Genomic DNA, 102,029 nt, shown 5'->3' with positions numbered 1-102,029 from the left:
CGGGGTCTCGCTAGGGTGGTGCCGAAGCACTTGCCGATCACTTTGTCCTCCTGGGATGGGGATGTGCAGGTGAGTTTGGGGCAGGCTGCCCTACCAGCCTCAGTTGTCCCACTACGAGCTGCCACTGTGGCCAGCAATGCCTCTGCCTGCAGTTTGTGGGTCAGGAGAGCTGGCCTGAAGATTTCACTCAAAAGTAGCCCAACACTCCACCTTAGGGAGTGCCCGACCCTGAGTATCCATTGTCTGTGGACACACGAGCTGATGGTGGTAAATTGCAGAGAGACAGAGGAAGAAAATATGCACCTTCTGCTTTCCTGGCACCTCCAAACGTATCCGGAGCACCACCTTGCCTCATAGGCCCGAGCTCCTTTACCCATCTAGGAGATGTCACTCCTTGTCAGAATTCACACTTAAGACCAGAGCTCAGCACTGAGAGGGTTCTGGGAAGGAGGCGTGGGCCCTCAGCGGCAGCATTCCTCCTGTGTGTACGTGTGTGTGTGTGTGTGTGTGTACGTGTGTGTGTGTGCATGCATGTGTATGCGTGTGCATGCGTGTGTGTGCGTGTGCCCACTCTGTAGAATCTTATCCAGGAGCCCATTCAGCACCCATAAGAACTGGACACGAATCTTTTCTGGTCCTGGGTGATTAAGAGAATCCCACCCACAAAACACATACAGCCTCCAAGGCTCACTCCGTGAAAATCTCATAATGGTGGCTTAAGGAAATACATAGTCCTTCGGCATTTTATAAATTCTCATTCTTCTTATTTTGCAACTCAGATTGATTCTTTTAAGAAATGCTTTTATCAGGCAGGTGAGTTTGATGCAATTGTGTGCATAGTGTGCATGGTAAAAAATAATACCAGTCCACGCTCCCAATGAAAGCAGTGATTTGTCCTGCTTGACAGGTGGCTTTGACACGCTGGCCTTTGCTCACTTTCCAGCTTTAAGAAAAGACAATGGTGTGTGAAATGGCATGAAATTGGAAAAAGCAGAGCTCTCTGGAGAATTATGTAAGGCTCCCTTAGAAAATCTCTTTGCCCGAGTTATGGTGTCTGCAGAGTGTGATCAATGCTTTACACAATAGTGTGTTATGACAGTGTTAGCATCACAGAACATGCAAACCGTTCACTCTAGTGGAATAGTCAGTCACACTGAGGATTTGTCACTCTGTGGAGCAAATATCTCATTATTTGACTAAATTTAAACTTGTCTCTGAGTGACTTGATGTTCTGCAGACCAAGCTTTAATGAATCGTTGTTAAATCTACTCAGCTGCCTCATGAGGAGGGAAAAAAGTGATCTTCAATTAATCAACATGAAAACCAGGGAGGATGCTCTAAGTGGCTCCGTGTCCTATTCTTTGCTGTAACTGAGAGGCAAATAAGAAAGACTGCTACCGTCATTTAGGGCAGCTCTGCCTGCCTGCCCTGGTGGATGGGAAAATGTTCACCCTGACCCCCGGCCAGTGAGTTACTTGGCATCGGTGAGAGATTCTCTGTGCTGACCTAAGGAGAGGCAAGGCTTTCTCAGAGTTATAAGCCACCAGCACCTGGTAGGACGATGCTGGTGCTGAGAGAACTAGGAGAACACACCTTGGATGGATGGTTGATGGACGGATGCATGGATACTTAGATCTACATATACATGAACATATGCATGTATGTACGTTAGATGAATGCATGGGTGAATAGATAAGTAAAGGTGGTTGGTTTGTGTCAGGTAAATATCAGTACATTGCATCATGGAGATCCATACGGCAGGTGGACACACATTCATTGAGCATGTTTTTTGTGACAGGCACCATTCCAGGTGTTAGAAGCATGGGTTCCTGCCTGCGTGATGCGTACCTTCTGGGGTGCAGGGACCACTGCCATTGGTAAAGGGCCAGGAAAGCTTCTGGAAGATGGCATGTGACCTGAGCCTGAATGAGAAGTAGCCAGCCTTGATCGGGTGGGCGGCACGTTCTCACAGAGGGAACGACCACGGAAAAACAGCCTGGTGACTGGGCTGGACTTCACTCAGGCCCCAGGACGGCGGCATCGAGCTTGGGGTGGCGTCTCCAGGTTCTTGCTACATCCTCTTCTCACCTGCCTGGGGGCCAGAGCCACACACCAGCAGGCCCCCTGCTCTCTGGCTTCTGGTCGGGCTCTGCCAATGGGGAGCCCTGGTGGAACTTGGAGGGTGGAGAGGCGGTCAGGGTCCTCGCCCCTGAGAAATGTCCTCTGGCCAGTTGTCTCCCTTGACTGAAGGTCACGGCTGTCTTAAAGCTGCCTCCTGTGTGAGACCATTTTCTTTCAGTCCCCAGTAACCACTGGTCCCCTGGTCCCTGTGGCCCAGGGTGGCAACAGCTCCACTGTGACTAAGTCCAGGTCACCGCAGTACCCCTTGGCTTCCCCAGTGCCCTGCCCACAGATTTATGAGTCCTTTTCCATGCCCCCCCCAATTTTCCTAATGCAGATTCTGGATCCTGACTGATAAGGTAGTCAGTACCGGAGGGGCCCAGAAAATGGGTCCTCCAGGCGGAATCAGGTTGGACTGGTTGTGCATTTGAGGAGCGCAGGACGAACCTCCTTGCCGGGGGAAGGGGGACATGGGTACACAGGGGTAAATGGCATCTCGATGACTCAGACAGTCACTGGTGTGGGTGTGGAAGGAAGTGCAGGGGAGGGTGAGGCACCGGGAGAGAAGCCAGAGTTGTGGTGGCAACGGCTGTAATTGACGGGAGTAGGGTCTCCTGGCTGCCTCTTACACACATAAGAAAAAGCAAAATTGAAACAACTGGACATGTGATTAAGAACCAGAGGGGCAGCTCTGAAGGAGCCCTGGATCTCCTGTGGTCACAGGGTCAGGATTGCTGGGACCAGGACCGAGCTCTGATCGCGAGTGCTGAGGAGTGAGAGCTCCTGAGGAGGCCGGTCCCTGATGTGGCCCGCTGCCCGGGGCCATGTTACCCCCAGGGTGCATTTGGCAACGTCAGGGGAGGGGTACTCGGGTGGTCGCAGCTGAGGGGGCTGCTACTGGCATCTCTGGGTAGAGGCCAGAGGTACTGCTCATCATCCCGCAACACGCAGGACAGCCCCAAACTTCAACAGTGCTGGGGAAAACCTCTGCACTGAGATAGGGCTCTGGCAGGGGGAAGAGTGGGACCCTGAGATGAGGAGCGAAGACACTTGAGGGGCATATTTCCAACATCCCAGTGCCCCAGCCTCCCTCACCTCCTGAGAGAGGCAGCCTCCCTCCCTGTCTGCGGACAGCTGGTTCCCGAGTCCGAGTCCCCACCATTCAAAGCCCTGGCTGTCCTGGCCACTCCTGTTCAGGGGCTCTTTATAAAGAAAGGCTGCTGGTAACAGCACATCTGCAGTTCAGGAATGTCATGAATTGCTGGCTTCATTCTGCATCTTTTCCCTCTTGTGTTAAATGTGAGGGTTTTGGCACTCTCAAGGTTGGCTTTTGTACAGAAAACATAATTCAGAAATTTATGTGGGTTTTAGAAAGTAATCTTCATGCTCTCGAAGTTGGAATGTGAATAACTTGCTCTTCCTTATATTTCAGTTCAGCTTATATTTATAAGATTGGTAAATTGTAGCAATTGCTTTTAATGGGTCTTTGATTAACGTAAGTAAATGTTTAGCACCTTCAAATATTATAAGCTGCATATATAAATTTCTCATGATTGATTTTCTTGGTGCTTCAGTTATTTGATTAACAAGCCAAAGTTTCCCAATTCTCTAATTATCTAACTAATTAACCTTATACACAAGGTAATTCTCAAATGCCCTTAAATGTTCCAATACTGAAAAAAATTTTCTAGGTAACATCCCAAGTGTATTTTAATGGAAAATAAAAACAGGTAGGCCTTTTACATGGACCGAATTATGAATATACATAAAACTCCAAATGTTCAAAAATTCTTTAACTTGAAAATATTAGGAATATGGGTTTGATTTTTTAAAAATTTCTGTATGTAATTCCAAATACTTCTGGGGTTAAAAGGTCCTAAGAAGTTAACCCTACAAGGCTGCTAAGAAAACAATCACATATTCCCAAACTACTGTAGGGGAATAGAGTCTCCTGCAGGTGCATTACGTGATGACATCTACGTTGGCCAGGGCACTATGTGAATTGTTTTTGACCATGCATTTTGGACAAATTGAGCCCCATGTATGTATCTAAATGGGTGGTTTCATAACAAAAATCCCAGTTTTAAAGGTTCTGTGTTGTTTCCACACCCGCGTGGGAGTGACTGAGTCCTCAGTCCCTGCTCAGACTGCTGCTGGCTCCCGTCAAGGCTTTGGTGGCCCTCGCCTTGTCTCTGTGTGCAAGATACCGTAATTATGGAAGTTTCCAAATGCACACAAAAGCAGAGACAACAATGATCCTCCATCCTCACCTTCAAGTTCCATTTACCTGAGATGTTTAAATATTTCATTATCTAGTTCCACTGGCCTTAACTTTATGGAGTCCTAAATTTTTCACAATCTTTCTTCTATCTCTCTTATAGATAGTAAAGGGACATATGAATGAATTCTGGATTTCTCTCTTGAATTTTTCTGACTCTTTGGTTACATCTTCTAAAATGAGGGGAGATGGTCATAGAAAATACCTGAAAAATCCTAAAGGAGGCAAGAAGGGAGAGAAAATGGTACAGAAAGTGATGGGCAAGTGAAAAACAAATAATTGGATGGTAGATACAAGCTGAAATATACTAGAAATGGTGGAATTAGATTTTAAAAAGGTCAAAAAATTTAACAGAAAAAAAAATGCACTCTATGGGCATGACATGACCCTAAAGCTAGATTCTACTCGCTGCTTCACCTGTGGCCAGCTCTGTGGCTTCAGCAAGTCCTTCCTCCTTCTGAACAAGGGCTCCTTCTCTGTGGGCAGGGAGGTGAGACATGGATCACCGTCCCTCTCAGCCACGCCTGGTCTAGACTCCAGCTGAGAACCACCTGGATGGATGTGAACGCCACGGAGCTGGCAGCGCTGGCTGACAGGTGCGCCGGGGACAGTGTGCTGAGCCCTCTGAACCGCGTGTTCAGGAGGGGCAAGGTACACGGCTGTGTGAGAAGCACGTCTGAGTGTGTGCTCTTCCTGCCTATGCCTGTCACATAACACTGTACCGGAGAAGTAAAGGTGAGGCAGGAGAAGATTAGGGTGGAGAGACCGTGCTCACATCAGTGGTCATTTTCAGGTGAGAAAGACGAAGACTGTTGAGCTGGCTGGCACACGGAGCTGTGCCAGGCCTCTCTGCCTGTCCACCCACTGTGGCCACCACAGCTGAGTCCTCCTCAGACCCACTTCACACCCGTGGAGGTCAAATGGGGACACTTCTTCCTGTGTCTCCTTTCCGAGCGACTCTTGGGTTTCATGTATTCTCAGTAGCATCTGCCTCTATGCTACGACTTTCACAGCTCAAATTTCACTGCAGGGAACTTTCAAACAAAATGGGAAAGGTGGACTTTGTTAGCCTTTCAGGAACAGTTTCTGGATGATGAGATGGGTGGGCCTGAGCTCCAGAGCTGCCCCCGAACAGAGATAGAATCGACACAGAGCTTGCTTTCAGTGGCACCGTGAGCCAGCGGAGGAGACGCCTTTGTAAAGACCGCCCCGCTAGGCTGCTCTCCTGCGCCAGCTGCTCCCGTAACCACGTCCACCCTCAGACTGCATGTCCTCAGAGGACAGGGACTGGTCTGCCTCCATCAGGTCTGTAACCCAGCACCCTGAACAGCGTCCTCTCAATGAATGCTGGTTGAATAACTGAATAAATAAAATTAAAATGGAATAAATAATACAGGGCCCTAGAAAGCAAAGTATATCTCTAATGGAAACCTGAACACTACTGAGGATGAAACCCAACACCCCTCTCAGCAGGAACTTCATGGCGTGTATAAATCTCTTCTGTGGCATTATTTGCCTCAGGAGAAAAGCAGAGAGAACGCTCTCTCGGGAGGGAGAGGCCTGGGGTCTAGTGCCAGCAACTCTGGGAGCGGAGGATGACTGGTGCTTACTCTGTCCCTTTGGCCCCATGGCCCTGCTGTAACAGGTGCCGGACTTGCTCCCAGCTCAGCATCCTTCCGGGTGCCTCGGCCCACCTGTGAGCAGCCATCAGCTTGGCCAGGCTTGGCCTGAACATTGGGTTTTGAAGGTGGGGTGGGGGTGAAAATACCAGAAAGGTAATTGGAGCCAGACCTGGGAAAGCCCTAATTACCTGCCTAATCACTGCTTAGTAAAAAGAGGGATGGAGGAAAGTAATGTGGTCAGAGTGTGTCTTAGTCTACTCTGGCGACTGTAACAAATGCCACACGGTGGGTGGCTTAAACAGGAGAACGTATTTTCTCACTGTTCTGGAGTCTGGAGTATAAGATGAAGGTGTTGCAGATTCAGTTCCTGGTAAGGGCTCTCCTCCTGGCTTGCAGACGGCCACCTTCTTGCTGTGTCCTTACATGGCAAAAAGAGAAAGAGAGCTTTTTTGTGTCTCTTCCTATAAGGGCACTTATCCTACCATGAGGATCACCTCATTTAACCTCAATTACTTATCACCTCATTTAACCTCAATTACTTCCTCCAAATACAGCCACATTGGGGGTTAGGGCTTCAACATATGGCTCGGGGGTCACATAATCCAGCCCTCAGCAGGGTGTGGTGTTCTCTGTGTTTGAAAAGCTTCAGCCACTGAAGGCATCTCAATGTCTTTGCTTTGTGACTGAGGCCGTGCTGGCCTGTGTCTTATCTCACTGTAGAACCGGGAGGACCAATCCTACCAGGTTTTTGCAGGATCTGTGGGAGCTTAGACTATTAGTGTCCAAATCAGGCTCCTGTGACCCAAGCAATGTGGAGAGAACTCCTTCCATGACTATGCTGTGGAACCACATCTGTGGAGCATCGGCCACATGTTCATTGTTCTGCAGATGTTGAGACTATCTCCAGCACCAGAAGACTTGGCTGGTTTTATATGAATAGTTTGGGTGTCCATTTTACACAAAATTTCACCTCATAAACTGGTGGGTATGTATCATTTTAGAAAAGAAATAATAGCTTCTCATGTGAAATAAGCTAAATTATTTCAAGAATTTCAGAAAAAGTCAATAAGGTATTTTAATTCAAGCCAAGATGTTTTTAGGAATGTGCTCCAGACATGGACAAAAGCTGAACCCCGCAGAAGAGAATGTTTTAGGGCTCTGAGTCCTCAGTTTAGAAAAGTTCTTCCAGCAGAGCAGGGGTTCTCAGCTCTGGAGGACCATCTGCCGGGAGCTTTAAGAATGCTGATGCCTGGGCCCAACCTAGACCAAAGGAGTCAGGATCTCTGAATGTGGGCATGGGAATCTGTATTTTTAAAGAGCACACACATGCCAAGAGCTTTGTGGCTGGAGCTGGGGTGGGGGTTGCTGGTGAGGAGTGGAACCTCCTTGCAATGTGGGCCCAACCTCCACAGCAAGCTCAGTGGGAAGCCCCCTTCTCTTTGACCCTTAATCAGGATTGTCCAGGCTGCTGGCCGGCACACAAAAGGGTGGGTGGCTGCTGTAAAGGGAGGCTATAAAGTTGAGGAACTGTAACTGGGCCGATCCCATCTCAACAGCATCTCTAAGTAGACCAGCTCTCATTAACGCCTCTTCAATCCTAGTCATTTATCCAGCTGTCCCTAAATTAGCCTGTGCATATACACATGCATTTCAGGGACACAGTGACTGACAGCTTGTCCCAAAATGGAAATGCAGATGACAGAAGCTTAATCAAAATAGAATAGGCAGTATTTTTAAGATCCCACACGTTGAGGCACAGCTTGTGCAGGAAGAAAAGCCGAGTGGTCTTGAATCAAAGAATGTGCTGCACTGCAGAAGTGTGACTCAGCAGTATCGAGGTGAGAGGCTTCGTCACCTCTGGGCTTCCTCCTGGGGTGTCCCACTGCTGGCACAACAGAGTCTAAATGTAGTTTATCCCCTACTGGACTGTAGACTTCTCGAGGACTGGACCTATATCTTATTCATCTCAGTAACCTCCGTGGCACCAAGCACGACACCAGACACATAATTGGGAACTCAATTTTTTTTAAAGGAATGAGTGAATATAGTCAGCAGTGCCTGGGGGCAGAGGATGAAACCAGCCTCCACAAGGCACATGTCGCTAGACAGTGAAAGACGACTCTTGCCGTACATGATGACCAGGGAGAGAGGTAAGTGCCAGCTGGCATTTCCAATAGGGCGGTCATCCATCCTGTGCCAAGTTCAGTCGCTGGCGCATAGGAACTAGGGAGCAGAGGGGAGTTGTGCTTGCAAGTTCAACAGGAATGGGTGAGCTACAATGGCTAAGTCTGAGCCTGAGGCCTGTATGCAATGCCCTTGTGAAGGGTGACAGCAAGCAGGTTAAGGCACCGTTTGTCCACTTACCCACCCATTTAGCAATGTTATTTTGAATGTCTGGGCACTGAGCTGGGCCCACAATCTGGGTTGGGGAACCAGAGCTTGGCCTGTTAGACGCCACGGTCTAGCATGGAGACAGACTCCAAGGTAAACAATTCCAGCTCCACGTTAGGGACTGGGATGGTGCATGAGGGGCACTGGGACTCAGAGGAGAAACACAGACTATGCCCGGGAGGGTGAGCAACCCACATGGGCGGGTATCACTAACCCAGAGGAACTAGGGCAAGGGTGGGTGTGGTTTTTCTGCTCTGCGGCATTCCAACCACTTAATATTTGGGCTAAATGGTGCTGACTTTGGAAGGACAGTGGGGGAGGCCGGCAGTTGAAAGCATGTGTGTATTTAGAGCATCTGTGCAGAGCTGAATTGTCGAACAAGAGTGTCGGGCTTCCAGTTCATGGCCAAGTAGAGTGAAACATCCGCCTTCCACAGTACTACTCAGAATGCCACCAGATCGCTTGTCTTGCGTAACAAGAACAAGAAGGCTTGTCTTGGTTACTGACAGTCAACTACAGTGACAGCTGCTTGAGGCTGGAGATCAGGTGTTTCATGACCAAAGCAGTCATCTTTACTATCTGACGCATTTCTGGTTTACAAAAAGTTCCCAATAAACTGCTGACGATCAACGGATGAGCTTAATACCCAAGCACATGCATGTCCTACACTGTGAGAGGTGCAGCTGTCTTTGTGTTTTTATGGTAGATGTTTTCTTATTTTTAGCTTTTGATTGCATTTCATTAGAATCCAATACAAAAGAAGGTGGTTTAGATTTGTGGATGTGCTGTAACTTATCCATATGGAAGATGGTGTGTCTTGGAACAGATGTTTACATTTATTCCTGAAATCTGTTATTTCTGCCAGTTTTCTGCTGCCAGAACAGCGCCTTATAATCTTTTTGGTGCAGAGATGAATATCAGATTTTTCATCAGCATTACACAGAACATGAAAGTACTGGAAGAAAAAAGGTTATTTGACCCAAAGGGCTTGGCTGTGTACCATGGTGCCATTTTCCCAGAGGCTCTGAGCTGACTTTTGTCAACTAAGATGGACAGTTATTTCAGTGAGCCCTGGCCAAATCCACCCTCCCCTTCGGGCCCCTGTGGACAAAGATGGTGGACTTCCGGAGTTTCTGCTTTGAATGAATCCCATTCACGTTGGGTGTTTCCACTGCAAACCGCCCCACTGTGACAAGAGGTCAAATCCAAGCATTGTCCCAGGAAGACAATGGACAGTGTGACCTGTCAATGATGGGGACAAGACCCGGGGTTATTCCTCATGGAGCTAATGAGTAGATTTTTCTTATTTCAGAAATCCAAGTGAGTAAAGAAGCTTATTTGAGATTTTTGCTTGTGTATACCCTCATGAATTCTCTGTGAGGTCCTGTCTGGGTATAAGGCCCTGTCATTCTGGAGACAGTAACTTATAATAATTTAAAATGTTTGTTTTGCCCAGATGCACCATGAATTCATGAATGAATGAGCCAAAAGGCAGAGTTGCCTTCTGTGAGTGGTGTGATGTACAGACTGCTCCCTGGGGGGATTTGGAAGCCCCAGGGATCTTTTCAAATTGACTCATGAGATGAAACCCACTATAAATTGCCACTTAATCGTTTGTTTTTTTTTTTTAAGTGTTATTGACTCTGTATTTTACATTATAACGACTTTCAAAGTTTCCAGATAAAACAGGTAAGCTCTTTAAGGGAAGTGTTTTTCTTTTCTTCAGCATTATATCTACATAACCTAGCATTATACTTAAGTCTTTAAGTCTTCTTTGTAAAAGTTTTTCAAGAGGTAATGTTTTGTGGGAAACATGCCGGCCTTGTACCAAGACTCTGGAGAGAGTGAGGCAGTCCTCGAGCTGAGCGCAGCCCGTGAAATGAGCAATGATTTGTGCGTGGGGAGCCGCTAGGACACAGCTGTCTCCTCTTTCTAACAGACAACGGCCGGTTACCTCTTCCAGATGGAAAAAATAATCAATCAAAAGAAGGCCCCTATGTGACAAAAATCTCTCCTGACTACATCCATTGGGGAGTAAAAGAAATTGACCATGGTCTTCTGGTTGGTTTGAAACCTAGAAATAAAAGCAGAGCTAATTATTCAGCATGTCAACAAGACTGTTCGTGCCTGTAAAGAATGTGTACCAGTTGAGGGTATTGGTCCATGGACCAGTCACATGTCCTGGTCTGGAGTGTGGTCAGGTGGACCAGCCTACTCTGTGGTCAGGTTCGCCTGTCAGGTGTGCCTGCCAGGTGTACGGTCAAGGGGACCTTTCTTGTGTTCCAGTGAGGGGTGTGGGCCTGAATTTTTGTTTTGAAACAACAGAAACCAACTCCCTCTGAAGAACCAATACCCTCAGAATTGAGGAAAAGCTGGAAAGCTGGCTAAGGAAAGGACAGGGACCCCGGCAGGCCAGCAGCTGAGGACACAGGTGCCCACAGCAAGTGTCTGTGGCTAAGTGCCTGACACTCGCCGTCACAGCACAGCCACTGCTGGGCACTTCTGCCACCTCCCTCCACTCTGCTGCAGTGCACAATCACACAGGCCTCCCATCTTTGCTTTGCTCCTACTGTCGTCTGGCCAAGAGCCCAAACCCACATCCATGCTTCCAGGGAGTGGGAAAAACTTTATCGTAATCCCCTTTGACTTTTGTGGTGTTTTTTTTTTTTTTTTCCTCTTCCTCCCCAGCTTAGGGACATTCCCCTCCACAGGAACTCTGAATAGCCAAAAAGCAACAGGAAGCTGCCTGGTCAGCTGCAGTTTTTGTAAAGTTCACTGAACAATTTGATGCAGAACCACCAGACTAGTGAGACATTATTAAATTATACATTGCATTTTATTTCTTTCAAAGCTTGCTCCTTCCCTTTTATCTTCAATTCTATCATTGTTAATATTGCTTAAGTAAGGAGGTGAAATAAAGATCACGATTTCTATAATACTGCCTGAAAAGTCAATGATAAGTACTTAACGAATGCTCAAAGAATGAATGAATTATAATGTTAGGTAGTACATTAGTCTATTTCTGTTGCTTATAACATAATTACCTGGAACTGGGTGATTTATAAGAAAACGAAATTTATTGCTTATAGTTTTGGAGGCTGGGAAGTCTGAGGTCCAGGGAACACATCTGGTGAGGGTCTTCTTTGGTGGTGATGCAGGTTATCACATTTTGAGAATGGCTGAGCAGAGGGAGAGGGAGAGAGAGGGGAGAGGGAGAGAGAGGGGGGAGGGGAGAGGGGAGAGGGAGGGGGGAGGGGGGAGAGGGGAGAGGGAGAAGGAGAGGGAAAGGGAGGGAGAGGGGAGAGGGGAGAGGGGAGAGGGGGATGGGAGAGGGAGAGGGGAGAGGGAGAGGGGAGAGGGGAGAGGGAGAGGGAGAGGGGAGAGGGGAGAGGGGAGAGGGAGAGGGGAGAGGGAGAGTGGAGAGGGGAGAGGGGAGAGGGGAGAGGGAGAGGGGAGAGGGGAGAGGGAGAGGGAGAGGGGAGAGGGGAGAGGGGAGAGAGAGAGGGGAGAGGGGAGAGGGAGAGGGAGAGGGAGAGGGGAGAGGGGAGAGGGGAGAGGGGAGAGGGGAGAGGGAGAGGGGAGAGGGGAGAGGGAGAGGGGAGAGGGAGAGGGGAGAGGGGAGAGGGAGAGGGAGAGGGGAGAGGGGAGAGGGGAGAGGGAGAGGGGAGAGGGAGAGGGGAGAGGGGAGAGGGAGAGGGAGAGGGGAGAGGGGAGAGGGGAGAGGGAGAGGGAGAGGGAGAGGGGAGAGGGGAGAGGGAGAGGGGAGAGGGGAGAGGGGAGAGGGAGAGGGAGAGGGGAGAGGGGAGAGGGGAGAGGGGAGAGGGAGAGGGAGAGGGAGGAGAGGGAGAGGGAGGAGAGGGAGAGACTGTCACATACTTTCCTTTTAAAGCCCTCGGAACCACGCCCACCACCACCATTAAACTGTCAACTTAATCACCTCCTCAAGGCCCCACCTTTCAATCTGCACAATAGGATTTCCCACCCTCTCAATACTGTCACAGTGGGGGCCAAGTTTCCAACATCTAGAACTTTGAGGAACACAATTTAAGGCTCAACGAATTTGGAGGGGACATTCAATCCTTGGCAGGCAGTGAACAATCAATTCATTATTTCAGATACTAAAAATATCACCTTTAAATGTAGATCATGAGCTCAGCACCACCACCTGGTGACGCTCGACTCTAGTACTGGTCTAGTTTTTTAAGTGTCATGGCAGACACTGTTAGCTCCTAGCCCCTTTTTCTTGCTAATGAACCTGTGTTGTATTTGAGCGACAATTTTCCCAGCCCCAGGATTGACAATTTTCTGGTCCCAGTCAACCTCGGGCTATCCCGTCCACCTGCCCTAGTGAGTGGTCTGGAAGTCAGCACAAGACCCGGTTCTGGCCAAAGGGGTGCACGGGAAGTCAGCTGGAGCATTTCTGGGAAGTATCTTCCTCCCTGACAATAAAAGAGAGCTTGTGAACATGTCCTCTGCGGTCCCCTTCCTTCCTGCTGTGGACACCGTTGCATGAGAACTTGACATTAGCACCTGGAAGCTGTTTTTAACCTTGTGTGGGGGCTACGTTTCTGACATCCTGGGGTGGCAAAGTGGAAACACAGAAAGCGCTCGAGTGATTCCATAAGTTCTGGCAATTCTTGGGGGCAGGGGTCTGTGCTAGTTTGGATTTTGTTTTGTTTTGTTTTTGGCTTAAAACAACAAGAATTTATTTCCTCATAGTTCTGGAGTTCAGAAGTCCAGAATGGGTCAGCAGGACAGCACTTTTAGAGGTACCGGGGGAGGATTTGTTTCCCTGCCATTTCCAGCTCCCAGGCACCCACATTCCTTGGCTCGTGGCTGTGCAGTTTTCGCTGTTAGCATCAGCTGCTTTGCTGCAAGCTTATGGGGCCATCGGTTCTTAAGGCCTCCCATGTTAGGGCTTGAATCTGGGGCTTCTCTTTACTTGGAATGATTCTAGGACCATAGGAGACCGCGTTAGCCACAGCTAACTGCAATGTTTGCACCTAGAGGGAGCAGTAGGAAAACATGGCAGAGTCAATGTTAATCCATCCCTGTTTCAGGAAAACCAGATCGATGCGCCCACTGAGCTGGTGTACGGGAGTCCTAGACTGCATTCTTTAGAAGCAGGGATTTTCGTACAAGTGATTTATTGAGGACGTGCTCTCAGGGAGAGGAGCTGGAAAGCAGGACAGGGCCAGGAAAGAAAGGCTGAGTGGGGGTGTGGGCTCAGCTTCCACAGAAGCCCTGGAGCTGAGCCCCCAAGGCCAGGGGCCAGTGTGGAGCTGTCAGTCAGTCACTGCCTGGGCTGCAGGGGTGGGCGAGGGAGTTGCCTGGGGGGCAAGAGGCTCCCTTTCCACTGGTGAGAGCAAGTCTTCCCTGAGCCGGCAACACTCACAGGGGCTGTGGGATGTGTGTGCTGACCTGGCAAAGGGGTCAGGTGGTCCCCACTAGCACCCTCCACAGTCTGCCCCACCTGGCGAGGAGCTCACAGTGAGTCCACCCATCTGGGCAGCGGTGCTCCAGTTCTCCAGTTTCTAAGAACCCTTAAAAGAAAAGGCGGGTAGTGACAAACCACAGCTCCTGCTGTGCGGCTCAGGCTGGGACTACTGCCCCGGCTCTCCCCAGCCCCTTCTTCTCCCTGTCCTGGGTGCTCCAGGACATGATACGCCTGCTGAACATTTCCTTTCCCTCTCCCTTATGCGGCAGCAGCCTATACCTCCCTGACGACACTGGGCTCCTTGTGGAGTTGGTTGTATTGAGAAACTAAATTATCAGGAAGTGAACTCTGCCCAGACCTGTAGTGGGTTAGAAATGCCAACCATTCAATCTGTCCCTATAAAGCCCAAAGAAGTCCCTTTTAGAAAAAAAAAAAAAATTCTTAAGTTTGAGTGTTGAAAAATAGCCCCTTGGTGAGTATGGTTTTCTACTAAAGACACTTTGATCAGACGAACCTTGCAAACCATGAGAATGGGGCTTTATGGAAAAAGGTGGACAAGGCCACAGACCTGTGAGGTCAGTGCTGGATTTGGGACCAGTCTCCTGGGCTGACCAGCTGTGACCTTGAGCCTCGTGTTCTCCATCTGCAAAATGGGAAAGTCACACTAACTGTGCACGGTGGTGTGAGGATCTAGCTCAGCCAATGATAAAGGTCTGTGCAGCGCTAAGGTTCTGAAGATCCTTCACCTTCTTATAATGTGAGCTCCTTTTTTGTGGCTACAGCAGAACTAGGGAGGTTTTCTGTTTTATAGAAAAATTGAATGCAATAGAATCATTCATTAAAGTAAAATGTAGGCAACTGAAGCCTTCCAGAAATGAAAACTTGACTTTGATTTATTTTTAAACTGATGATTTTAAAAAAGAAAAGCAGCAACACTGTAGCATATAAAATATTTGATTTATCTGAGGCAAAAATCTTAAAAAGATGACTCCAGAGAATCCCAGTCGTGCAGATGCCTCATTAATAAACACTCAAAATACAAATGGTCCCAGAAGCCTCAGGCAGCCCCCTATCTCTCCTACCCACCTGTCTCCCCTGTCACTTGTGGCCCCTTGATACAGCACTGACACCTGGGGCCACTGGAAGAGACACCCAGATCTGGAACTGAGAGATTCCTGGGATTCCGAGTAAGAGGGACAGAAGGAGCAGGAAGAGCAGGACCCAAGCAAGGGAACTGCTTTGTAGATGTCTAGACTCCTCAGTGATCTTCTCTCCTGCTCTCTCCCCCACATAGTTTCTCCAGCTTTCCTTCAAGTTTTCTCCACTCTGTGACCTTGCCTGAAATCATACAGTCACTTGTTATGACAGGTGCCACTTAAAACTCTTCAAGGACCTACCGGCAAGGTGTCAGATGAATCAGAAATTTCTTCCCACCTTCAACTCTGAACTGATGTGGCCTGCAATGAAGGAATTTGAGATGTCACTGTCAGGGGAACAGTGAGATGAGTTGGGAGCATGGAGCACCTTGGGTAGGAGCACAGGCTGGGTGGAGACCCTCCATGGGCACTGAGGACCCCAGGAAGGCACAGGGTGCCTGGAGAATTTGGAGGAGGGAGGCAGAGGCTCAGAACACAGTGAAGGCCTATGTGACATCGTCTCCCAGTCCCCTCATGCTTGGGAAAGAGGGGGGCACATTTCCTGCTCTTGCAGTTCTCCTCCCATCTCCACTCTCTGATTCCATAATGCAGAATTGAGACCCTGCTGTGGCCTCTGTGGTTCAGCCCCATGATGGGGCTCTTGTAGGTTGGCCTGTCATATGAGAACATACATTCTGAATTCTAGACAGCCCACTTGCAAATGAGCTGGAATGCAACCTATTCAGAGTTCTTGGTCAGACTGTTCTCAAACATCCAAACTTTAAAAAGTTTCACTTTTTTTTTGTCACTTGTATGCAGAGTACAGAACAACACGGTCAGCTGCCAAAGTGAGCAGATATGAGGTTCTGATCTCTTGGTGTTAGAAGAAGTGAGTTATAATTGAGTTTATACTGAGAATAACAGTGTAAAGTTTTCTGCTTCCAGTAATAGTGAACTAAGCAATTGGGACCAAACTCCTTCTGAGGACAACTAGAAACATTTGAACAAAGTACTTAAATAATCTTGAATACCAATGGGCTAACGGGATAATGAAAAACCACTGAGCCAACATCAGGAAGATAGAAATTCAGACAGATGAGCCCAGCAACCGGGGCAATTTTTCCTCTGGAAATCTTCTTTTTTTCTCTTCTCTTCTCTTCTCTTCTTTTTCCTTCTCTCCTTCCTTCCTTCCTTCCTTCCTTCCTTCTCTCTCTCTCTCTTTTCTATGATTCAATCTCATTTTATTTTATTTATTATTTTTTAATTTTAACATTTACTTGTACATACTTGTGGGGTACAGAGTGTTATTTCAATACATACACTGCACAGTGATGCACAGAGTGTAGATAGCATGGTTTTGTACCTGTTAGTCCACCACTTTCTTGGAGTTTTCCAGTTAGGGAAGAGACAGCTGAAAGGTTGAGCAGTACTTTTTTGCCATCCCATGGAATAGAAGGCAAAATTTACAGTCCAAGACCCCCCAAGTTTGGGGGCCTTAGCAACTCTTCTTCTTTGGGTTAGAACCTTGAAGAGTTAGTTGCACTTAAGAAAAAAGGTAAACTGTAAATAAGAAAGCCCTTACAAGAACTGCAGCCCAGTTTTGAGATATCTGGATGGTCCACAAATTCTCAATCCCTAAAGTTAGATTAGGATGATTCCAGATTGCTAATACATTTAGGTGCCTGGTGGTTACAGAAAATCTTCACAGAAAAATTTTATTATTAAATTATTTCTACAAAACGTTTTTTCCAAATTCAATGTCTCATACACAATCTAAAATAAGCAAACACACAAAGAGAAAAGACAGCATAAACAAGAACCAGCAGAAACAAGGGACAATAAAACTGGACCTTCTGGGGCTCCAAATATTGGAATTAACAAGTAAAACTTTAAAAATATGTGAGAATTAAAAACTGTTTTTTAAAAAAATTTTCAAAAATTAAAAAAATCAAATACAAATTTGAGGACTGAAATATATAATTTTTAAAATTAAAAATTCATTGAGTTGTTTTAATAAAACATTAGATCAGCTAGTAAGAAAATTAGTGAACTTGAAAATGGATTAAAAGAAACTATCCAGAATAAAGCACGGATGGAGAGACATAAGAATTGAACATGCAAAAGAGTGGGTAAAAGACATAGAGGGTAGTGTGAGAAATTTTCATAAATATTTCCTTGAGACTGAGAAGGAGAGGAGAAAAACAGCTGGCAGGAGAAATATTTGAAGAGATATCAGCTAAGAAAATACTTAAAACTGAAGAAAGGTATTTGAGACTAAAAACTTCTCTCTAAAAGTATTGCTTTGCCACATCTCACAATATCTAAAATGTAAGGATAAAAATGGTTTAAAATAAAATACTGGAAAAAAATATCATGCCAACACTTACGAAAAGAAAACTACTGCACATATACTAATATCAGATAAAACGGACTTCAGGCATAAAATCCCTAGAGACATAAATTTATCAGAGGCAAAAAGGGACACTTTGATTCACCAGGGAGATGTAACAATTCTAAATTTGTTATATTTTTGTTCTATTTTATACACACATATACATGTGTATAAAATAGAATGAAAAACAGAATGAACATAATTAGAATAATACACAATTGCAAATTTAGTGGGAGATTTTAACACACTTATTTCATTAACTCATGGATAGTACAGACAAAAAATCAGTAAGGATATAGAATAATCCTTGACATAATGGAATACATGTAACACTAGACCAAACAACTGCTACACACCCATTCTTTTCAAGCACATTTGAAGTACTTATCAAAATATACCATAAAGTCTCAACAAATTTCAAAGACTAAAATTATGTAGAGTAAGTTCTCTGACCATAAGCTAATTGAGCTAGAATGCAATAACAAAAGAAAAATAGAAAATTCCTGTATGTTTGGGATTTAATACTTCTAAAAGCTCATAAGTCAGAAGAGAAATACCAATGAAAATTTTAAAAAATATTTTGAACTAAAAGATAATAAAGATATTGCATATTAAAACTTTCGGGAAGTAGTTAAGGAATGTTTAAAGATAAATTCACACCTTAAATTGATACATCAGGAAAGAAGGGAGATTGAACATGACTAAGCATTTGTCTCAAGAAGTTAGAGCAAAAATAAACACAAATAATGGAGAAGGAAGGGGAAAAAAGAATAGAAATTATTGAAATGGAAACCAAATGTACAATAGAAAACAATCAACAAAAACAAAAGTCATTAATTGAAAAGGCTAATAATATTGACAGAACTCTGGTGAGACTGATTAAGAGAAAGAGCCATGGCACAAACTACCAATGTTGGCAATACAAGGGACATCCCTACAGACCCTACAGAAACTAAAAAGAAAAAAAAAAGAGGATTTTATCAACAACTTTATGCCTGTCAATTTGAAAATTTAGGGGAAATAGAAATATTCCTAAAAAGATAACTTATCAAAACTAAGACAATAAGAAATAAAATATGAATAGTTTTACAACCATAAAAGAAATGGTTAAATCTTCTCAATAGATGAGGAAAAAAACATGAAAAAATCTTAACACACACTTGTGCTTTTAAAAAAAGGACTCTAAGGAAACTAGACTATAAGGGAACATACTTAATCTGATTAAGTGTATGCTCCCAAACCTACAGAAAACATCATAAAAAGCGAAATGTTAAAAGCTATATCCTTGAGACTGGAAACAAGACAATGGTGGCTGCTCTCATCGCTTCTACATAATATTGTACTGGAGTTCCTACTTAATGCTGGCTCTTCCTGAGAAGTCAGGCCAACCCAGAGCGATTGCTTCTAAGGAATTTCCTTCGAGCGATTGACTCTAAAGAAGCTGATTCTGCCCCTTATGCAAGTGCAGCTCCCAGGCCTGCTCCTGGCTGGGTGGGGTCATGTGACTGCTAGGGCCGATGAGTTGTGAGGGCACACGCATGTCAGACCTCTTGTTCCCTGTGGCATGATCTCTCCCACCCTTCAAGGTGGTGGCTGTCCCATCAGCCTGGATCCCCAAGTTGGAGAAGAGCCCCCAAGCTGTTGCAAGGGACATGGAGTGTGAATGAGAAATAAGCGTTTGTCACACTAGCAATTAAACACTCCAGCAACAAACTCTCCCTTATCCAATCTTATGTCCCAGCCCCCTGTTAGGCACTTTCAGAATCCAGTCCTATATGCACAGAATCATCATGGCAGATGATGGAGGAAATAATCTCTTCCTCCAGCGCTCGGGAAGTTTGCTGAAGTGGGTATACTACGTAAGGCCCAAAACCTACCAGATGGTTACATCCACATGAAGTCCTGGAGGTCTCACCATTGACCAAAAGCACATGAGATGCATTGGTGAGAAGCGCACTAGCCTCACTGAGTCAGTGGCGGTCTCCTCTGCAGGCCAGGGCTCACTGTAGGAGAGGCCATTGAAACCAGGCTCCCTGGGAGCAATGGAGATAAAAGGACATGAAAATAATAGAGGCCAAGTGCTGTGGTCTGAATGTTTGTGCCACCACCCCCAATTCATATGTTGAAACTTTCACTCCCCAACGTGATGGAATTAGGAGGTGGGGTCTTTAGGAGATGATTAGGTCATGAGGGTGGAGTCCTCATGAATGGGATTAGTGCCCTTATAAAAGAGGCCTAAGAGAGACTCCTTGCCCCTTCCACCATGTGAGGACACAGCCAGAAGTCACTGTCTATGAACCAGGAAGTGGGTCCTCACCAGAGACCAAATCTTCCTTGGACTTCCCAGCCTCTGGAAGTGTGAGACATATTTCTCTGTTGTTTATAAGCCAGCTGGTCTATGGTATTCTTTTATGGAAGCTGGAATGAATGAAGACACCAGGTGTGAGTGTGCTGAACTGTCAGAAGACTTACAGATGTAATTATCATAGTGAGTACAAAGGTCAGAGTGCAGAGTTTATGAGGGTGGTTAATGGAACACAGCATCCTTAGAGGCAAAATATATGTGTGGCCATTGGGCACTACTCAACTTGGACCAGCAGAAGAAAGACAGGGTGGACGATCTGGAAACTGACAGGTGCCCTATTAAAAAGTCATGACCTTTGCCCAGTTTCTGGACCTGTTGACTGAAGAGAAAGCTGGGTCCTTGGAACAAAGAAACGTGCAACATCACGGCAAGTGAATTTCATAATGATTATCCTATTCCTTCCCCCAAAAGACCTACAGCCATTTGTTTGGGTGACTGTACAATGAGGGAGAGGAATATCCAGATGTTTTAAGGACTCCTACACACCAAGTTAGGGTTGACGTTGATATCTAAGGACCCGTGGTGATATCAGCACCACGAGCCTCCCCTGAAGTAGGGATCAGGTGGTAGTTGGAGTCCTGGCAAGGACTGGCTTACAGTGGGCCCATTGAGTCCGTGACCTTGACCCCGGTGCTCATGTCCCCAGTTCCCAAATTACAATTTGGGAACAGTTGTTGCGAGCTCACTGTGGGTGCTTGGCCTGTGGAGTAAAAACGGCGTAGTGGGGAATGGTGAACAGAAGACTTTGAGAGAGCCCTGCCTTGGCCAAGACAGCCAGTGAGAAACAGCATCTCACCTTTGGGGGCAGGGTGGGGGTGGGGTTGGAGGTCAGCTCTACGCTCAAGGGTGTGAAGGATGTGGGGGTGGAGGGAGGGTTGTCTCATCACTTCTCTATTTGATTTATGAGACTGGCCTGTGCAGAAATCAGGAGGGTCCTGGAGAACCATGGCAGACTTCAGCAAGCTAAACCAAGAAGCAGCCACAATAGCAGCTGCCCTGCCAGGTGAGGGACCCTGGCCAGAGCGGATCACATGCCTCGGGTATGGTGCACCCTGCTAAATTGGTGAGGGTGCCCTTTTCCACCCCTATTAGGAAAGAGGATCAGAGTTAGCATGCGCATGGAATGCACAACAGTGTAATTTGCTTTGCCTCGGGGCTGTGTTAGCTCATGCATGCTATGCCCTAAGGCAGCCCAAAGAGATCTGGACAAGCTGGACATCCCCAAGAACATAAGACTGGTCCACCACATGGATAACATTATGCTAATTGAGTGATAAGCACAAAGCTTACATGTTAACATCTTAAAAGTGTTGGTAAGACACCTGAGCTCCAGCAGGTGGGAGATAAATCCTAAGATGATTCAGAGAATGACCACAGTGATAAAATTCATGGAGGGCCCCTCAGCCAGGAGCATAGTGGAACCTTCCGTTCAGAGTTAAGGATCGATGGGGAGAGATGGACGACCCTCGCAGGCCTCTGTGCGTTCTGGAGGCAGCGTGCTCCACACCCAGGAGGACTCGTCCTCTGTGCTTTTGGCATGAAAGACGGCGGCCCTGACTGAGCCAGGGCAGGAAGGGCTCTGCAGCAGGTGCAGGCAGCAGTGCACGTCTCCCAGTGACCCAGGCCACACGGCCAGGCTGCCCTGTGTTATCAGAGGTGTAAGAGGTGTGTTCACGGTGAGTCCCTACGTCTGAGTCATGGTGCAGGCCCTGGGCTCGGCACCAAGACACGCCATTTACAGCAGAGAATTCTGCACCTTTGCAAAACCACTGCTGATGTGCTACTGGGCCCTGGTTGCACCTCCAGACCTGCTCAGGATGAGCTGGACTCTGTCACACCCACAAATCACAAGGTGGGGGGCTCAGAAAGAGTCATCTCAGATACAGGAGTGCATCTGGGCCCACAGATCAGGAGTAGGGGGCCACGTGTCTTGGTGCCCTGCCTCTCCACCCCATGGCCCATGGAGGAGCCATGCAGGTCCACGTGGCCATGCACTCTGTGTGGAAGGGGAAAGGCCCCTGCCTCGGCCAGCAGCACAGAGGCTGCGTGTGGGAGTATTCTGAGGAGCAGGGAAGCAGGATGCTGGGGCTGGGCATGGGGCAGACAAGGGAGTGGGCAGGAGGTTCCAAGACCCTTGTGTGACAGGTCAACACCCCAGATGGCACGCACCACAGAAGAGGCTCTGGGCAGCCCCGTCAGGAGGGCGAGGCGTGGCAGCTCCAGTCAACGCAGCCGACTCCTGCGGGCCATTTCTGCTTCCGACCTCTCCCTGGGAACCTAAGGCTTTGTCTTCTTCCTGTCATTTCCTTCTCTGTGGCCTCCTTTCCAGGGCTGTTGATCCCAAGGGAATTTCCTAATGAACACCCTGCCTGCTAAAAGGAGCCATCTCAGGCTCTGTTTCCCGGGAGCCGGTCTGCAACACCTACCATGCTCCCAGAGTGGAGAAGCCAGAGGAACTGTGAGTGGCACTGATGGCCACACGGTGCCCCACCTGGGGGAAGACGCTCCCCTCTGCCTCCCTCACCACCCAGAAGGCCCTGTCCAGCCCTGCACCAGGCTCTGTGGCTCTCTGGTGACACACGTGGTCTCTGCCTTGGCGGTGATGCCTGGTGGCCGTTGACATGTCTTGACAGGCCTCTTCTTGATCTGGAGACCACGTGGGGACAAGTTGCTTGCTCCCCCCACCCCCATCTAATATAAGATGGTGGAACAGGGATGGGCTAGCAGCCGCCCACCCATTCGGAAAGGGGCAGGATGCAGACTCACGGCAGCCGCAGGCTGGGCATCCTGAGACCCCTGTGGGGTGGGAACACTAGATCTGGCCCTGGCTCTCCCCCGGGGCTGCTAGTCCATTGCTCCCTGTGGCTGGTGAGCACCTTCCTCACCACATCTGTCCTGGGTGCAGCTTTCTCAGCTTCTACTGCTCCTGGAAGAAGGGCCAAGGCTTCTTCTAGGTTCTCAAACAATCACAAATACAGTCGGTCCTTGCTGTGAATTGATTGAATCATGTCCCCCCAAGTCCATATATTAAAGCTTAGTCCTCACTGTAACTGCTGAGGGTGGGAAGCCCTATTATGATAATTGAAAGGTGGGGCCTTGAAGAGGTGATTAGATTGTAGGACTGTGCAGTAGTGAATGGATTAATAATGGTGGTCAGGGCTGTGGTTCTGAGGGCTTTCAAAGGAAAGCGTGTGAGAGTCTCTTTCTCTCTGCTCTGCCATTTTCTGCTATGTGATGCGGGGGCGTGCCTGGAGTCCTCTCACAGACCCAGAAGGGGAAGGAGCTGACAGGATTACCCCCGTGTTGGGACCGAGGGATCTTGGGGAAAAGTGAGCCTGCTGCCTGCCAATCCAGCTCCGTGAAAGAGACACTCAGATGCGGCAGGCGTTCTGTCAGGGCAGTTCCACTTTATTGCCGTTACACTGCAATTTATATAAGCAAGCAAGTAGGGGCTTTCCATGAACTAACCAATCAATTAAAGGATCATGCGGGCATGCGTTTTGTACTAACATGTTGAGCACAGCGATCACGCGGGGTTCACAAGTGCGGGAATACTGGAGGACCAATAAAAACCTTTTGGAACTATCTTGGGTTACGCCTCCCCTACTTCCCGCAGGTGCCATCTTCATCCTCCACCCATAGGCACCATGTGGCTCACAGATAATGTTTGCTCCTAAAAATGGGCCCAACAATGTGAGACCCCTGTGTCATCGTTGCCACCAACAAGACCCTCACCAGATGCGTTCCCTAGACTTTGGACTTCCCAGCCTCCAAAACTATAAACAATAAATTTTGTTTTCTTATAAATTACCCAGTTTCAAGTATTCTGTTATAAGCAACAGAAATGGACCAATATGGTCATCATCGTTTGAGGACTCTGTATTTGTGAATTCACCACTCGGGAAAACTCACGCTGGGGTCGAGCAGGGCAACGCTCCGCTCTCTTGCTTCAGCTCTCACACTGTTCACGGGTCCTTTGTTTGGTGCACATTTCCCCACTTTTCTGGGTGATTTTGCTGTTGAAGATGGCCCCACACATAGTGCTGGAGTGCTGGGTAGTGTTCCCAGGGAGGCTGCGATGGGCCTCGCAGAGAAAATACCTGTGTCAGAGACATGTCCAGAATAATGAACCAAGCAAACATGGTAAACAGGCCTCTTTAAGGAGCAACACATAAAACAAGGTCATGTACCAATTGATGAGATGTTGTGAGCAGAGGTGTGCAGGTACCGACCCCTGCATTTCCCCAAGGAGCAGGGCTCATTCTTCACTAATTCCATGTTCACAGCAACTATATAGAACATAACTACCGCTAATAACGATGACTGACTACTTTCTTGCAGATGTAGTTTCTCTGGCGGCACCACCCATTTCAAAATGCTGCTGGCACTGGCTGAAGTTATGCAGAGGTTGTACGTAGCAGGTCTCCTGAGCCTGTGGCACTTGTGCAGGGGAGCCATGCCTGGATGTCCTTCTCCGGAGCCAAATGTCCACCTGGTGTCACCTGACCCATTTGGATGCTTTGGAAATGGACACGAGGCCAGGCCTTGGTTTCCTTCTGGAAAGTGGCTAGTTCTGCCACAGCCGTCTCTCTGTTTCCCACTTTGCTGTGTGCATTTGAGAAGTGGCATCTTCCGTCGAATCCTGCAAGTTCCTGTACTTGTTAACTCTTATTCCCTTTCATCCTTGCTTACAAACCAGATTCTACTTTCTGAGCTCATCTTTGTCTTAATCTTTCCAATGGAATCCAATAACGACCAACACACACCACCATGAAAACCCCGTTTCCAGCCACGTCCCCAGAGCTGTGACTTTATTAGGTGTGAGATGTGCTTCCCATGGACTCGCAGGTGGCAGTTGTGCAGACAAGCGCCATGTCTTCCTGCCTCTGATAATAGCTTCCCCGTGGCTGGCTTCATGTAGGGGACTGTGCCAGGCCCTGGGCCTCACAGAGCAGCCAACTTTTCTAATGTTGCCAGTCACCGTGGCAGAGGGAAAAGGGCTCTGCCATGGTGACCCACATCCAGCTCAGAAGTGATACGTCACCCCCCTTCACACAATGTTGGCTGATAAGGTAGAGGGCTGGAAGTGGAATCGCTGCTGGAGCTTAGAAGGGCGAGATTTAGAAATACTTGGAGAAAACATGAATGACTGCTACAGAGGACAACAGAGATGGGGGAGCTTCCAGGGGCCTCGGGGGAACAGGCCTAATAGACCACCCCAGGCTGGGGGGGGCAGGCTTCACAGAGTGGGCGTGCAGGTGGGCAGGCATGCAGGTGGGCAGCAGTGAGAACACAACCACTTTGGTGTCCCACTCGGCTGCACACACGGTGGGACCCAGGAACCGTGGCCTCTTGGCTCATGGCTGGAGCGGAGCCTGGTCTTTCCCTGGCCATGTACCTGAAGCCCTTCATGTTCCCTCCACTGCCCTCCAAGGGTCCCCGTTCAGAGAACAGGTCCTGGATTTTTGTTCCAACTTAACTTGGGAACCCTAGAAGTGCTAAAGCGTCACTGCTGGGGCTGACTCTGTGGCGCACTTGGGAGCGTGCGGCACTGGGAGCGCAGCGACACTTCTGCCGCGGGTTCGGATCCTATATAGGAATGGCCGGTGCACTCACTGGCTGAGTACTGGTCACGAAAAAGACAATAAATAAATAAATAAGTAAATAAAAAATAAAATTTCAAAAAAATAAATAAATAAAAATAAAGTGTCACTGCTCCCAGGCTGTATTGGCGAGGGATTTGGGAAGCTGTGGCTGAGAGCTAGCTCTTCACTGGAGGGTGTCGTTAATGGATTGATGTCACTGAATTGGAAGCCCCCCAGTGGTTCTGGTCCTCATCACAGCCCACCCCGGCTCCTCTGAGTCATTAGCCCTTGGGTGGTTTTCTTGCATTTCATGTAATTTGGAGGCAACAGATTTATCATTTCCGAGCTTGGTGTTCTAGAGACACTCATCTTTCACGTCAGCCACAGTTCCTATAAGAAAAGTTAGCGGTGACTTCCACTTCTCGGTTCCTTCTCTTCCCTTTCAACAGTGGACGCTGGGTTTATGGCATCCTGCTGCTGCGTGGAAGACCAGCCCCTCCAGCTTGTTCTTTTCTCTGGTTTCCACCCTCCTGTTAGTCCAGGTGCCACATGTGCAATCTCCTTGAGTGGGGACAGCCCAGGTGGGGCTCTCTCCCTCCCCCTGGGCTGGGCCACCAGGCAGTCCCAGTGCCCGAGGAGATCCCCCAGCCTGATCCCCACGGGACGTGCTGTGTGATGTTGCTCAGCCTCTCTGGGCCTCAGCTGCTTCTTCTGGGAAGTGTAGATGTGTGTCTGATCTTTGCTTTGATAGAACAAGAGGCTGAGTGAGTGGGAAGTTAGGATGGAGAGGCTGTCTGGGGTGCAATGGCGTGATCCAAGGATTTGCTTAAAATACATGCTGGGATAAGATGAAAATGAAAACCTAAATGGTGGGGCATGGCTGACACTGGAAATGAATGTTGGTGACTGCTGAGGCTGGGCCACGGCATGCAAAGCTTATCATGTTACTTTGTCTTTTTTGTTTACCCATGAGGATTCCCCTAATAAAAAAAATGTAAAAAAAAAATTCTAAAACAAAAATCACAAACCTAGTTTGTTGTGGCCTCTTTTGGGTCAAAGTTGGGTGAGTCTGGGCCTCTTGGATGGCTGGAAAACAGAGCCAGTAGAGAGCTGTAGATGTGGGTCCTGACCCCGAGCTGTAGACATGGGTACTGGATCCTGGGTCCTCACCCTGAACTGCAGACTTGGGTCCTGGGTCCTGACCCTGAGCCATAGACATGGGTCCTGGGTCCTGGCCCTGAGCTGTAGACTTGGGTCCTGGGGCCTGGGTCCTGACCCTGAGCCATAGACATGGGTCCTGGGTCCTGGCCCTGAGCTGTAGACTTGGGTCCTGGGCCCTGGGTCCTGACCCTGAGATGTAAACATGGGTCCTGGGTCCTGGGTCCTGACCCTGAGATGTAAACATGGGTCCTGGGTCCCAACCCTTGCTTGGCCATAGCACAGCTACGGGAGCTGGAGCATATCAATCTCGCTCTGAACCTCAGTTTCTCCATTTTTTGTTAAAAGGAGGGGATGAGGAGGCCTCACGACAGGTGTGGGGAGGAGTGGGTGGCGAGTGAGTACATAAGAGCTTTTCCACGTGGTGCTTGATAAGTGTCACTGGTTTTCTTCTTTCCTCGTCCTCCCTCCCTGGCCGGTCCCCCTCCCCACTTCTGCTGGCGGGCCTGTTCCGTCCTGTTACCCAGGCCGGCAATCTGGACATATCTGATTTCTTGTATCTCTTTAAGTGAGACAAGCAAAGCCAGTGGACCCTCTGACACGCAGGCTTGAGTGCAGCGCCAGGAGGGATTTGGTGGGTGTAGTGGTGGGGGCAGCCGTGCCCAGGCCCGAGGAGGATGGGCGAGGCACACGGGGTTTTGGAGGGAAGGAGAGGACCTCCGAGCTGCCCCATATCAGAGCTGCAGAGAGGTTGGGACCAGGTTCCTTCCACTGGGAAGACCTTCTGTAAACTAGGGTCGGGAGGCCCTCTAGTGGCAACAAAGAATCTGGGTCGTATTAAACAAAACAGAACAAAACCAGGGGCTCAGCCTTTCAGACCCCCAGGCAGGAGCGGGTCCCCTGAGGCCACTAACCCCACAGGTTGCAGGGGGAGCCCCTGGCTGAATGCTGCGGCAACAGCCAGTGTCCACTCCGAGGTCTGTGGTCGTGGCAGTGGTCACGAACACCTTGCTCTGGAAGGCACAAGAGGCACAGTTCACTGCCCTGGTGGCCACAAGGAGCATCCTGCAGACAAAGTTCATGTCCGGGGTCCCTGCAGCAGCGTCAGCCTGAGTGTGGAGAAGAGGCAGACGCAGCCGCAGCCGCAGCCGCCTTCATGAAAAACCACAGAGCAGTGGCCGAGAGCCCTGGGACTGGGCTCCACTGTGTCGTTTTTGGCCTTAGTTTCCTTATTTGTCAAGTGACCTCTGAAGCTGCTGTCACCTCTGAATAATCATGGTCATTCAACCGAAATTGAACCCGTTACACTTCTACCTAGTCATGGCCTTCCTTCTGGCCCTCCCGTTTCTGACTCTTCTCATTTTCTCGAGTTCAACAATTTCCCATCCATTCAACTTGGGCCCCTCGTTGCCACTGTCATTTCTAGAACTTGTCACCGCCTCCGGAATCTCTGGCCCACAGTCCTGCTGACCACCACTTCCTGCCCTCCAGACCACAGCCCGGCACTGCCCCCGAGCCTGCAGTGGCACACACATCATTGTCACACCCTGTCACCTACCTCTGCACCAGCCCATTCATGGCCCATCACTCCCTTGCCTCCCCATCATCTTGTTCGTCCCTTGTCCCTTCAGACTTGCTTCTCTGGAAAACCCCAATCCTGGCTAAATCGGCGCCCCTCTAATGTCCCGTGCTAGGGAACTTCCTGCCGCCCTTGGCCTCACCAGGGTCTGGAATGATCTTCCCTGGATCTCAGCATTGTCCGCCTCCTCACACCACTAAATTCTCTGCCGACTACTCCGTCTTCGGACGATCGTCAGTACAAAACAGCAGCCTCCCCTGTCCTGCCCCTCACGCTGCTCTTGGCTTCTGCGCAGAACTCGTCCTTACCAGCAATGACACTGCTCATCTGCTTACTTGCCATCCAGTGCCCCCAGAGGGTAAGCTGTGAGGGCAGAGCGGGCTCGCCCTGTTGACAGCGCGTCTCTGCACTCGTGCTCAGTGCTGAGTGTGTCAAATGGACGGACGAGCGACGCTATTCCACAACCAGACCCTTCGAATGGGCGCAGAAACACCTTCCTTGTCCTAGGTCTCTGGGCCTGTTCCCAGGGGAGATGTTACTCCCATCAGTACTGGTGAAAAGAGCCAAAGATTTGCTGAATGCTATTTCCGGTGAGGAAAGAACCTAGGGACCTCAGAATTCTTCTTCAGACCTATCATTAGCTTGTCTAGACAAAGGTGTTTTCCATCCTCCAGCCAGCTCTTTGGCTCACGACATCTGTGGGTTCCTGTCATTTCCCCAGGAGCTTGAAGTGCAGTCAAGGCCTAAGCTGAGGTTTTTGTTCTTATCAGAGGTGACTGCAAAGAACTTTTAGTAACCCACTGGGAACAAAGTGTGACTACAGTCAGAAACAGTGTGTCCTCCTGCCCCAGAAAGCCAGTGGTGACTCCTTCCCATCTGTGGAAGTATGGGGGACACACCAGGGAGCTCCAACAGCAGGTGACATGGAGGAGACATGGAAGAAGGAAACCATCATGGAGGGAAGTTGACAGGAAAAGGCAGGAGAAACCAAAGCTGACCCCAACTGTGGCCCACCTGCAATGCCCCCACTGGCGTTCGGGCAGCTTCTGGGATGGTGACAGCTTAATGACAGTCCTGCTGGACACACTGGGTCAGCAGAGTCAGACCGTTGTTTCCTGGGAGGCTCCTCAGAGGCTCCTGACCTGTGGTGACATGTAATTCTGAAGCCCCATTTTCATTTCAGACATACTCATCGTGAGTGCAGATTTCAGGAATGAACAAATTGGCAGATAAACAGAATAGCGCTGTTTGTCACTCGCTCTGGAATTTTAGCACTAAATGGAGCCCCGGAGCCAATCTTCTTGAAAACGCTTCCTGTAAATACCACGGGCTTATGGGTAGGAGGAGATGGGGGGTGATTACTTAACAGGCACGGAGTGTTCTTCCGGGGGATGAAAAGTTTTGAAATCGAGTTAGGTGGATGCACAACGCTGTGAATACACCAAATGCCACCGAATTGTACACCTTACAATGGCTAATTGTATGTTACGTGAATTTTACATCAATTAAAAAACATAAAGCCCTTGAGAGCAGGAGAGGCTGTGCCTCCCAGAGCCATCCAGCTCCTCCTGCTGGCCTCAGGCATTTTGGGATGTGGACACCACATCAGAAGACCCTGGACCTCTTCACGCTGTGGGGTGCAAACTCCGTAAAAGCACATTCCATCTCTGCGTCTCTACCCAAAGTGCCTCTAGAAGTAGACAGGACATGAAGTGTAACAAACAGCAGAATGTCCGACTCATGCCTCATGTCAGAGCTTCCAAAAGGGACAGGGCCATCTTGCTTATTAACAAAGTCAAGGAAGAAAGTAACAGAATATTCCAGATCAGGAAGCTTCCAAAGTCAGCCTTCACTAGCAGCCCAAATCACACACGACACCATCACCATCCCATTTTGGCCAACAACTGAGCTCTTTTGTGAATCCCCTTGGGCCCAGGCTGCGGGCATGACCTCTGTTAAGTGTGTCCTGGAAGATGTTGGGGACCAATTCCAAAGATTGAGAAATTCTCGACTGGCAAGTGCTCCGTTCCTTTCTGGTTCCTTTCTTCCTTTTCCTCCCCCAGAATCTCCAGCATTGAGGTGCCACACCCCTCCATGCTGTCTGAGGATGGTGCCCTGCCACCTTCCCCGTCCTCTGTGGGTCTTCTCAGCCACGCAGGACGTGGCCTGCTCTGCCCACTGTGGCATGCCTGCTGTCCAGGGACAATGCTTCAGCCTGGCCTGCAGGTGGCTCAGCAGTAATGAGGCTCTCTGTGGAGGGTCAGGACCTAGTGTCCTAGCTGGGGACCAGAAATGGCTGCCTGTCTTCAGCAGCTGGACTTAAATCCCCCACTCCCAGGAGGTGTGGTGGAGACATGTCCCCATGATGGCTGCTTGGGTGGCCCATGCCCCCTCCATCCCCCCGACCTCTGGAGCTCACAAGGCCCCCTTGAGACTGGGTCAGCAACAAGAGCTGGCTTCGGGAGGAGTGATGGGCTCAGTACTGTCTTTCAGACATCCTTGGATGACAACTCACAAGGTGCTGGGCCAGCTTGGCGTGAGTCTTAAATGTGATGACTTCACCCCATCATGGAATCACTTACAGGGGGCTGTGGACTTGCTAATACTATGTCTGGTCTTCGGGTTTCATGTTTTGTTTTAGGTGTGATGTTGTCTGGTTCCTGGTGTGGAACGTACTCCCCACTAAAGGTTTTCACTGAGGCTTTCCCAGAAATCCCATTCCCACCGGGACCTGGTAAAGCAGCTTGGCATTGGTTAGCATCCTTCCGCAATGACCGCACAGGCCAGCATGGGCACCCTTGTCCAGAGCTTCCTTACAGCGGGCATGAGGGTGTACAGACTCCAGTGACAAGGAGACAAGCGGACTGGGGAGAAACAATTTTGAGGAGAGTGGCTCGAGTCAGACAGCGTGCGTCTGTTCTGTAGTGACCGGCATGCGGGAACACATGGGACACAGAAGCCCACACCGAGTGACGGGCTCCCCCGGGGGACACCAATGAGCCCACCCATCCTCCCGACTCTGGCCCTGCAGGTCTCAACCTGGTCCTCAGTTCCCATTTGAAACCTGGATGGAGCATCATTTCTCTGGCAGCAGGACCGGGTCCTGTGCTCAGAAGGGCCCATGCTCGGGGTTTCGTCCTCTGCAGTCCCCAAGGGGAAATTCTGAACCTTGCAGCTATGGTTCGTAAGGGAAGCCGGGATGACGGAGCCGGCCCTGGGGCACTGGAACCTTGACTCCTGCGGAATCCCAACCCCCAGGGCCTCCCCAGGGGGCACCGCTGCTGCTGCCTCAACCCTGGCACCCCACCCTAGGGCAGAGCACAGGCACCTGTGAGTGGCCACACTTAGTTGTCCCTGGGCCCGAGGGAGTGTGCATTGAACAGCAGGTAAAATACCACAACAGGCAGAGAACCGAGGAAAGGAAAAAAGTTGGTTTTAGTGCCTTTATATTCAACCACTTTTTTCTGCTTTTTGAACAGGGGTCCCACCTTATCACCTGGTGCTGGGCCCGGCTGCACTAATAGAAGCCTGCCAACTTGGAGGCCATGTCCAGAGGTCAGCCTGCCCAGGGACACAGCACATTCCTGCCAGCCTCGGACCCCGCACAGGTGCCCCAGGCCACAGGGCCACCTCTCTCCGCACTCTCCTCACCTGCTTGCACCATGGTCTTGGTGGCTGCGTGGTGGCTGCCCAGCCCTCGGTAAGACAAGCAGAGACTGGAGTGGCATTTATAAACCTCTACAGCAATTTGGCAGAGTTGGTTTTATGTCTGTTGACTCTAACAACAACAAATTAGGGCTTGTATTTTTTTCAGTCCATTTTTTCAAGAGGTTTCTTTCTATTGGGTTTAACGAGCTGACGATTGGAGGATTGTCCCTTCCAGGGACATAAGCTCTCCAGGCACCTTTGCATCCCCAGGAGGCCTGGTGACTCTGAGGGTGGTCTTTACTAAGGCAAGGTCCCAGGATTGACTTTTCCTTCCTTTGTGACTGGAGAGCTTGTGACCCTGTCACAGGCTTGCATTTCCAGCATCTGGGCATTTTTTGCCAACCTCGATAGAAAATGTGTATGTATCTTAGTGACATACACATTCGTGACAGGCAGAGTGGCATTGTCATCTGTGTGCAATTGTGTGTGCATCATAGCTGGCTCTTTGCTGATGGAAATGACCTCAGCTGAAGTTCAAATGAAATGAAGATACATTTTGATGTTGAAATCATACTTATTCCCTTAAGTCATGATGAAATCTTCCATTCATGAGTCGAGAATGTGTTCAAACTGCTTTAAAAAATAGCCGTATGTACTCATTTTCAAAAAGGATGGACTATCCATGTCAGAGGGCATTAATTGGATTTTGCTCAGAAGGTTCAGGAATACGGATCTGCTCTTCCTCTGTGGGCTGTGTAAGCTTTTCTTCTAACACTTCAGTTTGTCGAGTTGGGTAAAAACAGCAATGGCCACTTGAAGCTCCTGTTGTTGAACAACAGATGGTGGGCCTGGGTTGGGGAGGGTCTACTTAGGACCACCATCCCTGGGCTTCTGACCAGACAAGGCCTCAGGGAGGACAGTTCTGCAGAGGCAGGAGCAGTAGACTCAAAGATTTCACTTTTATTAAAAAATCCTCTGTGCACACCAAATGACACATTTGTATCTATCTCATCCCTCCCTTTGTTTACACAATTTAATATCAAAACTGGACACCTAGAAGAGGCGCTGTGTGGTGAGTAGTGGGACTGGTGCCCATCTTTGGGGACAGCAGGGGTGCGGCAGTGATACTGGGGTCACTGGGGGCTGGGCAGTGCTTGAAGACAGGTAGGGGAGGGAAGGAAAAAAAGAGGACCCCGCAGAATGAGGCCACAGGCACAAGAGGAAACACAGAAAGAACAGGAGATGGAAAGAAATGATGGGAGCTGAGTGAACTGCGTTTGTAGGAAACTTACAGCAGTATACAATCCATTTAGCATTTATGAAAATTTCGTTTTTAGTGGCAGAAATTTATGTGTAAATAACTTATTTTTTTTTTTTAAAGGAAGCTGATCTGGTGAACAGCTGCCACTCAGAAGTCCCTTAGACAGGTCTCCTCCTGTCTGGACTCCTCTGCAGAGCCCAGGGCAGGAGCCCCTTGAGAGTCGCCCTGCGGCTGTGACCTGAGAAAAATACACATCACGCAAACTTGGATGGTCTCTCTTCCTAAGACGGTTTGAAAGCCTGAGCCCCACTGTGCAGTTCCCAAGTGCAGCCCCATCCCATCCATGTGTAACATTCCACATACAGGGACAAATCTTGGGATGTTCTTTAAATTGCATGATTTACAAAACACCCAGAAGGCTGTTTGCTGGAGCCTGGGCTTGGCCTTCTGTGCAGAGGAGGGGCCTGCTCCCCAGCTGAGAGGCAGCTTTTCCGCTGGAAACAGCCGCAACTTCTAGCCGCAAGACCACTGAATGTGTCCAATCCTGAGAAAACCCAAAACATGAAACTATTTGGAAGTTTTCTTATTAGTGTAATGGGAACGTGAGCAGAAATAATCGATATTGAGTATTCTGTTTTTTAAAAAAACATTTTATTTCAAAGGGCAGATAAGTATTTTGCTAGACAAAACTGAGAAAACAAGTGGCAAAAGAACAATTGGAGTTTGTCTTAATAAATAACAGAATGCCATTTATGTTTCTTAAATGTCATATAACACATTACTCATTCTAAATAAATAACCTGCTCTGTTGCTACGTGCCTAAAAGCAGTCCCAGGTGTTTGTGCGTGTCGTGGGTGAATCAAGTTGCTAGGCTGGAGACCCGCTCCTCCCAGCACCTACTGCAAAGCCCCCTTCCAGGCCCCTGCTGCAGCCCTGACAGCAGCAGGAGCTCCCAGGGTCTTGGATACCAGCGATCAGGGTGCTCTGGGGCTGGCATTCTGGGGGCTGCCCTTCCGTTGGCAGGTTTATTGCTTCATTGCTGTTCACTTCTCGACAATGACAGTTTTCAGGTCAGTACAGAAATAGAAAGTGCTGGAAAAAGCTCTGGGTGATGTGATGGGTCTAAGTTTTGTCTTGGTTTCTGACCCAGTTGCTGGGCTTTCTGATGTCATGTAGAGTCTGGCTCTTTGCTGGCTGGCACTTTTCTCGTGCGCTCCAGTGTCCTGTTTTCCCACACAGCACATTTAGGTTCTCTGGACACGACAGCATGCTGTTACCAGAGCTCCTGCCAGCACGGTGCACACGCTGTAACATTCTGTTGCTGAAGTACCTGAGAGAGACAGAGACCGCCTAGGTTCCATGTGTTGTCCTGTGTCGTGCCACACTCATTTGAGGGCTGGACGGACACGCCCGCGGGGCCCGCGGCTGGAGGGTCAGTTAAGGCAGTCGGGCGGCAGTTTCCATGGGTTTTACTCACTGCTGTACTGAGCCCCATGCCTCGTTCTAAATAGTACCAGGAATTCTCAAGTTGGCTTTTGTGTCTTTCCAGGTGCATGTGCAAAAGGCAAGGGTAAATCATTCTTTTCAACACAGGATCCTTTATTTGAACTTTTCCTTGAAAGACAGTTTGCGGAGGATGGGCCCAGACTCCCTCCATGGGACTTGCATGGTCAGTGTTCCTTGAACCTGAAAGAAAGGACAAAACACCGGCCGGTTCATTGGCAAGCAATGGTTCAAGATGCTGAGTCCCACGTACCACCATGTTCCTGCGCGCCAGCCTCCCCCTCCACTGGGGCCATTTCCCGCAGGGGAACCGGATGGCGGAGAAGCCCCCACAGTCCACAGCCTCACGGTGGCCAGGGAGAGAGCCGAGAAAGGAAGGGGGCAGCGGGAGGCCAGCTCCAGGAGTCACCAGCTTTGTAGGAAAGGATGACAAAGGAGGCACTCAGATGGTGAGCTTACCACGATCACATCCGCCAGAGGCATTTATTAGGGAAGAGAGAAGGGGAGTGGCTGAGACGTGCCAAGAAGGGGAAGGCGGGGATTCTGTTCCTCCTCAGTGAAGGGAGGGCCAGGTGTAGGAGGCCGAGAAGCTGAAGGACGCAGGGGAGCTGCGCTGCGAGCGTGGGGAGAGATGGCCCCAACCGTGGACTTACAGAACTTGGTTGCTGGTTGCCGTCCCCGGGCAGCTCAGCTCCTTGTGTATGAGGCGGATCAGGAACTGCACCCAAAAGAAAAGACAGCCCATGACTGCCGGTGGAGAACAAGCATATGGCAGGTGTGCCCTGTGGTCATTGTGAAGCCCTGTACCTGCCGAGGGCCACCAGGCTGGGGACTCCCTCCCCGCAGCATCCACCAGGGTGTCCACCCCATGAAATGCTTTTCTTGCAAGAGCAGAGGGGCCACACCAGCACACCTGGCCTGAGGGCTCGGTCCCCAGGTGGAGGGCTGGCTGCCTCTAAGTCCTACAAATAACTTGGATGTGCTCTTGAAGACAAGGCTTGTACAATAGATTTCAGCCAGACTGACTTCTGGGGTCACGTCATATTAAAGTTAGTCCAATCATAGATGTCCAAATCAGAGAAAAACTCTGAGAACAACTCTGTGTTTATCCCAGCTCTCTTCCTGACCCAGTGGTTTAATTTCATGTCCTTTACATGATATAAAAGGACTCAAAGTCAGTTTACAAATCCAGACTAATGGTCAAGTGTCACCCCAAATTTAACTAGTTTTCTTTGCATTTGCAAATGCAGCCTTTCCCTAAGCATGACACCAGCCCACAGAAGGGCTCCCCAAGGGCCATGTGGTGCCCTGGGGTTTTGAAATGGGTTTCTGAGGGAAGTCCTGGCTTCTGGTGGCCCTCAGACCCAGGATGGACCACTTGGCCAAGAGAGACGGGAGATTCAAGGCAGTTGGGCTGCTGGAGGAGAGTCCTGAGGAACTGCTTAAACACACACACACACACACAGTCACTCAATGCTACACTACTAAGCCATAAGTGAGAGCTCTAGAAGGCAGAAACTCTTTTATTTTCCTAGATCCTTCTGGTTCAGGGAGGAGCTGAGACGTCCCTGTACAATATGAGTTTAAGCTGAAGAGAGTAGGCATTACTCCTGCAGATAAAATGTGATCCAGCAGCTTTGCCTGGCCTACGAGCAGTGTTTGTCGCAGTCAGGTGGTGAAGGACGAGGGAACGTGGCAGGTGCCGAAAGCAGCGCTGGCAGCGGTGAGTGCAGTCCCGCTACAGCCACGGCTGCTAGTTCGCTGCTGCCACTTCCACTGGTGCCTTCCTGTCCGCTCCATGCTGCAGCTGCTGCTCTCCCGCACGCCCCTGCCTCGGGTTCTCCTGGACTGATCATGTCTCCTTTATTTTCCCAGACTGCTTTCAACATTAAACATTCTATTTCTATTGACCTGACAATAATAGGACTATAGGATGCTTTAACTCTGATTCCCTCACTTGTGCCTTACATTTTGATTGTCTTCTAGTTTAGTTCTTTTTTTATATTGCCCAAATTAGTCATTATTATTGTTGTTGTTTTAAACCAAGAGTCAGAAAGCCTTTTCTGTAAAGGTCCAGATTATTTCAGATTTGCAGCCATATGGTTTCTACTACATATTCTTCTTTGTTGACTTTTTAAAAACAATTCATTAAAAATGTAAACCATTCTTAGCCCAAGGACCATACAAAACAGACAAAGGGCCAGATCTGGCACACAGGCCATAGTTCATTGACAATCGTTCTATATAGTCAACACTCATTTAGATTTACTCTTAGGAATATCACTTTTTTTGCTCACATTTCTCCTTGCATCTCAGACTTTCCTTCTGTATCTAATTTACTGCTTCTTAAAACACATCCTTTAGCAACTTTCACTGGGAGCATCTGTGGTCAAAAATGTGGTCACTTCACTCTCAGTCTTGCATGCAAGTTTAGCTAGGTATAGAATTCTAAGTTGTTTGATCCCTTAATATAAGAATGTGTGCCTTTCATGTATCTGAAAAAGTCTCAGCTATTTTCTCTTCAACTATCATTCCAATCCTAGTCTCTCTATTCTCTTCTCTGGAATTCCTATTAGACAACATTTGAACATCTCATTTGGTTCTCCATTTTATATCTAATTTCTCTTTAATATTTTTCTTTCTTTTTTTTTTTTACAGTATGGACAGCCTTTATTGGTTATAGTGGGAAGTGGAAGAGAGGAAGGGATATGACAGCTCCCTCCCCTGGGGTGGCATCCACAGGCTTGGTCACCACCCCTCAAAAACTCTTTAATATTTTTCATCCCTTTCTTTGTATGTGCTGAATACTAAATAATTTCCTCCTAACTATATTCTACTTCAGTAATCTTCTCTTCAGCTGGATCCAATTGCTTTTTCAACCCACACATTGAGATTTTTTTCTGGGATAAGACCACATTTTTTTATTTGTAGAACTTCTGTTTGGTTGTTCTTCAAACCTGCTCTTTTTGATAGTGTCTTATTCTTTTTTTATGAGTTCATTTCCTTATTTTACATCTTTAGTGATGTTAAATATATTTATTTTTACAGTTTTTGATAAATCTTTCATCTGCAGGTTTGCAGGGTCCAATTCTGATGTTTGTGGCATCTGTTACTGTCATTCACAGTGAATTGCTTCCTTGTGTTTCATAATTTTAATGAGCTTATTTTCAGTAGGGTGTTAGCTGTAGAAATCCTGTGCAGCTGGGTTGAGATTTGTCCTTTTTCAGTTTTTATATTTGCTCTGCCTAAGAATCAGGTACATCAGCTTCTAAGGACCAATTTCATTCAATTTTTTTTGTACTTACACAGTTGGCCCTCTGTGTAGGTGAGGGGTTGGTTCCAGGACCCCTAAATATACCAAAGTCAAGTTCCACAGCTGACCATGTAGAATCTGTATTTATGGAAAGTCAGCCCTCCATATATACACGGGTTCTGCATCACACAAATACTGTATTTTTGATCCATGGTGGGTTGAATTCTCAGATGTTGCACTTGCATATGAGTGGACCTGCACAGTTCAAACTTGTGTTGTTCAAGGGTCAGCTGTATAAGCTCAAAAATTAAAGCATACTATGGGCATGTCTATGGCTAAAAGTTCTCATAGGAGATTTTTTATGCCTACCTGGTGACCAGGCTAAGATGGGCACAGATTCTTCTTGTCTTTCTGTGCCACTGTGCAGATGTCACCTAGGACACTCTTTCACTGCAAGCACAGCCCTTGTGGGTCCTGGCTTTATGAGGCAGTCGCCAGTTCCACCGCCCCATCTTGTGCCAGCCTAACACCTCATCTCTTGTTTCACGTGGGCATAACCACCCCAGCCCCTTGATTCCTGAGACTGGTAACTCACCCCAGGACTGCTCTGTCATCAGCTTGAGTATTTGTTTTATGTTGCCTTTACATTTTTGGCTCCTGGGTATTTCCCTTACTTTGTTGTGAGTTCAGCTATGCATCTAAAACAATGTTCAATGTATATTAACTGGTATTCTGAAGTAGAAGAGTTTTAGAGCCTTTAAAAAGTCATAATGATGGGAATTTTACTGCTACTTAGTGGAAATATATGTGGAGACTTAACTAGAACCCCCAGGCATTAAAAAAACAACAACCACAAATGGTCTGGGTAACAGCCACTTCAACCTAGTAAGTTCGTAAGTTCGGAGTTGGTATTTGATTCTGTATGCAGTGGTTCCATGCTCTTGGCCATTAGACCACCCCACCTGAAACTAGACAGCAGTGGATGACCTGCTTCTGTGTCTGACACTTGTTTTTTTTTAACCAGAGGGAGAAAGGGCCTCAGATCATGATTATTTAGGGAAGACAGAAGGACCAAAACCTCCCCGAGAACTGCATGAGTCCAAAGGAAAAGGTTTCACCAGTGTTTGGTCAACAACCACAGAGATGCTCATTAAACCGAAAATGGACTAAAAATAAGATGACTTACCAATAAGGCACAGGCATCTGCAAACATCAGCATGTAAAAGACATTGCTCCATCCAGAGGGGGAGATGAGCCCAGCCAGCAGGGGGCCCAGCGCGGCTCCTGAAACAAGGCAAGTGGATGCACGTGGTGTTGCATAAGGAGCACTCTGGTGTAGAACTAAAACACTCAAGTCCAGTAAATATGCAGACCGATGCTCAGCACTACTCACAGGCACAGACAGCAAATAGAACAATAAAACCTCACTCTTGCCTACCAGATTGGTAAGGGGTGAAAAGCTGAATAATACTCAGTACTGGGGAGGGTATAATTAGCACAATCTTTACTAGAACCAATTCTAGAGATATGTATTGACATTTGAAATGTTCATTCTTTTGATCCAACACTCCCATTATTTTTTAAAAAAATTATTGTAAAGAAATCTGAATCTAGTGCACAACCTTAGATATTCTTATGCTATTAAAAACAATTACTCGGTAAAATCACTCGGTAAAATCTGAATAAGATTTGTAGATACAATATTTGATCAATGTTAACTTCCTGATTCCTGATCGCTACATTTGTATCAGGAGACTCCTTGTTTTAGGAAGTACATATTGAATAGTTATAAGGAATAGCATGTCCGCATTTTACTCTTAAGTGGCTCAGAACAAATGTGCATGTGTGTACGTATATAAGTGAGCACAAATGTGAATGTGTGTGTGCATAAATACACGGGAGAGGTGCGTGACCAAGCACACATGCTAACATGTTTGTGAATTCTTTGTACTATTGTTGCAACTTTTCCGCATGTCTAAAATTATGCCAAAATAATTTTTAAAAACTATAAAAACAAAAGAAAGCAAGTATTCCCCCAAATGTCCACAGATATCTACATAAGAATATTCATTGCAGCAGTTTGGTGTGTGTTCCTAGTAAAGACTGGAATAAGTTCTGACACGTGTAGGATGGCTTGTTTTGGTAGAAGTATGGTGAGAAGCATTAAGAATTTCCACCAAGTTATTAACTGAGATTGAATCTCAGAGGTGGCTTAATAGTCTTTAGACTATTACTGATTGTACACTTTAGACATACTGATTTTGTTTCAAGTGTTTACAGAGCTCACTTACTGTTTTTCAGTCTGAGAAGCAATTTTTGTTCATGTCTCAGAAGGATGTGCAGGTACACCTGGGGCACTGCTCATGTGTGTTTAGCTCGACACCTCCCGAACCCATGAAATGGACCACAGTTGAATTTTAAAAGTTATAAATCCACAAAGGGCAGATGAGAGAAGGTGCACATTCTGGTAGATGGGCTTAAAAGGGCACGACAGCTGTCATGGGCACGGTGTCCGCTTCTCTAAGGCACAGGGACACCTCACTCAGAGCCGGGCCTAGCCAAGTGCAGGGGAAGGGGGCAGCAGGAGGAAAAGGGGGCACTGGCCAAGGCTTTTGTGAGGTACTGTCAGATGCCTTTCCTTCACTCCTCCCCTGAGCCCAGTCCCCCTCTTCACCCTCACGGATCCAGCAAGCCCTCCCCCACCCTCACAGGAGAGCAGACGCTTAACCTTTGGAGACTTGAACCTCTGAGGACACCAAGCCCAGTTCAGGGCTAGGTGAGGCACCAACTGAGAACAAGGGATCCGGGGAAAGACATCAGCTTCCACCCAGCAGCCTGCCCCAATCCCTACAAGGAAGAGAGTACTGGTGGCTGGACCCAGCCCTCATGGGCTCTGGGGGTGTCACCACCTCCACATTCTCGTTGGATCACATTACTATGATATCCACCAGTACAGAAAGGACTTCAAATAAGTGTTTAGTGGCTTGTTTTTGAATGTGAAGATAGGAAGGGATGGCCGAGATTCACACTGTGTGAGGGACGCCCCATCGTGAAAGCAAGCAAACTGGGTGGAGAGGGACCTGGAAGAAATAAATCAGAGAGAAGAAATTCCCAGGAAACAAGTTAAACCATATGAAACTCCTATTTTCATAGCTGAAAACCAGTTCATGATCAGCAACTTCACATGATTCAGTCTAATGCACATGGTATCCAAGAAATGGATGCACGAAAAGAGCAGAAAAACACCAATGGACATCAAAATACGATAGGCAAAATAAAAAGTTCACTACAAGGTTGGAAAACAATGTCAAGAGCATCTTTGAGAAAGTAGAAGGGAAGAACAGAGACAGGCAGGAAGGAAAAAAAATAGAAGAAAATAGAAGGATTGATCCAGAATGCTCAACATCTGACTAAAGTTTTCCAGAAAGAAAAAACAAAAGCTTATCAAAGAAAGAACAGAGCACAATCCCCCCAAAATGAAGGGCATGTGTTTCCAGACCAAGGGGACCCTCTAGGTGCACAGGGCATAATGGAGAGATAAAGAAGAGACTCTAAAGATTTCCAAGAGAAAAAACAAAAGGTCAGAAATGAAGGCCTGGGGTGAGAATGATCATGGACTTCTCAGTGACGGCACTGGAAGCCAGAAGATGCTGGAATTCTGAAGAAAAAAGAGTTCCTGCATCCAAAGTGCCCACTGAGTGCAAGAGAGCAGAACCCGGATGCTCCGGCCTCGCAAGCTTGCGGAGTCACCTCTGTGAACCCAGAAAGCCACTAGGAGCATTTCCCACCACTGAGGAGCGGTAAGCAGGGATGTAGGAAGAGACAAAAGGGACTGGTCGGCCACGGAGGGGCACTCCTGGACAAGAGCCATGCAGCAGGCGGCCATGGAGGCCCCTCAGTGGCTGTCGACCTGGAGGGTAGGACAGAGGGGCATCAGAGGGTGATGTGTAGGGCCGACCCCATGGCTCACTCGGGAGAGTGCGGCGCTGGGAGTGCAGTGGTGCTCCCGCCACGGGTTTGGATCCTACATAGGGATGGCCGGTGTGCTCACTGGCTAAGCGCGGTGTGGACGACACCAAGCCAAGGGTTCCGATCCCCTTACCGGTCACAAAAAAACAGAGGGTGATGTGTAGAGGAAGGGACAACTGGGATGGAAAGTAAGGCAAAGGAAAAAGTGAGGGATTTGTTAACTCGGGGGAAACAATGGGTATGTTGAGGATGTGAAACTAAAGTTTACTTCTTGGCCTGCAGGGAACAACATTAGCACAGCCAGTATAATGCGGACTATGAGGGGCAGGGAGCACAGGGGTGAAACACAGCCAAGCCCCATCTTCCTTAGTAGGAGGGCAGCAGATAATGTCACCACTGAGGAATCAGGAAACATGCGCACACACAGGTATAACAGCAGCAGCAGGTGAAAGGGACCACTTCTAGAAAGGGGGCTGAGGGCAGGAACAGGGAGTGCCATCTGCATTAGAACAAGCTCGAAGGTTCGTGGCTTCTAAGTTACATGATGCTTTACTTTGATTAAGAAAACCCACTTGAAAGCAGGCAGGGCTGTATTTAACTGCTCTGCCTAAACATGGAGAGATGGCAGGCCTGCATCCCCTGGGGTGCGATTCCACTGCAAATGCACCAGACATTGAACTCTGCTATCTGAATCACGTAGCACTTGTGATCTGTGACAAGCACCGAGTGATGTACAGTTAGTCAGGCTTTGCCTCTGCCTAAGCCAAGGACAACCAGTGAATATTAACACTTAATAACAGCTTGGGGTGAGCCCTCTTGTGAGTGGACAGTTCTGGAACAGTGTGCATTTACACTTGTATTTTTCCTCACATCAGTCTCGTTGGGCCGTGCTCACGAAAGAAGCAGTGACTGAGATACAGTGATGGATGGATGCTGTTTCCATGGTGACCATTCCCCGAGTCCCCTGCACTCTCAAGCAGGCAGAGCGGTGGAGCCTGTAGAGTCTGGTCCCCATCACATCTCTGAGCTAAGCACTGTGGAAATCAAGGGCATGCAGGGGCTCCGGGGATGGGCCGTCACATTTGGTGCAGATTCATGAGAAGGTCCTGCCTGCCTCCCGTGCAGGCGGAAGGCACTGGGAACTGTGCTCCTTTCCCCATGGTGTGGAGGTCAGTGGCAGCCTCATCCGCTGCCACTGACGCAGGTGGACTCCTCTGCTCACATGGGCAAAGTTGCCGCCCTCAGCTCTGTTCTTCTGCTTACTTCTTGTTTGAGAAGAAAATCAAGAAAAATGTGCTTTTTCACCTAATTCATAATTTCCTTCTCTTCTTTACTCTGATCCTGTGATTTAAAATAGCAGTCAGGGCTGCCAGCAGAGCTCCAAATTAGCTTTAAGAAAAGGGCTTCACAGTGGGAGTCTGACTGACTCACAGACGAAGTCCTCTGTGGAACGAAGGCAGAGAGAAGGCTGTTCAAAGTCATACAGCTAGTGAGAACCGAGCTCATCCCAAGCATCTCCTGACTTCCTACTGAGTGTTTCTTCCAGGCTGTTCCGAGTTCTCGGGAGTCCATGTGAGCTGGGGAGGATGATGGGCCCGCCCCACGCTGGAGAGCTGTGCTGGCCACAGAGACCATTGCTGGGTGCAGCACCTGGGTCCCTCTCCCTCCCTTTTCCTAGACATGTCCCCAGTCCCCAGTAGGTGTCCTGAAAGGGAACATCAGAGGGGAGGCCACTAACACCATCCAGTGAATCCCAAGTCACCTCTGGATACAGTGAAATAAAGGAACCAACGTTGAGGCCAAAAACAGGGCTGGTCTGACTTAAGTGAACAGCAAAAGTCAAAGCCTGGCTTTCTGAACAACAGTGGTCTCGCCTGCTGCCTCCTAGAACAAGCCAAATTCGTAACGTGAAGCCACCTTCTGGCCTCAGAGAGGCAGCAAGAGCATGGAGCTGGGGTTCCGGTGACAAAGGGATGGGCTGTCCTGTCCTGACGAACCATGTGGGCCAAGGGCAGCAGGGGGCCTCTCTGACCTGACTCCTTACCTGTGAAGTCAACTGCCTGAAGAAGTCCTCCTGGGTACCTGTCTGCAATTCTAGCTGCCTAAGATCGGCGCATCAATTCAGCTCATTGGGGTACAGCAGAAAACAGAACAAACTCCTGTCCTCATGGAGCTTCCATTCGCGTGATTAGCCATGGGGCCACACCAGAAAACCTCTGAGTGTCAACCTCCCATTCAGAGGACAGGACAATGGAGGGTATCTTGGCACCTTGCAGGGCTTGTGTGACCATTAACACCTGGCACAGGCAGGGGCCAACACAGGTGGCTCTTTGGGTCTCTATCTGGCAGGAAGTGGGCACTGTGTCCATGCATGATGGTTTAAGGAGGGGCAAAGCCATTGCTGTGACTTCTCTGACTCGCTGATAAGAAGAGGATTGGTGTTTTACCAATTGCCACCTGTCTGCTCCCCTTCATTACTCCAGAATATGCTACTGAATTCTCTTTAAGATCCTCAATGAGGCTGGTAGCATTCAAAATCTTGTATGCTTTTGGACTGATTAGCTTTCCTGTAATTTAAATTCATGTAAGATTCTGTCCTCCTTGAAACGACAGTGATAAATGGTGAGTGGGCCAGATTCACCCGTGGGCTGCAGCACACCAGCTGCTGGTGCTGATGAAAAGCTGGGTGCACATCCCTTCACACTGAGGAAAGCTACTTCCAGCCAAGCACCCCTCATCTCCCTGAAACCTTCCAACCACACAGGATAGTCCCCACATGCTGCCTCCCCCTGCAGACCTGCTCCTGTATTAAGAAGGCCAGCCAATCCTGACAAGGCAGTTGGTGTCCTTGGCACCTGTTAATTAGGATGTGAAAGTGTGGGTTCTCCTATGACCACAATAAACCTCTCAGAACTAAAAATCCCCACGTACCTACAGACCCGGTTCCATCGATAATGGCAGTCACAGTGGACAGGGCATGGGAGTTTCCTTTGAGACACTTATGAGTCCCCTAAGAGAGAGGAAAAAACAAACGTGAAATACGTCTCAGCAGCATCAGACATGAGAAATAAGCCTGCGTCCCCAGAAGACATTTCATTCAAACTGCCCTACAAACAACCCAACACGTGGGGTATCTTCCATCAGAAAATTCAAACTACTCCATCCAAGCTTATCTTGGAAAGGCAAACAAAATTTCAAGGGTTTTTAAGAGTCAAAAATCATTGGAAATACCTGTCCAAGCACAATCTAGTCAAAAGAACTCTTAGGATTCTCGACAAGTAGAGCAGTTTTTATTTAGCACACCCAAACTCTTTCCCGAGGCACCACAGCAGCCAACATGGAAGATAAAAGGAAGGATGACACACATCCCTGTCCCTGGGCTGTGCCAGCACTGCAGCCACTGCCATGTTTCTGCTGTACTCCTCAACAGCTAGCAATGACATGGATCAGACACCTCTGCAGCATCTAAAATTCAACCCCATCAGCAGCAGACGCCAGGGGAGTCTGGGGAAGAGAGGAGAACACAAAAAACCAACGTAGGGGCACAAGTCCTCAATCACCAACCAACAGGAGCTCTGGTTTTTAAAAAGCTACATATAAGGCTGGGGAAAAAAAGCACAAACTGAGGACAAAAAAAATCAGCTTCCAACAGTGGTTAAAACTCTAAAACTTTTTTAAAAACCAAAGCTTGAGAAAATAAATGCTTGTGTGTGCTCACACGTGTAATACTTTTCCACGCCTACACAGACACAAGTCTGCACGCTCTCACACACCTAAAGGAACACGCCAACATGAAGGTGGCCAAGGCAGGGCTGGGCTTATTGCTTTGGGTAGATGACGTGGAGGAGACAAAGATGAAAAGAGCCCCCTCCTCACTGAGCTTCTCTCTCTGCTGACCTGCTGGGGACAGGGACTTCCTCTGCTTCTCCGGGGAGTGAAAAGAAGCCTGAGATGAGGAGGACAGTACACAAGAGCCTTGTGTGGCCCTAAACGGCTGTGACCCTAGAGAAGGGTGGTAGAGGGGACAGGTGCAGGGAGACCTCAAACCACACATGTAAATGACCTGCAGAAAGGGTGCTCATATATGTACTCTGTTACTCCTGGAGACCAACTTTGTCATGAATGGAAGACGTGGTGACCAAGGCCAGGGCTCATCCCTCACTCCATGCTCAGACATGCAGTCACTCACCAGGTCGGCGGAGACGGCGGTGGTGATCAGCGCGTAGGGCCCACTGACCAGGGCCCCACTGAGGAGCAGCATCACTGCGGAAAGCAGAGGGAGACTTAGAACAGAAGTGTCCCCCAGGAGGGTCCCATATCTCAGCAACTATGAAGTAGGCACCCAGCAGCACACATGTGGCCTGGCCTGAGCAGAATGCAGGCAGATGGGAGGAAAGAGGCCCAGCAACCCCAGGGAGTGACAGCTGCCAGGGCACGAGGCAGAAATGGCTTCCTTCACCTAAACTTGCTGAGCGATACCTTTCTAAGTTACATTGCGCTCTCCCAAAGACTCAGAGCCTGGCACTCAGGTTCCTCAACCCTCCATGGGCGGCAGCTATGGCCACACCACTGAGAGGGAGCGTGCACCCTAAGCCCGGTCTCTGCGGCTGGGTGTGAAAACTGGCCACAGTGTTATCTGCAGCAGGAAGCACTGCCTCTTGTCACCACTGGCAGGACTACCGACTCCCTTTCTGAAACACACACTCACTTCCCTGAACTCTCCATGACCATGAGGAAGCGTCTGGCTCACGGCTCCTCTCGCATGGACAAGCTGCTTTCTGGGTGACTTCTAACGGGATCCCATCATACCCCTTCCCCCAACCCCCACTGCTGGCTTGGTTGGACAGAAAAACATTTATCAAGTGTCAGAGGCATAATTAGATAGCACTGCCTGGAACGTTAAAAGTAGTCCTCCAGTGTGACGCAGCTGCTCCAAGTGGCACTGGCAGTAGCCAGCTGGGAGGAGGTGGCCGGGGAGCCTGCCCCTGCCTGGCCTGGGCTGAACACTGCTCAGGTCACACTGCCGGCTCTGGCTGGTGTTCACCACCAGGGGTGCAGGACCCAGGCTGCTGCAGCCCGGCCAGCTCCTGCAGAGGCCATGGGGAGCTGCCCTCCAGGTCGCCCCGGGCTTCCCTGAGTGGCTCCTTCCCACTAGGAATCCAGGGCTTGCTACTGCCCAGACCACGCTCCCTGGCAAACCTGCAAACTGCCAGGCCTGAGGCCTGGGAGGGAGAGTCCCCAGCTTCTCCCAGTGGCCCCACCCAAAGAAGGACTTGGGGACTGTTTTAGCCATACCATCTGCTCCAGTTATGCCATCTGAATGCTCCCTTGTAGATTTGTGTGTCTGTGTCTCACTGCAGCAAGCTGTGTGGACAGAATGCATGAGAAAGAAAAGAGGGGCCTCGTGCACTCACCTACAGTGGCTTCCAGACCCATTTTGCTGACGGTGGAAAAGACGTAGAGCTGCGAATGGTGTAAACACAAGGTAACAGCGGCTTACCACAAGTAGCCGAAGACGGCCCGGGAATCCACACTTCTGAAAAGCCAGGAGCTGATTCTCAGGCAGCTGACCCAAGAGTGCAAACCCCTAAACAGGAAGGCAGGCCACACTGCCCAGCCTAGCCTGTCAGAAGACAGCCTCCACCAAGCACTTGGCACATAGACACCGAGCCTTGTCCCAGACCCGCGGGCTCTGGGCCCAGCGCTGCAGCAGGAAGCCCCGCAGGGACGTATCCGCTGCTCTGAGCTGTGGGTCTAGAGCTTCTTAGCTGAGAGTCCGACTGAGGAGTCCTCAGGCTGTCTACCCTGAACAGCTGTGCCTGATGACATGGGAGTGCTCAGGGCAAGGGGGCTGCACTCAGTCACTTCTTTACTAAATGGTCTTTGAGTGTCTGTGTCGGGCCATGTTGTCCCTGGCCCCAGGAGGACTGAAAGTAAGTCTTGTTCTGGGAATAGTCACAGCCCAGTGGAGAGGCAGAGGTGCAAACAATCACAGCGCTACTACCTCTGATACTATCGTAATAAAAACAGTAAGGGCACGCTACTACTTCCTTCACCCTTCACAGCCTCACCGCAAGGTGGCACTGCTGTCTTCATCCCCATTTTTCAGATGAAGAATTTGAGGCACAGAGAGGGGAAGTAACCTACCCAAGGTCATGAGCTACTAAATGCTTGAAATCTAGTATGTATCAAGTATTCATAATTATTATGATGATGGGAGGGGTCAACCATGCTCAGGAAGTGGGAAAGGCATCAGGGATCCTGAAGGACGAGCAGGAGCTTGTCTGGGGTGGCGGAGGGGAGAGAACCACAAAGGGGAGCAGCGACACATGCGGGAAAGTGGAGCCCGGGCCCAGGAGGAAGGGACGCTGCCGGTGGGAGGACAGGGCAGTGTGGAGACTGCGTGCAGGGTCGGGCACAGCCAGGCAGCAGCGGGGGCGGGGCACTGACCGTCGGGGCTGCAAGCAGTAGCATCAGGCCACAAGTGGAGGCCCTTTTCTCCAGCCGGTCTGAGATCACACCTGCCAGGATTCCACCTGCAACGGACAGGGGCAGGCTTCAGGGGCTCATGTCCCTGGGCATGGCCATCAGGAGGAACCAGAATTACAGGAGCCAGAAGCACAGCAGCTTCCTTCTCCTGAGGCCTCCTTATAGTCACGACTGGTGGGCACTTTCCCAGTGGGCCTGACCTCCTGAGAGACCTCATTTGGTTGTGGTGAGATGGCAGAGACCTGGAGACAGCAGTCTAGGGGGCCTAGTCTTGGGGGTCAGGCTTAAAGCTAGCACTGAAGCCCCTTTATCTGTTATAGTGCTAACACCTAACACCACCGGTCTGTCATCTCCCAGAGGCATGCTGTTTCTCAGGGAAGCTAGTTCAAGTGCAGAGTCAGGGCCCAGGAAGAGAGAGAGGAGACCTTCCCCCAGGGTGAGGGCTGAGTCTACTCAGGGAATAGGAGACCTCAGGGAACATAGTTCCCTCTCAGCAGTGAATCAACGCAAGGAGGTCACAGGCCATTCACAGCACTGTTAAACTCTCTTCAAAGTTGAACAAGTGGCAGCAAACTCACCGAAGATCCCACCCACATCAAACAAGGTGGAGAGCTCCCCTGCTTTTTTGGCATCAAGGTGATCTATTAAAATAACAACAGAATGTGAATTAATGAGGATATGCTCTTCATTAGCATCACAAGGCAGAATAAGACCTACACAGAGACTCTTTTGTTCCAGGAGCAGGATTTATGCCAAGTGGCAATTATTACTTAACTCAGATTAATTAATTAATTAATTAGATGAATGAATGAATGAATGAATAAATGAAACAGAAAGGATGAACAATGAAAATCACTCTTAACCAGATCCTGGTAATTTGCCCTGCACAGTCTAATTATTATCCCACCTTTGGTTCAGAGGCCCCTCCCACCAACGCAGACAGACAGACGCAGGTCCAGTGACAAACTGCCTCCATACAGAGCCTCACATGTCTGGGCACTAGTGTACTGTCTTAAGCACCATCTGGCCATAAGGCTTGAGATCTGGAAGAGCCTGGAGCTTCCATCCCCACGGCACTCTCCAGGTGGCCGTGTGACAGCCATTGCAGTAGGCGGTCTGTGCTCTTCAGACCCTTCCCACATCACCCAGAGCCTGCATCTACTCTGAGGACCCTGGTTTCTTCTCTCTCCTCTCGCTCTTCCCCATTCCCCAGGCCAAGATGCTGCACCATCCCCACAGCCTTTCAGCCCACGTTCCAGTTCCTCCACTCAATGATCCCTTCGCTTAAGACTTGTTGGTCCCTCTTGTCTTTCTTGTTGTGGTCATACACGATAGGGAGTGTGTATCACTATTTTACTGGTATGTTCTGTCAAAGTCTATAGCTGCTGCCACTGCTGGACTTCAGAAATGTAAGACAAACTGTCAGCCCTCCCTAAAATTATAACACATCTCCCAGAAGCAATTTCCAGGTCAGATTATTAAGGATTTCTTAGCTCAGATCCCCAGAGGCCCTGCTCCTGCTCACTGGCTGCTATGATCCAAAGTCCTAAGTAGCCCTAATTTAAATGTGGGCTGCCCCAGAATAGGAAGTGCCCACAGAATTGGTAGCCACAGCTGGCATATAAAGTGTCGGCCCTTTAAACCCCACATAGGTGACTACTATGGCAATAAACTTGCACATCTGAATTCTCCTTTGTCTATGTTTAATTATGTTGTTTAATTAAAAAGTACACCACTCAAATCACCATGCATGTGGCCTTATGTTTCCAAGACTATAGAATGCAGCAGATCATAGCCAGTGCACAGAATGTAACATGTATGTTTCCGGCAACAGATACTTACCTACATTTGTGATGTACAGTGGAAGCCAAAAGAGGAAAGTATAGCTGACCAACTTGGCAAACAGCAAACACAGAGAGAACTCGATCACGCCCTGAAAAAAAGAGTGAGCCAGTGTCCCCCCAGTGTGCACTGAGCAGGTAGGTTTATGCAACACAGTTACAAATAACTTCATTCCCATGAAAATATCCTGCGTCTCTGGCCTGGTGTTAGCACTTCCAGACACATGCAGGGAGAGGACACTGTTTTGCTGTAGCGTGCAAAGAAGGCGAAAGACTAATGGGAGCACTGACCCATGGACTCACCCCCAGCACATGACGATGCCTTTTAAGATTGAAACCCAATGTCTTTACATCCAACTAGAGTCAATACAAATACGTACTGATTTGATTCTCATATCATCACTCAGAAACTTAGATTAAAGAAGTTCTCACGGGGCACGGGCATGGTGGAGAGACACCTAGTTACTGAGTATTTAATGGTTATTTCTTTTTCTCTGAAACTAAAATCACTGCAAATTATGCAGTGATGCAGAAACACACAGAACAAACAATTCTGACCACTCTGTCAGATACATGGTCTACTGCACTCTGCCTGTGAATAAACCCAGCCAGTGTCAGGAAAGCAATGGAGCAAGAAAGGTGGGACTGATGAGGAAGTCGAAGTCTGGAGTTTGGTGGGTTCTCTGAAACATCTGTTTGTGATCCATTTTATTTCTACTTTCACAAAGACGTGGACTTGTGAGATAGTAATCCCAATACCATTTGCAAAGTTTGAGTGAGAAATCCCGTAACACAAAGGTGCCTATTTCCTCCCCTCCCCACTGCCCAAGCTGTTTGTGACATGAATGGCGACCAGAACCACGCGAACGACACAGATTCGATTTGCCTAAGTCCCTTTGAACTTAAACACGTTAATGGTTCACAGTCGATATATCAGCACAAGGATGCATCTGTATAATTGACTGCACGCTCACCACAGGCCAGGCACTGGGCCCGGTGCTGTCACATACAAGTACTACAGTGGACACGGGCCCATGTTACAGAGGAAGAGATGGGGGCTCAGAGTGGTTCCACCCCTGCCCAGGACACCCAGCTGGGCGGTGGCAGGGTGAGGGTCAGGCCAGGCCAGGACTCCACAGCCTGTACTGTCCACAACTCTACCACAAAAGTCTCATTTATATAACTAGTGTGCACCCTACTTTCAGCAAAAGTATTTGGGGCAGCTACACAGTAAGTACAGCACAAAAGTTACTAATTGTTATTAAGACACAATTTTAAAAATAACTTTTTATTTAAAACCGCAGCTTCTACAGGCCTGCCTGCAGAGACCTTTCCCAACGATCTGGTGCCTGGGCCTGGGCTCCCATGCTCTCCTCTGCCTGGAGACCCAGTTTCGCCTGGGCACTGGCATCACTTCCTTTTCTGAAGCAGAAGTCCTTCTCTGTCCTTCAATCTCTGCCACGTTGTTTTGAGGTTCTGGGTTGCACTATTTACATTTCCAGCACCCCCCTGCACCCCGGCTGCCCTGGTCCAAGTGTGAGATCCCACTTAGCTCCACTCTGTGAGGCTACCTGCGCCCAAGGCTCGGGCCCAGCAGCAGCGGCAGGGCTGCTCTCGGCTCTGGTGGCCTGCTATGGCTCCCTCGTTGCTTTCACAGCTCTGCAGATGCTCTGCCGAGAGAGTCCATGACTGCGTAAACAAGCAGTTGAAAACAGCAAATCTCACCATGGCACCCCTCCCTGCACCTGCTTCAAGTCACCTTTTTCTTGCATCTCCTTCACGCACTGATCACCCACCCAGGGCACTGTACGTGCTTCCTGTCCAGAGGCCAAGTCAGCTGTCCCCTGAGGGCCAGCTAGCAGAATTTTAAACAAAGCCCAGGTCCAGGTTCTGAGGACCCTTCGAGGGAGCTCATTTCTGCTGTCCCCATGGCTTCTGCACTCTGCTTCACTCCCTGCAGTCCCCTCTACCAGGCATGGGCCATCAGACCATGGCTTGTGTTACTGAAGGTACTTTGAAGGGAAAAGAAAACTGAGCCGGGCTTTCCTGAGATACAGAGCAGGACTCAGTTACAGTGCCTCCCCGGGGCTCACACTCCAGGCCTTCAGGGAGGCAGGGACACCAGGGAGGGGCTGCGGCCACTGAGAGGTCATGGCCTCAGCTCCCGACCACTGCCATGTGCAGTGCAGGCCCAGCATAGCCATTTTTTCTATTCTTTGGGTAAAGACAGGAACCCCATTTGTCTATGAAATTTCTGAATTGAAATTTCTCTCATGGAGAAAACTAACTTCAAAAAAATTCAAACATAGTGTGAAGCAACAAAACATTACTGCAGACATATTCAGTCCTGAAGCAACTGGTTTGCAGCTTCTGGCTTATGCTATAGGTTTCTAATCCACGTTTTCTATAATCATAGATTTATTTTTTTAAGCTTAATTATCAACAGACCAGACTCCTCTTCGTAGCAAGCACAGAGGCCCCTTTTGCAACTCTTCCCAGGCACATTTACTTACTGGAATTTTCAAGGCCCCTATGAAGCTGATGGCGGCCATGCCACTCCCGCCGTCCCCCGGGAGAACGACGATGTGGTTCGGCTGGGTGCCATTACCGCCGGATGGCAGTAAGCAGTGCATCTCTGGGTCCTGGGGGTGAATTCCATTGAAAAAAAAAGGAAAGGAGTTACCAGCCGGTCCCGCTCAAGGTGAGGCCAGAATCCCTAACGGCTGAACCACCTGATGATTCTCTTTTCCAGCAGAGGTTTTGGGAGATCCTGGGTAACAATCTCAGCCCAGTTGTTGCTTTAGAGTCATCAGCAAGCATGTATTTTTATGAAATATTATTAACACAAAATCCTTTGAGCCAGAAATTCTAGTACTCTATGTGCTAAATGTAAATTGAAAAGTGAAAAAAAACCCAAAAAACAATAAAATAGATGTCACACCACCACTGAGAAAAACTGGTATATAAAAGTACATCCATATAAATGACATACAAGGGTCCTTCAAAAAGTTTGTGGAAAAATCAAATTAAAAGATAATATAAATATTTCCATGAATTTTTTGAAGTGCCTTCATATCTTGCCGTTCTGAAAAAAATGTTTGCAAGATTTTAATGACATAGGAAACTGCTATGACACATTAGATAACATCATTCAAAAAGTGTATTTTCATTATGATCTCAAAGAATGTTCAAATATTTACCTATATAAGTAGGTAACTATAGGATCCATTTCTAGAAAGAAAGAAGCTAAAATCTACACCAACAGTAGTTACTGCTGAGTGGTAGAATTACGTGTTTTATGGAAGTGTCAATAAGAAATTCTTTACACGATCCTGTATTTCTTTAAGGAGTTCGCAATGAACATACATTACCAGAAATAATATTATTTTAAAATTTATAAGCCAGTTCTGGTATTTTGTGAATTCTGGCATTCTGGACATTGCTGAGGGATAAAGTCTGTGTTCACTAAAGTGAAGAACAGTGGTCCCCACCCAGGGTGGGCTTCAAGTCAGAGCAAGGATGATCTAAAATGTTCTTCATGGGTGAACTGTGATGTTCAAGGACTTGGAAGAAAGGCTTCTATGTATTTCAGACTTTCCACAAAATTAAAAAGGTTTTATTGTATTCATCTCACTATAACCTACATAAGTTGGATTCAAAATGCAGTTAAATTAAAAAAAAGAAAAAGAGAAGAAAAAGGTAATGTACTCCATACCCTCCCTGTTGATACTGAGAATTCTCCTCTGGTGAAGAACAGAAATTTGGAAAGCCAGGAGGCAGGCTGCAGCAACTGCATCAGCACGTGACCGTGGAGCAGCCAGGGGCCACCTCCCCTGAGGAGACCAGCTTCCTTGACCAGGACTTGGGCTTAGAGGGCTGGTCTTTAAAATAGTCACATTTAACCGTATCTTTATTTTCTAATGTGTCAAAATGCAGATGACAAATCCCGGGAGTAAAAGCATAACATCTTCCCAATGACAGTTCTGTAGAGGTACATGAAAACCCGGCACTACGATCTGAGTTTGGAAACAAACTTTTCTCTCATGAATTATGCTAGGTGTCCTGTTCAGGAGACTAAATAAATAGTTCTCAACCCTGACATCTCCTGGGGGCTTTGAGAAACCCCAATGCCCAGGCTGCCCCCAGCCCAGCAGCTGCAGTCTCCGGGGACAGCCCCGGCCCCCAGGTGAGCCGCATGTATATCAAGCTGAGAACTGCAGGACTTCATAGACTTTTTAAAACACAAAGTAGGCTAACCAGTGCATGAAATGCAGCCAGAGAGAAGAAATAAAGCGAAAAGGGTCCACTTAGCCAGGAGCAAACCTCTGACTGAGAGAGCAGTCTTGGCAGGGCAACCACAGAGAATTCACCTGACCACAGGTGATACCCTGATGCCCTGAGGCCACCCTTCCTGATTTTGTAAGTGCTTCAGGGACCCAGACCCTCTGCTCTTTCTCTAAGCAGTGAGGAGCTGCTGAGACAGACAGAAGGCTCTGTCTGTGTTGAGAGCAGGCCTCAAGCACACACCCGCTTATCTTTGACAGAGCTCCCAGCCACCAACTCCCAGTTGTTTGCTTCTTGAGGACACAGGAAAGATAGTGTGAGGTGACGGGGGTTTTTCTAAAACAAACAAGGGGAGCCCCGCAGCCTCCTCCATACAGAGCAAACCAGGAACCACTGGGCAGACCAAGACACAAGCGCTGGAGGCCAGGGTGTCCCCTCTCTTTGCCTCTAAACAAGCAGGTTTCCATCTGTGGTCCCAGGCCCTCTGCAGGTCTGTGGAGCCCTGCATGGGGCAGGGTTCCTCCACAGGGTGCATCCACTCTTACAGTTTACACTTCCTAAGAGCAAAGGGCTTCCTGCTACTAAAAAACAATAAAACAAAAACAAACAAACAAGAACAACAAATACACACACAACAGAACCAATGAAGGAGTGTGTGACAGCGAGTGCTCTAACCTAAAAGCACGACTCTCGTCCCTTCAGCCCCATGTGTTCTGCAGCTGCACCGTGAGAAAGGCCAGCCCAGGGGAGGTTGCTGAGCACCCAGCTGGCATGCAAGGCAGGGTGCAAGGTGGTGCGACGTTCAGCACTGAAACGCCCATCCAGTGCTCACCCAGGGTTTGGGGGCCCAGCAGCTTTTGAGCCACAGCCATCCGAAAAGTCCTCAGAGGAGCCAAGAACGACAAGGAGGACAAGCGACCACAAGGATGGCAAATTATGCCCATCCCAAGACAGGCACCTAGAAAAGCCAGGAGAACTTGAGGTGGGTCTGCCTCACAGTAAAGTGGCCCCAGAGCAGGCCCTTCTTTCTCGGATTTGCTTCCTCTCCCACTTCCCTTACGCATCTCTCCATGACGCCCTTACGAATCATGCCTGGCACAAGACAGAATTGAGCAGCCCTCTCTGAGCAGTGGAGGCCAGGGCCTGGCTAACACCCCACCCTGAGCCCAGCAGATCTGAACTGGGTCACTCCAGGAAAGCGGACAAACAAGCTGTCCTGCCAAACTCGTGGGACACTCTGCCTGCTAACTCTCACTCACGAGCAAGGACAAGGGGCAGAGGCCTGTGGAAAGGGACATGAAAGGACGGGACCAGCACCTGCCTGGTCATGTCTGTATCAGGTCAGCCTCAAACAGGACCTGCTGGGGCTTCTAAGTATGCAAGTGGCTCGTTGGCAGCATGTTAGTAAACAGATGTCTGTAGAAGAGCCAGGAAAGGAAAGAGGGAAGCTACATACAGCAGCCAGGGCTGGTTTCAGGGGTCAGTGACTACAGCAGAACACAGGGCCCAGGACTCAGTGCAGCGGAAGAGGTGCACCTCCAGAGCCATCAAGAGGAATCACAGCCATTTGGACATTGACTAAGACCTGATTTTTTTTTTTTCTTAATGAGAACTCAGAAGTGAGTAGAGATTTTAATAGCAATTTGACCAATATTCTCCCTAAAAATCCCAGGACCAAGATGCATGAGACATCATTTTTCCCTCTTCCAATATTTCAATCAACACAAGTAAATTTCCCCAGGTAATAAAGGAAGGAAAAAGTAAGAAGCATATCTAGTACATTTATCGTTTAAGCTATTTGATTTAAAAGGAAAAAAAAGAAAGCTTATAATTTTAATGATTAAAACCAAATCTAAAATGTTGGCTTGGTGTAGCTGGTTAAGCAGAAGTGACGCAAGGGACTTCTAGAAAGAGCCTGACAGGGAAGGGCAAGTGAAGGCCAGGCGTGGGTGGGACCTGCTGGGCCTGCAGTGTGGCCTCCCTGCCACAGCAACGACAAGGCAGGTCACTCGGCATCTCTCTGCCTCAATCTGCTCCACTGTAAGATGCGGGCAGGGACCCTGTGTGATGTCCTGCTCCCTCACCTCCTCTGGGTCCCGTGGTGTGAATTCTCTGTGTGCTCCCTCTGTCTGACACCCCCTGTGCCCAGGTACCTGCAGACGCTCCCCTCACTTCTTCCATGGCCCAGCTCCAGTGCCACCTGCTTAGGGAAGCCTCTCCCATGGCCAGGCTTGAAATAGCACCTGCTCCTCCTGTCATCCTGGCACCTGATGCCACCTGGCACATTGTCCCTGCTCACTTTCCATTTTTTCCTGCCCACCCCCAACCTGGAGCAGTGCCTCAGACACTGAATGCTGGCAAATAGTTGCTGAATGAATGAATTACTTTCAAATTTGATTACAAAATGTAAAAAAGTTTAGCTTACTATCCAAAGACCGCTAATAAGAACAAACTCAAATTTTACTGAAGAAATACAATGAGACCCAATTTTTATGAGACCCTGGATGTCACTGGGGCAGAGGGACAGCCTGTGTAGCAGCAGGGCTTTTCCTGCAGCTGTGAGAGCCTAGTAGGTAGAAGTCACGTGTAACTTACCAGAGGCCTGTTCTTCTCGTTGCTAAAGATTTGCTTCTGGAGTCTAAATCTGTTTGTACCATTCTCATAGCCTTTTGAATGCTGGGAGAAAAAAATTTAATTAGAGCAATCAACAGCCAGAAATTAAACCTAACTTTATTGTAGCAAGGATATTTACTATCTTTATAAAAAAGCTACCAAAAGAAAATAAGACAAATGTTTAAAATAAAACAATAGGATAACCAGTTTAATCTCAAGGCTCCAGACCCTCAGATAATAGAAAACAAAAATAAAATCCTTTCTTGAAGAAGAAGCCAAGACTGAGGTATAAAAAAACGTAAAAATGCCAATTAAGGCCATTTAACTTTCCTTAATAATCTGACATTTTTTTAATGGTTTTGAAATTAAAAAAAAAAAAAAAACTGCTAGAAGTAATACAGGCCACTGTTTTTCTATAACAGGTGAGGAGCAGAGGTTCTCCCTAGCTCAGCTGGTTGATTAGGAAGACCCCCCCCCCCGCCCCAATCCCCACTGTGGCAGGGCCTCGTCACCATCCCTAGCTCAGCTGGTTGATTAGGAAGACCCCCCCCCCCGCCCCAATCCCCACTGTGGCAGGGCCTCGTCACCATCCCTAGCTCAGCTGGTTGATTAGGAAGACCCCCCCCCGCCCCAATCCCCACTGTGGCAGGGCCTCGTCACCATCCCTAGCTCAGCTGGTTGATTAGGAAGACCCCCCCCCTGCCCCAATCCCCACTGTGGCAGGGCCTCGTCACCATCCCTAGCTCAGCTGGTTGATTAGGAAGACCCCCCCCCCGCCCCAATCCCCACTGTGGCAGGGCCTCGTCACCATCCCTAGCTCAGCTGGTTGATTAGGAAGACCCCCCCCCCTGCCCCAATCCCCACTGTGGCAGGGCCTCGTCACCATCCCTAGCTCAGCTGGTTGATTAGGAAGACCCCCCCCCCTGCCCCAATCCCCACTGTGGCAGGGCCTCGTCACCATCCCTAGCTCAGCTGGTTGATTAGGAAGACCCCCCCCCCTGCCCCAATCCCCACTGTGGCAGGGCCTCGTCACCATCCCTAGCTCAGCTGGTTGATTAGGAAGACCCCCCCCCCGCCCCAATCCCCACTGTGGCAGGGCCTCGTCACCATCCCTAGCTCAGCTGGTTGATTAGGAAGACCCCCCCCCCCGCCCCAATCCCCACTGTGGCAGGGCCTCGTCACCATCCCTAGCTCAGCTGGTTGATTAGGAAGACCCCCCCCCCCGCCCCAATCCCCACTGTGGCAGGGCCTCGTCACCATCCCTAGCTCAGCTGGTTGATTAGGAAGACCCCCCCCCCGCCCCAATCCCCACTGTGGCAGGGCCTCGTCACCATCCCTAGCTCAGCTGGTTGATTAGGAAGACCCCCCCCCCCGCCCCAATCCCCACTGTGGCAGGGCCTCGTCACCATCCCTAGCTCAGCTGGTTGATTAGGAAGACCCCCCCCCCCGCCCCAATCCCCACTGTGGCAGGGCCTCGTCACCATCCCTAGCTCAGCTGGTTGATTAGGAAGACCCCCCCCCCCTGCCCCAATCCCCACTGTGGCAGGGCCTCGTCACCATCCCTAGCTCAGCTGGTTGATTAGGAAGACCCCCCCCCCTGCCCCAATCCCCACTGTGGCAGGGCCTCGTCACCATCCCTAGCTCAGCTGGTTGATTAGGAAGACCCCCCCCCCTGCCCCAATCCCCACTGTGGCAGGGCCTCGTCACCATCCCTAGCTCAGCTGGTTGATTAGGAAGACCCCCCCCCCTGCCCCAATCCCCACTGTGGCAGGGCCTCGTCACCATCCCTAGCTCAGCTGGTTGATTAGGAAGACCCCCCCCCCCCCCCGCCCCAATCCCCACTGTGGCAGGGCCTCGTCACCAACCACAAGATGCACATCTGCTGCTAGGGGGCAGGGTGTGACCTGATTACACCGACTGGCTCCAAAACTCAGAATCATTTCAAAATTATCTCCTGTTACCCAATGGAAAGACGAAGAAATGAAAGCAGTTTCTTGGGCACTAAAACAAAGGCACCATTTCCTGATCATTATTTCTAAAGGGTTCTATGTAGAAACCCTTTTGAGGACAATTAATGGTGCCGAAAATAATTTTTAAATTTTCTAATGGTAAAATTTCACTGTTCTTTGTTTATGAAGTAGTTTAAAAGAACTTCCTTTAAAATAAGGAATTATTCTATACTCAGGAAGACGTTATTTTTCACACTAGTCTAAATCATAAAACAATTTCTAAGACTTAGAGAGGTCCAGGCAATTTAGATTTCTGGCACTAGCTCAGCTTGAGAGAGAAAAAAGCTACCTATGAGACCTGCAACTGAAGATCTACGAGGTGTCCAAAAGGTCTGGAAACAGGGAAAACAGTGGATGTATTAATCTCTATTAAGATTAACAGGTGGACCCATCCCTTTATATTTAGAGGCATTTCCCCTGAAAAGGTATCTGGAGGATAAAGAAAAACTATTGATCATATTATTTGAAAATAAAACAATATATCTTTTAAAAATAAATTTGTGTTTTGTGCTCAGAAGAGCCTGGTGCCTATGGGAGCATGGGCAAAGAGCACCAAGCTTGGGTAATGGTCTGGCTGGTACACCCCCGACTGTTCCAGATATAAGACAGAGGTGCTCTCCTGCTCCCCAGCACTAAGGCACACTGCATCGTGCAGAGCAGAGCCCTTCAGCCAGGAACATGGGTGCCTAAGGCAAAGCACTTCGCAGCTTGGTGTGGCCAGTCAAGCAGAAGTAATGTGAGAAACTTAAGTAGCCTGAAAGAGAAGGGGCCTATCCTTTTTTTCTCTATCCTCCTCCCTTCTGGCTGGAATACGAATATAATGGCCGGAACTCCAACAGCCATTGAACCAATCATTCACTCATTCATTCAACAAATAATTATCAAGCATCGACTTTTGCCAGGCACTGTTCTAGTTGCTTGGGATAGACCACCTTGGACATGAAAGTCATGCACAGGTGTAGAGCAAAAAGACAGGAGGAGCCTGACGCTGGGATACACCACACCACCCTGGGCCAGCCGTCTCTAGAGTGGTCCAGGGAAACCACCACCATTTTGTGCTGATGAAGTCACCAGAAATCAGGCCAATGTCTCCCTCTGGGACTGACCCCAAGAAGAGGAAAGATGAAGAGGAGCCATTTCCTTGGACCAATGTGCCCCACTGCACTGACTGTGGGATCTCAGTGAACTGCTCAGAGGGAATCTGAACAGGGGAAAATAAAACACAGGCTTCAGCTCCAGATTCATACAAACAAGTAGCAGAAACAAGGTCCCGTGCAAATTCACACAAGTTGCAGAGACAATGTCCTGTGCAAATTCTCACATACAAGTAGCAGAGACAATGCCATGTGCTCTCTCATACTCCTAAAAACTACACGTGAGGAAGATTCGTACCCCTCCCAAAGTCCCTAGCACACCCATTTCCTATCCTGAGGCCTGGCCACCAAAGGGTGGGAGAAGCCCTTCCTGGAGGGGCAGAAGGTGTTCCAGGGCAGAAGATCAGTCTCGGAGTTCCCCTAGGTTCTAAAGGCTGAACAATCCACATAGCTCTAAGCTATTTCATGGCACACCTAAAAATGTCATTGATCTGTACAAGCTTGGAGACTGAAATTAATACTCATGGCAAGAAACTGGCTTTTAAAACATTCTAAAATATCAAGTATAATTTTTAAAAAATGATATGGTGTTTAACCTTCTGAAGGCAGTGGTTTTCAAAATTAATTTTGTTTCCCTACTTTTATTTTTCTTTAATGAAGTACCAGAATCCTTCTTTTCAAATAAATATACCAAAAGCCCACTGAATTAAAAAATGGACAGAAAGAGAACTCTCTGGCTCCTTTTGCGCAATGCCAGGCACTGCTTCGGGAGCTGGGACTCAGCGGGGATCCCCATGGGACCCTGCTGGGCATGGCCGGACACTTCACTGGGGGAAACAGACAACAAACAGGTAGAGAGAATTTTATGCTAAGTAAAACAGGAGCTGCTGGACATTAAGCAAGGCCATGCCATGTCATGTCTGACTTCTGCTTCAAGAACGTCTTCTCAGGTGAAGTGTGAAGAGGAGATTTTAGAGGGACAAAATGGGTTGTTGCAGGAGGTGGGTGAGCAGTCGCTCATAGGAGTGGTGCGGGGGTGGCCTGGCCCAGGCAGGGAGGCAAGGTGATAAGAAGGTCTCTGGCCAACACCCCCCCTCCACACCCCCACACTGAGGGCAGAATGGGAAGAAGCTGGCAAAGGGCAGGGCTTGGGGCTGAAGGCAGGAGGAGCTGGGGTGACTCCTGGGGGTTGGACCTATCGAGGGGTAGACAGCGGTTCCTGACCACAATGGGGCATGCCAGGGTCTTTGTGAGCTCGGTGGTGAAACCGAGAGATCTACTCTGGCTGGGTTAAGTCTGAGAAGACAGACAATACTTCTGAGCAAGGTCAGGTGGCAGCGGGATCCATGACCATGGAGCTCAAGGGAAGGGCCATGCTGTGGCCATCAATGAGGACTAGACGTCAACACCTGTGGAGGTGCTGAATGACACAGCCCAGGGAGCTCTCCTAAGTGAAGGGAGCAGGCTGGGGCGCCCCCACACTTGGGGGTCTGGTGTGTGGACAGCACAGCACTCTGCACTCACAAACACAATAGGAGGGCTGGTGACTGGAAGCACAGGAAAAGGGCACTTCACAGGGTGAGGGGACAGCCACATCAAATGCTGGTGCAAGGTCAAGTGGGGTGAGACCAGAGCGTGGCCACACCATGTGGCCAGACGATATTCTGGGGACCTTGTGGGGCCATTTCAGTGGAGTAGTGGAGGTCTGAGCCCCCAGAGCAGGGCGTGAGGGGCTTGACTCTAGGATGGTCATCAATGCTGCAGGAGGGGTGGTGGTGCTGGAGAGAGGTGACTGCAGTAGACCATGGGGAGGGAGGGAACTAGTGCCAGGGGCTGGCCTTAGGTGCAGCAGGGCACTTCGCTGACAGTGACCCCAGAAGAGCAGAAGACACAGCTGCAGAGGTGGGTAGGCAGGGCAAGCACTCCTTCACAGTGGCAGATGCCACCAGCTGCCCTGATTGCAGGGACACTCGCCAGCCAAGAGTGAGCAGAGGTTAGAGGGGACAAGGGATGGCTGCAATTAAACTGACCAAGGAAGCGTGGTCAGTGTGCTGGGCAGACGTTATGGCCACCAAGTTAAAGTAACATAGGCACCTCACCTGTGCATTTTTCTCCAGTCACACTGAGGCTCCCACTGAGAGGAAAGCCAGGAGGTCCCCACTCCTGGGCAGGTGTGGCCAGACCCTGACCTGTGATTACCCTCAGCATGACTGTCCTCAATCGGGACTGCATCAAACCTCTTGTCCAGGTTTTTGTGATAAGGTTATCATTATCTTTTTTGGAAAGGCTGACATTTTGAGGGTGGGACTTGTGTCAACACTTCCTTTGTGTCCCACTGACACTGCACACCAGGGCCAGGCCAGGAGTCACCAGAACACCTGGCAAACAGCACACTGTTCCAGGACGACCAGAAACAGAGAGCGGGTCCTTACCGTCAGCAGGGTGGAGGAGCACCTGATGTCCTTCGGATCTGAAAGAGCAGACATGAGCACAGTGCTGAATGGTCCCCAGCGCAAGACACGAAAACCAGACCAGCAAGACACCAAACACGTCTGGAGAGCTAACACACCACGCAAGGGCTGCGTGTGCGGTTCATGCTAAATGAGTAGATTTCAGCTGCTCTTGCCACAAAACACATAGAAAAGATCACTAGACGAGCTGTGGTGCTAGTTTGCTTCACTGCAGCGGCCCTTTTACTGTTTATATGTATGTAATCCATAACATCATGTTGTATACCTTAAATATATACAATAAAATTTATCTTAAAAAACCAGATACCATCTTACACTTTTACTAAATTGGCCTATGTTTAAGAAAGAAGACACTGCTGAGGAAGCGGGTCTGGCTGGGTGAGGGCGCTGCCTGGCTGTCCCACAGCAGCCAGCACGTGCCCTCCTACACCAGGCACACGACTGCTAACCCCGTGTGTGCAGGGAGGTTACCGCAGATCCACACCTACCAGCGCCAAACACCACCAACACCACTTTGAACATGGAAAATATTTACAACGTGGTGAATAAATATCAGCAGAGTGCGAGAACACTGTGTTGACAAGCCATGTGACACCCACTTAAAGGAAAAGCATCAGAAGGAAATATAAAAACATGGAAACTGTCAGAGTAGCGAGGTTAGAGCAACATCTGTTAATGAGTTGTTTAACGTTATGAAACTCACTAGAAACAAAAATCAGTGGAGACAAAAGATTTTTCTTGATATAGAAGAAAACATCTTTATGTAAAAGCCAGGAAGGGAGGAAATGTGAAACGTAATGAAGCCAGAAGCTGGGTTCTATCTTGGTACTTTTATTATGCCAGTGACCTGTGACTGAGCAATGCAGGGACCTACAAAGCCCTGCTTTGTCCCCAGCCTCCAGAAGGCCACCTTTTCAACATCTGAGCTCCTATACCCCCAACCACCCAGAATCCTGGTCTCTTTACAACCTCTGATGAAACAGTTTACTGCCTTGGAGCTGGCTGGTTAGCTCAGCTAGTTAGAGCTTGGTGTTGGTAACACCAAGGTCAAGAGTTTAGTTTCCCATACCAGCCAACTGCCAAAAAAAAAAACAGTTTACTGCCTTGAAACACAAACTGAGCTATAGGGCTTTGAGCTTACGCTGGCCAACCTTTCCCATGTGATGCAGGGTCACGCCACGGAGGGAGTGCTCAGGAGCTGAGCATGCCCCTGCAGGACGTAAGGCCTCCCCTATGCACCACGCGACACGGGTGGGACCCAGAGCTCCACAGCCACACTGCGGGAATGCACTGCTTTCTCTCTGGGCATGGCCCAAGAGCTGAGGCCACTGACAGGGGCAGGTGGTTGTTGTGCTGGGTGGTCTCAATGGTCCGTCTGTGATGTGTGATCACCAGTTTAAAGTAGTATTATCACCCAGCTCACTCAGTCTGTCTCCAGTCACACTGCAAGAGTGCCCAGGGCTGAGCCAAGGGGTCCCCACTCTGTGTGGGGCTGGGCCAGTCCACAATATGGCTTTTCCAGGGCTTTTACCTTGCAAGACACAAGCACACACATCCTTTGGCTGGGACACATTTGGGAGCGGCTTCATAGAGCAGAACCAGAGAGGCCTGGGGTGGGGGTGGGGGCCGCCCTGTCCTTTGGGCCCAGCCCTGGGCAGCAGGAAGTAGTGAAGGAGCAGGAGAAAGCCCCTCCCTTTCTGCTGGTCCCAAGGATAGGGGCACTTGATCCTTCAGTACCCACCTGTGGTCAGTGATTAGGGATGAGGAGGGAGGGAGCAGAAACAAACCAAGGTGCATAAGACGTTTCCTCCCTGTCTGCAAAGAGTGTTCTGCTCTTAGACACACTGGCCTCATCACTGTTACAGACTCTTATCTTTCAGACTCGGTTACCTCCCAGTCACAGGGCGAGGAGGGCAGGAGGCTCTGGGGCTTTTATTCTGTTCTGCTGCAGACGACAGCAAGCAGCTCTCCAGTAGATCAGCATGGCCTGTGGCCTGAGCAGACTCGGGGACAGGGGACATCTGGATGTTGCACCTGCCCCAGTCAGATTCCAGAGGCCTAGTTTACAAGAGTGAGGAGGAGGCAGAAGGGGATGTGGAGCCCACAGACTGGGCTCTCCCTGCTGGAGGAGACAAGCAATGACAGGGGGTCCTGGGTGCCTGCGGCCAAGCATGGCGGGGAGCTCCTCCAGTGAGGCTGACGGAGGGGCTGTTCCAAAAGGGAAGTCCCAGAGGCAAAATCCACAGACAAGCAGCTGGGACCTTTCCAAAGTGCAGGATATGGACAGAGAAGCCCCTCAGACCCATTGACCTAGAGATGATCCCGAGGCAGTGGGGCAGTCCTGAGTAGAAAGTCCCACACTGGGATCGGGGCTGCAGTGTGGGGACAGGGCCTCCCTGCTGAGGGACACAGGGCCCATCAGGGAACCAGACGGCTTCCAAAAATCTGTGCACCAGAGTGATGGGGAGGTCATGAGACTCGCCAACCTCTTCATCAGGGGCTCCAAAGTCCAGCTCGTCTCACGTACATGCAGGGGTATGCAGAGGATGGGGGGTGGGGAGGACGGGTGGGGAGCATGGGTGGGAGTGCTGCTGTGCGTTTAACTGGGAGGAAGTCGGGGAAAGGCTCCTTGTAGGACAGAACGATGGCAGCTGAGAAGACCTGATGGACAGAGTTCCCACAGTCCCTAAGCATAACCTTTTAACCTAGAGGGTTCTAGGAACCCAGATTTGAGAAACACTGACTTAAGAACCTCAACCTCTATTGTAGAAAAATTTTTCAAATGCATTTTACCTCTGTAAGAGAAGACACCATTTATAACTGACAAATTTGTTTTTTAAGATAATTGTATAAATGAAAAAGAAATTAATGGAACCCACAAGAACACATCCCAAGGACCCCAAGTGTCCATGGCTGAAGTCTGAGGAAGTATGAGTGGGGGGCCCACACCAGTCCTGTCCCAACTCTACACTTCCTAACGGTCTGACCTTGGGTGGGTCACTCAGCTCCCTGAGCCTCAGCCTGCCCGGGATGCCCTCCACTTCCGAGATGGGTGCAAGGACCACCCAGCATCTGGGAGGTGGGAAGCCTTCCCTGGGGGGTAGTTCCAAGGGAAACACCCTTGTTGTGACCCAGGAAGAACAAGAACAGGGCAGGTGCTCATTGCCTCTGAGGCCATTCCCAAGACAGTCTCCACTCCAAGGCAGGTGGCAAAGTTAACTTCAGGTTTTAATACAAGAGGGCAGACTAGACCTCAGCACACAGCCTACGCCCAGAGGAAGGACACAGAGCAGGGGCCCCAGAAAGGAGACAGTCAGCAGGAGGCAGGAGGCAGAGACAAGCTGAGTCCAGGAGGTGTCCCGGCTGTGAGCAAGGCCCTAGAGCCAGCCTTGGCAGAAGCACAGGGAGTGGAGGACAGCCAGGGCGGTGTGACAAGGATGGCCAGGGTCTGGGACAGGGGGGAGGGATGAGCCATCCACAGGAAGTGCCCAAGAGACACATGGGTGTGAGCAAGGACCAGGAGGTGATCAAGTGAGACAAACGTGGGAGACTGGCGTGAACTGGGACCCTGTCCCCCCAACCATGAAACATGTGGAAGGAGGAGGTCAGGTGTGGGCTGGGGACGGGGGAAGAGCAATGGGAAGAAGTTCTTGGCAGTGCTGTGAAGAACAGGAACAGGGAGCTCAACTGAGCAGCTCATACTTACTAGTAATGACTAAACGCTAATACTGTGTGTAAGAAAACCACCAGGAGCCAGAGTAATGTGCCGAGTAGAGAGTGGGGAGGGGAGGACAACCCGTGGCCCGACTTTGGTTCTCTGGCAACTCCTCCTTCCCATGGTGCCCCAACACTCCCATGGGCGCCAGCGTGCTGCCTCTCCTGCCCAGGGCCCCCGGGAGCTGCAAGCACTGGAGCACCCCTTATGCGGTCTAGAACAACCTCCCAGAAAAACCTTCCAGGCATGGTCTGCTGGCCTGGGGAGGCTGAGATTCTGTTTCTGTCCTAGGGTTTACAGAGAAACAGTGCCCCGAGGCACAGCAGTAAGGGACAGGGAGGACAGCAGGTCACCTTGTAATAGGAGGATGGGGGCGAGGCACATTGCCCCTCTTTCCCTAGAAGCCACAGGAGTGGTGGCTCATGGGAAGGAGGCACTGATTTTAACACAGAAGACCAAACCAGGGCTTCACTGTTCTTGGAAACCCCGCCCTGGGGGAGGATAATGCCCGAACAGCTCATGTCTGTGCCACACACTCCATTCCTCTCTCCATTTCTTCCTTCTGTGGACTCTGGACCTGGGGAGGCAGCACCAAGGGCCCTGCATGGTTCTCAGGGGACCGGTGTACAGGGAATGCCTCAGGGAGCAGGCCGCAGAACTCCCGGTGCCGGGTACAGCTTGGAGGAAAACAGGTGGCACGAAGGGCCTTTCCCAGAACAGCGGTGACACACCGGCTGGAGCTAAATGCCACATGTCGGCATGCTGGCACCCCACCCAGGGAAAGCTCACTCGGCCTCTGGAGAACATGGGTAAAGCGGGAGCTGAGCCGCAGCCCTGGCCCTCCCTTTCTGCTCACACCAGCGGGTGTGTCTTTGAATTCCACGCCTGGACACTTATTTCCATTTTTACTGACATGGAAGACTGGTCTCAGAGCTCCGTAACTGCTTGGCTGGATGCCAGTTGTTTTAAAAGTTAAAAGATTAGCTTCAGCAATAAGAAAAAGTGAGAAACTAAATGGAATATTCATGAGCTTCCTGGAGGACGATGAGGCTGGCAGCTCTGAAGGCGAAGGTGAAGCCACAGTTAATGCCCAGTGTGGCCGGAGGGCCTGACGTGTGAGCACCTGCCTGGCAGTCACTGCCAGCGAGCTGTCTAGTACCATGTGATTTTGTTTTGCTTCAAGCTAAATGAAAGAACTAAATGCCGGCTCTAACTTATCAGAATAGCCCGATTAGAACATCCTGACACTTAACACCCAGGGCAGCACTGGCTTCTCCATCATTAGTGCAATGGTTCAAAACCCTTGTCCTGCTGGCTCTCTACTGTAAAAATTAATTTCAAATTCAATTAAATCAAAAGTTTGTTGTTGAATCTGGAATAGAACAAGGAATTTGATTTTCCGGTCACATTCTTTACCTAGTTAAGGTATGCAGTCTTAAGTTGTACCACAGTTTTACGACATTGTTCAAGATATATCTTATCAGAAAGCAAATAAGCTGACAAGGTACATTTCAGTTTGTGGGGACAGGATGGGTGAGCAGGTGCAGCCAGCTGGGCTGGGCCTGCACCCCCAGCTGTGAGCAACGTGCCAAGCCCCGGGAAGACTGAAGGCTCCCAAAGGGGAATGCCCAACGCTGAGGGCAAAGGCAGGGGCAGGACAAGGAGGAAGGAATCTCAACACTGGTCACTCCAGCAATCAGGGAACAGCTGAAAATCCAGTGAGACCAGGAGAGAAGTGGCTACCAGGGGAAGTCTGTACATAAACAAGGAAGTCTCTTCAGTAGGGGAGGGCCAGAGTCACTCCATGCGTGCACAGGACTGAGCAGTAGCCACCCTCTTAACTCGCCTCATAGCCCTCCTGGCAAATGACAACCCATGCCTCTCAGTGGGTCATCCCCAAGGCCATGTGTACTCACGCTCGATGAGAAAGAGAAAGCACACTATCCCCATGGCTGCCACAATGGCTCCAGGAACGACGAAGGACAGGCCCCAGCATGTGGACACCCAGTAGCCAGCAATCAGGGACCCTAAAATGTTGCCCACTGAGGTGTGGGAATTCCAGATGCCCATAATCAAACCACGCCTGCAACACAAAACAATAAATCGCATCCATGAGTACAGGGCACAATGGTGCTTGCAACATGCAAGAGTTAGCATGGAAATAAACAAGCGATGCAGACACTGCTTCTGCAAGATGTAGGACCAGGGATGTTTGCAAGAGAACCATATTTGTGCTTTGCCTCAGGCTGTATAATCACACATTCCATTTCTCTCTCAGAGCTTATTTATTATATAATTAAAAAGAGGAAAGAGACTTTTTCCTGAAATTCTTGGAAGGCTCAAAATTTAAATTTGTGCCTCCATAGTCTAAATGCAGTCAAAGTTGGTGCTGACGCACATGCCAGATGCACAAAGCACAGTGTGAGCCTGTCCTCCTTGTCTGGAAGCTTCCCCGCTCCTTAACCTGGGCCTGGCGGAGCTGGCCTCATGCAGACGCTTGCAAGTGAACGTGGACTGTACTCCATCACCAGAGGTTGTCCTGGCTTAGGACTATGTTAAAAGGGAGCTTCTGCTTCAGGAGGCCTGGGGTGGGACCCTGGCCTCTGGGAGGCCAGGAGAGGCCGGGCAGCTGTCACAGGTGCAGCACAAGTGACACAGACCTGGCTGCCCACGGCATGGGGGCTGGGTACTACCATCTCACAGGACACGGGCCCACCTGAGGTTTCAACCAGCTTATTTTAAAGAGGAGACCAAAGTGTTTTTTCTATAATGAGTCTAAAGAAAAACTAAAAATAAAGAGGCGGGGTTTTCACCGGACTCTTTTAAAAGATAAATGCTGTTGGAAACAGAACCGCTTTTTCTCACCTTCCTTTTCCAAACCAGTTGCCGAGGCAGGTGACAACACTGGGCCAGCCGGTGGTCTGCACCAATCCATTGATGATCTGCGAGAGAGGGCAGAAGACTCACCATGAGTGGAAAATGTGTATGAGAGCTTGTCTCAGGCAAGGCTCCCAATGCTTGCTTCTCTGTCCTTCCGAAGTTTGGGAGCACAGCTGGGACTCTCACGAAAGGGGAGCGAAACCCTGGTCTATGTGAGCCTTGACAGCCAAAGACATATTTAAAATTATACATTTATACTCATATATAGTTTAAACTATAGTTTAAGCTTTTATTTTAAAAGTAATACATGCCTATTGTGGAAATTTTAGAATAAGTAGAGAAAAGCAAGAAAAGAAAACCCAGCCAGGACCCCACCATTAGGAGATAATTCCTGTTAACAAGCTTTCCAGTCTCTTTCAAATCTACAAACTTTATAAAGAGAAAACTTTCTTCTTTTTACAGAACATGTTTATAAACTGTGCTATAAACATGGCTTGGAAATTGCATGTTTTCCCTTACTATACCATGATGAACGTACCGTTAATCATTTTTGGAAATGAACACAATGTTGACATAGCACCTGGAAAAAGTATTTCTGCACTTTTCAAGAGAATCCTGAGTTAAGTTTTAAGAAGAGAGTTGGGGACTGCACTGGTGCGTGGGTCTGCTTTAGTGTCGTGAGAACCGGGGGCAACTCCATGAGACTACATGAAACCAGGTCCAGCCTAGTGCTTCTGGCAGCCTATGGCCCTAAGCCAGTTCTCTAGAAGACAGCTGGGAACCCCGGTCTACCTGTTGCTGCCTCTGGGCTGACCGGGCTTGGCCTTCACTCCACAAACATGCTGGGACTCTGGAAGATTGGGTTTTCCTTCTAATTTTCTATATCGCTATACAAGTGTGAATCCCTTTTGTAATTTAAAACAGCCAAACTTTTCCAAGTGTTATGACAAAATCTTAAAAGAAAAATTAAATACAACTTGCTTTAATAATTTCATAACACCCCCCCAGGCTATGTGGAGAGCTTGAGAAGTATCACAAAACCAGAGTTGAACATCATTATTTTCAGTCATTTTCTACTGCTAGTCAATATTTACTCACAGATTTCTGCAAAGGGGAGAAGCCAAGAGATTCTAGAAGGGCTGGGCCCAGAGTGAAGGACAAAGCCACCCTTCCGGTCTGTCTTCAGGCCTCCACCCCCCAGCACCTTTAGGATCTCTCCTCTCCTCCCCACCCTGCTGTTGAAAATGCCAAAGTCAGTCCTTCCTTCCACCTTTGCCACACTCCACATCCCTCTGTATGGCTCCCCAGTTTCCCTCACTTTTTTCTCTGTCCTGACCAAGAAACATAGAGTGTCTCAACAGCTCTGTGACCAGGCCAGCTGCGTGTTTTCCCTGCAGGCTTGAACCCAAGCTGAAGCCTAGAACATTCCCAGGCATTGATAAAGGTGTCTAGGTTGTTTGTTGCCTAAAAAACTGAAAGAAGCTAGCCCTGGCCTTGAGCCAAATTCCTTAAACCCTCATATACACTCCATACCTGACTCCCTCTCTGTGGACACACCTAGGCAGAATCCCTTGTCTCACCGTCCGTTTCGAGGACATGCTGCACCCCCTCTGCATTTTCCCTAATACATGCTTTGGACTGATCGGCCTGGCATTTAGTGCTTCTTTCTTTGGAATTCCAGCTGGCCCTTCTTGGGATGGCTTGGGGCACTCCTGATTGGGAACGACTTTGCCAGCACTTTTGGGGCACCTCCAGCTGCAGGGCCAGCCAGATGACAAACCCCCAACTCCTGAGGCCAAATCTGCCACAAGATACAACATCTCAAACTCTTCCAAATTAAGACAGAATAACTTCTACGGGCTCCGTGTTTCAATCCCCCTGCAGGAGTACCAACAGACAGCACTCCTAAAACAGGAAAACCTCCTACTGCTGGAATTTCAAAGCAGAAAAGAGAGGAGGGACTTGCCTGCTAGCTGACCCTGACCTTTGTTCGGACAAAGTTCTGCCCCTTTCCCATCATCTACTGTCTTGTCTCTTGGTAGAGGTGGGGTCCTGTGCCACAGACACCCCATCCTATTCACACAGAAACCTCATACTTGGTAAGCCATGGACCCAGACCCTTACCTGAGTTACCACGTAGAATCCAAAACTGTGGACATTGTAGAAATACCCCAACCCAAACAGGGCGGTAAAGGCTCCACTGGTGAGCATCCCGAAAGTCAGGTAGTACCTAATCGGCAGACGTTCCCCTATGATGCCACTGAGGATGGAGAAAAAGGAGAGAGAAGGGCAAGGAAACAAGCACACCCACAGAGTAAATGACCCGGCCCTTTCTTCCCAGGTGCTCTTGTGCTGTTCTCTGAGCTTTCAGAACTCCAAAGCGTTGTAATTTCCAGGAACATTTAGTACAACTACTTCCCTCTAGAGCCTTTACTAACCAGAAACCAGCAATTGGAACCATCTTATAAGACATTTTATTTCTAGAAAAAGCCACTGACGGTCAAATAATAAAACTCAAACACTATGACTCATACATGATAGCTACCAACTAAAGAAAGCAAGAACTTGTTAGTTCTCATTAGATTAACTTGCTAGTTAATCCTGCTTATATATAACTAATATCCAGTAAACTTATTTAGCTTTTCAAAATTTCAACTGTCACACTACAGGCAATGTCATTAGAAGGGATCACTTACGACCCTGAGCTGTGATTAAGTCGCCTATGTGAACACGCCTGGCTGGCTAGGCTCAGCAGGGAAAGACATTCAGAGCTCCTTCAACTACCACCTCCTGCCCCCACCACTTCTCCCTGGTGTCATGACAGAAGGTTTTCTTTCAGGGCAGGTCTGAAACATGGGGGTAGATTCTCTCTGATCCTTCTACACAGCATTGTGACTCAATCAAGAGCCGACCTCTTAGGAGTCTCACCTCCTACAGCTGTTTGGGGGCTCAGGTGAGATAAATGTATGGTGAGTGTCTGGAGCACAGCGGTGCTTGACAAAAGAACCGTGGTAGCAGCAGTAAAAAGGAAAAGCCTCTAGTTTCTAACAGGCACACATGCGGTTGGCCCTGGCCACCATAGCATGACACTACCTACTGCCACATGGAACACATTCCTTACTGCTTTATGGGAAACGTCACTGTGCAGCAACATTGTGATCTATTCAGTGGATAGAACAGCTGTAGAATACCACAGATGATGTAAGCCCTTAGCAATCATTGAAACTCTACGGGCTCATTTTCTTCCTCATAATCATCTTGGGAGTCAGATAAATACGAAACATTCTGCAGAATGACACCCGCCTGCCAGTGAATAGCATTCTGGGAATCGGCTCCAACATTCTCATCTTTCACCTCAAGAACTAATACACCAGAGTGTGTTTCCTCTGAATCTACCAAATATAAAAGATCTGCCTAGAATCATGCAAATAACCTTATAAACACTAAAACAGAGGAAAGTAATTTAAAATTATAGACAACATTCAGGACAAATCTTCAGCTGAGCAGAAATTGACCATATATGGACTCAGGAGCATTCCAGAGCTGAGAGAGATATCACTTCAGAAATTAGGAGACATGTCCCACAGAGGCTGGCTGACCTGCCCAAGGTCATGGAACAAGTGGCAGCATCAGATAGGCTCCCGAGAGCTAGTGGCAGCAGCTAGGGCTCAGAAGCATTCGCTAGTCTTGCTATATACGACATTGGCCCATATTTGATCTCTATTTAAAAGTTTTTAAAGAAAAGGTCTAATGGAATGAATCTCATTCACATTACAGCGGACTCATACAGGGATTCAATCCATGCTGTACCTGCCTGAACCTGCCAGCTATCACCTGGACTAGTGAGTGTGCCCTTCATATCTGATTTCATCTGATGTACAGAACGAAGCAACACCCACTGCCGAGACCTGGGAGAGGTCAGTTCTATCTGAGACAATCAGTTCTATCAGCCACTGTGCCATGCTGTCATACTAAAAGGCCCCTCAATGAAGCAGAGTTGCCCTAGTTTCAGTCATGAGTCTACTGTATATATTTCATGTTAGCCAAAATTTCATCTTAATAACCTCATTAACAAGTTGCATAAAAAAATTGCCTTTGCCAATAAATAAGCAACAATAAAACCACTTTATTTAAACCAGGGTTTTTGAACCTCAGCACTATTGATATCTTGGGCCAGATGATTCTTGAAGTGAAGGGCTGTCCTGTGGCGGGGGAATGTTTAGCAGCTTCCCTGGGCTCCGCTCACTAGATGCCAGTAGCCTCCCCTTCCTAGTTGTGATGCCCACGAATGTCTCTAGATATTAGTAAATGTTCCCTAGGGGACAAAATCAGCCCCAGCTGAGAACAGATTTAACTACTATTTTCTAGTTATTGAGAAAAACACACTCCTACCTTGAGTCTTTTTATACTACAGATTGTTTGTTTCCAGTAAGATGGTTGCCTTTAGAATATAAACACTTGACCTCAAGATGAAGAAGGACAGCCAGCAGCCTGGTTGACAGCAGGCCCTAAGAAAGCCTATGGTACTGCTCTGCAGTGGGCTTATGTCCTGTTGCCACCACAGGCTGTGGCCTCCGTGTCCTCTGTCACTCAGCAAGGTGCGCAGGCACTATGCGAGTACACACATTCAACGAAGGGGAGCACGCACTCCATCAGCACGAACTGCCAGGCTGGACACCAACCATGCACAAGGGCACTGAGCTGGGAAGGGGCCCAGGTCTTGACAACCCCACACTCCAGGTGGGTCTCAGGGAAGAAACTAAACATTTACAGGGAGTCCTGAGGTTCTTGGAGCTCTAAAGATTGCTCAAGTCTCTGAACAAAAGCCTCAGTCCCTATGACACTTTTTCTTTAAACCTGGCTGGGCTGACACAATACCAGCTTTTAATCAGCCAACCACATGTCTCCTTACCCATAAAACATTTACCACCCACCTAGGTTAATTCAAAACCGGGCCGGGAGCACACCACGTGCCAGGCGCCGTTCCGAACTTCTACATGCGTTAACTCATTTAATCCTCAACACAATCCTGTGATGTAAGAACTCTTATCCCCCACATTTTGCAAAGGGGAAACTGAGGCCCAAAGAGACACAGTAACTTGCTCAAGGCTACACCCTAGTGAGTGTACAGGAGGGACTCAGATGCAACCCGTTGCCTCTGGATGCATGCTCCACCGCCATGCACCGCTGCCTGGCTACACTCAGGGTTCTGTTTGGGACCAAGTTGGGTGTCCAGATGGAGATGGCAGCACACACTGTTTCAACTGTTCTGGCCATCAGGCAGCATTAGTTATTTGGAACATGTAAACAGATGGCAGCCACTGAAACCACAGGACAAGACAAACTCTGCTGAGCATCATGTGAATCTTCAAGTACCCTGTTCCTAAATGACCACATCCCAGAATGTGGGTTCACAATGCATCCTAAACCCCAGGGCCAGGAAAGCCGGGGGCAACCTATGTCCAATCAGCAGAATACTCCGATATGTAAATCCTCTGCTTCAAGACCCTGCTTTGTGGACACAATGGTGCACATGGCTTTGACCTCATCCTTGTCTCTAAGAAGACACCAGAAGGCGAGCAACTTGCGAGCAGGGGCCTAGTCTCATGTGCTCCTGTGTACTTCAGCACATCTAAAATATTTTCTGCACTGAATGGACTTGATAACAGGGAAGAGTCTGGAAACTCAAGCAGACCTACCTCAGGTACATCCCAATGGCGTAGGCGCACAGGAAGGAGTAATCCAGGGCCCCCAGCAATTGCTGATAGTTGCTCTTATCTGCACAGATTTGAAAACGAACAAGCCAAGTTCAATATTGTTTTGTTTATGTTCTGGAGAAAGGCTGTAAAATACAAAACATCTCTCCTCTAAATTTGGGTGTACTCAGAAAGTGAAAAGGGGTGGTATTGAACATAGAAAATAAGACAACGTATCTTCTGTTCAGCTTCTTGCAAAAAAAAATAAAATCACAACATTTTCAAGTAATTGCTAGATATACAAGGGCACTCCAAAAAGCTCATGGAAAATGGAATTAAAAGATAATATGAATCCATGAACTTTTTGAAGCACTCTTCTGCACATCCTTCAGATGAGACACAATCCCCATTGTACACAGTGGGTGGGCATTTGACTCATTCCTTTTGTTTAAATATTACGCTGGCTTTTCTTCAGCACCCCTGCTGAGGCCAGCACTCACCCCACGCCCCTGTGACTTCTCTTTTCTCCCCACCCACAGATTTACGCTAAGTCCTAACTTGCAAGTCTGACAAGTACAAAACGCAGATGGCCTTCAGCAGACCCCCACAAGAATCTCACTTTAGGTGGCTGCACCTCCGCACACAGGAACGGCAGACACAGTGGCAGTAAGGGAGCGATCATTGAAAGGAGAGAGCTGTCATGAGGATGGCTTTTCTGCTGCTAAAATCAGCAAGGCTGGAGGAACCCTGAAAGGATGGCCCATGGTGGCACCTGGATGAACAGTGGGGGACCTAGGATGGACTCACCAAATGGTGCCCAGCCGCAGTCGGTCTTGTTGTCTGGGAGCTGATGAGGGGTAGCGGACCCAGCCTTGTTGCTCTGGCTGCTGAGTCTGACTTCAGCCTCATCCCACGCAGTGCAGTACTTGTGGAGTTCACCCTAGGATGTGAGGGGGGGACAGAAGCGAGGAGAGCAAGTGCCCTCAAGTGAAGCTCTGCCCCTGCATCCCCACAGCCCTCCAGGGGCAGCTATGCTCTAAGAGGGAAACCAGACACCACTGGGGAGTCTGTCTGCAGAACCCGCAGGCCTGGGGCCAAGGTGATGTTTCAGTAGAATGCTCCAGCAATTCCACTCCTGAGCATACACATGACTAACATAAGCATTCGTATGGCCACAAAAGACATGTTGGCAGCAGCTTCAGCCATGAGAACTCCAAGCTGAAAGTCAACTGCCTGTCACCCTTGACCACCCATCCCCAGGGAAGTATGGGTATGTTTTCCCAGAGTCATACAATTGAACATGACATAATGATGAAAAAGAGCAAGTTATGAGGTCGAAGCTGACAAACACAGTAACAAGCAAAAGACACCCAACACAAGGAGTGTGGCCTGTCTCATTCCACCTGCATGAAGGTCAAGAAAAGGCAAACGAGTCCTGGTTTAAGGGGTGACAACTGCAGTCACCTGGAGTAGGGTTAAACAGGGGACAGGGAGCCTCCTGGGAGCTGGAAAGGGTCCATACCTTAACCTAGGTGACAGTGACCCAGGTGTGCATGTAAAGATTTGTCAGGCTAGACACTTAAGATTCACATACTTTATATCTTCTTCCACCAATAAGTGAGAACATGTGGTATTTCTCTTTCTGTGCCTGACTTGTTTCACTTAATATAATTCTCTCAAGGTCCATCCATGTTGTTGCAAATGGCAGTATTTCATTCGTTTTTATAGCTGAGTAGTATTCCATTGTGTAGATGTACCACATTTTCCGTATCCACTCATCTGATGATGGGCATTTGGGCTGGTTCCAACTCTTGGCTATTGTAAAGAGTGCTGCGATGAACATTGGGGAACAGGTATACCTTCGACTTGATGATTTCCATTCCTCTGGGTATATTCCCAACAGTGGGATAGCTGGGTCGTATGGTAGATCTATCTGCAATTGTTTGAGGAACCTCCATACCATTTTCCATAGAGGCTGCACCATTTTGCAGTCCCACCAACAATGTATGAGAGTTCCTTTTTCTCCGCAGCCTCGCCATAACAACCACAATTATTTGAAGTTGATACGACAAGCAAACAGAAAGGACATTGTTGGGGGGGAGAGGGGGAGGGAGAAGGGAGGGAGGTTTTGGTGATGGGGAGCAATAATCAGCCACAATGTATATCGGCAAAATAAAATTTAAAAAAAATTTAAAAAAATAAATAAATAAAAAAAATTTAAAAAATAAAGCATTGATTTGTAGGTAGAAAAAAAAAAAAAAAAGATTCACATACTTTACTATATTCCTCAACATGCCTCAATTAAAAAACATACTTGGAGCAGAAGACCACCAGCCCACCACGCTGCCCACAGAACCAGCTAGTAGGACCAGGGGTGGAGACGCCTGTCTGAGAGGAGGGACAGAAAGGACAGCCACAGTCTGGGAGTGTGACTGCTGACTGGCTGTGTGAGCAAACCACTTGCTGTCCCTCCCTCAGTCTCCCCATCTGCAGACAGGGCTGCTGTTCACTTACAAAACTGTCACTGTGAGCTGTGATGCTGATACCATGCTTTTCGCACAGTGCTTGGGATGGGCGACCCTAGAGAAACAGACACTGGGTAGGGACACAAGCTCATCTGTCAGGAGGAGGCAGCCAAGGGACAGGAGCAAAACTCTCCCTTGGGAAGTTCCTTAAAAAGTGCCACATGGTGGCTGGGCCCACCTCGTTGCGGGGAAGCAGAGTCTGGAACATCCACCCCTCCTGGAGGCCTCTCTTGCTCCCACTCCTCTCCTGCTCTGCTGCTTCTTTAGCAGAGGTTCTGCACCACACATGGCTTAGATGAATGGATCATCAGGTATGAGCCAGGGCAGAAGGCAGGGTCCTCGTGGTCAGGGAGGTGTCCCTTAGGGGGACCAGGAGCCCTTTCAGTGCCCATGAAACCAGACAGTTTAGAACCTGAGAGAGGTCAGGGGACTTGGAGGGTGGTGCAGAAAGCTGGCTTTGGGGTCAGGGCACAGCACAATGGGCAAGAAGCCACCCGGTCACCAGGCAGGTGGCAGCAAAAGTCTTAGCCACCTCTTCAGGAGGGAGCAGTGAGCAGCCACAGAGGCTGGTCACCTCTGAAAGGCTGCTCTTGCCAGGGCCATGGTCAGCCTGGACTGGACACTAATTTATAGACAGCTGTACATGGGCACACATCACTGAGGAGTCCTGGCATGGCATATGGGACACCAGGGCCCTGCTTTACAAATTCAGTTACTATCAGCCACACAGCTTTCCTCAGAAGAGTGTGTCCTCCCTATAGGCACCAGGCACTGGGCTCTGGGCATCCAGGTGAGTGAGTGCTCTCCTTTGCTCCTAACTGCTCAGAGCCCCTTGGCTGCTCCTGCCTGGGCTCACAGGTTCCACCCACAGCGACCTTGGGGGGCTGTGCACATGACCATGTGATCAAGTGGAGTCCCAGGGCTGGGGTGCAGCAGCTCTTCCTTTCTGGGTAAAGCTGGCGTCTGCAGCCTCTCCCCCTGAAGAGGAGGCTAAGACCTCCACTGCTCCATCCTGAAGAGGTGGCCAAGACTTTCAGCTGCCACCTGCCTGGTGACCAGGTGGCTCCTTGCCCATCGTGCTGTGCCCTGACCCCAAAGCCAGCTTTCTGCAACACCCTCCAAGCCCCCTGACCTCTCTCAGGTTCTAATTTTATACTTTTCTCCTCCTTGTTGTCTCCTCCAGAAGTTAGGTACTTCTGCCCACCTTTCCCTGCTTGGGAATTTGGCCATGCCGAAGAGGCTTCACTGAAGAAAGCCACAGGAAAGACAGGAAAGGACACTCCCAGGCTGAGGGGGAATTGCTGGCAGGGCTAAACTGAGGTCTCTCACATAGCCTTACATGGAAGCAAGGAAAAAGGAATTCTGTAGACCATTGTTTACAGCAGGATTTTCACATTGTCTTTCAGCATAAATATTTCTGGGGAGAAACCATCCATGGAAAATATTAGAAATGATTGTTTTTGTTTCATAAGTAAGCAGAAAAGGTTTTCTGGTGGTGTTACATGATGAGCTGAGCAGGAGCCTAGCATCCTGGTTAGGGACACAGGCTTTGGTCACAGACAGGCCTGAGCTGGGATCTCAGAGCCACTGTGTTGGCTTGCAACCTTGGTGACATCACTTGCTTGCCTTGGCCATCAGTTATGGGGTGGTACAATATTGCCTTCATCACAGGTTTGCTGTAAAGATGGACCAAGCCCCTGAAAGGGCTCAGCAACTGGCGGTACGCTATGCAGCGCTCCTGCGTGCCTCCACTTCTCCTACCCTCACTCCTGCGTGCCTCCACTTCTTCTACCCTCACTCCTGCGTGCCTCCACTTCTCCTACCCTCACTCAGCAACGTCTTCAGCAGCCGCTCCTCAGCCCTTCTCTTCCACATTGAAATGTCATCCCCACCCCCACCCTCACCCCTCAGCATACTGGAAGGCTGCAGCAAAAGCAATAAAAGAGTTAATATTACTCTAGCGTAAATGGTTGTGAGGATATTTAAATAACTACATGTTAGTTTTCAATGATATTGCTATATTTCAGTGAGTTTTATTCCCCAATCCTGGTTTTGGGGAATAATTAAGGCTTAATTAAACTAAGAAGAACTGATCAGGACAACATCACCAGGTGCATGGATTCTTACCACAGTGCTACAGTGAAACACACTAATCTCCCACAGCCACTGTATCCTCATAAAAACATCTGGGGAGGGTGGCCAAATCCTTTGGGAAACATCTGCTTTCATAAAAGCAGTTTTCTTTGCAAATTTTTTACATGAGTGCATTTTAACAAGTTACATATGTAATTAATCAACCTGTTAACATCAGGCAGTTATTAAAAATCAATCAAAAGACTGTGTAGCAACCAAAGAATACACTTGTGACATTCCAAGGAAGGAAAGGCTGCAGGGACTACCAAGCACACGATCACTGCAATTTAAAAACATCTGCACAACACAAAACAGAACAGTAACAAAAATGAACAGTAAAACACCTTTGTGTTTGCAGGGTGGGGTGGGAAAGAGAGGGGCCCACATGCTGGAAGAACAGAGAAAACAGCTGGAAAGTCACAGAGTAATGTGTGTGCAGGGCAGGGCAGGGCAGGGACAGAGTGTGGTACCCGTTGTTTTCATTTGTCTTCTATCTGCAGGTCCCCCTCCTCCCCCTACCAGTGGGCAGCAATAGGAAATCATTTCCAGCTATCAGCAGGCAGCTACAGCAGGGATTTTTTTTTTTTTTTTCAAAGATGACACTAGAAAAGGCTGGACCTCCTCAGTTCTACACTTGCACATGCAGTCATTTAGGTGCAAATACTTACTCTATTAACCTACGTTCAAGGAAGACTCTATTCTTTAACTCTGGACATGGGTGACCTCACGAGGAGAAACATTCACTCACTCATTCATTCATTTCCCAGGTTCTCAGCCCTGTCTGAGCCCTAAGCTTCAGCGACGGTGCTCTTTCTCTGCAGGAGGTACAACTCTGATAGAGGAGACAACCAGGCTGAAGTCAGGAAGGGTACCAGAGCTGCTGGGTGTAACAATGAGAGGGACAGGATGGGCACAGGAGAGGACTTGGGCCTCACCAATCCTCTGGGAGGACAGTGGGGATGTCAGTTTCACTCCACCTTCAGACAACACTGTGTATGTGTGTGTGTGCATGTATATGAACACACACATCATCTACATTTAATGACGTTAGTCAATATCTCTGCCAAATATTCTATGTTTTCTATTCTATCCTACTGATCTTTTAATCTGTTCTCATGCAATACCATAATAATTTGATTGTGGTATTTAAAACTATGTTAATTTATTTCATATTTTCATTTCATTTCATAAAAATGTTATCTTTTTCACACTCTCCTTGGTAATTAATATGGTTTAGTAAACTTTATATGGTTCATTAGGTTGTGTGGGTTCATTTAGTTCTAACTAGTCCTTTACGTATATAAGACTTACATACATAAAGGCTTAACCTTTATAAGGTTAAAAAAATTCCCAAAAGCATTATGCAAAGGAAGTCCTGGAAGAGAAATTAAAGTTTCGGTACCAAATATAGGAACACCAGATGTTGGCCTGAATTATGTCCCCCCAAAATTCACTGAAGCTTGAATTGTGTTCCCCAAGTTTTATGTATTAGAAACTTAGCCCCCACTGTGACTGTTAAGAGGGTGGGAAATCCTATTACGGTCATTGAAAGGTGGAGCCTTGAAGAGGTGATTGGATTGTAGGACCGTGCAGTAGTGAGTAGATTAAAAATGGTGGTCAGGGATGTGGTTCTGAGGGCTTTAAAAGAAGAGAAAAATGTGTCCCTCTCTCTGCTCTCTCTGCTCTGCCATTTTCACAATGTGATACCTTGCCATCACTGTCAACACCACCTAGACATTCACCAGCTGTGTTCCTTGGACTTTGGACTTCCTAGCCTCAGAAACTGTAAGCGATACATTCAATTTTCTTTATAAATTACCTAGTTCCATGTATTTTGTTACAAGCAACGTAAGTGGACAAGCTGTGCCCCATTTACAACAGCACCTGAATGTGACCAGTTTGTCTGAGCGAATCACAGGTGCCACAAGAAAATGGACTGAATGCGCTCGGGCAAGGGCAGGCCCATGGCCCACTCACAGGGGCACACAGAAGCGTACAGGGAGGCTTTTGGTCACTGTTTGCTTTTCAAAAATGGAATCATTCCACACATGAGGGGTCTTCAAAAAGTTCATGGGAAGATTCATATTATCTTTTAATTCCATTTTTCCACAAACTTTTTGAAGAACCCTTGTATACTCATGTACCCCTTAACTTCTTTCTCAAAATACTTCCCGAAAATGTTTCTGAGTTTACTGGTTTGGCTCTAATTAATTGTGTTAGGTAGTTGCACATTTTATAATATGAAGTTTTCGTAATTTATTCAAACTTTCACCTATTTATTAGGGACACTTGATATGCAGTATTTTTTTCCTTTTTCCTTTTTTTTTTTCTTTTTGGTCGCTAGAAACAATGCTGCAATAAAGATGCTTATGCAGATATTCCTAAATATGGGTCCCTTTATTCTTATCGGTGATATTTTCAGAAGCAGTACTGAAGGTTGTGTGTGTTTTGCATTTCACTAGGCATGACCGGAATGATTTCCAAAGGCGCTAACAGTTGACATTTCCACCATCACTGGTGCCTGAAAGTCCTCTCCCCTGCCACTGCCAGAAATAGGAGTTACTGCTTTCTGCAAGGTTGTACCAGCTGATACACTGTTACCTTCATTTGCACTTGTGAACACTAGCAAACCTGAACACAGTTCACATATTTCTTGGAAATTTGGGCTCCTTTTCTGTGAACTGCCCATTAAGCCTTTGTCCGCTGTTCCTTGGGCTTCCCTAACTTCATGTTCCTAAGACAAACATAATTTTATTCCTGGATTTTTATTTTTTACATTTAAATCTTTAATCCATCCATTTCTTTTTATAAGACAGGGATTCAGTCTTTATTTCTTCTACATGAATAACCAGTTGTGCCAACATCATTTAGTAAATAAACTACATTTTCCATCATCTCTGTCAAATATACTATATTTTCTATCCTATTCTACTGACCTTTAAACTATTCTCATGACATATTATAATACTTTGATTGTGGTATTTAAAACTATGTTAATTTATTTCATATTTTCTTTTCATTTCATTTCATAGAAATGTTATCTTTTTCAAGCTTTCCTTGGTAATTAATTCCTGGACATTCTTTCATATAAACTTTAAGATTATTTTATTCAATTTAAAATACTACTTAAGTTTTCATTGGAGTTGCACTCTATTTAAATATTAACATTGGGAGCATTAGAATTCTCCAGACAGCAAGTTTCCCACTCAAAGTCACTGCACGTACTTCTAGCTTTTCAGACTTTGTTTTCTGTCAGCCACTGAGGATCTTAATAGTTTTTTCTTATAGGTCCTGTATGTGTCCAGAAAGGGCTGGGCACACTCACACTCAAAGCAGTCAAGGTCACCATTCCCCCTAGCTCCAGGGGACCCTGCAGCTTAAGCTCTCTCTCACAAGACCCTGCTTTGAGGTTTCTCTTCTGGCCCAGCCCAGGAGAAAAGAGCCCTCCAAGAGGTCACTGCTGGCAGAGTGCATACCTCACCCGTGCACCAGCTGGGCAGATGTTCAGCACGAGGCTGGCTCCAGCAGGAGCACCAAGGAGAAGGATGAGCGAGCACTGGGAACACCACTAGCCCTCCCAGCCCCACCCCCATTCCTATCATCATTTTTTTTAATATACATTTTTTATCAGAGAAAAATAAAATTAATCAGCAATGATTAAAGGTAAGGCTAAACAGCTGCAGACTAACCTAAATCTGACCTGATATGCCATGTCATGCTAGCAATGACACTACAGAATGTGAGTCATTTGATAATTCACAACTCCTGGTGATCGATTTCAAGTTAACAAATATATTTTGCTTTGTTCTGTTTATGATGTTCTAGGAAATTCAGGCTATAGGTAATTATTCAAACTGTTCCTCAGGTCAATAGAATCACTACTACTGCAAGTTTCATTTATGTTATTTATAACACGAGCTAAAGCAAGCGAAAGCTTCATAAGGTGTTATAATGTTTAAGTTATTATATGTGGTGTGATATTCTTATCTAACTTAAAAGGCAAAGAAACCCAGGGGATTCAGCATAAGGCCAACCCATACCCAGGCACATTTAAGGTGCTAAATCAGAAAATCTGTGTGTTAAAGAAAATCTGTGTGTTAAAGAAAATCTGGGTGTGGTGCTGTGTGTGTACTCAAGTAATTGAATAGACCCTGAGGCAGAGAAGTTAAGAGCAGGAACCCCGGAGTCAGCTCAACCCATACACAATTTGCCTGAGTGAACAGCTGCCGGCATGGGGGGATCAAGCTCCATGAGCCTCACTTTCCTCCTAAGGACACTCCCCGGGCTGCTGTGAGGATCGTACTTAATAATGAATGTGAGGACTTTGTCAGGGCTCAGTAAGCAGCAGTCACTGTTACTTATGAAATACCGAAATAAGAGTGGACCATGGGAACTCCTCATTAACAAGCGCTAAGCCTCCAGGTGGAGACGCTTCTGCACACAGGAGTCAGGGAGCAGTGTGGGGGAGAGGGGTGCGGGGGAGGGGGGAGCTTGAGAGGAGCCACCTGGGAAGCTAGGATAGTGACCTCAAACACTGCTGACATCTCTTACTAAGTGGAGACCCTTGTGGTCACCAACTGGGCCCCAAGAGCCATGTCTTGCCACAGAGATCCTCCCGTGGCCAGTCCCACCCCACATACCAGATGTGTCCCAGCAGATCCTTAGCCATCGGGTGGTGGCTTCATGGGAATGCCCCATCCCTCTGTCTAGTACTTGAGGTGTGTCCCCCACATTGAGAGCCATTTTTTCTCCCCCACAATCCAAACCCAACCTTTCCAGGTTACTGTTGAAACCCCACAGAGGCTCCCCTGCTGCCCTGAGCACACTTGGTCCTGCAGTTCCATGGCCCTCACTAAGGCTTCCTCAAATGTCTCCTCCATTTTTATAATTGGCCTTTCTCTTGAGCCATTTGTGTATTTCTCCAGCCAGGAAGACAAGAACTAGCACTGTGCACATTTACTGTGGCTGGCTACTGGTACAAGGGGTTTAGAGCCCCTTGTCAAGGTGATACGTGTTTATTAAGGCCTACCACCTCTTTGCCTAGCCTTATTTCTCTTTTGAAAACCGTATTTTTAAAAGCCTGCAAACATTCCCATAGTCAGCAACTTGAAGGGCATAGAACTTTCCTGCTTGACAGGCATCAAGGAGGAATTTTAGAATCCTTTGAGTAAATGAGTGTTAACATCCACTGGAAGTTACTGGAGAATGAGGAACCTAGAACTGTCCACAAAACCAACAGCTTTCCTCACTCCACTGGGAGGACTCAGAGGACAGCGTCCAGTGCTCAGCCACTGGCAGGAGTGCAGCAAGCACAGCTACAGGGTCACAGAACTGCAGTTCTGGATCTGTGTCCCTGCCAACTGCTGCAGAGTAAGTGAGGGGCCATTGGGCCATAAATGAGCGGTCTTCGGCACCGCACTATTTCCTTGTTCCTTCTACGATCAGGTGTCAAAAGCCATGCGGGCCTGCAGACAAATGGTATAACTCCTATGAGAGTAGGAAACTTATTCTGCTTTTTTCCAAGTTATAAATGGTTATTATGTGGAATTTTCTACTTTAATCTTTTCGTGAAGTCTAGTTGAACACCTGCTTAACAACTTTCTGCCCACCCACACCTCAAACAGAAACTCAGTGTTCTAAGAATAATGGAGAACCACCTCCACAGCCAGACTTAGGGTCAAAATGTAAGAAGAGATGAAGTAATTTGGGGAATGATTTAAGATTGGATATATTTGGAAGGAAAATTCACAAAAGATAAAATAAATATTTAATTAAGCTTTAGAATTCTAGAACTGTCAACTAATATAACTGAAAGTATACTACTTCTGAAACCATAAGTCCTAAAAACATTTTAAACATTTTAATTTCAGAAAAGAGAAACTGAAAAACCAAAGGCGCAAAACAACTTGTTTCTAAACACCTGTTTTCTCCATTTATCTTACCACCTTCCCATCCCCACCCTGAAAGTTCTTAAAAGTAACGAGTTCTTTTACAGAGATTACAGGCAGGACATAAAATGGAGTGCTTTTTATGATTTCTTACCTTAACTATGCTGATAGGCTTCCGAGATAAGTGAAAGCTGGCATACAGCAAAAACGTCAGAGAGAAAGTGAAGGCTCTGTACCTGGAACACAGGACAGTGACAGGGAGTGATGTCACGCCATAGAAAGTATGTCAAGAATCTGTCATCACTGACTTTTTCAATTTTCTTATGCTGTATATTATTCATTCAGCCTTAAAGCAATTATCAGTACTACTTATAATATCAATACAATATTAGAACATTGAAAACTTTGCCACTTTTGCTTTGTCCAAATTGACATTACTTAAACATTGTAAGAGACAGGAAAAACCAAACTGTTTTTCCAATCTCACACACAAAACACTCTGACAACATATGTATAGGGTTTTCTCCCCCCACATACCAAGCAATTCTTCAGCAGACACCAGCTGGTGTCCTCTAACTCAGTTCAATCCTGACACTGTCTACCTGGAGGCAGAATTAGATCCCACTGGTTAAGGGCTCAGCCCCACAAGACCGCCCCACTTCAGATGACAATCGCATGTCCCAGTTGTGACCTGTGCTTCTGAGCAACTGGCTCTAAATCAAGGTTCCCAGGACCCCATTCTCAGGTTCAATTAATTTGCTAGAGTCACTCACTGAACTCAGGAAACACTTTACTTATCTTTACCCGTTTATTATAAAGGACATTACAAAGGATAGAGATGAACAGCCAGGAGGAGAAGAAGCACAGGGAAAGGTACAGGGAAGAGGTTTCTACACCCACATCACACTCCAGGCACCCTCATGCAACCCGGAAGATCTACGAACTCTGACCTTTTGGGTTTTTATGGAGGATTCGCTATAAAATTGATTACTCACTGGCCATCGATGACCAGCTCCACCTTCAGCCCTCTCCCTCCCAGAGGTTGGGGGGTGGGACTGAAAGCTCTAAACCTCTAATCAGTGGTTCATTCCTCTGACAACCAGCCCCCACCTGAGGTTATCCAGGAGCCCCAGCCACCAGTCACCTCATCAGCATACAAAAAGACCCTTGTCACAGGAGACTCCAAGGGTTTTAGGAGCTGTGAGCCAACACCAGAGACCAGATATTGTATCACAAACATTCATTAAAAAAACTAATCAATGAGAAATTTGGGTCTCAGAAGATGTTTACATGTGATTACAAAACAGACAAGAAAGAATGATTACTCAGTTTACAGCAAAATTAACTGCACTTTTCTTGTGCAGGCTGCTATCTTGGGCATTTAAGATCATATTTATTTTTGGCGTTTTAGTTTCTATGCAACTTTTCGGAAGCTCACAAGCAAGGCAGACCTATAAATATTGCACTGACCTCAGTGGGAAGAAGGCAGTGACACTGGCGAGCTCTGAGTGAGGTCAATGACATAAAAACACTGGCGCAAAGCCCTGCTGCTGTCTGGTGACGAGAAAAGCAGCTCAAAAGTTAAGTATGAAATGTGCAGGAGACTGAAAACAGGAGATAACTTTAGCAAGAAGATAAACAGTTCATTCTAGTCTGAAAGTCTAAAACACTCTATAGAAAATATTTCCTAGGTCAATGAAAAGTTGGGAGGAAAAAGTATTGGATAAGAGATGAGGCAGAGGGACCCCAACCAGGAGGGCAGCTCTTCTGTGAACTGAGGCCCAGACCCCAACCCTGAAGAGCCCATGATGTTTGTGGCCTGGAGAGGCCTGTGACTTCCAATTGTGTGACGAGCTGCCTGAATCAATAGTTGCCTAAGGCAAAGTCGTCCTGGATAGAACAATGGAAAGCAGGGTGGCAGCTCCACCTCTACTGGGGGCGGCTTCCCTGGGGAGGCCCACGGGGATGCTGAGGTCACCCTCTCTGGTTGCTCATCTACATTCTTGCAGAAATAACACACAGAGCCCTAGGGGTGCCTGTCTCTCTGGCTGCCAGCAAAAGCAGGGGTCAGATAAATATTTCCAGATTAAAGAAATACAGACCATATTTCAGGTGGGAAAAAAGGTGGTGGCACCATGGAACTCAAACCTAGAACCTCTGGAAGAGCTGTGCCTTGGAGAAAGGAAAAAACCAAACCAGCTTGCCAGGTACTCAACAAATACTTGCTAGATGAAAAAAACATATGCCCAAGGCTGTCTTCTTCATCAGGGAAATATATATGGGTGGTTTTCCTAGGATTCTTTCTCTCCAAGCCCATGCCAATGGCCAGACAGGAAAAAGTGAAATTTTAAAAAATGAGTGTATAATTCAGCCCAAAGAACAAAGGCTATACAGGTATGCTGGCTTTGTCTCAAAAGCCCAGACCTTTGTCATTGTGTTTCTGAAAACCCTCCTTTTGGACAGGAAAGGAAAGTCTCTCAATTCTCTGGCTGAAGCTCGGTTACACCACCCCTGCTCCCCTGCACCTCAGGTTGCAGTGTAGGAAGATTCCAGGCCCTGGCAACCCCACCGGCTCTCAGTACCCAGATCTGTGGCCCGTGGCTGGATTCGCTGGCCACATGCATACCCACTGGCTGTAACTGACCAGGGTAAGGGTAGACTATGGAAGGCCCCAGTCTGCCCCATTTGGAGGCAGGTTTCTCTTTTCCAGTCTCCATGAGGAGCACGAACAAAGTTCTCAGACTGAGTTACCTCTAGCACCTCCCAAATCAGGTTCCAGAGAAGCAGAGCCTCACCTGTGGGCCCTGATGCTACGCAGGAACCACCAGTTGTACCAGTGGGTCATCAACTGGAGAAGGTGAATTCACAATCACTAGCTAGAGGGACTTTGAGAGAGCCCTGCTCGAGCGGGCTCGGGGTCCGCACTCTCCTGTGCGCTCTCCCGTTGGCAGAGGAGGGCTGCAGAGCGCCAGAGGCCCACATGCACCGCGTTCCTGGAACATCAATGCTGTTTGGGGGTCAGGCCCCACCGTCGTCTCTGGGCTCCATGTTCCTCCTCTCCCTAGTCGTTCTGCAGGTGGTGCTCAGTGGCTCGGCTGGTCTGTGACAGCCTCTGCCCAGGGACGCCCCCTGAACACCGAGGACCACACAGGGCGCAGTCCATGCCTCTGAAAATGTCCATTTCAGTTTGGCATGGAATTCAGTTTTGCTGAATTAGCCCCTTTGGGAAAAGCAACTGCCTGTGGGTTAGCTGGGCCCTCTGAGCTGCCTGGCTGCAGGGCGAAGGGCCACTTTACACAGCAGACTAGAGCTTCCTAGAGACTGAAGAGGAAACCCCGCCTTTATTTAGCCGGTATCAGGCCAACTCTACTTCCTCTGTTTCCAAATTTGTCCTTTCTCCCTCATTTTCTTCATCTTCTTTACATAGAATTTGGGTAGAGGAAGGAGCCAGTAGCCGGAGGCTGGGTTTCCCCTTCAGCACAGTCTGGCCACCATTCTCACCAGTCACCGTTAAACCACAGCAGCCACATTTGGGCTGGTGGCCCTCTTAGTCCTGGCCGCCACAGCAAACAGACATCTTACTCCTGAGGAGTATCCTGGCATCTGGGGTTGGAGTCCCAAACAACACCCTGAAGCCCTTTTCCCACTCTGTAATTCTATCATCGTGTTCTTTATCAAGCAAAGGTTTTGAATGATATTTGTTTCCTTTTATCCTTTTAACACACAATCCCGTGCTGGGTTGAATAGTATCTCCCCAAATTCATGTCCACTCAAAACCTCAGAATGTAAACTTATTTGGAAACAGGGTCTTGCAGGTATAATTAGTTAAGGTGAGGTTGCGTTAAGATGAATTACCTAACCTTTACTAGTCAGTGTCCGCCTCCTTGCTGCAGTTATGTCTAACCGTAGTGCTCTCTGCATCCACCAATACAACAAGAATAGTGCTTCCGTTAACCCCGAGTTTATAGCAAAAGAGCAAGTATCAACAATGACAAAACCGATAAGTGTGCACCTCCAAAGCCTCCTCAGAGGTGTTCTTGAACATCACATGTTCTTAGATGAACAGCAACCTGCTCCAGGGTATGAGGCTCCGGGTGGAATAGCTGTCCCCTTGTTTGGGTGTTATCTCAGTCATATGCAAATAAGGAACAAACAAATGCTTTTGAGAGTTACTGAGCAATATGATTTAAAAATTAGTCCAAAGACATCCTCAAGTTAAAATAATAAAACCAAACACAGAACTGACGCCATGTCCTCTTCAAAGCATCCTATCAGAAGGCACGTGAAGTTGGCGTCATTAATGCTGGTCACTGGTTAAGGTGCTGTCTGCCACATTGTCCCTCAGGGAAACTACAACTTTTCCCCCTAAGGGATGAACAAGAAATTTGTGGGAGTCGACTATGAAATTATGTAGCTATCCTATTCCTCACACTGTCTCTCCATGTTGTGCGTCCACAGACGCTCCACACCCGCACTAAGCATCTCTCTGATGGCTCTGGGGGTCATCTGCTAGCTCCAGCATCCCTGATCTACCTAGCAGCAGGCATTTGACTGTAAGGAAGAGCTCTCTTTTTCCTCCACTTATTCATTTATTTTGTTATATCAGTATGGACTCATCAGATTCTTATTGTATTCAATAGGCTATAATCCTATTGATTACAGCTGTAATTACTAGTATCATTTATTTTAAATCTCAAATTATCCTAGATTTGGTCAGCGAGAGTCCCTTCAACTGTAAACACTTCCTTATTTTCTGGCACAGACGTTCCAGGCTCCCCTTCTACCTTCCCTGCCCCGGTCCTGGCATCAGCCACGTCTGCAAGCACTCCCGGTTCCTTTCAGTGGGAATGTGGCCTGCACGAACCAAGACCTGGGAGTGAGATGTGTTCTCTGTGTTGGGTGTTGCTGTGTCCAGGACCTCTTAGTGAGGGTGTGGTTTACACTTGCACACACGCGCATGCACACACACTCTGATATGTAATTTCTGCATCTATCTTCACCAGTTCATCCTGAGACCTTTAATTTCCATCCAACACCACACGATTCACTGTAGTTCCCTTCCCCCTTCCCATCAGTGAGAAATCTGTCTCTTCTGCGGGATTTTTGCCAACAGTGCATAATCTGCATATAATCATGAGGAAATAACAGACATACCTACGATGAGGGACGTTCTATAAAATGAACGGCTTGAACCCTTCAAAAATGACAAGGTCATGAAAAGCCAAGGAATGGTTACAGATTAAAGGAGACCAACATACCCAGAAAACAACTAAGCACAATGTATGATCCTGGATTGGATCACGGACAGGGGAAAAAATAGTATAAAAGATATTACTGGACATTTGAAGTAGTTTTTAATATGGGCTATGGATTAGATAACAGTATTTTATCAGTGTTTCATTTCCTGATTTTGATCTTTATGCCATGGTTATATAAAAGGTCTTGTTCATAGAAAATACATGTTTATTTAGAAATAAAAGGGTCTAATGTTTGCAACTGGTTCAAATGGTTTGCAAAATGATGTTTGCATTTATACATAACTGTATCTACACACACGCACACATGCACAGGGCGGGGCAGGGAAGCAAATGAAGCAAAATGTTAATGTGTGATGAGCAGTTTTCAGGAGTTCTTTGCACCATTCTTACAAATGTTAGTAAGTTTTGTGAGTTTGAAATTATATCAAAATAAAGTTACAAAGTAAAGCTAAACACTCACTAAAGAAAACCTAAGCGTTTAAACACTGGTGGCTAGATTCCCAGTAAACACAAAATAAGAGTCAAGAAGGGAATTGACCTGCTTAAAGAATGCAGATGTTTTCAAGTCAAACCTAAGACTCGCTTTGGACACTCCACCAACCAGCCACGGGGGCCTGAGAACCTGCCAAAGGGGTAGCGGCCACGGTGGGTAGGCAGGAAGGAGATGAGGGCTCTAGAATATGCCACTATGGCACAAAAGTCATTTTGGGCAGAAGGTATTTGAGTTCCTGAAGTCTGTTATCTGCCTAAAAGCACAGCCTCCCAAAAGTACCTGATAGAAGTCAATTGGCATAAATCCTCTCCTGGGAGCAACCAAGGAAGACTGACTCTTATCTCCGGAGATAAATCATCTCCAGGCCACACCTAAACAGACAAAAAACTAGCGCGTCTCCCATCCATTGTCTTGGTGTTTTCCTGTTAGTGCTCTTCTCCCTGTCCTGCCCTTTCTAAAGATGGTATCCTAAATTCTAAACACCCCTTAGCATGACTTTTCCATGACCTCTCATACATATATGATTCAATCCATCTTTTATCTTGCTAATCTGTCTTCTGTCAGCTTAATTCTTAGGCCCCCAAAAACTAAACCTAAGTGGGTAGAAGAAAAGCTTTTCCTCTGACAGATATCAGCAGGGCGGGTTGGAGGCCAGGGAGCCCAGCTCTGCCCCTGTCCTGCCATCTGCTTCCTCCAGGAGTGCAGATTCGATGAAGCCATCTGTGAGAAGGGTTCAGCATGACAGGACAGGTGCTCTCTGGACAGAATGTGGGGCTCTGGTCCACACCTAACTGTGTTTTGGTTTCATTTTTCCTGAAAGCTCTGCCCCAGCTAAGCCACTCATCTGGGCTTGAAGTTAATGTACTATTTCACCCACAGCCATTTCATAATCCTGCTGGTGGTCAGTGGTCACTTTTCTATAGGACCAGGGTTACTACAAAAACCACTGAAGACCACAAAGTAGTCCAAATACCACCTGCCAGTGCTGGTGTCAGAGATGAAGGACAACTTGGCAGTGTTTCCAGTCACAGCTCTCGCAACCAGTAAATAAGTCAATAGTATTGGGGGAGGCCAGCCATCCATATTGCCCATGTTTTATAATGAAATTAAGTGGGAAAGCCACCTGTCCAGTGCTCCCACCTATGCGTAGTACCACACCAAGGGACCGACCCACGGGGCTTACCACTGATCCCTGGAGAACGAGACAATAAAACGAATGCCCACAGGGAGTCGCGCCATTGACGTTGCCACTGACACGGAGCTCTGTCACAAAATGGGATGTGTCATAGATGACTAATCCTGGATCCAGGCTCTCTGGAGATGCCCTGCACCTTCTGGAGGTAGAAGTCACACCGAGAAGCTTCCTGCCAGCCTCATCTCCTCCTCCTTCTGGCAGTGGCTCTGTTCTCTATAAGGAGAATAAGAGGTGCTGAAAGTCCTGTGTCCTGCCAATGGCACCTTCAGATTCACAGACAAAAGTGACTACAGAGATGTACAGTAGTGCTATCCACTCCAGTTCCAAGATGGGTTTCCCATACGAGAAGGAGTGTCCACCACAAGTGCTGCCACCACAAGGTGGAGGGAGAGCGTCTTTGCCCTTGGGGCGGTTTGCTCAAAGATCACTGAAATGAAGTTCACGTGACATTCTGATGATGTATAAAAAGGAACCACCAAGCTCATCTGCATCTGGAGGGCATCCAGAGATCAGCCCATTCACTCTTAGCCACAACACTCTACAGAACTCAGATTAATGTTCACATGAAACCAAGTATATGCCCAGTGGTTATGCCATGTGCCCAGTGATCAGAGCATGCTGTGGGACCACACTTGCTAATTCCACCCACCAGCAACCAGGTGATCTTTGAACTATAGTAACAGTGAGGGGCATAGGCCTGGACAAGATGGCAGATCAAACTGAATGCTTAGTTGTGGCTTTGCAATCTGAATTGAAGTGCATCTAATGCTATGGAAATAAACTTCACCTCTATTTGCCTCTTCAGTTTTATCTCCTGTGGTCACCTCAGAGGCCCTGGAAAATGGCCTCATCATGAAGCCAGGGCTGAAGGCAAAGCAGTACAGGAAGGGATGGATAGGGAGGGCTGAGGGCCAATAAGGGGCCCAGTGCATAGGCAGACCTGGTCTCCAATCCCAAAGCCACCCTCATGACCTACACTCCTAAGTCACTGTGTCTCCAAAATAGAATTGGTCCCCACACTCACTCTTGCCCTCCCTCCAGCTTTCAAAAACTGCACATTCTTCGAGGATTTTCCTTTATATTACCTTTTACAAAAAAAACCCTCAAAATCTTTGCTGAGCTTTCATCCCAGAAGCCTGAAATCCCCTCTCTTTGCCCCAGCTGCAGAGCTACACCCTTTCTTCCTGACTCCGCAGGGCCAGCTGCACTCCCCCAGGAATGCCTCCTGTTCCCACAGCTGACCTTGGGCTGGGCAAGCCTGGGCAAGTTGCTTAACCTTTCTGTTCCCTCACCTTCCCTGGCTAGACAATGGGGCTGATAGCACCTAACTGTTATAAAAATGAAATGAGATAATCCATGGAAAGCACTTTGTGCAGGGCCTGGTATGTAGCAAATGCTCAGTAAATACTAACTGGTATTATTCTTATTGTAAATTCAAGAGAGGAAGGCCCAGGACTGCAGGTGACTGTCCTCTTCCCACTTCCCAGGTCAGAACCTAGCACAGAACACATGCTCCAGAAGCTCATGTTGAAGGAATGGCTGCAAATGCTTCAAAACTGCTTTTGCTAAAACCTCTAGATTTAAAAAATACCTTGCTAAAATATTGCTCAATATGAGTGGGCTCTAGTTTGGGCCTAGATATACTTTGAGAAACAATTTTGTGAGGATGACTTCAGAGTGAAGGATTTGGTTTAATTTTCTTTTCTTTTTCTTTCTTTTTTTTTTTTTGGCAGCTGGCTGGTAAGGGGATCTGAACTCGTGATCTTGATGTTACAAGGCTGTACTCTAACCCAGTGAGCCATCTGGGCAGCCCCAGTTTAAATTTTCAATGCCTGGAAACTGATGGTCAGAATCAAATTTCTTCCTCCATCCAAATGCTGCTTCTTTATGCCCAGCATGTCTGGAAATACTCTATTGCCATCTACTAATAAATAAATCAATAAACTTCAGTTCAAATCTGGTAAAGCCTATAACAATAACAGCAACAACAATATAGACTCAGAAAGCACTGAAAATTATCTGGAAGAGTAAATCTTGATTTCTTTTTAAAACAATGATGGGTTCTTTCTCCTGTAAAATGGGTGAAAGTTAAGTGCTATTAATTCTCAAGGTAAGTGGGATTAAGATGTGTAAAGATAGTGATTTTACATTTGGGATGTAATGAGACCCCTTCCTCCCTAGCCTGTGCAGCACCCAGTGGACGCCGACGTGCTTATATCTGTCAAGGCCTCTGAAGTCACTCACAATGACTGGCACACTCATGTGTGAGCCCCTGGTCATCCTGAAGCAGAGGCATGGCATGCCTCTCACAGGGGAGACAATGAGGCGAGGCCACTAAGCAAATTCCAGTTTGTCCTGTTTCTCTTGGTCACCTCCTCCCTCCAACAGCTCTTCTTCCTGCCCATCCCCTGCAAGGAGAGGGACGGACGCAGAATGGGAGCAAATCACTTGGTTTAAACCCTGTTTTTGCCACATGGCCCAACCACATAAAAAGACAATCCTTTTTTTTTTTTTTTCCCACTCTTTATAGGCTCCCCTGGAACTTACCACCCCACTAGGCAAAGGGATCAAAAGGTCCAGTTTCATTGTACTGTCAAAGATAGCAACTTAGGAAATATCCCATTAAAACATCAGTATTAAAATGTGTAAAAAGCATGGTTTTATGCCTATCTTCTGAAAAAGCCCAGTCTAGGCAACAGGAAAATGGAATGGGCTGAGAGAAACACACGTTGGCAAGCTCCATTCTCAGACCCTCCCATGTGGTCATCTGTGCCGCCTAGAACAGTTCCAGGTGCTCTGTGGAAGCTCAAAAAAATGGGCTAAAAAGTAAGAGAAAGAGTAATGTCAAAAGGGACTTTGGGGAGCTGAAGCACCGTTACACATAATCAAAGCAGCCCTACAGATATTTTAAACAATCTACTTAATGACATTTTTAAACTGAATCATTTTAAAAGCAAAAATGAGTGAAAAAATGCATGTCCCTCCCCCCAAATGTTTCTGTGCATTTTTCTTTTTTAAAATTAGGAGATAGAATACAACTTCCTTTCCAGAGTAAGCACTTTCTATGGGTCTGTCTTTTACAGACTCCATTCAATACTAAAGGTTAATGGAAATAGCTTCTATCTCTTTGCCTTGGCTTAATTTCAAGGAATCTGCATTCTATTCCCCATCAAGGTGGTTTGCACAAAACAGAACCTGTAAATGCATTTCCAAAACTACATGGTGAAACACCGACGGTCTAGAGCCCTGGGTTTTCAAGAAACAATAAAGGAAAATTTAATTTATTTACCCACTCACACAACTTCACACAATTAAGTTCAAGGGCAGGCAGGCACCTTCCAGAGAGTGACAGCTCTAGACCAGGAAAAGGCAGAGAATTCTTCCTTTAGAAATTCAAACCTGGGGAGTGGAGCAAGGGGCTTTCCAGTCTCCTCCGTTCGAATGCAAATCCTTAGACAGTACCTCCTCGGTCACCAGATCAGAGCGTGGGCCTCAGGGAGGGGAGGGCTGCAAGGTTGGTGGCCAGCGGCTGGGAGACTTTCCGGCGTTTTAAGCCCTTTATTATAAACTCAGAAGGTCGCTGTCACTCGTGTTGGCCGGGAGGCTCACGGGCTCCGGGAACCAGCTGCTCCACGGACAAACAACCCAGAGCCAAGGCGCTGGCGCTCCTCCCCGGGCTGCTGGTCCTCGGAGGAGGTGAAGCCAGCAGGCACGCCCACGTCCCCGTCGCGCAGCAGACAATGCGCGGGGTCTCCTCCAGCCGGCTCTCTAGCCCCCCAAGCTGTCACCGCAGCCCGGGCCGGGGTGGCGAGGGGACCCGGCAGGACAGGGGCTTTGGTGAGCGACTGCCGGCCCAGCACCCGCTCCTTCTGCCTCCACTTTCCTGGAATCCGCCCAGTATTGTCGCCCAGGGCCACTCTTCTAGGTCCCAAAGAAAAGAGCTTGAGACCGCTCCCCCGCCCTCCAAAAAAAAAATTCCGAACCGAGAGAGGAGGCGGCGGCGGAGGGCGCAGGGTCGAGGCGGGCTCCGGTGCGGCGCGGGCGCGGCAGGTGCGGGCGGAGGGCAGGTCCCACCGCGGCCGCTCCCGGCCCCCCTCGCCCGCGCGCCGCACCCGCGCCCCGGCCCGCCGGCCGCCGCGGGCGCTTCCTGCTCGCGACTTCCTGGAGCGCGCGGGAGGCCCCGCCGCCCTTTCGCGTTCCCCGGCCCGCGGGCCGCGCCGCCTCACCCCTGCCGCCCGCCCCGCCCCCGTCCGCCGACCTCGTCCCCGCGCGCCCCCACGCCGAGGGCCGCCCGCGTCCCTGGGCCGTCGCCCGCGCCTTCCCGGGCCCGCAGGGCGCACGGGCACGGACTGGCATGTTCCTCAAGGGCCCTCGGGGCAGATGGGAAGGACCCACCGCGCCCCCGCGGTAAAGACTGCCTTTCCTTGGCCTCCCGACTTGTGTTGCTAACGTGCCTTGTCACGTGTCCGAATCACGAAGACTAGCATTGTATAAAATGAACACGGGGCACCAGGACATGGCTACGTTGGGTTGAACCAACGTGTGCCACACCTTGTGCCACACACAGCTCTCATGGGGAGGCCGGAGAAGCCCAGCATCCGGGCACCCCTGACCAACCGGCCCGTGGAAGACAGTTCCCATTTCACCCCAGGAACAGTTGTTCCCTGAATTCCACTCTCATCTCTTGCCACTGCCTCGGGCAGCCCGAGAGGGGCCCGGTTATTTTCCTAGGGGTGCTGCACATCACCCACAGCAGACACAGGCCATGGCATTCCAGCCCGGCTCCCAGGCCCAGCCCACCTCTCCCTATGAGCACCTCCCTAGAAGAACAAAGAGAGGCAGAAAGCAAATCTTCCAGGAAGAAGGCTGCCCCAGTTTAAAACAATGCGTAAGTCTAAAGCCGACCCAAGGCCTGGACGTAAATGCCCAAACCGGTCTGTTTGGACAGTGCCCTACGGGCCGCGCCCCAGGCTCAGCGACGGTCCCTCTTCAGGCAAGCAGAGAAGGCCTCTCTCCTCTGCTGCTCTGCTCCTGTCCCCTACCAAGCCTTACAGTTTCCCCTGGGGCCCTGCTGTTTCTGGAACAGTCTGATATCTGTATCTTTGCTGAGCTGTATAGCGTCAAATCTACTGCTTCCTTAGGCTTCTGAGAAGCGCTTTGCAGCAGAAAGGAAACCTGCCTACGGTCCAGCCACGGGAAGCCCGCCGGCCCTGCATCCCACAAGTGAGGTGGCCCAGAACCTCCAGTCTTCTCTCTCTCTGGCTACGTCTCTCTCTGCGGAAATCTCTCTCTCCTGCGTGCTCTCCCTCTGCCAGTTCTTTCTCCTCCTTCCTACCTCTCCCTTCCTGGTGATGGCCAAACCAGCCCAGCCTGCTCACCCTCCCTGGCCCTGGCTGCTGGCTCTGCTCAGGGCTACTCATCTCTCACTGAGCTTGTGCCTTAGCTTTGTCACTTCCAAGCTCTCCTTCATTCAACCCACTCTCAGCTGCCTCAACCTGTCTTCAGAAAGCAAAATCTAACTTGACCTTCCTCATTAAAAACCTTCAAGATATCTCCTCACCCACAGAAATGAGACCAAATTCCTTAGTAGCTAGAAACAAATCCTGAAACCCCTTTTGCAGCTGAGCCTCTCTTTCTGCCCAAAGCTTCTGGACAGCTCTTTAGTTTCCAAGAACGTGTGCTTGTGGTGTTTCTGCCCTGGCCCTCCTGACCCCAGCTTTTCCTAGTGAGCTCAGGTGCTGAGACACAGGTGAAATATTTGTCTACTCTCTCAGGTAATCTTCATTGCATTTAGAGGGCACTGTATAAACCTTTTTATCCTGACATGCCACAATGAACTTGTACTAGTTATTCATAAATCTATCTCCTGGCCCCTAGAAAGGGGTTAGAGGGATTCTTGTGTCCTGTTCTAATGCAGAAAGTACTCACCCATGTTTGCTAACTGCATGAATGAACACAGTATGACACAGTACAGGGTTCTTCTGGTGTTTTTCACGAACTTTTCTTGCATCAAAAAATGATATAATTTGTATGGCACACTGGGTAAGCTAGAGCGGATTTGGGATGGTCTATACATATATTTCCTGAAAATATTAATCTTTTAATTTACAAAGAATAAATATTGATCTTTTATAAAATATTAAGTTTTATATGATTATAAGAAACATTTTAAAGTGTGCTGAAGGTGATAGTAAATTTATGTAAAACTTCCAAATAAAACATTTTACATTTCAAAATGTAAATCTGTGATTGCTTCCATGAGCATATGAGGTTTTATGCTTGAAAGGCTATAATACAAGCTTAGGACAGCTTGGACATCACCATCATTGAAACAGTTTATTTTTCTTTTTTCCCCCCAGCTTTATTTATGCATAAATGACAAAGAAAAATTGTATATATTTACGGTATACAATATGATGTTTTGATGTGCAAGAGTACTTCAAAAAGTTCATGGAAAGAGACATCATCAAGATGGTAGAATAGACAATCCCCAGTGACACTCACCCCCACAACTGACCAATTTACACCTATTGAAAAGCAAAGATTGCCAATCTGAGACTGCCGGAGCTTGGGGAAAGAGGAGGAGAGACCTGCGGAGTTAGTGATGGGAGAAGCCACAGTGAGAGAAAGAAGGGACTTCTTTGACTGATTTGAGCCCTGGCAGCTTCAGGGCTGGCCAAGTAAACACACGGAGCAGGAGCTGGCGAAAGCCCAAGCTGAGCCCTTTGTGTGAAGTTGTTTGGAATCTGCAGGGGAGAGGGGGGCCTTGGAGTGCACCATAACAGCCCCCAGGCCAATGAGACCACTGACAGGGTTCAGGTGGACCACATAGGAGTGAGAGATTGCAGCCGACCAGAGAAGGAGCCACCTAGAGGCTGGTGAGGCATTGCAAGGAACACACACGGCCCTCCCTATGGGAAGTGTTTGGAGTGCAGGAAGGAGGCCATCCCAGTGGGGGAACACTGGGGTGTACCGTGGGCAGTTGATCTGCATTGTGATCAGCACGGACCCACTCAGTGGAGACTGGTCAGGGAGACAGGACAGCAAGGGGCCCACTTTGATGGAAAGACAGGCGGGGTCAGAATTTCCACATAGCCCAGGTGTATCTGACCTCACAAGACCCAGAAATGATTAAAAGGCTAACAATTAATATCTGAGCCACAGAAAAAGACTTCTGCAAACAATCAGCAGAAAAGCAGTAATTTAATTCAACCACAGGACTCAAATACTAGTCCCCGTGGAAGTACCCCCAATTTTGGAGTTAACCAAAGCCACAGACCAGAGACAAAGCTCTGATATTAACCAGTTAAGGTCTAACACCACCAAAGAACACCTATAAAACCTAGAAGAAGTAGCAGTCTCCTCAAATGCCCAGGCATAAATGTGAAGACACAAAGATTGAGAAAGAACAGAGAAATATGACACCATCAAAGGAAACAAACCAAGCACTATCAATGGACTCAGAGGAATAACAGATTTATGAAATATCTCACAGAGAATTCAGAATAACACTCTTAGGGATGTTCAGGGAGTCACAAGAAAATACAGTGATGGAATCTGGATGTATTGTACTCCCAGAACTCACATGGAAATCTGATCCCCAATATGGCGATGTTGGGAGCTGTTTGAGTCATGGGGGTGGATACCTCATGAATGGATTAATGCTCTCCTTGTGGGTGGGGGTAGGGAGTGAGCTCTTGCGCTATTAGTTTCCGTGAGAGAAAATTGTTTAAAACCACCCTGGCACCTCCCCTCTCTCTCTTGCTTCCTCTTGCCATGTGATCTGCTTGTACCTGCTGGCTGCCTACCACTTCCCACCATAAGTAGAAGCAGCCTGAGGCCTGCACCAGATGCAGTTGTCCCAGAATCATAAGCTAAATAAGCCTCTGTTTTGTATAAATTACCCAGCCTCAGGTATTCTGTTATAGCAACACAAAAATGGACTAATACATACAGATAGAAAATTAATGATATCTGGAAAAAAATCCAGGAGCAGAATGAGAGAGTTAACAGAAGAATTGAATCAATTAAAAAAAAAAAAAAACAAATAGAAATTCTAGAAATAAGGGTTATATTATCTGAATTGAAAAACTCGATGGAAAGCTCTAATAGCAGTATTAATCAAACTGAGAAAAGAATCCGTGAACTCGAAGATAAAATATATGAAATTGTAAAATCAAAGGAGCAAAAAAAAAAAAAAAAAAAAGGAAAAAATGAAACAGAAATATAGCAAATATGGGGCTCCCTCAAGTAAAATAATAATTGGCATAATTGATAATTGGCATACCTGGAGGAGGAGAGAAAGGAAGCAATGTAGAAAGCATATTCAAGAAAATAATGGCTGAACACTTTCCAAGTATGTAGGAAGATGACAGCATCCAGATACTGCAGCTCCTCTGGGAGCTCAGAGGTTGCCAATCAAATTCAATCCAAGGAGGAACATCCTAAGGCACATCATAATCAAATTATCAAAAACAAAAGAGAAAGAAAGGGTATTGAAAGCAGCAAAGAAAAGAAACACATAATATTCAATGGAGCCCCAATACATCTTTCAGAGGATTTCTCAGTAGAAACTCTACAGGCCAAAAGAGAAAGGATGATATATTCAGAGTGCTGAAGGAAAAAGACTGTCAGCCAAGAATTCTCTATCCAGCAAAACTAACCTTCAAATATGAAGGAGAAGTAGATCTTTCCCAGACAAACAAACTCTAAAGGAACTCTAGTTCACCAAAACTAGACATGCCTTACAAGAAATGCCTTTTAAAAGGAGTTTTTCAGTCTGAAAGAAGACGATGTTAAAAAGCAGCAAGAAAACATTTGAAGGTACATAACTCATTAGGTACATAACTCATAATTCATTTGTATGGTAAGTTCACAGACAAGCTAAGAATACTCCAATGTCATAAGGAAGGTGAATAAACTGCTTACATCCTTAGTATGAAGACGGAAGGACAAACCTAACAAGATAACAACAAATACAACAACTATATAAGAGACAGGCAATATTAAAAGATGTAACCTGAAAAACAAAATGTCAAAAAGTTGGGGGGTGGGAAGGGTTTGATGCCAAAGCATAGAGTTGGCTTTGGTTCTTTCTTTTTTCTTAGATATCAAATTTAGGTTATTATTAGTCAAAAATAATCTGTTATAACTATAACATGGATTTTGTAAGCCTCATGATAACCATAACACAAAAGCTTATAAAAGAAATACTAAAATACATATAGTAAGAAATCAAAATGCACTGAAAACCACTCAATCACAAAGGAAGACAGTAAGATTGGAAAAAAGAAAAAAGGAAAAAAAAGGATCAACAAAATCACCAGAAAAAAAGGAACAAAATTGTAGTAACGAGTCCCTTATACCAATAATAACTTTAAATGTAAATGGATTAAATTCCCTAATTAAAAGACACAGAATGGCTCAATGGATCATATAACAATAACCAACAATATGCTGCCTACAAGAAACTCACTTCACCTATAAAGATACACACCATCTGGAAGGGAAGGGATGGAAAAAGATACTTCATACAAACAGAACCCAAAAAATGGCAGGAGTAGCCATACTTAGATTAAATAGACCTCCAGCCAAGGAGAGTAAAAAAAGATAAGGAAGGTCATTATATAATGATAAAGGGATCAATTCAACAAGAAGATATAACAAATACATATGCACCCAACTCCAGAGCACCCAGTTATATAAAGTAATTACTATTAGACCTAACAGAAGAAATAGACTCCAACA

General features: G+C 48.0%; 1 protein-coding gene across 3 annotated transcripts; it reads right to left on the bottom strand.

Annotated features, from left to right (window-relative positions):
- Positions 1-33,640: 33,640 nt before the first annotated feature.
- SLC37A1 (solute carrier family 37 member 1) lies at positions 33,641-96,367 on the bottom strand. 3 transcript variants are annotated; one of them, XM_063096434.1, is made up of 21 exons: positions 95,745-96,367; positions 95,572-95,636; positions 92,271-92,495; positions 85,491-85,572; positions 75,598-75,730; positions 74,794-74,872; positions 71,219-71,354; positions 69,080-69,156; positions 68,131-68,297; positions 62,461-62,498; positions 56,908-56,988; positions 52,542-52,670; positions 50,030-50,120; positions 48,766-48,828; positions 48,149-48,234; positions 47,113-47,161; positions 45,888-45,961; positions 44,630-44,708; positions 38,916-39,013; positions 35,130-35,194; positions 33,641-34,659 (listed from the first exon to the last, which is right to left on the bottom strand). In XM_063096434.1, exons 3-21 carry the CDS (start codon positions 92,324-92,326, stop codon positions 34,644-34,646), a joined length of 1,599 nt encoding a protein of 532 aa, XP_062952504.1. In that variant the 5' UTR covers positions 92,327-92,495; positions 95,572-95,636; positions 95,745-96,367; the 3' UTR covers positions 33,641-34,643. The 3 variants fall into 3 exon arrangements, 2 of the variants coding, with proteins under 2 accessions (XP_062952504.1, XP_062952494.1); XM_063096424.1 differs by lacking the exon at positions 95,572-95,636 and having other exon boundaries at positions 95,682-96,367; XR_010023568.1 differs by lacking the exons at positions 33,641-34,659; positions 35,130-35,194 and adding an exon at positions 43,004-43,141 and having other exon boundaries at positions 38,933-39,013; positions 95,572-96,367.
- Positions 96,368-102,029: the final 5,662 nt, after the last annotated feature.

This window comes from Cynocephalus volans, chromosome 1 (genome assembly GCF_027409185.1).
Source record: "Cynocephalus volans isolate mCynVol1 chromosome 1, mCynVol1.pri, whole genome shotgun sequence".
NCBI classification, from domain to species: domain Eukaryota; kingdom Metazoa; phylum Chordata; class Mammalia; order Dermoptera; family Cynocephalidae; genus Cynocephalus; species Cynocephalus volans.
Note: the sequence above shows the minus strand (reverse complement) of the source record. Positions and strands in the feature narration are given on the sequence as shown.

Coding starts and splice junctions, on each gene's coding strand:
- SLC37A1 (XM_063096424.1), bottom strand. CDS start 92,326: ATGGCGCGACTCCCTGTGGGCATTCGTTTTATTGTCTCGTTCTCCAGG. Junction 50,121..52,541: donor TAGGGGCCTTGAAAATTCCA/GTAAGTAAATGT, acceptor TCTTTTTTTCAG/GGCGTGATCGAGTTCTCTCT. Junction 45,962..47,112: donor GGGTCTGGAAGCCACTGTAG/GTGAGTGCACGA, acceptor TGCTTTCCGCAG/TGATGCTGCTCCTCAGTGGG.